The 127,460-nt window shown below is 38.6% G+C and overlaps 5 protein-coding genes across 23 annotated transcripts; 4 read left to right on the top strand and 1 right to left on the bottom strand.

Annotated features, from left to right (window-relative positions):
- Positions 1 to 37,861: 37,861 nt before the first annotated feature.
- On the bottom strand, positions 37,862 to 41,993 carry LOC135323442 (recQ-mediated genome instability protein 1-like). 4 transcript variants are annotated; one of them, XM_064500035.1, is made up of 2 exons: positions 41,854 to 41,993; positions 37,862 to 40,637 (listed from the first exon to the last, which is right to left on the bottom strand). In XM_064500035.1, the coding sequence occupies exon 2, from the start codon at positions 40,602 to 40,604 to the stop codon at positions 38,730 to 38,732; it is 1,875 nt and encodes a 624-aa protein (XP_064356105.1). In that variant the 5' UTR covers positions 40,605 to 40,637; positions 41,854 to 41,993; the 3' UTR covers positions 37,862 to 38,729. The 4 variants fall into 4 exon arrangements, 3 of the variants coding, with proteins under 3 accessions (XP_064356105.1, XP_064356107.1, XP_064356106.1); XM_064500037.1 differs by having other exon boundaries at positions 37,862 to 40,608; positions 41,854 to 41,973; XM_064500036.1 differs by lacking the exon at positions 41,854 to 41,993 and adding an exon at positions 41,647 to 41,845.
- A 20-nt stretch (positions 41,994 to 42,013) lies between these two features.
- LOC135323445 (heterogeneous nuclear ribonucleoprotein K) lies at positions 42,014 to 60,512 on the top strand. Of its 6 annotated transcripts, none has more exons than XM_064500039.1 (16): positions 42,014 to 42,151; positions 44,828 to 44,907; positions 45,012 to 45,091; positions 45,990 to 46,099; positions 47,446 to 47,502; positions 48,966 to 49,009; positions 49,920 to 49,992; positions 50,554 to 50,667; positions 51,708 to 51,836; positions 52,373 to 52,680; positions 53,019 to 53,073; positions 56,456 to 56,506; positions 58,424 to 58,445; positions 58,523 to 58,605; positions 59,032 to 59,201; positions 59,991 to 60,512. In XM_064500039.1, exons 3-16 carry the CDS (start codon positions 45,043 to 45,045, stop codon positions 60,022 to 60,024), a joined length of 1,299 nt encoding a protein of 432 aa, XP_064356109.1. In that variant the 5' UTR covers positions 42,014 to 42,151; positions 44,828 to 44,907; positions 45,012 to 45,042; the 3' UTR covers positions 60,025 to 60,512. The 6 variants fall into 6 exon arrangements, with proteins under 6 accessions (XP_064356109.1, XP_064356113.1, XP_064356112.1 ...); XM_064500043.1 differs by lacking the exon at positions 42,014 to 42,151 and adding an exon at positions 42,318 to 42,446 and having other exon boundaries at positions 46,002 to 46,099; positions 60,052 to 60,512; XM_064500042.1 differs by lacking the exon at positions 42,014 to 42,151 and adding an exon at positions 42,318 to 42,446 and having other exon boundaries at positions 46,002 to 46,099.
- A 1,207-nt stretch (positions 60,513 to 61,719) lies between these two features.
- On the top strand, positions 61,720 to 69,695 carry LOC135324398 (queuosine 5'-phosphate N-glycosylase/hydrolase-like). Its single transcript, XM_064500520.1, has 4 exons — positions 61,720 to 62,246; positions 62,934 to 63,193; positions 67,561 to 67,756; positions 68,983 to 69,695. The coding sequence occupies exons 1-4, from the start codon at positions 61,910 to 61,912 to the stop codon at positions 69,213 to 69,215; spliced, it is 1,026 nt and encodes a 341-aa protein (XP_064356590.1). The 5' UTR covers positions 61,720 to 61,909; the 3' UTR covers positions 69,216 to 69,695.
- Positions 69,696 to 69,855: 160 nt separating this feature from the next.
- On the top strand, positions 69,856 to 95,973 carry LOC135323556 (kinesin-like protein KIF27). Of its 7 annotated transcripts, XM_064500517.1 has the most exons (19): positions 69,858 to 70,124; positions 71,425 to 71,478; positions 71,665 to 72,059; positions 74,478 to 74,678; positions 76,017 to 76,987; positions 79,369 to 79,512; positions 81,913 to 82,119; positions 82,691 to 82,866; positions 83,250 to 83,383; positions 83,992 to 84,147; positions 85,227 to 85,432; positions 86,309 to 86,506; positions 86,861 to 86,974; positions 88,054 to 88,230; positions 88,869 to 89,084; positions 90,180 to 90,386; positions 91,229 to 91,427; positions 91,906 to 92,070; positions 93,772 to 95,973. In XM_064500517.1, the coding sequence occupies exons 3-19, from the start codon at positions 71,750 to 71,752 to the stop codon at positions 94,233 to 94,235; spliced, it is 4,245 nt and encodes a 1,414-aa protein (XP_064356587.1). In that variant the 5' UTR covers positions 69,858 to 70,124; positions 71,425 to 71,478; positions 71,665 to 71,749; the 3' UTR covers positions 94,236 to 95,973. The 7 variants fall into 7 exon arrangements, with proteins under 7 accessions (XP_064356588.1, XP_064356587.1, XP_064356586.1 ...); XM_064500516.1 differs by lacking the exon at positions 71,425 to 71,478; XM_064500514.1 differs by having other exon boundaries at positions 71,425 to 72,059.
- A 1,921-nt stretch (positions 95,974 to 97,894) lies between these two features.
- On the top strand, positions 97,895 to 124,208 carry LOC112978815 (G kinase-anchoring protein 1). Of its 5 annotated transcripts, none has more exons than XM_026092549.2 (12): positions 97,895 to 98,006; positions 104,157 to 104,416; positions 106,567 to 106,710; positions 113,436 to 113,513; positions 115,105 to 115,237; positions 116,329 to 116,351; positions 117,048 to 117,200; positions 117,604 to 117,705; positions 119,527 to 119,590; positions 121,140 to 121,210; positions 122,087 to 122,164; positions 123,886 to 124,208. In XM_026092549.2, the coding sequence occupies exons 2-12, from the start codon at positions 104,207 to 104,209 to the stop codon at positions 123,931 to 123,933; spliced, it is 1,104 nt and encodes a 367-aa protein (XP_025948334.1). In that variant the 5' UTR covers positions 97,895 to 98,006; positions 104,157 to 104,206; the 3' UTR covers positions 123,934 to 124,208. The 5 variants fall into 5 exon arrangements, with proteins under 5 accessions (XP_025948334.1, XP_025948335.1, XP_025948336.1 ...); XM_026092547.2 differs by lacking the exon at positions 97,895 to 98,006 and adding an exon at positions 98,029 to 98,188; XM_026092548.2 differs by lacking the exon at positions 97,895 to 98,006 and adding an exon at positions 102,481 to 102,499.
- Positions 124,209 to 127,460: the final 3,252 nt, after the last annotated feature.

Here is a 127,460-nt window from a genome sequence, read left to right as displayed (position 1 = left end):
GGTATGGATGGCACGGGTAGACTGTGAGCTCACAGTCCAATCAATCTGATGGAGAAATCTGATGAATGCACGCAATGATTTTTATATAAATATCTTACCTAAATGTGAATTAATTTAAATTTTATATTGCACATTCAAATAAAGGCTGGTACGCATAATGAGTTCATCTGAAGGTGCAATCATTCACAGGCTTTTCATTTCTCTTCTTTAAAAAGAAAAACAAAAAATAAATGCAGAAGATTACAGTATATTGGAGTACATTAATATTTTTACATGTAATGATGTCAGGAGACATGAAGTTGCTGTTTCTCTAACATTTATAAAAGTTCAGACATGTTTTGCTTGTTAAGAGGCACAGATGCTAAGCAAATAAGCAGTAATGCAAAACATGGCCTTATTGCTGCTTAGCTCCTAATCCATACAGATCCAATCCTGGAGCTTCTGTAACGTGTCAAAAAGAAAGAAAAGAATAAAAAGATCACTTTTAACCCAAAGCCGTTCCCCAACCCAATTCACTACACAGCCTCAAAAAACATCTACTGAGGCACACAGGCGAAGTCTGTGAGAAGAAGGGAAGCTGCCTCTTTTGGCAGTACTGCTCATTTATACTGCAGCTATGGCATAGGATTACTGAAAAGGTAGGTGGTGTCCAGGGACAGCTTTATCTCCTTCCCTTTGTGGCTTAGCTGGATTTTTCTGCCCTTGAACTCCCTTAGCATGGTCCAGAAATCCCCCAGAGCCGGGGAATCGGGTAGAGATACTCCAGCTTACGCAGTGGTCCGTCTTCCACACAGGGGAATGGAAACTCAGTTTAAAAAAAAAAGGATAAATGTGAAAAAGACAATCTATAAGGGGAGAAAGCATTACACATAGGATCTGAGCAAATGTTGTAAAGATTGGATCGACAGTTCCCTGAAATATCTGTATTTATTTAAGCCTCTCTAAATTAGAGTTCTGCTAAAATTAAAGCAAAGCTTTCTGATTTCTAAAATCATGTTGAGAGTTTGGACAACAGCTATAACAGCTTTTGGAATAGTCTTTATGTTACCCAGTAGTTAAATAATTCTGAAATAATTTTGGAATAAGCTATGCTCTTGAATTGTTTTCTGAATCTTTGTTGGCCATCTTTGAAGTGGGATTCATACAAGCATGTTGTACAGCTCACTTAATATTTAGAAAGGACTTTTTAGCAAAAAAACACCTTGCTTACAATTCAAAGAGTTTTTTGTGTTACTATCTCTAGACATTTCAATTTTTAATTACTGTTTTGTTATAACAGTTGTGTTCTTCCTCTGTACAATCTGTAGGAGGGCTGTAGCACGGGAAAAACAAGGGAAATGAATTCTAGCAAAGCAGTTTTGTTTGGGAGTGTGCAGCACATCTTACTGCACTGACATAACATGAACAGAGTGATACAGTGGCAACCAAGTGTATTGAAGCACACCACCACAAATGGTGCCAGTTGGCTCTTGCAAGAGTTTCTAGAATATACAGTTCCCTGCAGCAACCTCTAAGCCAACTTTTAAGAAACAAGAGTGTATCTTGCAGCTTAGCAACATCTGACAGCTTTGTCCCTGTCCTCTCCAGAGCACCTGTGCAGGCTTTTGGTGGGGAATCAAGAAGACTTTGATATCTCCTGTGGCCCTTTCAGTAATGCAGGAGATAACAGAGGGTGAGCTTAAGGATGCCTTGGACCTCCTAGCTCTCTCTGAGAAAATTAATAGATGTGAAGAGATACCATCCACATCATTCTGCTATGAAAATGATCCACGGTGACTTAATAGGTACCATAGAGGGCATGACACAGAAGAAAAGCTGGAGCATCAACTTTCCTCCATGACCAACCTCTGAACCTACTGGACCATTTCTTGTGGTGTGAGACACAGGAGGACCAAGACCACCCAAGTCCCTGGCAAGCTGGGATCAGCAGCACCAGGAGTCTCTGGTGGCAGAACAGAAGCATGATCTAAACCAAGGGGCAAGAGCTTGTCTGCTAGCTACAGTGGGCTGGTGCACCCCAGAGAGCTGCGTGGTCTTTCCAAACATAGCCACCCTACCTTGCCACCCTCTGGTTATGCTTCATCTAAGCATCAGGGACAAAGATGCAGAAGCCTGGCAACCCCTGTCCTCAGTATTTTGCTAATGCTACAAATTATCCTGGTTAATTAGCACCAGCAGGTCAGGGGTATGAAGGAGCTGACAGCCAGGTGGGCCACAGGATGCCTGAGGGCCTCTGGGCCCTCTTTTCTTTTTATCCTCCCTTTTCAGTTTGTCTTTTGTCGGGCAGGATTCCACCTGCATTCTTTAAGTCTGTGAGAGGAGCCGCTGGGTGGACAGCCCAGGATCTGGTCTCCCAGCCCAGAGTCGTAGGACAGTGAGCACCTCCTCATTTTTGTTTACTGTGGTTTTAGAGATGAATGATGGGGCTACCTCGACACTCACTGCTTCAGGCACCTTTGGGAGGCAGGTGAGAATATGGCCTGTATTTATGTTCTCACCTCACTCTTGGTGAATGAAGTTGGAGTAGAAACTGCAGTATCTTAAATGGATACGGTGAACAAGGGAGCGAGCACTCTGTGTCAGGCCTGGTCCTCATTTTAGCTAGTCCCAAGCAAAAAGAGCTGTTCTTTCTTTCCGTCTTAGTGACTACACTTCAAATTACCTAAGCTGGTCATGGTAAGGAGGGTTGGCCTGTCTTCAAGGCTTAGTCCTTCCCGGTAATCTTTTTGTATGAGGTCAATACACTTTGCTTAGCCTTAACAACAGAACGGTGGTGTTGCGGGGGTTACACACTTGCTGGGGTATTTCGCCACTGTACAGCACGTCTGTTCTCTGAACTTGCTCTCCTTTGGGAACGCCCTCAGGACTGTGGCTCCAGCTGCCGGGTTGCAGCGCCGCCGGTCTGCACCTTGCAGCAGCCAGTCACCTGCCATGGGAGAAGGTGCAGCTGGGGGCCGGACTGAGGACAAACATCAGCTCCAGAAGAGGGACTAACTGGGAGTCTGGAGATTGCAGAGGCGGAGGACACACATGGGCCGGGACCACTTGGCTGCTGTCCATCATTATGGCCCTGAGAGACGGGTACGTCCATGGAGGGGATGTGTGAAGGGAGAAAGAAGAGGTCCTCATTGTATTTCCTTTTGCTATTATCAAACTTTGTTTTTCTTTGCGTAAGAAGAAAGCAGATTCTTCACAGAATCTGACTGCTAAGATCTAAAAGGTGTAATCAAGAAAGTCTTTGATGCAGCAGTTTTGCCACAGACCCCATGTCTCCTGCCAAAAGCTTGGCAGGAAGTCCAGCATTATCCTCGTGAACTGCCTTAGTCCACCCCTGTAAGGCACAGATGACCTAGTCCATTTGCTATGCCTGTCAGGGAGCAGCACTTGGATGCACCTGCTACAGAGAGCCTTCTCCTGTGAGGTTCCTGAAAAATGAGGCCACAGAGGACCTTACTAGAGCAGTTCTGCATAACTAGGGTTTTTCTTCTCTTCCCTGCTCTCCACAAGGTTCCTTGGCCTCTTTGGGTACAGAGAGCAGCCCCACCTCTACCTTCACTCTCAGGACATCCTTGTAAATCAGCCTGTGCATAGACACTGCTGGGCCTGGCTGCTCCAAGCAGCCGGCATATAGCTTATCCTCTAAAGAAAGGGGGGAAAAAACATCAGAAACCGAAAACTGCATTACTATGTAGCAACAGTGACAATTTTGACATTGACTATATCCAATTATTTTTTGTGGATAACTGATTGTGAAGGTGAATAATACAACCTTTTTTTCCTTAAGTAAGGCCTTTAAATGCAGGATTTGTAATTTAATTAGAATACTCTCACTTTATTACCACTAGTGTGTCTGCCAGAATTAAAATGTATGCCATCTCTTTTACCTACTGTGTAAATTCTGCCCAGAACATAATAAGAATTTCATTTTACTCCCACAAATTCAAACACAAGATAACCAACCAGTGTGGTTTTCTTTTTTTAAGTTCACAAAAATGTACGTTACCTCTAAGAGATACAGAAATTTGAAAACCAACACACTGGTCTTCCAAGGGGAGCCATAATTAGAAATGAATTAGAGTTTTATCTGAAATAAAAAAGCTTCGTGTTTACTGCTGACTGTTTAGCAGCTTCTTCTTTGTTAATTGCAGCAAGAAAAGAATTGGGTTTTTACTGCTTCAGATTGTATCTTTGTGTTTCACAGAGTGTCATAGAATGTTGTAGGATGGCTTCTAAAAAAAATTAAGAACAGTTCTGTCACATCAGTAATCATTTACACATCAGGGAAGACTTGTCAACAGCAGGAAAGAAAGGATTCATAATGCACCTAAGTAATTTTATCATCATTCCTAGAACTTTGAAGTTATAATACCAAAATGTACGGACCACTAACTCTGGTAATTACCTAAACTTATTTCCAGTAGCCAGTTTTTCTACATCCATTACCAGATACAGCCTTACTGTCAGCTGGCTGGTATAAGGGAAAGGGAAGAGAGGAACCTGGATAGTCCACATCATGTAGCATGGCTGTGGCTGTGCAGTCATGAAGCCCTCTCAATCTTCTCCAATGTCAATTTTGTGCCTTCATCTGGCTATAGATATATGGCTATAGGGTATAGGTATAGGGCTGAAATCCCCCACCCTGAATCTTCTATACCACACCTGATCACGCAAAAAAAGGACTGGCAAAATTCCTGAATCTGTTGGGAGCCCCCATCAAATCTAATTGGTCTCTAGAGGAACTCCATGCACAATCTCTTTATAGTTCCTTGCCATGAATTTGTTCCGCTGAAATTAGTGTCATTTTGTCATAGAAGGCTAATAAGTTGGTCAGGCATGACTTCTTCCTAAATCCATGCTGAATACTCCCAGTCACCGTCTTGTCCCTAATATGTTTGGAAATGGCTTCCAGGAGGATTTGCTCCATCACATTCCCAGGGATCGAGGTGGGGCTGATAGCCCTGTAGCTTCCGTCTTCCTTCTTGTCCTTCTTGAAGATACCAGTGACATTTGCTTGCTTCCAGTCCTCAGAAACCTCCTCCTATTGCCATGACCTTTCAAAGATAACCAGAAGTGCCCCTGCAATGACATTGGCCAGCTCCCTCAGCACTCTTGGGTGCATCCCATCAGGTCCCATAGACTTGTTTACATCCAATTTGTTTAAATGTTCCCTAACATGATCCTCCTTCACTGAGGGTAAGTCTTCCTTGCTCCAGACGTTCCCCCAGGTCTCACGGGCCTGAGACTCCTGAAGGCAAATCCTACCAGTAAGGACTAAGGCAAAGAAGACATTGACTACCTTGGCCTTTTCCATGTCATTTGTCACCAGGTCCCCTGTCCCATTCAGCAGCAGGCCCCCTTTCTCCCTAGTCTTCCTTTTGCTGCTGATGTACAGGAAAGCCTTCTTACTGCCCTTCATGAGCCTCGTCAGATTCAACTCGAGGTAGGCTTTGGTTTTCCTAACCTCATGTCTGCACACTTGGACAGTGTCTCTATTCTTCCTGACTTACAGCACCCTGTTTCTGCCTGCTGTATGCTTTCTTTTTATGTCTGAGTTTTGTCAGGAGCTCCATGTTCATCCATGCAGGCCTCCTGCTGCCTTTGCTTGACTTCCTGCATTCTTGAGCTTGGAGGAGGTGATCCTTGAAAATCAACTATCTTCATTTTTAATTACTTGTAAAACTGACCTTGTAGATAGTTAGTCTTCAGTGTAGACCTTAGGGTACTTTTTTAATAAAGAAAAAAAAAATAATGGTTGTGGTATTTAACAACAGCACAATTACTATGCATATCTCTATTAGCATAGTAATGACTTCAGATTTTAGATATAAATTATATTACAAAGGAAGCATCTTTTATTTTTCCAAAAGTATTGGGAGAACACCTCTAGTAAAATAAAAGAACAACTAAGGTATTCTGAACACAAAACTCAACTGGACAGGCTCAGAGGAAAGGTGGCTCTCACCCTAAGAAAGTGGAAAGAAGTGACTAGTCTATGGGCTGAATGGGGAGAATTCAGTAAGATTTTCAGAAGTGCTAAAAACACTGAGAACTTCTCTGCATCTGTAGGTCCCTTTGTATAACTGAAATCTATAAATATAGCTCTCCGTTTTTCAAATCTCTAGGTCAAGAGATTGTAGCTCCTAGATCTGTGCAGGTGAAGATCTGTGCATATTACCCAGAGGGGCTGTGGAGTCTCCATCCTTGGAGATATTTAAAATCTGACTGTACATGATCCTGGGCGACCTGCTCTAGGTGACCATGCCTGAGCAGGGGGTTGGACCAGATGGTCACCAGAGGTCCCTGCCAACCTCAGCCGTTCTGTGGTTCTGAGAAGATCATACTTGGTACACAAGCATAGTGCTTACAAGCACTTGTTTGTACAATATTTTGGCCTTTGTAAATTCACCATTAACCAGTAAAATACATCCCTAAATAATTAAATAAAAATCATGTTTCCTTCATGATAAAGTACGGTACTAAATAAAAGGACAAGAAATAGAAATGCAGGACAAGACCTATGTCACTCTCAACAGAATTGATTCTAAGTGCTAGCCAGGACACTGTGAATGTAAAAATGAAGATCAAAGGAAAATAATACACAAACATTTCTATTTAAACCAATATTTACTGAAGCAACACTATTTTTGGATGAGGCTTTAAATATCAATTTACATTTGAAAATGCAGGCCTTAAGCACAAGTTGTCTTGTCAAATTGATGTTATTGCCTTCAGAACTGTTGTTCTCTGACTGAAGAACTGCAAGCTACTTAGGAGGAGCATAGATTTTGCAGAAAAAAGCTCATTATTTAGCAGTTAAATAACATGAGACCCAGCTAACCTCTCCACTTCCACAAGCACAGAAGCGCATAGAGACAAACAAGGCAGAATCTGCTGTGGCGTAAGGTTATTCCTTGCTCTCATCACCTTTTCAAGTCCCTTCAGTGAATCTCTTGGTGGTCAGTTCTCATCCCTGAAATGAGCAGGTAGGAAGCATTACTTCCTCTAGGCATTTTCACCCCAAAGGTGGGAAAAAGAGTATTTGCCAAACTCGTGTCTTGATTTCCTTTGTTCAATAGTGCTCTGCACTTGCAGTTCCCGTTGGCTTCACTGATTTGTGTGAGTACTTGGGACTTCTTAAAACCACGCCTGATTTATTTAATTTCTTTGAAGAAAAATGGCATACTTAGACACCCAGATTTGAAGCCATTGACCAAATTAAATAGATTATTTTAATAGTAGGGATGAAAAAACACCATTTTAGAAACTTCCAGCACTTGCTGTTAAAATGATCTAAAACCATTTTGAAGTCACAATGGCAATAGTCAGCCCAAATGATTTCTATGAGGTGTTTAATGATTTTGCCAAACAAGAGCATGGCTGTGTTTCATCACACAGGTAGCTGCAGTTCTAAAAAGCAGTTTTGTTTCTGTTTGGAAAAATAAAGGTGCATTTACTCGTTTGTGACTGACCCTCATTTATATGAGAACACGATAGATCCATCGTCAGTGCTAGCGCACTGCCTTAAATAAACTGCTGTCTACAGGGCTCCTGCCGCCACAGGGAGGAGAGAACGGTGATGGAAAGCCGCAATGTATTTATTCTGCTCAAAAAAAGAAAGTTTAGTGCTACAAGCTCCTCTTTTCATTGAAGTCAATATTACTTCGTCGTAAACTGCAGCGACAGCGGTATTTGGCCCCTAGCAAATACAACCGCTGTGAAGCACGGGAGAAAGCTCGTCATGGCAGAGAACTAGAGGCAAAGCACAATGATCTAATCTTCAATTACTTAATCAGCTGTTTTAAAGCATATAGGGCTTTCCCTGCCCTTTCCGGTAAAGTACATGAATAAACAGCCTCTCTAAAGCAGATACAACTAAGATGTACTCCAGCATTAACTGCATCTGGCCGATGAAAGAAAATGTAGTATAACATATGTATGAGGAGGTGCTCTCTGCATCTTAACAGTGATTTGCAATTGTCTGGTTCACCTGGATGTGTGTTTTTAAATGTCATTGGTGAAAGAAAATTGATTAAGTGTAATGCTATAGTAAACAGGAGGCTGCCGTGGCTGGGTCTATAGTATAACAACAGATGGCACAGGTTAAATCTATTTATTAGCAGTCACTTGGCAAAGAGGCTGAAAAAGAGAAAGAAAAGAGACAAACAGATACCAGATGTAATATAATACTTAATATAATGGTTCCATAGCTTTAAAACCAAAATGCACTCCATCTTCCTGCCCCTCTCACACAAACTCCCCTCAGCTTTCAGCGAGAAATTTTAAAAATCTGTTGTTTCCCAGCAGAAATTTTTAAAAATCTGCACAACATTTTCTCTAGGATATTACTGGTCAGCTGTTTTTCGGCTGTTGGAAAAGAGAAAGTTTACTATTACTTAAGTGGAAAATCAAGGACCAGAAGTAATGCACAGTTGTCAGACAGTGATAGAAAGCTAGTTTGGCATGGGAAATTCGTTCGTTTGAAAGAAGCAAAGTAAAATGGGTAGCTTAACTGGCTATCAAGTGCTTTCAAATTAGATAAATTTCCCACCTCTTTGTTTGCTGTTCTGCTGCATTGCAGTTCTGTAAGTACTTGTATGCCATTCTTCGTGTACTCTATTCTTGTTCTCTATGTGAAGTTTACGAAGGGAAGAAAATATGTTTTTAGTGTTTTAACTTTGTTTTTAGCTTTAAAAGTCTAATGGGCAATACAAAGGTCTGTGTGTTCAGAAGATAATTATCCTATTATTGTTCCCTTAGAGCTCATTAAAATGGCAATGTGTTGTTTCTTTAAAGGGACAAGGCTGCTAACTCTGGTGCTAATAATATGATGATCCTCTCTCCCTCTTTTTTCGCCCTCTTCTTTCAAAGGTTTGGAGTTCATGGGAAAAAGGGTAGCTTTGGTCACCATTAAATCAATCTCACCTCATATCCTTTCATAAGTGTGAAATTAATTCTGAGTGATACTGATTATAGCAACTGTATGCTGGCCTTGGTCAAACCTAATTACTATTTCATGCGGTGTCGCACTCCATTATTGTTTCCAGGTAATGTGGCCTCTTTCTCGCTCAGCAGCCTTTGCAGGCAGATCCTCGTTAATGAATAGGAAGAGCTGAAAAACCCTACACAGAGTCTCAAATGACCTCTTTTGCATTGTAAAAAGATATGTGGATTGATAAATACACTAGGATGTGTTATTATCCATTATTCAGTTTTACAATTAGTGAACACCTGGCATGGGGAAAGTGAGATGGCTGTTTGCTTCCCATCAGTATTAATGTTGATTGCCAACGGGCACCAGAGAGCATACCGATTTCACCCTCTTGGAGATGACAAAAATGTGACACAAAAATAATTTTACCTCACATTAAGAGATATAGATTTAAATGTTAACTTTCTAAAGGTTATGGATTACACGCCTTTTCTTAAAGTAGCATTTACATGAGGATTACTTATGGAGCTGAAATAAGACTAACAAGGATTGTGAAAGGTCAATCTATTTCAAGTCTACAAAATAAGAAGGAGATAGTGCAAGGAGGTCTAACGCTGCAGTTGGGTATAACCAGACAAAGAACATTTTGTTTTGTCTGGCTGCTATTATCCAGTAGAGCTGAATTAACTTGATTTTCAAATAGCCTTTTAAAAAAATTCTTCTGTAAATCACAGATACGAAAGCTCGATAATGTTTGGTTGATCACTGTTGGCTGTTGATTAGTTCTGATGTCTTTGGTCTCCAGATGTATCATTTTCCACTTGAATCTATAGGCTTCTAGTTACAGAGCTTCTCAGAAAGGTGTGGATACATAAGGCCTGTCAATCAACAGTATGTTATCAAAAAGAAAAATTAAATGAAGTTCACAGGAACAGAGTACTTGTTTAAAACAGCCATTTGAAACTCAGGAAATTCAAAGCTAAGACTACAACTAAAAGAAACAGGACAGGTGAGAAATATCCATCTTAACTCTGTCTACTCCCCAGAGAACAAAGAAAGATTCAAAATGAAGATAATCTGCACAAAGGTGGAGATTATTTTTCTTTGGTGTGTGCCTGGGTGTGTTTTTCTCAGCACAGGACAGATTTCTTGATGGCTTATACTAAAAGGAACACAACCTCCAGATACTATGTATAACTAGACAATTAGTAGATTTATCAATAAGTGGTGATATTTATCCCAGAGTGCTCTTTCAGAGAGAATGGGTAGAGAGGGGAGGAAGAAAAAGAAAGACATGTTAAGGATGTACGCTGTAAATACAAGAAAAAGTCACTCACTTATAGCACCAATGCTGATAAAGCTCAAACCATCCAATCTCTTGTATTAAGGAACACGAAACCACAAAATGTGAGATCACAAAATGTTTTACAGAGTAAGCATTTTTTAAATGGCAGTGTGAGAACATAGACTAGAGTCTTTCAATGCAACTTGTTGACCCTTTCGCACATGAGGATATTTTAGTTGACCTCAGCTGGCCGCTGCTGTGATGCTAGACTGAGATTTCTTGTTCTGAGTTTGTGGTTAAAGCATGCTGGTCACCAGAAATGAGACGGGGGAAACAGAAGCATTGTTGCTATTCCATTTCATAAAAGATACTGCTTTTATACTACCATCTCATAGGAGAGACAGTGTTTCCTTTCTCCTTTCCAGTTTTTGTCTCCCATTCAACCCTACCTATAGGATCTATAGGATGCACAGAGCCCTGCAGCCAGACCCAGCACTACTAGAAGGGATGCCAGTGCCTCCGGCTGGCCTGAATGGAGGAGTCCAGAACTTAGCATGAGCAGAGTCTTAAGCTTTTTTTTTAAAGATTGATTTTAATTAATCAATTAAAATGTAAATTTATGGGGTTTAAGAGTCTTAAGTTGATTTTTTTACTAGATAAAACGTTTTTAAGACCAGCCTTGGAAAACTCGACATTGACTTTTAAAGAGAAAGTAACAACAGCTGCTGTCTTTGACATACAGGTGTATTTGACATGCATAGTTGATTTTGTTTCCTGTTTTAATGCTAGTATAAAATAACTAATACAAATGCATGAAGTTTTATTAGCCATAAAATTACATCTCCCACTGACATCTCAAACTCCTATGCATTGTCATCTTCATGGCTTCGATATCAATGCAAGTTCATGAGACAATAAGTTTTTAATAAATCCTTTTTATTAACATCTGTTCCACAGATCAGCTGCAACTAATGTATGTTTAGCAATGCTTCAGGATTTAAAGGGTACTGAAGAGTAGAGTACTTGTAGATATTTGTAGAGTATCATTCCCCAGCTCAGCTGAGGTCTTGGGCAAGTACTGTCCCAGTAGCCTTTGTAGATGCTTGGGTCCATGGAAGAAGTGTGTTGCAGCACCTCAAAGCAGTATTAGGACTGGGGAAAATGCTGCTGCTTTTATAGTGAAAGCATTTCCCTCAGGAGGGGAAAAAACTACAGGGACACAAAAATTAACATACTGAGAGGTTGTTCATGTGGCCCAAGGAAGCAAAACAAAACTAGCAAAGATTTATTCTTTATCAAGATACAGGTATTAAAAATAAATGTTGTCTCAAGATACTTGAAAACTTATTATACTGAGGAAATTTCCTATAGACTGAGACACAAAGTTGCAGATACTGTTATCCTAACTCTGAACACGCTTGCTGGGTGCTGATAACCTCAGATCCATCTAAGAAAAGACAGAGAAAGATGGCTGCTTTGGATTATATCAATTAATAAGCATAATGCTTTAGATATGGCTAAGTGAACCAACTCCTCCCTCAGATAAGCAGGTGCAATTCTCCTGAAAGTCCCCAGAGTGACCTCCCTGTGCAGGTCAACAGACATCTGTGCTATGTGAGGTCTGATGATCCTAGAAGTGCCAGAGAGCAAAGAGAAATGCTTCTTTTCCAGCCTCTCTGAAGCTAAATAATGTTGCCTTTTTACTGCTCTTTAAACTTTTCAGATTCTGTTTGTAGTCGTCTTGCATGTGTATTACGTTAGTGGCTGGACATTTCTGTCAAGACCGGGTATGTACCTTGGTAGGCACCATACAAAAGCAAGACAGGAAGCTGCGAGCTGAAAGTTGGTACATCTGTTTGCTGAAGTACATTACACTTAAAAATGACATTTGAAAGATGAAATTTTCTAAAATTGCGCCATCTTAGCATTGATTTGAAACAACAACAACAAAAAAAGCATACTAATAAGACTCAACATTTCCAAAATGTGAACGCTAGGCTTTCCAGAGTCCTTGTAAACATCTCACTGGAACTGCAGTAAAGGTTTACAGTAACATAGTACATTCAAGTACACCTCAAAACAAGTTATCTGTCTTTGGGAAATAATAAAAATAATTTTCCATCTATTTAAAGCACTTACAGGCTTCATTTTGACACTTCAGTCACTATTTAAAACCTGTTAACCTTATCTCAGCTACTACTTCATTAATATGTATAAGCATTTCTTGCTTGCTAAACACCATATCAGTGTTTTACAAAGAGTTTTTAATCTTCTACTGTCATCTAATTGGATAGAAGTTCTTTGTTAAGATAACTTCACATGCCATAACCAAAAAAAGTTGTGGGGGTATTAAAGCTTTAGGATGATTAAGATGATCTCCAGTTAATTACATCTGTCAATAATTCAAGAGCAGTTATATCTCCTCTGTCTATCAGTGCTGAATATATGTAACAGCAAGAGATGGGGATTGAGAGAAACGTGTAGCAGCTTCTTTTCTGGCTCCCTTCTGACTTGCTGTTTGACTTAGTTAAAACCTGTCAATAGTGGAGGCTAAGCATAAGCACTTAAATAAGCGTAGGTGGATATACAGTCAGCTAGGAGTTTACTGGGGCATGCAGATTGCCTAAGCGGAGAGGAAGGGTCTAAAACAGGGCTGAATCAGGCAAGAGAAGGCAGCAGCAGGCTACCCACTACTGCTTTTTAGTAGAAGATGGGGAGAAGGGTCTGAGCCAGACCTGTGCTAGTAGGTAGCCAGGAATCATATGGCTTCTGCAATTTAAACTTCCCAAAGTTTAGTGGATGCTTTCATGAGGGAGATTTGGGCCAGCTAGGCACAAAAAGGAGTTTCATTCTTACCAGCTGTGCTCGTTACAGTCCAAGCAGTGGTGAGTTAAGGGGTCTTAGGCAAAGGTGGCCCTTAGCAATAACATTGCCTGGATTTTCTTTTAAGCCATGGTAAGTAGGCTGGGGGAGAGAGAAATGGGAGAGCAGAGGTATGTGATCATTCCAGTATGGAGGGTGTTTTAAAGTCGACCTGGGATGGGCCATTCTCCCCTCGTGCACCCAAGTGCTTTTGCATGCTGGCTGTTGGCAATGCAGTTGCTTGTTTTACAAAATGGCACTGCTGGCCAGGCCAGCCCCTGTCGGTAATGGCAGAGGGAGACAGAGCGCCCAAGCAAATAACAGCTGTGCGCACATAGCTACACTAGGTACTGGCTACGCTGGTAGCTGTGCAGTCATACAAAAGCATCAAGCACACATGTGATCACCGGTTGGTAAGGTATGCTGTAGCTGGCCACTGCTCGAGCCCCCGCTGCCCACAACTGCTTAGGCAGCTGTCAGCATCTGTGGAGGAAGGCATGGTGCCTCTCAAAGCAGCAAACCCGGGAGCAGGGCATCACAGGGAGCAGCAAACCCGGGAGGTGGGCGCTGCAGGGAGCAGACTGCTCACCGGCGTGAGGTGGGCTCCAGTTCGGGAGCTCCGTAGGTTTCTTCTACCTACAGAAGCAAAGAGGAGACTGGCCTCTTCTGCCATGCTACTAATTATCAATAGATGGCTCTTCCACTTCATTGCACACTTACTCTACAAGTGGCTTTTTGAAGCAGGTGTTTCCATTAACAGAATTTCCTCCCGGTGAGAGATCTTCACTTTTCTGCCCATGATTAGCATTGCTTGCAGGCATTTGCTAGGTTCTTTTATTCTCATTTTCTTTGGGTCCTTACATTATACTGTGAAATTTCTTTTTCTTCCAAGTCTCAATGCTTTTCACCTTCTCAGCCGGTGGGATCAAGAATGTGTTTATGTTTTGTCACCAGTCTTGTCTTGCTTTTTTCCCATTGCAGGTACCTCTGGTTGTGTCTTGCTGTACATGGTAAAGACAAATCTTACACTCCCAACATTTTACAGGAATGTATTTTCTATTCCATTCTCTTTTTCTTTCCAATTCTTCTTTTAGTGAGGCTTGAAAGCTTGTCATCCTCTTAATTACCATACCTGCTATATGGTAGGCATTGCCTACTTCCATTGAAGCAAGTTAAGGATACTTCACACGTTAAGAAGATACTTAGAACTCTAAATTAGCTGTAGTCCATAACACTATTAATTTGTATTCCAGCAAACAGACTAGATTCAGAAAACAAGTATAACTACATGCTAGCTCAGTGGTTTGTCAGGTCCAGGACATTCACAATAGAGTATCATTTTAATTTTATAACTGTTGCGGTGCTACAAGTTAAGCATGTTTGTATTCTAACCAGCTCTTTTTAATTTAAAGCTGACATGGACAGGACAACAGAACTCTATAACTCTGTTAGGGAAAAGGCTCATAGCCTCACTGAAGAGCTCTACCTAAGGAATGCATCATACTTAGCACTATTAGTCCAAAAATATCAATCCCTTTGCATTAAAGAAATGAACAGATATTCAGATCTTCATTTAACAGAGGAGAAAACTGAAATGCAGTTTTGTGAGTCAAAGCAGTGACAAAACTGGGAACGGAATTGAGAACTTTCAATTTCAAATCCCAATCCTTATCCACTTTATCAGGCTTTAAGACTGTGAAGTAAAACGTGTTGTTTTATCTATAATAGCATCCCTATCTCGCCTACATCAGTTGGCAAAAAACAGAGGTAAATGCAGCTTATCCACCTCTATTTTTAACAATAAAAATTTGCCAAATGTTACTTAGTACTTACAGATTAAGTCATATTATTTACCACTAAGATAGTGACTTGGCATGTTTTGGTATGGGATGTCTTCAGCAGTGGAAAATCCATATAATATGGTTTGGAAAGGGCCTTGGATTCACAAACCACTGTCATGACTTCCACAGGTACCTTTTTGTGCTAAAGAAATATTTTAGTCATGGTAAGAAATTTTAGTCACTGATGTAGAAAGAGGTTAGATTACATAGACAAACTGCTCTGGAAAATTATTCAGGCTCTTCATCCTAGTAAAAAGGGTGGGTGTGCTGGGATGAGGTGGTTCAGCGCTATTATCCTTAAAATGCATTTTGCTGAAACATTGTATAGGAAGCATAATTCCTTCTTCTACTTACTTCCCTTGCCTATCAAATGGTATGAAACAATTAAGAAAAGCCTCATTAAAATGTTTGTTATAATTTAAAGCTAGCTCTGTTTGGAAAACATTTGATTCTTTGTCTTGCATATAATGTTGTGATTCATCTGTTTGCAATTCCTTCTTGTTTGTTTCAGTGTTGCCATAGCAATCCTTGCCTTTCAAGTACCAAGTAAATTGTCGAAAAGTACATCTTTTTTTGATTATGTAAACAGCATGCTCCTATAGAAGGAAATACTTTATTATTATGGGCACTAACATTTCAACTATTGTAGCTACTCTCCCCTTTTTCAATGTAAGTATATCCATTAAGATTCTACTTTTTAAATTCTTTTCTTATCATGACTTCAAAAGACTTTCTTTCACAATGACATTCAAAAGATTTGCTCCTTAAAAAGGGCATGGTAATCAAATTATAAATGTTAATATATTTCCTTTTCCATAACTGTTTCGTAGTATCCTTGTGCAAGCCAAGCACTTAACAACAAAAGTCTGCTACACATAAGCCAGAATTCCTCTCTAGCATCTCTCTGTAAATAGAATTACTTTCAGGCAACTGAGCAACCCCCAAAACAAAAAGAAATGCATTAGTAAGATACAAGGCTTACAAATGGTTGGGCTTTTTGCTGCTTGTAAGAGCAAAGTCTTATCAGGACTGAAAATAAATTTAAAGGGAAAAGGAGAGCGGATATCACATAAAGTGATGTTATGAGGGTTTGGCAAGTTTGGGGTTTTTTTAGTATCATTGGATAATCCAGGTTGGATGGGACTTGTCATTTCCATGAGTTCTGCCTTCCCAGGACTCAGCATTTATCATTGAATTGCATCTGGTTCCTGTCGACTCATTCTTCCCACCTGTCTAGGTCCCTCTGGATGGCAGCTCTGCCCTTGACTGCACTGACCAGTTCCCCCCAATCTGGCGTCATCTGCAGACTTGACAAGGGTGCTCTCCATTCCCTCCTCCAGGTCACTGACAGAAATGTTAAACACCATGTAGTTTCCTGCGTTGGCTTTTGCCATTTTTTGAAGATGGGCACATTTGCTTTTCTCCAGTTCTCAGGGACCTTCCCCAATCTCCCTATTTCAGAGCTGATGGAGAGCAGCCTCGCAAAGACATTGTCCAGCTCCCTCAGCACCCTCAGCTGCAGCCCATGGCATCCCAGGGGCTTGTGCAGGTCGAGTTCTCCCCTTGCAAGCAATCCCTGAATCATCCCTCATACCTGCCTGGTAGCTCCTCTCCTCCTTGGGCCCTGTCACTAAGCACAGAGGCCTGGCAGACCTTGGCAGTGCAGACCGAGGCAAAGGAGGCAGGGAGTACCTCAGCCTCAGCTGTGTCTGCTGTCACTAAATCAACTGCCCCATTCAGCAGCAGTCCCATATTTTCCTTGTTCAGCCTTTTACTGCTAATGTAGCAAGCAGAAGTTCTGTTGCCCTTGACATCCCTTACTAGTCTCAACTTGCTTTGGCTTTCCTGACACTGTCACTACATGCCTAGGCAGTTTTTTGAATTTGTCCTTTGTAGCCTGATCCTCCTTTCCCCGCCTTTTTGCACTGGAGTTGTGCCAGGAGTTCCCCGCTTAGCCAAGCCAACCCTTGATTTTCTGGGTTTTGGGATGGACTGTTCTTGTGTTTGGAGGATGCCGTTCTTAAAGACATACCAGCTTTCTTGAGCTCCTTTGCCCTTAGAGTTGCCTCCCATGGGATCCCACGTACCAGTCTCTGAATAAGCTAAAATCTGCTCTCCCAAAGCCCAGGGTCTGTGCTCTGTTGCTCTCCTTCCTCTCTCCCCTCAGGATGCTGAACTCCATGATTTCATGGTCCCTACAGCCAAGGCTGCCATTGATTATCAAATCCCCAGTGAGTCCTTCCTTGTTAGCAAATAGAGTATCCAGCTGTGTGTCACCCCGGTTGGCCCGTCAGTATCAGGAAGTTACCCTGACACTCTCCAGAAGTCTTCTTGATTGCTTGAGTCCCACCACTTTGCCCTTCCAGGAGGTGTCAGGGAGGTTAAAGTCGCCCAGGAGGACTGGGCTCTGTGACACAGAGGCTTCCCCACATTGTTTAGAGAAGCATTTATCCCCTTCCTCACCCTGAGCAGCGGGTCTGTAGGCCACCCCCACCATGGTGTCAGCTTTACTGGACGCTCCTCTGACCCTGACCCGTAAGTTCTCACCTGCCTGTTATCTGTCCTCCGCATCCAACTGTCCCTTCACATGGAAGGCAGCCTGCCTCTTTGTCTCCTCTGCCCGTCTATCCTGAAGTGCTTGTGTCCATCCATCACAGTACTCCAGTCGCATGAGCTCCTCTCCAAGCCTTTCCCTTCACCAGAGGAACTGATGAGATACCACCTGGGCCTCCATGCCCTTGACCTGAGCCATGCAGTCACTCTTGATATGGTCAGGGTTTTGGTGTCATTCAGGCCCACAGAGATGAGCAGCAGGTGGGAGGGAATAGTCTGAGAGCCAGACAAGCCTTGGTGGTCTCTCCACAATGTCCTTGATCCAAGCCCCCAGTAAGTAGCGCACCTCCCTAGACATCGTCAGGTCAGCAGATGAGAGCCTCCATCCCCCACAGCAGGGAGTCACCTACTACGATCACTTGCTGCTTCCTCCTGGCACTCCTGCACGATTCAGGCTTGGTCCGCTCTGATGCTTCTCCAGACACGGCTTTCTGGCCCTCACCTGCTACCAGGGCACTGAGCCTATTCTGCAGCTGCAGATCTGCAGGCAGAGCAGGAGCCGTCCTCCTGTTACCAGAAGTCACAAGCTTCCAGCCTTCCCCATCATGGGAGTCCCCACTTGCCCCACAGTCAGCCCCTGTCTCTGGCTGCCCCCTTCTGTGCAGTTAGGGTTCAGGCTCTGAATATAAGCGAGGATCACTTAGCTCCTCAAGCAGGCAACGCAGCTCCCTGGCCAGCAAACCCTTCCTGCGGGCAAGGACACCGCCTCTGCCCGCCCCAGCCCCAGGGGGAGGCACCAGGCACTGCCTGCAGCCCCAGGCCTGGGCAGCTGCCTCCTCCCTCTTGAGCTGTGAGTTGAGGCCTCTGAGGTATTTTACTTTCCATTGCTCAAAATATCAAAGTAGGGAACAGTCAGTTCCAAAACTCAAAATATTTTACAAAAAATTAGCTGCTTCTTTAGGAGTCAAACGCATGGAAGATAAAGGTCATTCTGCATCTGTTCTGCCTCATCATGGTATTATAGACTTTTTCCATTAATGCAGTATCCGACATTTCCATTATCTGCCCTCAAGTGGCTGGGGCACTGTAGCCTCTTCCTGGAAGGCATCCTGCTGTGTCTTCTCACAGTAGCTATTCGTTCATATGTTACCCGTTGTACGCATGCTCCACTATTACAATTTAAGTACCTAAACCCACACTGAGAATAACACCGTATCAGAGGATCCTTATGTCATATTAGCCCTTACTTATTCTAATGATTTGCAGTGAGACTCACGCGGTCACATTCCAACCACTGCAGTTTCGCACTCTCGTTAGCTAATCTCTAGAGTCATTGAACACCCGGTCCACACTCCCCTGAGTTTGCTGAGGGTTGGCTGATTTCTGGCACAGAGAACTCCGAAACATCTCCCCGTGAGAGGCACTGAACCTAAAATCTAAAACCCTAAAAATTCAAAAACCTAAAAATAAACTCCCTAGGTATCTGTGGTACCCCCATGTAGATATTTCATTAGCACTGTACTTAGTGGTAGTTACCTGAAGGTTCGTACTTCCCCTAAAATGAAGCATTTTCACAGCTGGGGAAAGTGAGTGATTTCTTATGCCAAAATTAAAAATTCCTAATAAAAAAGCAATAATATTAAATGAATATTCTGAATTCTTTACTTTTTGCTGTCAACAGCAGCCAGACCTCCAGCATACAAACTAATTGAGATTTTGTTGATTTTTTTTAAACGCAGATCTTGTATGTTTCCTTTCTATCTAATCTCAGTAAAAGAATAAATTTTTATTTGTTAAGAATGTCTATGAACAGCAGGGAGTCAAAATGAATTTTTTCAACTATTTAAAGTATTCCAGGCAGCATCCTTCTAACAAATTATAAGCAATTGCGAGTAGTCAGAGAACTTATACTGGGCCCATATTGGTAAAGTAAACCATAACAAGACCTTGAAGGACTAAAATTTAAGCAGTATCTGAATTCTTTTTCAAAGACCTATCAGAAACTTCTGCTGCCTAGTCATCAACAGAAGAATTATTTACTTTCGCTTGAGTTGTAAGAATAGCTCACAAAAAATTCCAGACACAGAACGTTTATCAGAAAAGTATGTTGACTTAATTATTTGGAGTATTAATTTCGTAAGGGTAGATTCACTCATCTGCTTCTCCCCTCTTCCTCTGCATAAGCAAGAGACTGGGAAATGTGATCCTTTCTGATCCCTGCTTTGTCAGGGACTTGATTTTCCTGAACTCTGAGGGAATAGCATATTGCAGAACTTGGCCATACAAAAGATTTTACATTGGTTTCAAGCACAGTATATTGAAGTGCATGAAAAAAATTATTGATTTACTTTACTAGGTGTTATTAAGCTAAGTCCGTGGTTGAGATATCTAAGAAACAAAACATGCCACTCTTCCCAGAGGTTGATAATCATATATTAACAAACAGGTAAATAATTTAATGCAATAGGTCTCTTCCCTTTCTGGAACAAATGGGAAAAAAGTACACATCTGTATTTATATACGGATGTATACACCTATATATTTTCATGTTTTTACATATATAGATCTGCATTTACATGCTGATAAATGTGATGGCAATCAAGCTAAGCCTGTATCTCTATCTAATGTGAGTTTCAAGAGATCTAAAAACATTCTTCAAAGTTCCCATTATACTGGCACTAAGTTCCATTTTCACCTACTTACCTACTTCCTTGTCTTGAGCTAGCTCATAATAAACAGGTCCAGTATAACGTAGATTGCATTCTTTCACCCTGGGGTCAGTAATTCTAATAGTGCTCTATTCCTCATATTCCAAAACATGTTTAAACTCCAGCCAACCCTTTACCTGCGCTCATCAACACTATCCTTTCCCAAATATTTTTTGAAAAATCCTTTCTCACACTCATAGGCAATATGGTAACCTCTTTGGAGCTGCAGGTGCACTAGTTAAAGGACAACAAACAACATTTCTCACCTGATGTTTGTGACCCAAGTTTAGAGGTTGTGATACAATCAAGTATGATTGAGAATCACCTCACTGAGTATTTTTTTAAATCACGATTGAATGGTCAGCCCACCAAGCTTTTCCCTGGAGTTCTGGAAAACCAGACCTGATCACAGCCAATCTTTGGGAATCCTCTAAAGCACTAATGACAACTTGTACCAGCATGGGATTTGAGGTCTCCAGAGATTAGAATCTGCTTTTTCCCAAAAGCCAGGTTTCACTGTCTGAAGATAAGTTTGGAAGTACGTACAAATTCGTGCTATTGTTCCAGGACACCTTCACCTGAAAAGACTCAATACTAATCACAAATGTGCCCTATAAAAATTACAGGACATTTTTTTCCTGATCGGGTCTCACAGACTTCCAGACTGAAACCCTTATAAATTCAACCTGGAAGCTATGAATTTGTTTTTTCTCTGACTTGCCTGCTGCTGGCAAAACAAACCTTGCAACTGAAATGTGAATTTTGGTTGCCTCTATTGATTTACAAGTCAGAATGGAGCCCGTTCACTTCCTCACTGCTCAGTTCTCCAGTGCCAAGAAGAACACAATAACCTACTGTAGTCATTAAAGTCCATACATACAATTTTGACATATGCTGTACAGAATGATTGTATTAAAGCACTTATTTTGCAATTACAGAGACAACTAACCTACCTTAATAGACTTTTAAATTTTAAATATTTTTATGGCATACAAATAGGAATGTTATGACATTTTGAAAATAATTTAGTGGTTGTGTAACTGCTCTCAGCCAAAATTAAAAACGGATATGGAAGCCATAGCTGAATCACATTAAATGATAGCTTTTCATGGGAATGTGTGCAGGTACATCAGAAGTAGAACATTCTTTCCTTTAATCATCGATTGGTAAATCTGGTTGCAGCACTTTCAAAACGCATTTTTGTGAAAATATCCTGTTTGTCCAAGCTGAAATTTATGAAAGAGACTTACTGAGTTGTACGGAGTTTTTGATTGGAAGGGTCTGTAGCATCCCAGGCCACACAGTTATTTCGGATGAGAAAGAATACAACTGAAAACCTGAATATTTTATCTAGAAATGGATATTTCAATGCAATTTTACTTATGAAAACGCTTTAAAGGTTTTGTTTTCACTCCAATGCAAAACAAAACCTTCAAAAGCTTGAATGCCAAAATTAAATTGAATTGTCATCTTTAACCAGCTCTAACAACCAATAATAATACTTTGCATTACAGTTTTGCTTTCCAGAGGATTACAAGATTGGACTCAAAATATCCGTTCAGATAATAGTACTTTCTAGAGCCTCTTTCAGCCAAAGATCTCAAGTATCATAAATTAAGCCTTGCAGTATTTCAGTCATGAACATGCCTAATGTATTACAGAAAATACAGACAGGGGTTAAATAATTTCCCACTGTCATACTGGTAGCCTGCTGCAGAAATCACATTTCCCGACTCCCAGTCCTACCATCTAATCACAATGACTCTGTCAAGTTGTGGGAACTATTTACTATCGTTAAGCCACAATCCAAAATATCATTGTCCACAAAAGCAGAAGTCACACTGTAGGTCTGAAAGGAGACAAATGTTAAAGAGAAGGAGTCAACCTGTATTTAATAAGCGACTTACTATCTGTTGACAAGGAAAGTTCAAAATAATTTATCTTCTTTTTCAAAAAATGAGCTATTTTAGTATTATGGGCATCAAGTGATGCATCATTCATTTATTAAATAAGAGAGCACTATTACATCTGAAATGTGGACTAATTATTGTAAAAGCATTAATCAATTTGTTAAGAACTCTCCAGCAGTAATGCAGTCTCTTTGTTGCTGCCACAGTAAGATTTACCTCACATAACCATAATCTGCTTATTGATACAAATACCATCTCCTTTTACTTAATTTCGGGAAAACATTTCAGAAGGGCTCTAGGCTGAAAGGGATGATAAATAATTTTTAGACTGAAAGTTGAAGTGGATTGATTAGGAACAATTTTTAATGTTTTACACAATAAAAAGATGAACTACATGGTTCGCGGAGCCAATTTGCAGAGCAACCTCTTCTCTCTAATTGCTGCTAGACTAATATAGAAGCACACTCCTAGGAAGTAGAGAAATCCATTTACCCAACCATGTCATTTAAGTAGCGAACACAAGTAGTGGATTTTTCCATTACCTTTCATATTAGCCTTGCTACATTCCACCTGTGACCCTCATTTTAAGAGGGCAATGCTCTTTTATACAATTTTGTAACTATAATAAAGGTCCTCTTCAAAATTTTTCAAAGTAGACTAAGGACATTTTAAAAAAACATAATTAGGGACATAACCAATCTCACTAATTCCTGGTAATGTATTGTAAAACCAAATTATTTGCTAAAAGGTCTAATAAATCCCCATCTTCAGGAGCAGAAAAGAACATTTCCTCTATTTCCTGTGGCACAAGAATCTAGTGGCTGTTCTCTTCTGACTACTCACTCTGCGGTTGCCTCAGCTACTGTGAAATTTATTTTAAGAAGCATTTTTTTGTAACAGGAAATGGACAGACTTAAATGGACAGATCTTATTTAAATCAAGATAGATTTGTTTTAGTACACTTCGCATGGAAATAGGTAACATACTGCGGCTAGCGAGAAACAAGATAGGCATGCCTTTAGCTCCACCCATTACAGCAAGTCCCAGGATATGGATTGAAACTATTACGTATATGTTCCAGACTTCTTCTCTAAGGACTGCTTTTATTAATTGCAGTAGCTGCATTAAAAAGAATGACACAAGCAAAAATTACCCTGGAGCAAAAGTTGGTTCTGTGCAATGCTTCAAAGCTTTATTGAAATAAGAACATTTTTTTAAAGTTAATTCCATAAATACCTACGAAGAAACATAAACATGTTTGAAGAAAGTACTCTTGGTCATTGCAAAACAAAAGCAAACGATAGCACTTACAGTGTCAGGTTATAGAGAGTTTCCTAATAAATTGAATTACTTTTACGCAGCTTTTTCAGGCATTCAGATAAAATCTATTAAGTGCAAGGTGTTGTGGCACTGTTACCTCAATATATATTTTATGCTATAACAAAACTAAATTAGAGGGTTGATTCAGCAACAACTGCTCCACTTCTGCATTGCACACAAGGCCACAAAAAATCTGAAAAACAGTTTTTGTTTCAGCATAAAGTAGGATCTGGACAGAGAAAATGGGAGAACTGGAAATGCCAGCAGCATTACTTGCAACACTTTAATACAGCTAACAACATTCTCATTGCTTAAATGCTCTGCTTTAAAACACAGTTAGAGAAACCTGCCTCTTCCTGAAAAGTGTATTAACAATATTAACTGCAGTAATTCAATGTAAATGTTAAATATCTGCTGCGTGTCTAAATACTGATTTGAATGTATTATTTAGATGCCACAACAGCAAGCCAGCATGGATACATTTACACTGTAATATTTACTGGCTTTCAGCAATACCTGCCGTTATTTTAAAATAGGCCTATTGGTTGGGACAGTAGAAGAGGGGGGAAGCTAATAGCTTTTATTTATTTATTTATATATATATATATATCAGCTAATATATATATGTCTGTGTGTGTATGTATATGTATTATATATATATATTTACAAAGACATGTTTTTAATGAATGGATTATATATACTAACATAGATAGGGCATAATAGTTTAAAAAGGATTAGTATCTTGAAAAGGAGTCATTAGTCACGGTCAGCCTATTGCGTGTGCTAGTAATCCCAGTACAGATGCAGGACTCGCGGAAGGTTTAGACGGATTGAGCTAGGCAACCCAATCTCAAAAGGAATATGACTCCTCCACACCTAGGCCAGCCGGAGCACAGCTCACGAGCTCTTTCAGTGAAATCTGGGAAGGAGTGACAAATCGGCTATAAAGTCCGGTTCGGTCTAACAGCAAAATCAGCAATGCTGCAGCTGCGGAGCAGCCCATTGCTGCGGGGCAAGGACTGCCTCTCCCGCCTCGCCGTGCAGCTGCGGTGACGCAGGGTCAGAGCGCCCTGCGGCAGGGAGCACATCTGCACGGGCTGCTACAGCCAACGTCGCCGACCTACCTGGAGCCACGGCAGCCCCATGTAATAGGAAAGCGGGACTTTGAGAAAACGGCTGCCTTTGCCTGTGAACCCCTTCTAAAGGCCCCCCTCTCTGGTTCTCTCCCGAGACCCTTCCCAGCAAATCAGATTGTAATAATCACGGTTTGGCAGTACTGGAGATAGTCAACAGCAATTAGCTTCTTTGTGGATTCAGTACTGGATCTCAGAAAAGTTTTCTGTTTGGGTAAAGCGACCATTACCTCCTTTAGCACTTCTTGCGAACTATGGTACAAGTTGCAATCCTGAAGTGAAAATTACCCAGATAAGGCAGGTTTATATCTGAGACGTCTGCTATGTGTGAGGAGGTATAATTGCTGAGCAACAAGAGTTGTACCAACAGAAGTCCCCAGTATAAACAGGACCGTACAAGGAAAACCACTTTAACTATTGGAACTGATAGATGCAGAAGGGAGAGCACAGCAGTGGAGAGGCAGAGAAGATGACACATCTGTAGACGACAGTTAGCTTTTATTAGAATAAAAACAAGCCTTTTAGGTAAACCTACTTTTTTTAAGATATAGCTGCATCCACCTCTGGGATAGCTTTAGGAACATGCCAAGTGTTCATATTATTAAACACTCTGCATTTTAATCTAAAAATACTTTTCAGCTGCACATAATTTTACAACCACAGAAAAACACATCTGAAGGGACACAAAATTATTTAGTTCTACTCCCTAGCCCCAAACCACAATAACTATCCTCAGGTCATTCCCGACTGATGCTGTCTAACCTGTTCCTAAAAGCCTCCTGATCACGGAGTCCCAGCAACCTCCCCAGGCAACCTGTTCCAGGTCTCTGAGAGTAGTACCTTTAATAAGTTTTTCCTAATGTCTCACCCGAATCTTTTCTGCAGCAATTTCAGCCTGTTACTTCTTGTCCTACTGTAGATACAGAGCACAGATTCTCCTCTCTGTGTCTGTAACAGCCTTATGCATATTTGAAGACTACCACGTTTCCCCGTTCCCCCCTTAAGTCCTCTTTCAGGTGAACAACCTAATTTATTTCAACCTTTCCTCACAGGATGTGTTTTTTCTGCTGAAAATCATCCTTGCTGCTTGTCTGGACTTCAGGCATTTGGTTCACATCTTCCCCAAAGTGCAGTTCCTAAAACTAGACCCAGGAAACCTGCGCAGATTTGCCAGCGCAGACCAGAGGAGAATTAGTTCATGCATCTTTCTGGTTAGACTCCTTTTTACACTTCCCCGTCTAACGTCTATCTTTTTCACAGTCACATAAGGCTGAGGCTCATTCATCCGGTGATCTGCTACATCCAATAAATCCTTTCCTGAGAAACTGCTACCTAACCAGTTATGGCCCATACCTAATTTGTGCAGTTGATTGCTCCTCCTCAAGTGTAATATCTTGTACCTGTTCCTACTGAGTTTCATTCTGATTTTTTTAAAGCCATACATCCAATTTGCCAAGATCATTTTGAATCAGACTTTAACCATTCAAGCAGCATGCTAGATTCCTGCCTCAGGCTAAACTGAGAGAAATTTTAGCAGAAATGGTTGAGTCATTTCTCAGAATAAGGTGATGGAAAAAACACGCTATTTGGCCCAGTGACTGTAAGGATATTTTAGAAACACTAGTGCGCATGATCCCAATTTTCATCTCTGTGCTCACAGGCACCACACCCCCAGCCTGGCTGCCTGTCCCCTTCTGCTGTACCATCAAGCTTCTTTTCTCCCAGCTGGGCAAGTCTCCCATGTCCCAGCTTTCACTGTCAGCTCACAGTTCATGCTCCGACTTTCCCACATCTATTTAAGTTTCTCACTTTAGCTCTCCTGCCCTTTCCTCTGTGCACACTTTCACATACCCCAATTTCCTCTTCCTCTCTATCTACCTGATCCAACCTCTTGCCTCCCTCCTATGCGTCTCCCCAGCTTCTGCTTCCTAGTCTTCTGTCCCAGTACCCAAAAACTTGGGATTGCCCTCTGCCCTTGGACAACCCCTTTACACCCCCAGCCCTTTACAAAAAAGTGCTTTGCTGCGTCTTTGGTGTTTTCGCTTCACCCAGCCTCTGCCTTTTCCTTACTGTCTGTTCTCTGAAGACTCAGGCCTCCCCACTGCAATTGCCCATCTCTCTCCACGGAGGTAGTGACTTCTACAGCCTGCAGGGCAGGAAAAATTCCCCTCGTCCTAGCTGGCGTGCTAAGCGCGAGTGCCACTGACAGCCAGCAACAGCAACTACAGGTGAAGCCCTAGTCCGTCAGCTCAGTCTCGAGAGGCAGCGCACACGTGCAGTACAGTTAAGGCAGAAAGCCTGTAAAGAGAGGGGGCATGTGTAAACTAGTTTTCTTCAGAGACCTAATTTTTATTAAACGTGGGTACATTTTCATAGGATAGCAAAAAAGCATCTACAAATACAGGGAATATACTGGAGTAAGATGACAGCACTGCCTCCACTCCTGCTGTCACACGATCACCTGGAGCCACTCAAAAAGCAAAACAAGATGACCACCCCCCACCATATACACTGATTCTGGAGGCAAGTTTGAGAACACGTACCCTCAGGCTCAAGTATCGGGAAGTAAGGTGAAAAGCCTTAATATTTCTGAGATGTTTAAAAAAAAAAAAAAAAAAAAAGGTATGCCAGTCACTCAGAAGGTCTGGAGCAAGGAGGGAACACGATGGAAAAGTGTCACATTCTGGTAATCTCTCTCATGTGAAACTAGCAGGCTCAGCTGCCTTCAGGATCGTAAACTGAAGGGCAGAAGAACAGCGTTTTCTGACCGAAGAATTTTTTCTGTTTGGTTTCCTGTATAGAAACAGTAGATTTTGGAGGGCAGTATAGATAAAACAATAGGTTTTATGTTTACAAGTATAGATTTTGTACTACGATACATGTAGGAGCTTCAGCTGAGAGCAGGACCAATGAATGATCTTAGACATTGCAGTTACACATCATGAAAAAATGGTACAAATCCCAACGATCCTACAGTTTAAGTAAACAAAACCTGCAAAGCATAGGAGAAAAAAGTATTAGCAGTATATATAAGAAAGGGAGAAACTGGAAGACAGGATTAAGTTCTTGGTAAGGCTGTCTGCGTGATTGAGGCATTGTTTTTAGTAATATAACTAGTTGTGTGTGTGGTTTTTTTTAATCTAACAGATTTTCTATAAGATGGTACTCTACACCATCAGTAAAGTTATCAGTTCTCAAAAAGATCTTTCAGAAGAATAGCATCATTATTTTATTTCGTATTGCTATGAATTCTGTATCCAAACAAGTATTAATTCATGTTATTATAATTACTTTAATATTAATTATCAGTGTTCAGTTAGTGGGTTAAATTAGTTGGTTTTACTGCTTGGATCAATTAGCTTATTTTTGTGGGCTTTTTTTTTTTTTTAAGAAAAAATTTTTATATGGGAACATGAATGGATTATGGCATTAACCGTACTTCTATTACAGATTGGGAGCATATTATCTCTTTTAAAGCAGAGAGCATCCTGATAAGGTCTATGTTGTATTAGAAAGGCATAGCTCCTCTACTAGAGATGCAACACAGACTGACAAAATATGTGTTCTGCAAATACAATGTTAGCAAACCTTCAGTGAAAGATGGTATCCAATCATCACATTTTTAGCCAACATTTTATATTGAAAAAACCCTCTGGTGCAACTCAAGTCCTATCTTTGCTTTTCTTAATTTCTGCTGGGGACTGGTGAGCACAAAGGTACTACCTCTGGTTTGGGGAGTCCATCAACCAGAAACTGCTGAAATAATGTATCAGGGAAACAGTACCGTTATTCCCATACTACTCAAGACACCCACTAGGGCCATTTTCAGGGACAGAATACTGAATTATGTGGACTGTTGGTCTTACCCTATACAGGCTTCTTATATCTTTGTTTATAAAACAAAGATTCATAAAAAAATTAATATACTTGCCCTTGTATTGCAACATGAGTTAATATTTGATTTTTTGTATATTAGTTTATTTTGTTTACAAACGGTTTTCCAAACACTGGAGGTGTGGAAAATCACATTTTGTGTTTACCATATCATTTGTACATTTTTAGTAATGTATTCTGAGAACTCATTAGGATACATGGCTGGAAAATTCTCATTTTAAGCAGAATAGTTGTTAAGCAACTTTAAAATTTAATTAGAACTCCTTGCTGCATTTCATTATGGGGTTATTTCATAATTACTCAGCAGGTCCTAGGTATTTACTAATGTAGAAGTGACAGTACATGATACTGCTGAATTATAACTGCACAGCTGGAGAAGATACTTAGAAAAATGAAGAACAGATAAATGCATCATTTAAAAAGCATCAGGGGAAAACTCAGCATTGAGCAGAATCCTTTTTTCCCCTCTAGTTACTATTCACAGTTGTAAATAACGCTACAAAATTTGGCCTGGTAGTCTATTTTCTAATGGCTTAAGGAGACTACTTAGTAGAACCACTGGGTTCTTCACAAATGCAGCTTACAGGAATTAGGATATAAGTAGAAGGAAGGTATGCTCCTAACTAACGGAGAAATGGGGGAACTGTTACAATCGGGCCTGCACTCAGTGATATGAATTTAATGCAGTGAATCAACATGCTGGGGCAGAATTGGGTTCCAAAGACGCTGAGACATGCTGTGGGTTTTTTATTTTTGGGGGCGGGGGGAACCCCCTAAACCTACAATTCCCTTTGCCTGAGTACTAGCTGCATTCAGCACCCTCCCAAGTCATGGTGTCAAACATGAAGTTGCATCATTCAAGTCTATTTTAAAAATACGGTACTATGTTGCTACCGGTCAGGGAGATTTAGACATCATTGTATAGATGATATCTGTGCACTCATTCACAGACATACACATTTTAAAGCTTTCAGACATAAGAATTTAAAGTTCAGTGGAATACTTACATGAAAATAATGCTTCACTGTGCCTTCCTTTCTCTTTCAACTAGGAAAATCCCAACTAGAAAAACAATGTAGATACTAAATCCCCTCAAATTAAGTAATTTCTTCTAATTATTTTTGATATCTTCACTGGCATTTTTAATCGGTGTAAATATATATGATCTTTTTTGACATCTCCTACAGCTGAATCAGGATTTCTAGAATCAACTATTCTTTTTCAGTGTCCTAAGCAGTTTAGAATTTCCCTCTTTTCCCTCCTTCCTTGTTTATTATTCTTTACTACTAAAAAAGCCATCGCTTCCTTCATGGAAGAAAAGAGAGGATAAAGTAAGCTTTCTTTCCATTGTCATATTCAAGTGCTGAATTCCTTAGCTTCCTTCTCTTGTGTTTTTTACTTGGCCTCTTCCTATATTTTCATCCTACTTTCCTCCAGCTGGGTCCAAAAGACACCTGTTGCTATCCCTCAGCTGAATTGTGCCTATGGCTGTAGTGTGACATGTTTTGAACCAGCATATACAGCTCCATGACCTCTCCTGCTCCTTTCCACCCACGCACCATTTCCTCCTTCACACCTCAGGGAAACGATCCGGGCTAAAATCCAATCAACAGCAAAATCCAAGCGACAGCAGCTAAAGACAGTTGTTAACCTGGCAGCATTACGGCGATGCAGGAGAGGTCTAATGCTTTCTTAATGGCAATGCTGCTTATACTGATCTAAAACGGATGTGGGACTACCACACAAAATGATCAGGTCCCTTTTTTTTTTTTCCCTCCAGTCAGCCAATTTCCCACTAAATCTTAAGGCATTTAGGGGCATGATTTGCCTTTATTTTTCTATACTTAGCATAGCTATACTGATTTATTGCCCTGATATGGACACTGTTTTATTAACTGGGTCTATTACACAGCTTCTGGAAACCAGTATAGATTATCCCAGTCTAAGCATCTCTATACTGATAATACAATGTCCACAGATTTTTTCAGTCTGTGTCAATTGTATCATGAGTAGTGTGGTTGCCCTGAGTCTGTCCCCCATAAACAACAAACAAATCCAGATAGTGCAACTCAAAAGCCTCAAGCTAGCCCAGACATGGAAACTTTTTACAGGCTTCCTCCGTAAAATGAACATGCAGTTTTTTGCTTCTGACAATACACTGGATGAGATGCTACTGTCAAAAGCACAGCGGCCTGAAAGTTTTGATGCATAAAGTGTCCAAGTACTAGAGAAATATTAAACAGTACTCATTTTGGATGAAAGTCTACCATGAGTGGGTCCAATAAAAGTTTTGCTATCAATTGCTCTGCGGACAGCACTACTTCAACACAGATATACAGTATCTAAGAAAAAGGTTATTTCCTTGCCTAGACCAGCAACCTTAGTTGAAATATATTTTTCTATAAAAACAAAGTAAAGTCACCAAACAATGCTTAATAGAATGTTCTTTTTATGCTTTTTTACTTATTTTTTTCCTTTTTCACTGAAGTAAAGAAATATCCTGTTTAAATACCATTTCTTCAAGATATCTGGCAGTCTTACCAATCACACTTTCCTTTTCCACTCACAAATCCTCCCCCTCTAACAATCTCTCACTCTTCCAAAATTAAGTCAGCAGTAGACCCACACAATTTCCCAACATCAGACTAAAACAAAATCTTAAATGGCAACATGTCCCCATCTTGACTTGCTTATTTCCATCACAGAACACCTCTCTTGGATTTTGAAATCACGGATGATGAAATCATCATCAGGTAGAATATAATATGAATAAACTGACTGTATTTCTCAGGAAGAACTGAAGTGGTAAATTACACTGAAGACATAAGGTTGGATTTTTAGATTCAAAACTATTCATTTTACAAAATAACGAGTTTTTCATAAATAATGTTAAGCTGTGTATTTAAATCAGTTTGTTAAGATTATCAAAACACTGTGAAAGAGTACTTAATATGAAAATGTGTAATATGAAAAATATTATGTGCAGCTGAAAATATATATATATTTTTTTAAAGAAGGCCGCCTTCTACAAAGAAGTGGCAACACAGGCAGTAACAATACCTTATTCCGATCCACAAGACAGTGATTTTCTAAGAGCTGCATCAATACATGGTATACTGTTGAAGTATATCACAGCCTGTGACACAAGAATAACCTCCTATTAAAAGAATATAAAATATAAAACAAAGGATAAAAACATAGTCGTGTTTCATTTTGTACATTTGCTACAGTGTATTCAAGTTGATTAGCAGACTTAAATAGATAGTTAATACTTAGCTGTGAGTATACACAATTGTTTTATTTTGTAATTTTTGGTTGTGTAGCCAGGACCTAATTTACTGATTATTAACTTCCTAAGGGCCACTACTAAGATACTAAACCAAAACTATTCCCAGTTCTGTTTTTTGAATAGCAGAAACAGGAGAGGGATCACTGAATCAGGAGTTTTAAATACAACTGGGGAAGGAATAGTAGCCTAACCAGTATCACCTGATAAAAGAAAGCCCAGAACTGTTTCTGCTTCACACTTAGTCATCTGCCCTCACCAATACTACAGACAGCAGATTTAGTATTTTGCTGGAGATACTGAGGATTATTTTACATTAGGTAGGATTAAAGCCCATGTTCTAGATTAGAAAATAAGGTTAAAAATAAAAGCTAACGTATTTATTAAAAACAAATCACGTCATGTCAACCTAACTTCCTTTTACGATAAGCAACAGACTCTTTAGATAAGGCATCTGCTTTTCTCCTATTTTGGCTTTGCCTGCTCTATCATATATGATCTCATTACATTATTTAACAAGTTGATGCCTGTCAGTTCAATCTTTGTATGTGACCATCTGTGTTGTTAGTGACTTGTGAAATAAAAAGTAAAATCTCCTTCAGTGTTCTTGCATACTTTAACACACATTTTTAAGAGGCAAAGCATTTATTTTGCTTAGACACTTGCTGCACATGGTTTATGCAGTGTTAGTTTAGGTCCCAGCAGCTCAAGGGTATTTTTCATCAATTTTTGTACTCAAAAGGAAACTCCCAATCTGTAAGTAAAAGGATCCACACGTGTTTTCATCAAATGTATCTACTGAAAGATTTTTTTAATGTTTTAAATAAGTGGATCCTTATTTACACTTTCTACTTAATGGCAATCAATGTATTTTCTAGACTGTAGAAACTGAATGAGGGCAACTACACAAATGGCTGGTACCAGGGGGTAAATTACCTAAGCATCTGCTTAGGTAGCCAGCAGTGCAGGGGCTGCTATGTTTTTCTTTACAATAAATGCCAGATTTGTGGTTTAATGGCAATAATACTTGCCCTTTTTATATGTAGTACTTATTTGCTAAATGATGATTGCACTGTAATTGTAAATATTAAATGAAACTGTCTAATATACAGAAAAGTCAGTTGTGAGCATTTAGCTTGTAATTAGTCATTACCAAAGCGCTGTTAGTAGAATAGAATACTTCCTTTTAATTATCATAAATCAGACTTTCGCATCACAGATTCTTTGTACATATGCATATTTGCACCTTAATGTTTTAAGATTTTTAATTCAAAAGAATGCTTTGTGAAGGTTATGATTCTACCAGTACTTCGAGAGTAAATCACTGTCATCTGCTACAGCTAATGCTACTATTTCCTCGTACTTTGTCCTGTAATTATTATCAACATCATTACAGAAAACCTTTGACCCTTTACACAAATAATCATCTGCTTTTTTTCCTTATAGCAAAGGCTATTCTCATTCAAGGACAAAATTTAAAACTACCGAAGTTAGACACAAATGCAAAGACATTGTTTAACATTGAGAGATGGTCTAGTTAACCAGCTAGGTTAACTGTATAAGCACTCTGCACAGTCAATGCAGAGTCAGGTGCTTTTAAAGAAGGTTAAATTGCTGAGCAGGGGATGCTGATATTAGTAAGAAATGTTAAATACGGAATGTCTCCAAGCTCTCACCTTCTTCTCTACAGATTAGGTGCTTAATTTAGCTGAAAATTAGATGCCTTCAGCCACTTAGATTCTAATTCTTACTGCTCTTGGAATAGTCACAGAACTGAGGCAGATTTCTTTGGCCTTGTGATGAGAGGTCCCCTCAGAAAAACAGGGAAATTACCCTTGCCCTGAAAGGCCTCATACCTGTAACTCATACATTCTGTGAATGTCTCAGTTGTTCATCCAACCAGACTGTATTCCCAAAGCAGATAACATTTGGGAAGCCTGTGTCTTACCCCTATTCATATTCACAGAACTTTTTCCCCCCCTTTTTTTTGGAAATCAAAGAATTTTGTGCTTGAAAATAGTGTAAAAGATTTTATGTTCATTTGCCACAAAACAATAGGGTATATATTGCCATTGCTTTTTAAGTAGTATTTTCCAGTGAAACAGTATTTTCTTTCCTCATCTTGTAACACTGCAATACAGTAAAAGGTATTTTAAAGCCAATATTAACAGTGACTTGTATCACAATATGAAACCTGTGATAAAGTCCTTCTCCTAAATGACTTACAAATACAAACTTACAGACAACAAAAGAAGCAGGTGATCCATGAGCCAATGAGGGGAAATGCTCTGTGGGACCTGCTACTTGCAAAAGAGAAAGAACTGAAATAGGAAGGTTGGGGACAGTCTGGCTACAGTGACCATGAGTTGCAGAGTTTAAAATTCTGGGAGAAGTGAGAAAGACAAATAATAAAATCACAACCCTCAACCTTCAGGAGAACAGACGGCAGCTTATTTAGGGATCTACTTGGATCTAATGAGAGACAGCCCCAGAGGGTGATTGAGAACAGCCAGCACGGGTTTACCAAGGGCAAATCATGCCTGACCAATCTGATTATCTTCTACACTGAGATTATTGACTGTGGATAAGGCGAAAGCAATGGAGAAGGCACCAAACTCAGAGGGGAGCAGTCAATACACTAGAGGATGTGGACCTTGGCAGGCTAGAGAGATACACTGACAGAAACCTCATCAAGTTAAACAAAGGCAAATGCAAAGTCCTTCATCTGGGTGGGAATAACCCCACACAATAACGTAGGCTGGGGGCCAGCTAGTTAGAAATCAGCTTTACAGAGTGAGACCTATGTGCCTTGAAGGACAAGCTGAACATGAGTCAGTAGCGTGTCCTTGCAGCAAAGATGATCAAACACATACCTGGCTGTATCAGAAAGAGTAGCAAGCAGATCCAGGAAAGTGATCCTTCAACTCTATTAAGCACTTGTGAGACTGCATGTGGAGTACTGTGTCAGTTTCGAGCTCCTTAGTACAAGAAAGACAATGACATAGTGGAGCAGGACCAGCAGATGGCTGCCAGGATCTTCAGGGGGCTGAAGCACGTGAGAGACAGAGAACTGGGTTTGTTCAGCCTTAAGAGGCTAAGAAGCAGGAATAGGACAGATTCTGACAGAACAAACTGCAATTGTGCACTGTTAGAAAACCTAATGCGAATAGGCAAATATACTTAAGGACAAAGCATTAAAAAAGTGACACACTGATGTAAGAGTCTGCTACACACACCTATACAAGAAAAAAAATTGTATTAAAAAAAAAAACAAAAAGCCCCCACCCTTCTACCTATTACTTTGGATTGAAAAAAGAATTTCAGTGTCAGCCTACCCTTAACCTCCAGGTTGCTGTCATTGTTCCTAGCATTCTCTTTCTTCTAGAACTATAATGCAGAGAATTGGATCTGAAATGAATATTTACTTTTTAAAGTCCGTTTTGCCCTTTCTTCCCTGGTAAATACATTTAAGTTTGCCTGACACCAGATAACCCCGAAATACTTCATGGTACGTCATTCCCTGCAGGGAAAAGCTTAAAGCTATTAATATTTTATTACTATCTCATCTAGGAGTGTTCCATTCTCTACTTAACTTCAAGCCATACCAGTAGGAAAATTTTCACAGAAGTAGCAATTTAATGTGAAGTCACAGTAACACTTTCAGACTGGACACCCTTTAGGAAATCCTTTATCCTCTAATATTCCTAACCAGCATTTTAAGATGGTATTATTACAACAACTAGCTGTTGCTTCCTTGGAATGCTGTCTTTGTTCAACAAGAAAGAAGCTGACGGGTTATAAACACAGGCATTGCTGTGGCCAAATCGTTATCTAGTAGGATTAGCAGAGTCCCCAAGCTGTTCTTGACAGCCTTGTTTGTCTGGAATCCTGCCACGTTCTCTGGTCTAGCCACTGCCTTGCTCTATAGTCCGAGAGTGAATACCCTTAATGAAGGCAGGGCACAGCTAAGTTTCTTGCAGAATTTTCTTCCTTCTACTCCCTTGCCTTAGTGACAGAGGTTTTAAATGAGATCTTCTGATGCAGATAGCTGGCACAGCCAAAGCCAAGGTATTGCCTTGGTTTCTGTAACAGCTGAAGAAGGCAGCAAGAGCAAACTGTCATCATTTATATTAATAACATCCAAGACTTCATGTGACAACACTGTAGGTTTCATACTCTAAAAGTGAGTTAGGCAGAAGTTTCCATTGTGATCAGTAATGAAAGAATGCAGTTATTTTTCCATTAATGTGAAAACATTCCTGAAGAACACAGCTTCTGAATTTGAATGGAGAGACAGAAACACTGCAGATGTAGAAGTCTACTTGACAGCTGAAAAAAATTGTTAGCAAGAAAAAGTGGATGTGTGAAATAGCATGGAGAAGAGCAGGGACTGCTTTCTGCTAGCGGGCTACATGTACTCAAGGCTGCCATGGCAATTGGCTTCAGCAGCTTTTACAGGAATCCTGTTGCACTCTCTAGCAGAAGCATGGTCATGCCTTTATAGACAGTTTCCAGAATCTGTAAAGCACACAGCTTGTTCCCTGAATTTGGCCCATAATAAGAACTCTTGATTATTTGAAAGACTGGGACATACACCACTGCCTGGCACATACACAGAGGCAATATACACACACGCAGAGCAGAACTGTTGGACTAGTAATACAGATCTTGGTTTTGAGAGCTGATGAACTGGATTAAGCATGAATCAATGACTTCAATTTGGTACACACAATCACATATGGCATTTTCAGTTTGACATGCTGCCCTTAACTGGGCATGCGTTCTCAAAATCACTTCCTTTCATTCTTTTTCTTGTCGTAGAGTTACAAAACTATGTAATACTTCTCATTATTTCTGTAGGCTTAAATACTGACATGGAATCATTATATGCCAGAAAGTTACACTGAAGTATTTACTGTGCAAAGTCAAGCACTAAACAGCTTGACAGTATTGAGATTTATGTTGCTTGTACTTGAGAACATGAACAACAGTAGCCTTCCAGGAAGAACATTCTAAAAATGAAGACAAGGACAATGGGGGGGGGGGGGGGGGGCAGAAAAATAACACTTTAAGGCAAAGGACAGTGAAGCATGAACTGCTTTTAGCAGAGATGACTAATCCTTAATATAGATTCAAAAAAAGAGGGGCAGGTGTGACTTGATCAGCTGAGATAAAGATAACACTTAATTTGATTCAATTTAAGTGGTTTGAATGACAGCACTCTTGCTTTACACAAGTAAAATAAAAACCACAGACTATCAATCTAGCTGAAACTTTAAGGTCTCCTCACCCTTTTTCAGGGTAAACCCAAAACTTTGAAGGAAATTAAGCTATTTCCGTAACTAATAATAATAAAAAAAAAAGGAGGAGCTTCCATAAAACTGCACTAGAGGCTTATACTTACCTGTATTTCCTATAGAGAGGATTACATGAGATGAAGCTCGGTCAGTTCCCTAACAATTTTTTTTTGAAATCAAGGATCCAGCAACACGGGTTTCACAAAGACAAAAGCCTTTGCTGTTATAGTTCTAAATGATGCACAATCCCCAACAGCTTCTCAGAAAATAAGAGCCCAAAGATGACTCATATGGTCACAGTTTGCTTAGGTTCTCTTTAGAGTGAGGAGGGAAGGGGGAGGAAAGAAAAGGACACAGGAATTCACGCATTTTGTAACTGTATGAAATAAAGCCTAAAAGGCATGTCTTACAAAGCCTTCCCACCCCCACTCCCAACATTTTTACCTTACTGAAATTATTCCTAAATTGCTTGGAGTCTCAAAGGATGTCTCCTTTTGGAAGGCTGGGGTGGGGGGGGGGAAGGGGATAATGACAGTCTCTTACAGCAGTTTCCAATGGCCTAGCAGCCATTACTCAAAGGAGGAAGAGGCCACCAGTCCAATCTGAAAATCCCTCTTTTAGCTACTAATTTCACATTCTTAGCAAGTTACATCAATATTGCACAGAATTCTCTTGCCATTCATCCTCTACCCCAGACAGGATATTGAATTCTACTGTTTTCAAAAAAAAAAAAAAACAGGGTAGAAAGTAAAGAAAGAAAAAAACAAGCAATCCATTTCTCATACCTTTAAACACAGTAAAGTGTATGTCTCCTTTGAAAGGGACTAACGAGCTTCCATCAAAAAGTTTTCATTTAAACTTTAATTGGCTTTTTAAAAAATACATTCTAAAAGCAGAAATCAAAAAAAACCCACAAAACTTAAGGCCAACACAGGTATACAACATATATGATGCCTATCAAGTATACAACTACACCGTGAGGAGATTAGACTAGTAAATACTATAAAAGCTAATTAATAAGGTTGGCTGTGGGTTCAAAACTATTAGTAATGATTAGCATTAGCAAGACAAAAATAGATTCCCCATGTTACAATCATTCTTTTCTGTTAATAAAGGATTATTTTAAAATATTTTGAGGCTTTTTTTTAAACAAGTACATAGATTTTTATTCCATTTAAGTATGCACTTTTTTTCTCACCTGAATATTTAGAATAAGGTGATCCTTCACTTCAGGTTCTTGAAGACAAATTATGCATATAAATTTTCAAGTTGGCATAGTCAGAACATCTAAACAATAATTCTTTGTTTAATCGCTTTCCTCTGAGAAGAGACTGGCAGTCTCCAATAACTATCTTTTAAAAATCAGGTTAGTAATCATCCTCTTAAGTGCAAGAATGAGCTAATCTTCTTTTTATTAACCATTTCCTGACAAAATCTGCTACTCCAGATCACCAGTCAACAACATGGAGGATTTTGCAGAATAAGTGATACATGATTTTCTTAAGTCAAACATATTTGAAGTTTATTTAAATATGCTCATCATAAGAAACAAATGGCTATGTTCCCCCCTCCCCCATCATCTCCACCTCTCACTCTTCCACTATTTTTCTCAAGAGAGAACAACGTATCACTGAACTTTAACTTTTAACAGTCCCCTGGGGGAAATCTTGACTGAAATGTTCCTAATCCACATTCTGTAAGTTTTCACATGTTATTTATACACACGTTTCTTCAACTGTTCTAGATGCCTTGCATCAGCATCCTGTAGAATTAATACAGTGGCTTTAGACTGAAAAGGATCAAACTCTATAGTCATCAAACAACAGAGATCTATTAGGTGTCTTTGACATTTTTCTAAACCATCCTTAAGCTTTGCATGTGAGGTAGGATCTTTTTTTAATATATTCATTTCAGGTACTGAAAATCCAATCAAACTTGTCAGAATATCATCAGCAAACTCTACTTCTAGATAAGCCGAACCATCAGAAATTTTTGCCTTTATACCCCAGGACCCATTGCTGCTTGTGAGCTTTCCAGTCAGAGTTACAATAAAACATTTGACTTTCAGAATTGTAACAGTTTCTGGTCTTTTTGCAAGGAGAACAGAAATGTATGTGAAAGGTGGAGAACACAAATCAACATCATGCGCCTCTACTGCTTTGCGAGTAAAGGTTTGTATATCACGCTTCTGCTGATCTGCCTCTGAGTCTGTTTTTGAGAAACATACTGGCTCACTGTTTAGCAGCCTGCTGTCAGAAGTGTTCTGGGATTTTTGTCTGCTCTCAGCTAGCTCGGTATCATTGAACCTTTCTTTGGGAGTATTATCCAAAGAGAAATCTGCAGAACTGTTGGTCTGATGTACGCTATTATGCTGTGAAGGATCACTCGTACTATTTCTACCTCCAGTAGATACTCTTGTTCCAAAAGTCTTTTGGTTGCTGGTAGCTTCTACAGGTTTCTCTCTCTCATTCTTGTCATCTGTTTCGTAAGTGCCATTCAAAGATGAATCGCATGAGCTTCTAGACATATGTGGAAGTCTCTCAGTAACTAAACCTACGTTTCTGTTCCTGACCACTGGTGGCTCTTCCAGCTCTCTTTGGATCTCTTCTTCCAGAAGCAAGTCATCTTCCAAAGGAAAGTCATTTAAAAAGCCATCAGCACATTCCATAGGACATGAAATTTGTTCATCTGAACAAGGAAACGGATTTCCAAATTCTTGTTGCAAAACATTTCCATTGTGTGAACTTGAGGTTGTGCTAAAATTACTGCTTCTACTGCAATACCCACTCTCTAAAGGCATTTCATTGTTTAAAGTAAATTCATTATTTTCCTCAAGACTGGCTAAAAGCTCTTCATCTGAAGGGCCTAGAGCTTGCCCTAATTCGTCTACAGGCCTTGGAACAGCTTGTTCATGATCAGTTCGTCCAACAGGATTAGGGTTCTCAGCTTCTCCAATTAATCTAGCAAGGACTCTATCCTGACTGTACTCCTCTAGAAGAGCATCCACTTCACCTCCCAACAATTTTACATTTTCTGGTTTAAGCAAAAGGACTCCAAGACGATATGCAATGTTACCCTGTACAGTGATTTTTGTTCCTGGAAGAAGATTACTATGGAGGACAGGAACTGGTTGATATTCCATGCCCTGAATTTGATGTACTCCATCAGTTAGCTGCAGCATTAGCATTCGAGTAGGCTTTGCTTCCCAGGGCTTTTGGAATGCCTGAGTGTTGGCTGTTACTTCTTCATTTACAGTACTTTTTCCTCTTAGCTTCTGCAACTGGGAATATGCTGGCTGGCTAACATCAACTAGAGAATCAATCTGTATTGAGAAGAAGCCAGACAATTCTCCTTTGGGGGCATCCAAGATGCAATCAGGCAAAATGGGATATTCCAAATCTCTTAGATCTGTGAGAAGCCATTGCTCAAACACCTGTTTGTTAATCTGAGCTTGACTTAAGTTACTACCACTATTTTCTTCCTGGATCCAATTAATACATGCTTCCAGCCATGTCAAAGGAACTTTAATATGCCACGTGGATGAAAGCCAAGTTTCTACTCTTGTTGCAATATTTGATGTAGACATTTTCCTTTAAGTTAAAAGAAAAAAATGAATTTCCTAGAAGAAAACCCAAAAAGATATATTTACCCTTCTGACAATTGCTAAAGTTATGACATGTCTCTCACTGGCATTATACAGAAATTTGCTCCCAATTCAGTTCAGTCATTCTAAGTGTGACAATGTAGAAGCAATTCCATAGAACTGGAACACTAAAAATAAACATGCATTTCCAACACTTAAACAAGTCAACTCCAATCAGCATACATAGCCTATGTAGTTTTCTTCTTGCAGTGTATCAGGAGAGTACTGACACTTCTACAAGCAGCCCTTCTTGATGGCTTCATCTTTTCTGTTGAATTAATTGGAAGTATACAAGGGAAATCATTTTGCTGTGGTTGGAAAGAGACAGGACAAAAAAAAATAAATTCTCCCTTTGACAGATTTTTTTTTTTGTTCCTGTGGCTGCTGCTGCTAACAGTAACTCTACTTTAGAAACTGACCTTATAAGTTATTGTCCTATCTTATTAGCACTGCTATGAATAGAAGCGGGAGGCCCCATTTGCAATACAAACAAGTTGGGACCTGTGAGCATTTGTACCTCAGAGGCGATTTTTACACGGGAACCGGATGAAAGCTTTGTGACCGAGAAGAGAAGGCTAGCCTGAAATATCAGCGTTGTCTGGAGACCCGGTTCAGCCTTTGACTGCAGCACCACGAAATTTTGGCAGTCATTGTCTCAGGAACATTGGTGGTTAATAAACTCTGGCCTGCTGTTAGCTTTTGAAGTGACTAAGCACATTTAAGGTGTATAACTGTGCGTGGAACCTTATCATCCCCTTAAGATGAAGGGCCAAAAAATCTCAGGGAGCTCGATTTCTCTGCAGAATTACACCAAAAAAAACCCTCAAAGCTGTAAGAATACTTAAGAAACACAAGGCTTGCCTTCTGCCATCAAAACCCGCAGCTAAGCAAAAAAAAGCCCTTAAAGCTTTCCCAAATACTGCTCCAATTAAAAAAAGTAAGTGTGCAGCTTCCTCTGGGTGAAGTAACGCACCCGCTCACTCACCACTAGGCCCGAGCCCGCCTTGCGGTAAGACACAGCCCCCGTCCCGCCACTGCCGAGGCGGCTTCCCGCCGGGGATGCGGCCGCCGCGTCCCGAGCCTCCGGTGGCGGCGAGGCCGGACACGGCTCCGCAGGCCGCGGCCCCTCCCGGCCCCTCGGAAGGGGCGAGCGGCGGCAGCGCCGCGGCTCCTCCCCCCGCCCCGCACTTACCCCAGGCGCCACCGGCCGGACGCTGCCGGCTCCCATCACCGGCCGTTAGGGGGGAGGAAAGTGCCCTCCGGGCGCAGCCCCCCAAAACCCCGCGCGCCCCAACGACCAATGGGAGACGCGGAGCAACGCGCGCCTCCAAGGCTCGCGAGAGCTCCACCCCGCCGGCCCTAGGCGGCGAGCGCAAGGCGGAGTTTTCCCAGACGCCATTTTCTCTTCCCGCGACCGAGGCCGCTCTCGCCCCGCTTTGCCGCCTCTCGCCGTCTCCGCCGCCGCCCTCCTCACAGCTCCCTCCTGGCAGGTAGAAGGGACACCGGGGCGAGGCGGGCCGGGCCGGGGCGACGCGCGGCGGATCGCGCTCTTCTCTCCTCGCGGCGCCCGGGCCTGGCTCGCCGTGGCCCGCACGGAGGGCGGGGCGAAGCGGGGTCGGCCCCCGCCCTGATGGGCAGCTGCTTGGGCCAACGGGGCGGCGGCGGGCGCGCGCCGGGGGGAGGCGGCCGGGCCAATCGGCGGGCGGCGCTGGTGGCTGTGCGCGGCCGTGGTGGGGGCTGCTCCCCTTTCTCTCGCAGTCGCGGTGGGGCTGGCGGCGGGCGCAGGTGAGCGCGGCCCGCGGGGACACGCAGCCGGCGGAGGCGAGGGGGGGGGGGGCGAGCGCGGGGCGGAGGGGGGCCCGGCTAGGCCTGGCCGTGCCGGGGCGAGCGGAGCTGTCGTGGCGCCGCTCTGGGCGATGCGGCGGGCCTGCTCGGGCCCTGCCGCGGGGCTCCAGCCCGCTGGGAGCCGCCGTCGCTGGCTCCCGCAGGGACAGCGGCGGGACCGAGGCCTTTTCTCCCCTCCCTCCTGCCGGCAGGGCGGCGGCGGAATCGGGTAGGTGCGGGCGCCTGGGCTGCGGAAGGGGGCCGTCTCCTCGGCTACTGTGGAGCGGCTTGGGGCAGCCTGTGGGCCGCGGGGGCGCGCGTTGGGCGGGGGAGCGGCGACGGCCGCCGCCTCGGTGCTGCCGCCCTGGTAACTCGGTGCCTGGGGCGAACCGTGGGAGGCATGGCCAGGGGAGGGTGGGCGCTCTGGGCCGCGGCCTGCGCGGAGGCGAGCGCGTGAGGCCGAGCCGGGCGGCGCCGCGGCGGGGCGTGCTTCCTTCGGGCGCCATCGCCGCGGCGGCGGCAGGGCCGCTGCGCTCGGTCGGCCGCGCCGGGGCTGCGGGGCGAGGGCCGCCGGGGCCGCCTTTGTGTTTCCCCGGGAGGAGGGGGGTAAATCTCCTTGTGACCGCGTGGTGGTGGCGGCTCTTCCGCTCCCGGCTCCGCCTAGCAGCGGGCAGGCGCCATTACAGCGGCCGCCATTTCTGCTGATCGCCGCCGCCGCCGGGAAGGTGAGGCGCGGCGCGGCTGCGGGTTATGTAACGCCGCTTCCCCCCCGCCCCTGCCCGCCGGGCTGCGGCGGGAGCGGCGCGAGGGGCAGGGCCGAGCGGCGGCCTGCCGGGGGGGGGGGGTGGGCGCGCTGCGCCCCTGAGGGAGCGGAGCGGGGGGCGCGCCGGCGGCTGTCGGCCCTTGCCTCGTGTCTGCGGGCGCTGGCACCGCTCCTTCCGTAGCCGTTTTAGCCTCTTGGGGTTTCTAAAGCCGTTGTGTTAGCCAGCGCCGCGGACTCGGCTTGCACAACAGCGCACAGTAACTAACGGAGAGCACCTTCAATGCCTATGACTAAGGGGGATTTGGAGGCTTCATAAGCCTGGTGGAGTATATTACATTTCTTCCCCCGCAGCTCTAAGCTTATTGGGAGGGTCGGAAATAGAATAACCGGGGTCTGAGAGTGCTAGGTATTTGAAGCTTGTGCAGCCTCCCACCTTCCACCCCCCCACCCCCCCGGTAATAGCGTTTTGGCAACGTCTCTTTGAGACTTGGCTACACTTTAAGCAGATCATGTCCGTTAGCTCACATCGGGTGTCTGGAAATACCAGTGTGTGGTGGGAAGGCAGTCACGCAGCAGCGGCTGGTTGCAGGAGAGTGCATGCCTACCGGCGGTGCCTGCTGTTAGTCTGCAACAAACAGAGCAACTGCTAATTAGCAGCTGGTTAAGGGGATGTTTAAAAAGCTTAATATATTTCACTTTTTTTCTTCTTGGATTTTCAGGCAAGTTCTCACTTTTTTTTAAAGGCCATGGAGCTTAAGGCAGTAAAATTCAAAGTCGAGGGGGAGACTAGCATTCTTTGTTTGACTGTATTGTCTGTAGAAATGTGTGTTTGAAGAGAATAATACGCCAAATTGTTTCTTTTGCCTGGAATTCTAGTATGGCTTATGAGTTTTCTCAGATGGACTTAAAAAAAAAAATTGCCAATGAGATGCCTGTTTCACAAAATCAGAAGGAAGTTCAGTTGATTTTGAGGTTCTTGGTGCCTCTGTGGAGAGGATTATATGTAACCAGACTCTGGTATTTTCAACAGGATTTTTCTAAAAGGTGGCTTGTGCATAATTTCTTCTGTTCAGCTGTTACACTTGAATGGAGGCATACTAAAATGTCTATTAGGAAGTTGATACAGAATTTGTAAAAATTCATGCTGGTGATTATCATACTTGGACTTTTTTAGTCTAAATTGTTTAAAACTAAACAAGTGGAGCAGATTGAAACAGTGCCCCTTAAAAAGGAAATCCAAAACATGCATTATATAATGCGCTGTAATAGTAACTGGATACCTGCTCACTTTAAATATTTGAAAAACATTTTCAGTAAATGTGAATGTTTAAAACTAGCACGTATCTGAAAACTAAGTAGTCCAGAATAGTTCAGACTGTGGTTGTTTAACTATTTTTGATTATGTTTGGCTGTTATTTCTCCTCTTAGTGATGTGTTTGGCCTTGTTACACTTTCTCTTTAATGAAAAAAAAAAAAAAGCTTTGCAGCAAAAGCTCAGGGCAGATGCCCTTTTTCTGCTATAGTGAGAATTGGAGCTGTAAGTGAACAGAGCCACAACTGATGTATGCTATTTTCATAGGCTCCTGAAGCAATAGGCTGTTGGGTTTTGATCCCGCCCAGAAACACTCGAGTTTTGCTCTGCAAGGATATATAATACCGGTAAGTTCTAGAAGCAGACATTTCTTTCTGCTTTTTCCCTTTACTACGGTGCACAGTTTGTTTTTTCACAAAATACACGTACTAGCTTTTTTATTCTGCAACAGGTTTTATCTGCCCACCTAAGAATAAAAGGTAATGGAGACTGAACAACAGGAGGAGACCTTTACCAACACAGAGACAAATGGTAAATTTTTTAAAGGACTATTTCATTTTGGAAATGTCCATTCTATATCTTAATGCTTCTAAATTTTTTTTAATGCTTTAACTGCATCAGATATGTTTATATCGGCAGTAGTCTTGCATTTTGCGTTTAATCTTGCAATTTCTAATTATCCCATGTGGTTATACATGCTTTTGTATCATCAATGCATAATTTTTCTTTGGGGATATTTTAGATACGGCATAAGTAGCTGAAAGTTGCAGCTAAGGATTTGAAAATATTTGATAGCTAAATATTCAGTACTTGTCTGGACAGCATCATCATGATAAAAATAGTCGGGCATACATTACTGCATTTTATTTATTGCAGTTGTTACGCTGCGGGTGTAGGTATATATGTGAAATAGCTCTAAATACTAACTTCATTTAAGAGCCTTTTTGGGTGTAATTAGTGAGGAAGTAAAGGTATTAAAGTATTAAGTTGATCTGTGCCAGTTTTTCAAAACAGTATTTGAAATGCAGCTTTCCTATTATTCCACCACTATTTCAGTATTGGACAAACTACTTCTGAGCTTTTTGGCTGGAAGGTTTTTTCCCCAATTGTAAATAATGAAGGAGATACTAGGTAGGTGATGCTGTGCTGCCTTAAACAGCACATCGTAAATTGGTTACTGGCTAAATGTGCAGAATTCTCATTTAAACTGTAGTTCATAGATTTTAAATGGGTTTTCAGTAGTTAGTTGTTTTGTAGGCTGATGAGGTAAAAACCTGTTTCTGTACTATAGAATCTCAGGGCGGATGTCCAAAATTAGTGTTGGGCTAATAGGAAAGAATGCTTTATTAGAAATACTGTGCATAAGCTTGACGTGCATTCCATTTTATTACAACTTAGTTAAATAAATGTTTGTGTTTCCCCCCTATGGACCTGTCTACAGGCAAACGTCCTGCAGAAGATATGGAAGAAGAACAGGCCTTCAAAAGATCTCGAAATACAGATGAGATGGTTGAATTACGCATCCTGCTTCAGAGCAAAGTATGCTTTTTTAATATCACCCTGCTACTGCTTAGGGCATTTTTTAAGACAGTGGTGACAAAGTGTGTTTTGGGGTGTATGTTTAGAAAGAGCACATGCTTTATTTAATGTAACACATTAGGAATATTTATATATGCATTAATGGTAGAAGTGTCTTCCAATGGCATCAGATACAATAATTTTTTTTTTTTTTCAAATAAAAGTCTTTAATGGACTATGGGACTTTGTTCTATTTTTTCAGGAAGTTTTTTTTAAATCAACAGAGATTATAAGCTGTTTCTCATATTTTTGAGTAGAAGGTCGTGGTTTTGAGGGGAACGATTGTACATTAGTCTCTGGCAAGCAGCAGTTTAGAGAATGATCAGCTAATGATTGTGAATTGAATGTGAGAAGTAAGGTGACTTTTTCAGGATCTTATTAATTCTTCCTAACAGATTTAGTAAATTGATTTGTATGTATCAACTGGAAGAAAAGTGAGAGTAACACTTAAGAGGTTGCAACAGCTTCATAGACTAGTTTAAATTATCACAATAAAGTATTTATGAATCTGTTCTAGTGTTTCTACTTGTTACCTATGAATTTGAGTTTTGTTGCATCTAAAGTTGTTCGGTCTTTCGTGTTGGGATGGGGAGCTTTACCTTAACTCTGCATGGTATTTCTGAGCAATAGTCAGGTTATGTGGAGTGTTGCAGAATGTTCACATACTGTTAGACTCATGAACTGCATAATAAAAGCTGTAGTTTAGCATGTAGTCCTTGAGATAACCTGGTAAAAATGTAAGTTTTGAGATTAGTGACTGTTTATATGGGCCTTAACTTTTTTGGACTGTACAGGTCTGTGAGGTCAGTCAAGATGCATAGATATAAACCAGAAACAGTGCTTGAAATTATCAAAAGCATTCAGAGTGGGAAAATGAAGTTTGCAAACGTTTTAAAACAAACAAAAGTGATAAATCATTCACCTACATAACATGTGGAATCCTATAAGATACTTTTTGGGGGTCGTATTCCAACTATGAGATTGTTTTAACGCAGGCAGAATTGCCTAGCAACTTAAATCTGGAATTGAAATAATATAGGCTGCAAAATGGAATATATTTATCTTTCTTATGTTAAGTGACGAGCTGTTTTGGCCTTTTTTTTTTTTTTTTTTTTTTTCCATTGACAAAGTATGTCAGTTGATCATTAATTTAATGTGAACCTTTCACAAGCAGAACACTCCCTCTCCCCCGGCACAATGCAGTGCAGGAGGTAATGCAGAAATAGATACATCATTCTTAGTCTTCAGTTCAGAAACATAGGCTGTGCTGTGTTGGCATAACATAACTTCTGAAAACTGTTTTTCAGAATGCTGGAGCAGTGATTGGAAAAGGTGGCAAAAATATTAAGGCACTTCGTACAGACGTGAGTATATATGAGTTTGAACTAATTTAACACCAATTCTTTCAGAGCACTACGTTGAAAACTTGCGCGCATTTCTAGAAATTGAGGAATTCAACTCTAGACATCAATAGTCTAGCTACAAGCCATTTTTAATGATTGTTAGAGTAGATAACTTAGTTTTTCAGTTTGTATTGTAATTAAAACTCAGCTTGAGTCATGTGGGAGGAGAGGTTTATATTAAACCTCTTTGCTTTCTAAAAGGATTCCACTAAATTATACACTTCAAGTGAGTTAACATCTTAATTAGAAATATTGACAAAGCTTAAAGCCCTTAATTGTACCATTTCCCATATGTGTGAATCAATTATAGTACTACTGAAACCATTGCAGGTGGCTGGCTTAAACCAGTGATAGAGAAATTCTTTAACTTCCTTTAAAAAACAAACAAAAAAAACTGTCCATCTGTTCTTCCTTCAACAGCTTGCACATGAAGCACAAAAACATTGATGTTAAGGCTGCATGATTTAAATATGGGTATAGAACAGTAAAGAAACACTTTATTCTGTTACTTGAAAGCATTTTTAAGTGGTCGTGACTTACTTACCTATTCACATTTTTTAGTGGGTTGACTCTTGTGATTAGACACATGTTCAGCGTTAATGTTATGTATTTATAAAACTTGGCAGTGCTTCTTAAATTCCATTTGTTTACACTCCTGTACTTAACATCAGCTACGACTTCAGCAATTTTTCAAGCAATACTCTGTTCAACACAATATTTGGTAATACATCATTACACAATCGGTTCCAACTAAGTTCATAAACTATAGCAACTAGAATTGAGGATTAAGTTGAAATGGTCAGGAATCATACATACGCTCACTAACTTTGGCAGCTAGTGGTTTTTGTCTTTTTTTTTTTTTTTTTTTTTTTAAGTAAATTAGATAAATCACCTAAGTCCAGATATTTTAGACTGGTCTGGAACTTTCCCGATTTGCCCAAGGTTTTTGTCATATGGATCTTGACAGGTTTTGTGTCTACCCTCATGAGCCAGCCTGCTACTGAAACATCGTATGTTAAAAAGTAGTTTAGTCAGATCAAGTAACTCACTTCTAAGGTCCATACTGTTAAGCCACAGTCGATGTAGCAATCCGTTATTGTGTTAGTCTTCAGAACAACTTAAGCTTGTTTCATTAATTGAGAGTAATGAGTATAGTTTGTATTAAATTAAAATTTATTGCTTTTCCCCCTTTTCCCTCTCCTTGTTTTTTTGGCCATATATCTCCGTTGCCCATGTACTGGATCGACTTGCCCCTGCGTTGCCCACCATGACGTTGGCCCATCCGCCCCTGAACGCCCATGTGAAAACCCTGGTTGGCTATGCCCAAAAATGTGCTCGTTGCCAAACGGGTACCATACTTGACAACTTCCGATTGAATACCCATGCCCAATGCCAACATCCACGAACGCCAATGACCAATGCAGTACAATGCCAGTGTTTCAGTCCCAGACAGCAGTGGCCCCGAGCGGTATGTCCCAACAGTTTATGCCTCACTGCCTGATTAGAAAGAGAGAAATGTATTTTATTACCTGCCTTTTATATAATTAAATAGTATCCCCTTATAGACGGTGTATTGTTTTTTCAAGTTTTCTGTCTTATTTTCCCCATTAAGTCTTTTTGTCACTGAACTTTTACGTGAGTTGCCCACCCAAACAATCCACTAATTTTATTTCAATGGAAGGAGCACAGCTTCAAGTGTTGCATATTCGCTGCATTGTAAATCAAATTGTTTCGAAATAGTCTCTCGCTCTGTCTTTGTGGCCCACCTTGCTCCCCCCCAACATTGCCTGTTCATAATTATTTCTGATGAAATGCTAACTCTCTGGTTCACTTTTCTTCACTTCTCATTTGTGTTGTCTTTTTTTTGTCTTGCATTTGTATTTGTTTTCTTGCGGAGCCCATTAGTAATCTAATTTCTAACGGGTCTCATAACCTTACTCCAAATATAATGTTCACCACTTGCATATCCCCTCTTTTTCTACGAGAAGGTGTGCCAGTTTTACCAATGTAATAGCGAGGGTATCCTAAATTAGTGGTGGCGGGGAACATGAATATTCACTTCTACTTTCAGTTCTGCGTCAATTTCTTGCCCACTTAATCTGAGCCCTTCCAAAGCCCATTCTCTTTCTCTTTCTCTCTCTCTCTCTGCAAGACCTACCTAATCTTAAATTTATCATGCATATATATTGGGCATAAACAAAGATGCATGTGTTGTAAATTCAGTTAACAGGTTTACTTTAAATGGGGAATATTATTTGTAAGTTCTTCTGTGTAGTAAATCTTGTTAGAATTTTGTGCGTGATTATGAATACAAAACTTACTTCCGCTTCTTCTTTTCCACCTTCTCCATATTATCTGGCACTTATGGCCTCTGACAGCATCTTGAGTATAAGTGCAGATATAGAGACAATTGGAGAAATCTTGAAGAAGATTATCCCTACTTTAGAAGAGGTATGTCTCTTAGGTTTGTTTCTTCTTCAGAGCCTTTAAAACAAAATGATTCTAGATGATTCCATGCTATTTTATTATGTTATATCAGAAAAAAGCAGCCTATTTTTGAAAAGAGGCCTGGAGCTCTCAAACTGTGTTGGTATTCTGTTTTTTGTAGAGGATGGAGACAGTCTCTCCTTACTAAATTAATGTTTAGAACCATCTTCTCCCCTTCCAGACACCTATCTCCTGACTTATTAAGGCCCAAGTTCGATGTAGCTGTACTGTAATTTGTATCATGACTTGGCTTTGTAAGAGAGTGTGTTGTACTGTTTGATATCTTGTTAAATTTGTATAGAAAGTTATGCAGTGTAATGAAAGAAATACGGAAAGCCAATTTGACATTACTTTACTTGGAGGCAAGGTGCGTAAGTAGTAATTCTATCATAGCAAATACAGAATTACAGTTCAGCAACAAATTAGGTCATAGCATGGTGTTTGGGGAAGAAAAACAAAACCAGTGCATTAAATATTTTCTGGGAATAATATTTCATTCTTTATTTGTATGAATCTTACTTGCAGTATCAACACTACAAAGGCAGTGACTTTGACTGCGAATTAAGACTTCTAATTCACCAGAGTCTGGCAGGAGGAATTATTGGTGTCAAGGGTGCTAAAATCAAAGAACTCAGAGAGGTATTGTTTCCTATTCTTTTTAGATTTGGCTTTTGTTTTATGAACAGCTTAGTGTTTTGTGTTCATAAGCAGCAAGTGTTGGTATCTTCTGTGCAATAATTCCTTCACAACATACATGGTTTCTGTGTTCTGGTATCAATCTGTGAGTTACTTATTACAGCTTGCAAACCCTCAGAAATTAGTGGCTGTTGGTGATAGAGGACTTCTCATCGAGCTTTTAAGGACATTAGCAGTAGAGCAATCTGTATAAAGAAAAGATTTTATTTCATTTAATTAAAACAGCATTCATCGCTCTTTTTGGAATGAACTGCTGGATGGACTAGGTTTGTTGGTGTGGAAGACATGCAGAACAGTTCAGGGTGGACATACCTTCATGAACTCCTAAGATAATTTAATAGATGTTTGAATTTTTCTGTAAAAGGGCAGAATGTTCAAAAAAAATTTTCCACCTCTTTGAAGATAACTTTATTCCTCCACCGATGGAAAATAATGTTCTGAAAAGCTGGTGGTCTCTATGAATCTAGAGAGTTGCCTTCTGTCTTTTCCCTGGCATTGTATCAAAGGGAATTTCAGGTCAGTTTAGATGTAAGCTGTATCTCTTTGTATGGGCTGAGGGAGGTAAGATGACTAAACATAATTCTAGCAGCGTCATAGTTTTGCATCCAAAGTATGTTTTTTATGGCATGTGAAGATTAATATACCCTGTAAGCTCGCAATGGCTACGTGGTTCCTTTGCTAATGCTTAATTGAATGGCAGTATAGATGAGCCATAATTGAAAGATCAGAAATTAAATGTTTTTTCTTTTCACTAGCATTTCATACAAAATCATGTCATTGCAGATCTTTTAAAGTTCATCTGCTAAAATTAAATTTGTTGTGAGAACTCAGAAGCAAGTTAAAGTGACTGTGAGTTGAATAGTCTATAGTTTTATTGTTTCTTTAAAGGTTTTCTAACGTCTGTTACCGTTATTGTTTTCAGTAAGTTTATAAAGTTGTTTAAAATACTTGTATTTGAAAATCTTGAGCTTTTCCTTCAACAGAACACTCAGACCACCATTAAGCTCTTCCAAGAGTGTTGTCCTCATTCCACTGACAGAGTGGTGCTTATTGGAGGAAAACCGGATAGAGTTGTGGAATGTATCAAGATTATCCTGGATCTTATCTCTGAGGTAATGTGTGTTAAATAGGTTTATTCTGTTCTTTCATTGCCCTTCATGGAAGTTAAGGGATGATTTGGATGGAAAATCGTGTATTTCCATGTTATATTTTGAATTTGGTACCTCTTACTTCTGCATAACAAGGTGTTGGACTGTTAGCAGCCATTGAAATTATTCCTGTGTTCTGGAATTGGGATGCACATTATGGGAGAGGAAAGCTATTTTTGATACAAGTGAACCATTATTTGTGCTTTGCGTATCAGTAAGATGAGAAATTAAAATTGGAGAGTAAGGGATGCAAATTTAAATGCCACTGATCAGTGACAGGAGTTTCTCTGTCATAGTGAAAATCATAGGAAGCACATCACCTTCTCTGCTGGATAAAATGATAGCTTTTCTACCTAGTGTTGTTAAACTAAGAGTTGTCATAACATGTTCAGAATGTATAAATTCATATTTATATGTTTAATATATTAACTCAAATATGCTAACTGTTAACAGGCAGTGCTAACTCAGGGAGGGGTTTGTTTTTGTTTTAATTGTTTTAGTCTCCAATTAAAGGACGGGCCCAGCCTTACGATCCCAATTTCTATGATGAAACATATGACTATGGTGGCTTCACAATGATGTTTGATGATAGAAGGGGACGTCCTGTAGGATTTCCAATGCGTGGAAGAGGAGGTTTTGATCGAATGCCTCCTGGTCGTGGTGGACGACCTATGCCTCCATCAAGAAGAGACTATGATGATATGAGCCCTCGCAGAGGACCTCCACCACCTCCCCCAGGTCGTGGGGGCAGAGGTGGCAGCAGAGCTCGTAATCTTCCTCTTCCTCCTCCGCCACCTCCTCGTGGCGGGTGAGTTGTTGCGTAAATACATTGTGTAAAACTCGAACAGAATTCATTGAATCATGGAAGTGTGAAACACAAACATGTTGGTAGTGGTTATGCAGGATCAAGGGTTTATTGCACCAGCCTATTTTGAAAAGTATTTTAATTGAATTATTTGCTGCACAGTAGCAGTCTACCAGAACTATAGCCAATAGTTCTTTAAGTTTTTTGTAATGTCATTTAAAACTTGGCTAAAACAGTCAGAATTTCTGAATTCTGTGTACATCATGAATGTGAAAATCTTAATCGGAGTATACAAACTAGTTTATAACACAAGTGATGTGCTGCTGCTTTTCTCATTTTAGAGATCTTATGTCTTATGACCGAAGGGGCAGACCTGGAGACCGTTATGATGGAATGGTAGGAATTTAAAATTCATATTGTTTTATTTAGTGAACACAGGACTTTGAATATCTGAAGAAATTTGAGTCCCTGTATTTAAATATGGGACATACATGCATTTGATAATTTTAGATATATCGGGGTGTTTTGCCCGTACAGATAGTCCTTCCTGATGAGGAATGTTTGGAGTGTAAAGAGTCATCTGGGGTGTGATCTGCTCCAGCATCTGTCTTTTCCTCCCACCATCAACAATGGTATAGAAAGTTAGACTGTGCCCCACCCTGCAGGTTTAATTGCACTGACCTTTTAGGGTTTGGGGGTGGGGGTGGTGTTTTAGTGATGTCAGAAATAGAAATTGGGAGGCTTTTCATGTCAAGAAAATAAATTAGAACAATCTTCTGTTAAATTCTGCTAACAGGACAGTTTTTGATTCAGGCAAGCGTTCTTAATGCGTCACTTAGATAACTTGAATATTATCTTTGTAGATCTCCAGTTGGTCTGGCAGATCATTCCTTCTTCAAATGAGTTCTTGCCTATTTTGCAGATTTCTATGTTTGCAAAAAAAAATTATTCTGATTCCAAACATTTTGGAGGCAGGGCCACTGATAAGTTGATGAAATCGGATATATTCAATTATGTCAGTGCTAGCTGTTGCTGAGGAAACGAATTTTGTAAGATTTAGAAGCTTAAAAAGGCTGACTTAAAGATACTCTTCCATTGTATACTCTGAAATGCATTTTTCCAGTGGTCATCTGCTGTTGTACTAGACTCCTCTTTCCTGGGAATAGAAGTCATAGGCATCCAGGAGTTAAAATTCTGGAGTAGCAATCTTTGTTTCTGCTCTGGCTCTGTTTGGCACTTTACTTAAAATGACAGATGAGACAAGATAAAAATTTTTGTGAATGGAAGAGAAAGGGATGGAGAGGAGCCGTGAACTGGACTACCTAAACAAGGTTTACACTTTTCCTCCATGTGGGAGGAAAACTTGCTGGAAGTAGGTATTACAGGAATATCAAAATTGGGACACCAGAAGCTTGTCAAAAATATTGAAAGGAAACTTAAAATTATAATCCGTTTGGACTCTGTCTAACCTGACTTTTATCAGGTTGATCTTGGCTTTCTTGACATGAGTTTCTACAGGTAAGTATAATCATCATTGCCAGTTTTCTGGGTTCCAATAAGCAATTATTTTCTTGTGACAGTGGAATTGCTCTTGTCTTTGGATGTGTTATACCAGCGTTTCATAGCCTACTTAAACTGAGGACTGCTTCCCAACATGGATTTTAGTTATCCATAATCCCAGTATCCTTAATTGTAAAAGTAGATGAGAAGTTCTCATGTGGATTGTGAGGCTGAAACTGGAAGTGTGATGCCAGAAACAAAGTCTTCTGATGCTGCTGTTTGTTTCATATAGAAAACATTCTTTAGCAAAACATTTAATGTGTGGGAAAGGCTGGTTTCAAAGAGCAGGAACACTATCTTATGTCCATACATTAAAAAACAAGATCCTCTGTTCAGATCAAGATCGAGGTCTTAGATGCTGAATGTACAGAAATCCTCACTTTCTGCTAGTTCTCCTTTTCGCTAGAGGCAGAAAGATTCAGTAGTTCGGATGCTGAACCTGGAATTTCTGAGATACAACAATATTGACAGCCTTGTAAATTTTAAGATAGTAGGAAAAAAAAAACACTTTTAAAAAAAAATACCTTGTTTGTATAAAGTCTCCTGCATAACTAAATGGTTGTCTCTTAGTCTGGTTTACATTGTAACTGGGCACTACTAGTTATAAGAGTTCATTTGGTTTATAATCTCTTTTCTGAAGGTGTTTCCTAAAGGGGAGACATGCACGGTTTCTCTATTACAGAACTATACGTTTCCATCTGTAACAACTCCAGATCAAATGCTTGTGGACCATAAAGGACATTTTGATAGTTGAGACAACCTGACTGTCTGTATTCCTGCTATTTCTAAGCACCTTTTGGCGTGGGAGTGTTCAGATACATAACACGCACATACGGAAACAAAGTGGATGAGCTTTTTTTATCTGGCCAATTTCTAGTGTTTCCAAAGTATTTTTAAATTAGTTAATTGGGAAGTAAATTAGAATGTCTGTTTAAAGTGGAGTATATAATCAGACTTCTAATCTGTCTTTGCTTATTCAAATGCTTCCCAGTTCTTGATACTTTTAATCTATTTTTATATATATATATGCACATCTATGTGTATAAACACTTCAACAGAGGTCATCTATGTGTATAAACACTTCAACAGAGGTATGCACATAAAGGATATGGAATGTGCTTAATATTTAAGAGATTTGACATTAAAAAGCATGTAAGAAATCGGTAACAAAAATGTTTGATAAGTCTTGTGTTTATCTGTTTAAATACCAGAAGAAGTTAACAGAACTTCACTCTTCTAGGATGGTGCCTCAAAAATAAGGCATCAAGTTATAACAAGAATTTGCTGCCATCAGTTAGGATGGCATGCATCTTCTTTCATTAGATGTAAAAGTTGATATAATTTTTGTTAATGCTGTGTTTGTTGCCCTATTCAGCCAGTGTTTCATTTGGTTTCCATTTTAGTGCCAGTAGTAGCTAGCACAAATGAGTCTGTAGAGTACCAATGAACTCTTACATTTCAGTGTGCTGTTCATATTCTGTTTTGCATTTATTTTTAATCCTGCAAAGGCCTTTGCCTTAATGGTAACTTAAAGTGGATTCTACAAATTACGTTTTTATAATTGTCCTCTGACTCTTTTTTTTTTTTTTTTTTCTTCAGCATTTGTTGTAGAATTGTGAAGGAAAGAAATTCTAAATACCACTTTTCAAATGTAATTAGCTTGTTACTATAGTTCTGTGTATATTGCTAGCTAGTTCTTGGCTACATGAGGTATATGGGAATGAACTAAAATGTGATAAGCCATGTCCTTCCTATTTGATCTGCTGTTGACATGGAGATAAGGACTTGTTTTAGTCTTTTTAAATTTTTTTTTAACATGAGAAATAAAAGGTTTTGATACCTATGGGTAGTATCTTTTGTAAATGGTACTTCATTAGCACTTAAACATCTTTGAGGGAAAAAAAAATATTCAAACTTTGCCCTACCCTTATTTGTCTGACACTCTTTGCAAGAGGTAAATCTGTTGACTATAGAAAGAGGGAAGAAATTAATGTAATCAGTTAGAGTACCCATACAGTGAAAGTAAAAGTGAGCAAGTCTTGTCACTGGTCTATTTTTATGTACTTTTGAGTCTCTGTAGTAGATTAGGTGTTAAGGAAAATATTTCTCTGTATCTGTATGTGTTTGCTTGCAATGCAAAGTTACTCGTAAGCCTCCTTGAGATGGACTTAATTTGGATCCATTTCCTCTCTTCCTCATGTCGTGTTGTACCTGGAAGATGATGCAGTGTCATGTGGATGCCTGTGATGACATGCAACCACCAGAATTGGTGAGTGTGCATCTTTTATTTGACTGGTTTAATAGCTCATTGCGCAAAAATAACTTACTTGAATGGTCTTAGTAATAACTGGAATTACTTGAGCTCGAGTTTAGTGAGTGGCAGCTTGCAGCCACTGAAAATCCGTAAGGCTGTCCTCCTCATTCAGAGTATCACCAGTTTATATCCTAAGTGTGTCCTGGGCAGGCAGTTAATGTTCCACAAGGAGCAGCACAGCCAAAGGAGAGTAGCTTTTCTGTTGTATTGCCTCATGTACCCCATTTTAGTGTTCTAAATCATAACTGTCACCATGACTCTTCCTTTTTGATAGGACCGGTGGTGCATGCGTTTAGGATATATATTCTTCGTGTTGTGTTTTTTCTCATGTTATGAACAAGAAATTTCAAAAACAGGTCTTTGCTTATTGTTGTGGATAAACTATTCTGCATTACCTGTCTTTGTATTTTAAAGTGTTGCATTTGATTGGACCGATTTTGTTTATCAAATTCTTTACTCCTAAGGGGTTTTAGGAAGGAAAGTTTGAAGAGGGCAGTCAAGTGTTTATGCTGTGTAGAAGATGGCAAAGTGCTGCCAAATATTAAACATCAGTTTCCAGCTTACATAAACACTGCAGCTGTAATTACTTTAGTGATCTGCTGTCAAATTCATTTGCTATTCTGTAGTCTGGGGAGGAGAGCCAGGAAATAAAGGAAAGGAATATTCATTAAAACAGATAAGCACAAAAAAGAAATCCTGTGCAAAACAGCAGCAGAAATAACTGTGTGTTTGTATGAAGTGTGCAGCTCTGATCAGCCTCTGAATTAAGTCCTAAGCAGTGTCCTTCATTCTCCTGTATTTTGCACTCCACTACATGTTCTATTATGCTGTATTACAGTCTCTATTGCTAAGCAACATGATTACACAATATAGGTTGCTTAGAAACAGATGATCAGCTGAACACTTTGGTCTGAATAGCTTCCATTTTGATGTTGTTCCAAAAAGGTAGAAGGTAGTTTAGGTTGGGTTTTTTGGTGGGGGGAGGGAGAGCTGTTGCATTACAATCTCTGCAGACAAGTAATTCACACAAGTTCCTGTGTTTCTGAAGTTCAGTGATTATGTTTATGTTGAATTCTGGAAAAGTGTGCACATCTGTTTTCTACTTGCATAGGAAGGTATAAAAACAGGGTTTTGTGCATTTAGAAGACATTAAACAAATTAAGTGCTTGATATCAAGTACCAGTCTACAAATTCTAAAAAGAAAAGCAGCTAGGAGGGCTGCACTGCAGGGATTTGGATTTGGTATATGGTAGTTTTAGCAGAATGGCAATAATGCATGTTATGATTGTTCCTTATAAGATACAAAGGAGGATTGTAGCGTAATCTGTATGGAGGGTTCAATTACTAAGGTATTCTTGCACAACTTGGTTTTTCATCAAGATACAGATGAAGTAGAAGTGCTGACAATTTACAGGGCAAACTTTTTGACCCAAAACTGAGGTTTCCAATTCTCCTGAGCTATACAGGTTTGTATTAATAAAGCTGAACTCTGATCTTCTGATTTGAATGTTAGTTTAATCGGAGGGTCAGGAATAGGTCAGTGTCAAGAGCTGTCCACCACCAAAAGGGTAACTTGATAAACTGGTATGGCTGGATTCTTCATGTTATTTGATGCCTTACTTTTAGAGGTTTTGACAGGATAGATAGATCTATGAGACTTTTTCCCCCCACACACACACACACCTGGTGGCTTGTCCTCTCCCCTCAAAATGCCTTTGACACTTCTATGTTTATAGTAAGGTGGTTTGGAGTATTTGCCTAAATTGGCTCAAAGTTAACAGTGTGGTACTTACGATGAAAACATGTTAACAAAGCATGGCTATTCGCTATTTAAGGGGTTTTTTTTTGTTTCTCTCTCTCTTTCTCTTATAGTTTGAGGGTGGCTCTGGATATGGTAAGTTTTTATATAGAATTTTTACATATGCTTTGTTACTTAGTCATTAGAGGGCTTGATGCATACGTTTAAATCAGACTATTCTTATGCAGGGGGCCGTGGTTCATATGGAGATCTTGGTGGACCCATCATCACAACACAAGTAACGATTCCCAAAGATGTAAGTAAAGTTGATTTTGCTTTTTTTTGTTTGTTTTTTAAATCTGAGAAAGACTACATGAGTAAATCATAGCTATTTGGGGTGCTTGACAGATACTCTTAATATAAAGCAAGTATTTCCAAATAACCAGAAGTCTATTCTTCAGCATATGACTTTAGCGACATACTGAACAATTGCATTAATTGTTAATATTGAATAATAGAGATGGTCTATGTAGCTGCTTTTATGCAAATGAGCAGCTGGTCCTCCCAACTTCATACCACCTGTGTTCATATAATAAGTATTGCAGAGGCTGTTTTGAGTATGTTCCCATTGAAAATCTTAAAAATAAATTCATGGAAGCTACTTGAACACTTCTGTGACGTCTGTGACTGCTTTTACAGAGAAAGTCGTATCAGGAAACGAATGCTTTGTTTTCTCCCCTAGCTGGCTGGATCTATTATTGGAAAGGGAGGCCAGAGAATCAAACAAATACGTCATGAGTCAGGAGCTTCGATCAAAATTGATGAACCGTTAGAAGGCTCAGAAGATCGGATAATAACTATTACAGGAACACAGGACCAGATACAAAATGCACAGTATTTACTGCAGAACAGGCAAGTTGAAGCTTAATGCTGCCCTGGTGTCAATTTGAAACTGACTTTTTTCCCTACTGCATTCTAAAGCTCTTCTCTGTGATGTAGTTTCTAGAAGGCAGGTTTTAAGTAACTATTTGAACCTAACTTCTCCAGTTGGTAGTTCTGCCTTGATTCTCTTCTGTTCTCCATTCTAACTAAAATGAAGACGCCCTCAAAACTAATCTTGCTGGAAGACGCCTTAACCAAGCAGTCCTCTCATTTCCCTGGTGAAAACTGCTGCAAAAAACTACTTGTAATAAATTACATAGAGCCTGTAGAAAATATAGAAGATTTCAGTGGATGTTGGTCTAGTTCTGTGTGGAAGACTAGTGATTTTGTTGTTTTTAGATAACTAAATTGACAACAAATCACAGTCTGCCATATGGCACAGGCCATGCCTCTACAGGACAAGTTGAAATCGATTGGTGCTGTTAATGCAGCATTTCACACCTTGCTGGCATTACTTTTGTCTTTTCTGCCAAATATTAACAGCTTCAGATTTATTTTGCTTAATTTTGCTTTATTAACATGTTGACTATCATAGCAATTTTTAATGTTTAACTTGAATGTTTGGCTTTAGACTACTAATACTTAAATGTGCTTAAAATCGTCCTATACCTATAATTATTAGCCCTTATCTTTAAAAATTAATTACTTTTAAACACTTTAGGAGTTTGTAATTTAATCTTTAAGAATGTCTTTGTGAATATTGATGCAAGATGTATGGTCAATCATTCTAATACATGCTTTTTTCTTTTTCTTTTATAGTGTGAAGCAGTATGCAGATGTTGAAGGATTCTAATGCAAGATTATTTTTTCTTTTTTATAGTGTGAAGCAGTATTCTGGAAAGTTTTTCTAAGACTAGTGAAGAACTGAAGGAGTCCTGCACCCTTTTTTTTTTATCTGCTTCTGTTTAAAAAGCCAACATTCCTCTGCTTCATAGGTGTTCTGCATTTGAGGTGTAGTGGAATCTTTGCTGTCCACCAGATGTAATGTTTTAGTTCCTTACAAATATTTGGGGGGGAGGGAAAGGGCGTGCAAGACTAACATTGAAATTTTGAAACAGCAGCAGAGAGAGTGGATTTTATTTTTGTTCATTGTTGGTGGTAAATTGTAATGTTTTCTGTAACTATTGTGAACACCTTGCTTTATGTACACTGTATTTTTTTTGAAGGGGGGAGAATACTGGTAGTCCACGTGTCCCTGGCATCCTTTAAGAGCAGTGTGCAGAATGTAATGCTCTTTTGTAAGAAACATTTTATGATTTTTAAATAAATTTAGTGAACCTATTCTTGGTGGTCATTATTTTTAGATATGCATAAGGTAATATCTAAAATGGATACCCCCCCCCAAGAAGATGCATAAATGAAAGTTGCTGTTAAGCTTGCTCTTCTGCTTCTTTGATATAGATGGAGTTAAATGTTCTTGATAAATTAAAGAAACAGTGTGAAAACAATGGCTCAGCTTTGCTATTTGGGAAAAAATGCAAAAATATTCATGCAAGCTTTGTGTAAAATTTGACTTTTTTGCAAGTGTTTGGCCCTCTTTGCAGTACATATATATATTGGTGACAGTATATAAATAAAGTATTTAAAAACTTTGTGATGTCACTGAGTTACAGTGGTAAAGTACACCTAATTCTAGACAGCTTGCTTAATACAAATAACACTGTTAGAAATGGCAGTTGGTGTACCATTAACGATTGAATTCTAGTTTTCAGAGCTTTCATTTGTATGAGGTAGAAATTTTTATGAATTGGCAAATTGACAGTATCTAACTCTGTAATTGTTTTTCATTGTATACGGACTTAAACTTGTTTGGTTTCCCTGTTGTATGTTGAATTCCATAGGAAATATCTGAGAAATTAAAAAAGATAAAAGTACCTCTGGATATCTCATGTAATACCTTGACATTTGTATTTATAGTTTAAAAGTTTTAATTTCACTTCCTAAATAAAAACATAAATTAAAAAATGCACAAGAACTTTGCACATCTGGATGTGGTGGATCCAGAGTGAGAGTGGATTCTTTTGCTGTTTTTATTTGTGCTAGAGCATTTTACTCTTCTCAGCTCTTTCAGCCATATGGGATAACTCCTGTCATAATAGACAGCTGTAATTGCTATGCAAGGGGAAGGGGTAAGGAGGTAAAAAGAAACTATGATTGATTAAGTTTTTTTAAAGAAAAAAGAAAGAGCTACTTTTGTCTAGGGGAAGGAGCATGCTAGTAATTTGATACACGTGTGGAAAGGCAAAGAGGTAAGGTACACGGAGAAATACTGTAGACAGGTGTTGGACAAAATGCAAATCAATGAAAAGCAAGCACGGGCACAGGCCTTTTCCGTGCAGTTACTGGGTGCGTGCCTGCAGCGGGTCGGGGTTCAGGAGAACGGCCGCGAGTGCCGACGAGCCTTCCCCTCCCCGCGTTACTAAGAGCCGAGCGCCCGCTGGGGTGGCCGCGGAGCAGCCGCGCATGCCCGCGGCTTCCCAAGACAGCGTGCACCGGCACCACGGCGCCTGCGCGGCGGGCGGCGCTGGCTGGCGGCGGCGCCGCCGGTAGCGGCCCGTGTGGCGGTAGGGCGGGGGGGGCGGCGGCGCCGCCGGCAGGAGGGGGCCGGGCCGGGCCAGGCGGCGGCGGGCGGCCTGGAAAAGTCGCGCTTCCTGGCGCGGGCGGGCGGGAGGCTGAGGATGGAGGCGCTGCCGTCGCCGCTGGAGTCGGCCAGGTTCATCGCGGAGCACAGCAGGGACGTGTCGGTGGAGGAGGAGGGCGCCCGGCGCCTGGCGGAGGCCCTGTTCGACAAGGCCTCGGCGGAGGAGTTCGGCGTGGCGGGCTGGAAGCGCCTGCACGAGCTCAACCCGCGGGCGGCGAGCGAGGAGGCGGTGAGCTGGGTGTTCCTGGTGGACACGCTCAACTTCTCCTTCTGGGCCGAGCGGGACGACCACAAGTGCCTGGTGAAGTACAGGGGCAAGACCTACAGCGGCTACTGGTCCCTCTGCGCCGCCGTCAACAGGGCGCTCGACGACGGTCAGTGCCGCCGCCGGCCGTTGGGGCGGCCGTTACGGCAACGGCCGCGGGCGGGCGGGCGGGCGGGCGGGGAGGCCCCGCGCTGGGAACAGCCGCTTCCGCGCGGCCTTGGTCGCCGCTGGGATGAGCGGGGGGCGCGGGCGGTTCCTCGGTCTTGGGCCGGGCGGCTGGAAGCACTTCTAAAAACGGTCGTCTGCTACGCCGTTGTTGCTGTCTTTTCATCAGTACTAACTAGCTCCTGAAAAATCTGTTTGTAGGTACAGGTGGAATTTTTAATTAAATTCCTATATGTTTGCATGCAAACTAAGGGAAAGTTTGCATTAAGATACTTTTTATAAATGCAGGATTACTAGGAACTATATGTCAGGCGTATATTTGCCTGGTATGCTGTGAAAACACCATGCTAAGCTGTGAGGACTGAGCGAGTGGGAAAAATCGCCTATTAAAAGGAAGAAGGTACCATGGTTACACCTTGAAAGCAATTATCTATAGATGAGAGTGCTGTGTACCACATACTTAGTTTGACGCAACGATTTGAGGTGTAATCATCACTTGGTTGGTCTTAAGAGTTGATACACTTTTCAAGTCTTTGTTGCAGTATAAATGCTTTCATCTGTGGTAGGCCACTACCTTAGCTCTTCAGATATGGTACAATATTCTAAAGATCTTATTTTTACTTTTCTGAAGGAATACCTATTACCAGTGCCTCGTATTATGCTACCATGACACTTGAGCAAGTTAAGCACGTATTTCGCTCTGACACAGAAGCTCCCATGCCTTTGATTGAAGAGAGACATCGTGTGCTGAATGAAAGTGGAACAGTTCTGTTGGAGAAGTTTGGAGGCTCTTTCCTCACCTGTGTTAAAATGAGTAAAAAAAGTGCTCAGAAACTACTACATTTGGTAGTGGAAAATTTCCCTTCTTACAGAGATGAAGCTATGTTTGAGGTAAGTTGGATCTGACATTGAATTTTTATCCTAAGAACTTACTCCTTATGGCTTTAAAGTATAGCTGTTAAGTTGTCCATGAAAACTCTTCTGAAAGGGTGGTCAGTTCAGAATTGATCTAAAATTTGTGAGTGGTCAGATTTTTTTTAAAAACTAGAAAGAAGGTGAGCAGAAACATTTCTATGGAAGTTAGTATATTCAAAAATAAAATTCAAGAGAAACAAAATTACTATTTTTTTAGCATTTCACCTCAAATTATAGAGATTGGTCTATATAATGAAAAAAAAAAATCAGACTTTGAAACTGTTGTTCGTAGTAATATGTGTTGCTATTAGTAATAAAGACAGGGAAGAAGGTATTTTCTTTTAGATAATACTTCTGGACCAAACTATACTCTCTTATTAAGATGAGGTAAAACTATATAGATTTTATTTCTCTATTGATCTTATCTCTGAAAACAAAAATCACACAATTTGTTAACAGAATTTTGCTTAAGTTGTTGAAATTGAATTTTGTATTTTTTGAGTCACTTTCTTCCAGAAAAAGCTTCTTTTTTTTGTTTCCATTTGTTGTCTCTGTTTTCATCATTCTGTTGTTGCTGTAATACATTATGATACTGTCCCATTCCCAGTTGGATCAGGAACACATTGTACCCACTGCATATACATCAGGTTTGAGGTTACTTTTGCCTGAAAAGTCAGAACCGGCTTCTAATCCTCACCCCCTCCACTTTATCTTGAGTTTCTCTGCAGCTGATCAAGGAAATGAGGCCCTGATAAAACTGTAGATGTACAGCTATGGGGAATCCAGACTATTGTTAATTCAGTAGACACTGCATGAACAACTACAGACCAGATTTAAGCCCAAATTATCATACCTTTGTATGGGTTTACAGTACACTGAAGCTTTTTGAGATGGCTTCCCTGAAAGGAGAAAGCTGCTGGGAAATAGTGTATGTTTGGTATCTTCCATGTTTTCAGTTTTGTCTATACAGACATACTCTTTATTAAGTATCAGTGATACATCTAGCTAGTGCTGTGTTCTGTCCTATCTATGGTAGTATTCATCTGTTAGGTCTGGAAGATTTTTTTCTAGTGAGAGTACAGCCTATACTAATAGCTTGTGCGGTCTTTCCAGGGTAACTCCCTGGAACACAGTTCACTGGGGCTTTAAACTAATTGCACTTACCACTTAAATCTGCTCTTGAGTAGGTGGCATAATTTTATTTTCCTGTGTCTCCTACTGTGGAGTAACATACCATATTTACATGAACAATCACAGGTTATTGCTAACTAATCTTTGAAGCTACTAATTTAATTCACTGGAATTTTTTTTACATGTGAAATAAACCTTTTCAAGATTTTTTTTTCTTGTGATCAAAAAGGAAATATTTTGCAAGTGATACATAGAATATTTTTCTTATCTTTATAGTGACTGTATTCGTTGACGTAATGTCTTTCATGAGATGGTTCTGAGTGCTTTATAAAGCAAGGCTCACTAAGAGAGCAGCAGACTACAAAGTGAAAAGCTGTTCCAAAAACGATCCCAGACCATAAGCATTGACATAGTAGTAAAGCCTCTTCCACCAATACGGAAGCTGTTTTTCTGCTTTCACAAAGCGAGCTGTGTATTTTGAAGGTGGGTGAAACAATGTAGACCAAGTTTACACCCTACTTGTAACAAAGCCAGTGTTAGCAGCTAATAGCAGGGTGACAGGGATCCTATTATCAATGTTGTTTCTTTGGCAGCAGGTTGAGATCAGAAATGAATGCTTTGCAAAAAAATGACTTTGCCTTCAGTACAGGATTAGGGGGGAGTTGAAAACAAGGTGAGAAATCCAAAAACAAAGCTGTGATCTTCAATAACTATCACAGTTGTAATATAACTAATATATATAATATAATTCTATATAATAGAAATATGTATGATAAATTATGTAGTTCTCATACTATAGAAGTTTAAAAAAAAACATAGACTATGACAACTTTCTTCAGTTATGTTCTGACCTCCTAGGGTAGCTTCTAAAGTTAAGATAATTCTTTGGTATATCTTTTACCAAACATACACACAAAACATTTTTCAAAACTACACATGACTGAATGTATTTTTATAAGTTGGCTACGTTCCTTTTCTTCTGAAAAGTGAATTGCAAACCAAAAACAAATCCCTCCAAAACCTTTTTGTACTAGTATGGATTTTTTTTTTTTATGGTTCCTATGGCCTTAAGTACATTTATATACATATTTAAATGCTGCTCTGAATTTGAATCCTGGCGAAAGTTATTTAGGCTATGTTATAGTTGCATATTCAGGGTTTTCATATATGCCATGGAGTCCTTTCCGAGCTTCCAGTCATTGACACTCCATGTATGCATCATTCTCCCCTCTGCCTCCCCCCATCACCTGGTACTGAGGATATAAAATAATAATGATCTACCTATTCACTGTTATTTTGTATTAGCTGTGTGGTTTTGATCTTTTACCAACTCAGTACTCCTCCTTTCTCTTAATATCAATAGGTCAGAATTAGTTACATCTCTTGATACTGGCTCATTGTGGTGAGGAGGAGGCACAAGTGTCCCCATTCTGGTAGTTTTTCCTGGAAAGTGAGGGTGTTCTTGAAAAAGCAGTTTAGTAGTATTACCATCAGGTAAAATGCTCCATTTTTGGACAAGTGATACTATCTTTTAGACATATTAGCATCCACCTAAGGCTTTCATTGCCATTCTGTTGAAAAGAACAGTGGAAAATTTTGTTACAAGTGCTAAGTAGTATTTTTCATAAATAGAACTTTACACGAACTTCAGAAGGTCTATGCAGTATAGAAATTAATGATAATTGAAACAATGAAATTATAAATCCATATGCTTGATGAAAAGTCCCAGACAGTATTTTTCTTCCAAATTAAATTGCTGCATGAGATGAAAAGTTCCATTTGAATTCTTTCTTCCTCTGCTTTTGTAAAATGATGTAGTGCTGGAGGCTATCAGTTCTTTACTATATTGGAAAAATCTTAATGCTATCAGAAGAGCAGTCTTTGTCTTTGTTTTTCATTAGCTTCAGGGCTGTAGGAGCTATAATGGGATTTGGTCTATTAATTATTTACTTCCTGTAGTGATCTTTTAAATGGTATTTTATTATTTAACATACAAGATTCTCTATAGTATTCTCTAGAAGTAAGTTTCTTTATCTGTGCCAAATAGGGAATGAAGTACACAGAATCGGTTTTCAAAATGTTTGCAGAAGTTACTGTTCTGTGAAATGTAGTAGGACATCTTGTTTTCAGTGGTTTTGGAGAATAGCACTTAATGACAAAAAAATACACTTTGTTTTCTGGATAGTCCGTAGCATTTTGGCAATAAAGTAAGGTTAAATCAGTTTTAAAAATATCGTTTGTAAATTGTGACTATGTGAAGGAGGGTAGTAGAGTAAAACTTGAATAGAATCCCCATCTTGTATTTTAGAGTAGCCGTTTCAGTTATGTAATGTTAGTAGGCACACTTTATGAAAAATTAAGTCTGTTTTAGCTATAAACAAAAAGAAACTCTAACCCACTTGTAGCTATTTTTTTTAAAGATGCAGATTTACTTTTACACATTTTGTTTTGTCACAGAGTGAAAACCTTAAATCCATACAGGTCATAGCACATCTTTAGCTTTTCCCTTTGTGAGTAATCACAAAAGCATATAAATTGTTGCAGATTTAGCACCAGCAATAAAATATTAGATAAAAATAGAACCATTCATAGTAATTTAAAAAAAAATCTCATATTTGTGAATATGCCACTTACTGAAATTAATTCCTTTTTCCCTCTTTAACTAGCAAGATCTACTACACGCTACAGAGTCATTCAATATAGTTTTCACTAGAATTTTATTTCCTTAACATTAAGGATAAGATGATTAACAAAACATGTCAGTTGTCTGATCTAATACATGCTGCTTATGCTTCTCTCATCTAAATAAAAGGTTAGATGAACACTAGGTTTTCTGAAATAATTTGTTTGCTGGACTCCAGTTAGCATGTTTGCCCAGCAGAAATAAACACTTACAGGTTCTGAGATCCAAGTGTAATTAAGCAATTTTCTGTTGAATTGCAGTAGTTTGTAGTATGTTTCTCCTTCATTTCAAAAGTTTGAGGATTCCATGTGTTTTTTTGGGGGGGTTCAGTAGTGTCTTAATTTTAAGGTGTTCATAGTGTTCTTCTTTTATCCTGTTTGTTAATTAAAATATTTGCTTAACCAAAATGTCAGTAAGTTGTGTTTGCTAGAACAATGCAACTCCATATGTCTCTCTCTGTACATGTAATTTTCTCTCTATATTGATGTCTCTCAGGCACTTAAATAATTTGGGAATTTTTCTTTATCAGAATAAAAAGGTGTCCTTTTACAAACGAGCACAAATACTTGTGGCTGATACCTGGAGCGTATTAGAAGGCAAAGGAGATGGCTGCTTTGGTGACATTTCTAGTCTAACTATATTTGCTGACTACAGGATCCCTCAAGTTCTTGTTCACTTCAAAGCAATGAAATACTCTGAGGAGCTAATGAAGAAACTACGTGAAGGTTTGTACCTCCCTTACTAATACTGAGTAATTGTGTTTTCTGATAGTGTAGACTAAAGCTAATTTTAAAATGTAATGTTTTGTCACTGTGAGGGTTGGGTTTTTTTGTTCATTTTTTGTTTGTTTGTTTTCCCCTCCAAGGAATGAGGCGTTCTTACGTAGTTATGGGGAGACTGGGGAGATCTCATTCTCTAACAGTAATCTCAAATGAGATGTTAAACTTTTTGTTTTTATAAAGATCAGACTGTCCCTTGGATTAAACACCAATGAGGGAGGATTAAAGAGAGTCTAAGCCAGTTGATTTCAGAGTTTCAAAAAGGCCGCTGTTGTGAAAAACTTTTCAGCAGGAGTGTAGTTTTGATTTTCAGGTTTAGATAATAGAAGCACCAATTTCTTCATTAGTTGAAAGAAGATGTAACATATGAGGATTCCTGTTTATGTGTACTGAACTGTTAGCAACTACTGTTTATATAAGGACAAGCAAGATAATATTTATAAATGTCAATTTAAAAATTTCAGCTTTTAATGAAGATAATCATACAAGATGAGAAATGAATCTCACATTTTAACCATCACTTCTTTTTCCTGCACACAAACTATGAACTTCAGTGAATAAAAACATAAACCAATCCTTTTGCTGCTGTAAAATGACTTTATAGGGAGAACTGCTATTACCCAATTCTAACATTACACAGCAGGATAAACAGACAAACACAATTGTCTGTGGATCTTAATAGAATGGCTGCTTATGTAAAAGGGACCCATTTATTTGAATTACTTGGATGGGCATGTCCTTATTAGGATTCATGGAAAAGATAAATTGTCTACATGATATATTTAATCTCTGATCTTTTTAAAAGGAGTAAAGTTAACCTTTGCAAAAATACAGTCTTGGAATTGTGTTTGGGTATCTTTTTTTATCTGCACAAACAAAGAAATATTCATATAACGTGCAGTATAACCTAAACACGTGTTCTTTTCTTAATCCACTCTCTTCGAATATATGAAGGCCTTTTAACTGAGTTTGTGAAGAACTTACAGACACGTGTTTGTAAACTTAAAACGTTCCATAGAAAATGTGTACCAACACAGTTATTGATGGTAGTGTAAGCTGTCAAAATTGCAGTCCTAGAATAGAATAAAAATGAATAAAAAGAGAAGATTTAGGACATTCTGGGGCTTCTGTCTCTCAAACATAATTGAATTGCTGTTTCTTGTGTCCTGCAGGAGCAATTTTCCAATCTGGAGATAAACAGGAGGTGGAGATCCGTGGTTGTTCTATTTGGTGTTGTGCATTGATTTGTAAGCACCTGCTGGAGCTCTATGAGAAGAAGGGTCAGGACATGCGTGAAAAGATCAATGCGGTTTTACTTGATTATTATCTTTGGGACTATGCCAGGGATCACAGGGAAGACATGAAAGATATTCCATTTCATAGAGTACGGTGTATATATTATTAATGACAGTCTCATAGCTGTTGTATTGATGCGTTATTCTGCATTACTCTTTTCATACGTTGGTCTGTCAGATACTAATTTGGAACTTGCCAAGTCAAATACTTGCTTTCTGATGATGCATTTAATGACTCTTGCTTACTTTTTTCTAAATCTGTCACTAGCCATGACTGGAATTAATCAGGCAAAACTTTTATGGACAAAACCTGAATTAATATGGATTATTACTCATACTTCGAGTTCTGTGCTTGCCTGTGTGTGGGGTGTGTGTGCATATATGTGTGCACAGATACAACCACCTGGAGTGTAAAGGATATGCTTGTTATTTGTGGCAACACCGCGGCCTGCAAATATGTTGTCAAAGCTATGTTGAGATGACCTGTTGTTTCTGCTCAGGAAAACCTGTTCTTCTGCCTTCGCAATGGATTAGGGCTGACTATTTGATTATTAAAAAAAATCAAAGCACTGACACAACGGGCATTTTAACTCTTGCCTGCGCTTTAATCGGAGTCCGCCACGCGCCGGTTCCGCGGCGGCGAGCAGGCAGGCCGGCGGGCAGCGGCCGTTACTGGTCGCGCGCTGCCCGCTGCTGTGCTGCGCTTGCGCGCGGGCACCCGGCCGGGGCGGGGGGGGGGCAGCGGCAGGAGACAGCGCCGGCTGCGCGCCCCTCCCGCCGCCGGGGACGCTGTGGGCGCGGGGCGGCGCCGCGGCGCCGCCGGACGTTGCCGCAGTTGCCTAGCGAGGAGCCGTAAACAAGGGGAGAGGCCCGAGCCGCCCGCCGCGGCCCCCTGCCCCGCGGCCCGGCGGCCCCGGGAAGCGCTCGGCGGCGTCGCGGAGCCGGGGGGCCGCCCGGAGCGCCGCGGCTGCCTGCGCGGGGGCCGCCCGGGACCGGCGTCTGTCCCCGTCCTCCGCCAGGTTGGTCGGGAGCAAAAGGCGCCTGGGCCTGTCGGAAACGTGCGAGCCCGACCTCGGAGTGCTGCTGTCAGCTCCGAGCCTTGCCGGCGCGTCTGCTGCGCCTTAACAACCGACGGCGGGCGTTAGACGGCACCGAGGCGCTTCTGTAGCGTGCGTCTGCTTCAGAGTCTCCCGTTTTATGGTGGTGGTTTATGAAACAGCAAACAGTATTTCTCTCTCTCTCTTTCTTTCTGTGCGTGACTTGTTTTAAACTGTTTTTGTTTGACGTGTAATTTTGAAAAGGCAGAATGTCAGCGTTTGAAAGAAGCACATGCCTGTGGATACAAAGGATGCTACCTGGATAAGTAAAAACAGAAAACGACCAAGATGTGTTTTAAATTTTTAGTAAATTTAAATAGTGGTTTCTGATCACCATATCTGTTATGATATGAGGCTTATTTCAGCCTCACACTTTTGCTTTTCTCTGATTCTACTCAGTTAATAGGGTTTTTCTGTTTTCAATTTCCAGAGTTTCTCAACTCTGAATGCACAAGTCCTCAAACAACCTAAATGGAATAAAATAATATGCAAAAGCTCATTTCTCTGCAACCACAAAAGAATGTTTAAAGCCGGCTGTATCTTTAACAAACCTGAATTTCAGGTGTTTAGCTGAGGAGTTCTGCCAGTTCCGTAATACAGCTTTTGTGAAAGCAATATGTAGGAGTTTAGCAAGCAGGGAGTTCGGCAAACTTTCCCTTGTGTTGCAAGTATACTTACGAGTGAAAAGAAATGATATGGTTGAGATCCAGCAGCACTTGGTACCTGTGAGGGTTTGTGAATGTTCTTGAAATCAAGCTTTCTTTAAAGCTGTCTGTTTATGGTGTTGGTACTGTGTAGTGCCTACATTGTAAGAACAATTATGCAGGGAGTATTAAAAGGAACTGCAGTTGCTAACATATATAATTAATAGAAATTATGTACTTAAACAGGCAGATTAAAATCAGAAGAATATGTGCAATGATTAGATGTATTTAAAATCACATTTGTTCTGTAGGCAACACAACTGCTTGCTTTGTGCTTGTTGAGTTCGAACTGCTTGGCCTTTCTTAAGTAGAAGAGAGTTTTTAAAGTGTGTATATGTGTATGTACATACAGTTTTGGGAGAAAAATGTTTTCTTTCATTGATTTCTGCTGCCCGTTCAGCATGAATGCTACTATAGGAAAATAAGTGTATTCGTTTAGGCATATGCTCTATCAACAAAGTTTGTTAATAAACTCTTATGGTGCTGTTGTTTCACATGACTATATTATGTTCATATAGAAGCTGTGGTGACTCTCGGACTTCAGGTGAAGTCTATCTTAGAAACTAATGGAGGTAAAATTAGTTTATAAATTCATATAACAGTTATTAATGTAGCTGATTTTATACCACAGTTACTTTTCAGAGTGTAATTGTGCTCATGTTTTTTTTTTTTTTTTTTTTTTTTTTAGAAAACTCTTCAACTTTGTATTTCAGCAGGAAATTAATCTTTAACTCAGAAAACTTTTTTTTTTTCCTTAGTTACAGACAATTGAGAATGAGGTGAAGACAGGAATCATAACAGATTCCTTAATGGTTCCCTGAATACAGAGTGGGGAACACAGAGATGGAGTCTGGTATGGAGGAGATCCCAGTTAAAGTTGCAGTAAGGATCAGGCCTCTGCTTTCTAAGGAAGTTCTTCATAATCATCAAGTGTGTGTGAGACTAGTCCCAAATACACAACAGATTATCATCGGAAAAGATCGTGTCTTCACTTTTGATTTTGTATTTGGCAAAAATTCAACTCAAGAAGAAGTATATACAACTTGTATTAAGCCTCTCGTAGTGTCTTTGACTGAGGGATATAATGCTACAGTATTTGCCTATGGACAGACAGGTTCTGGGAAGACTTACACCATTGGAGGAGGTCACATTGGTAGGTTGTAGAAAGATTATTTTGTTTTTGTGGCTTGTGATCAGTCTATTTGTTTAAATTAAGTATTTATTATATACATGATTCTGCAGTTTTGAAATAACTTTGCTCAGCAGTTATATTTTGAATAATTTGCAGTGTCTAGATCAGATTAGCTGCTGTTTTTTATTTGTGTATACAATATTTTACTTTTCTGTGTCTTTGATTTCCTGCTTAGCTTTCCCCATTATTGACTTTCAGTGAATAATTCTGTTGGGCCAGCTCAGAATAGAGAATCTTAAAGTTACCAGCTCTCTGTATTCTAGTAATTTCCAAAGGGTGCATCAGTAAGATATCTAAGCATTGTGCTACTAACAAAATAATTGTTAAGGGTTAATGGAAAAAAAGTATGGTTAAAAAATATGCTTCCAAAGTTTATGTGATAGTTGAGTGATTCTAAACACAGATTTTCCATAATTTAGGCTATATCAAAGATATCTGAGAAAAATACAATTTATAAAGTGCTCTTTCACATTCTCCATTTTAGTATGCAACTTTCCGAGAGCACGGCAAAGAAACTAACTTCATATTTAAATTTCACTTTTTTAAAAGCAGATATGTGCAACTCTTCTATTTAATTAACTTGGTATTTCCAAGCTATTAATTCCCAAATAACTTAGATTGGGCTACTCTTTTCTGTAATACTTTGCAGAAAACCTCTATAGCTTCTGCATGTATGCATTTTTTTTTTTTTCTTTCTGCCTTTTTACGAAGTGCCGTATCACAAGCTTTGGGTCCCCTTCCCTGCAATCTGCAGAAGTATAACAATTTCTTCTGTTTAATTAGAGGGATAAGAGAGAGCAGCAGCAGGACAGTGACTGACTAGATTTTTCTTGGTCCCTCTTGTCCTCCTCAGAACAATCTGTGTCATCATCTCCAGCTTTTCCCCAGACCAGTCCCTCATTTGATTAGTATTGCTGTAGACTATGCATCATGGTAATTTTTGAAAGTCTGAATTCTCATGTCTGAATATTATATATTTTGTTTCTACAGAAAGGGTTTGAAATATTATTGTTAATTTGCTAGTACATTTACAATATTTTTTCTTTTATTTTTCTCAGCATGATTTTTACTAGTTTAGTTTTCTCTTAGCCTCGTACACACAGAATGTAGTAAAGTTCTATGTTAGTGTCATTTCCATGCCAAGACCAATAGAAGGAGGTAATATTTTATCAGTTTATGTACTTTGACTTATCTGTGAGTCTGACTTCAGCTCCACCTGAGAACTTGCTGATGGCTAATAAAATGAAATGCTTCTAACTAGTTTTGCAGTAATGAATTGGGACCAGATTCTGATTTTTAGTAATGTAACAGATAAGAATCTTGATTTATGTTAGTCATTCTATTATGTGTTATTTTGCTCAATCTAGCAATTTAAGTAGCACCTCTGGTAGTTACCCCTGACCTTATCTTGAATTATCATAATATCAAAATGTAATTCGCTTTAGGGTCTGGTGTCAAGGTAGGAATTCTCACAGGAATAAAACTGTAAGATACTTCTTTGTGGCTCAGTATTCTAGGTAAGACTTTTTGTTTTGTTTTGTTTTTACATACTAGTATGTAAAACTTGATTACCATACAGTTGATAATCTGTGTTACTCCACAGTATGGACAATCCTTTGGATTGTCTGTGACTGTAATATTTGATTTCAGGTCAACTCTTAAAATTAACTATTTTAGTACTAGATTTCCTTTCTTTGATATAATGTTTGCATTTTAACGCACTATTTATGATAATCACACCATATATGGCTGTTCAAAACTCAGCAGCTCTAGCTTTTTCATGTATATTTATTAAATGCAGAGTTAGATGTGAGCATCCCTTTGTTCCTTGGTAAAAAGAAGAAAGATACTTGGTATCCTCCCATTGACAGGCAGTCAGTTTCCATATTCTTGAATAAATAACAAGTTATTTATGGAAGCAGACTAAGGCATTAGTGATCCATATGTTCTTTGAAAAAATAGGAAATTATCGTAAATGCTGGCCAGAAATCTTGTATCACCAAATTACTAATGGTCTTTACTTAAGTGAAACCTGTAGGTTTTCTTTCTAAACCTTTGTGATGTTATTACTATACATAATGATTTGGAATGAAGAATGTCCTCTGAGCAGTATAGGGTTAAAGCAAACTCCATATTTTCCTAATTTTTTGGAATCTAACATAAAGTTATTTGGAACTTAACTTTGAATCCTGTTAATGCATGAAAACAAATACTCTGATCCTCAAAAATGCAAATATTTACATGAATCACTGAAAACACTGAACACTTCGGATTCCTTAGTGTATTGAGTGATAAAGCTCACAGACTCCTATCTTCAGCCTTTGTAATTTCTTGACAGAGTGACTGCAGGCTTCTGTGACATCTTTGTTTATATTTTAGCATCAGTTGCAGAGGATGAAAAAGGCATAATCCCACGGGCTATTCAGGAGTTATTTCAGCATATCTCTGAAAACCATAACATTGATTTCAGTGTGAAAGTGTCATATATAGAGGTTTACAAGGAAGAACTTCGAGATTTATTGGAATTGGAGACTTCTGTGAGAGATTTACATATCCGAGAAGATGAAAAGGGCAATACAGGTAGGATATCAGCTCTACAACTCATGCGTTTGGTTTCATTTGTGTGCTCAAATGCAGATTATTCTTGCCTTCTCTTGGAAAGAACTGATTGATTACTAATACTAGAAAAAAGGTTCTATTTTCAGAACATAATAAGTTTAGTTTAGGTGATTTGAAGCAGTCTTGTTTTTAGACAGCCGTGAACAATACAGATGTTCCAGTAGAAATGACTACAGATAAGGCAGAAATACAGTTACAGTTTCTGCAAATTCTTCCTAAAAACACAATGACATAAATGTGTTCATTTGAATAAGTATTTCAAGATTGAACCTTTGCTTCTCACTTAAAAATTGTAACAGTTAAGCCCTTTATAGTGTAAATACCTGCCCCCCATTTCTATATGAACTGCGTGGGAGAAAGAACATCTCTTTCAGGGTAGCATCTGATTTTTTTTGGAAGCTTTGAAATTAACATTTATTCCATAGTCCTCCTATCTACTACACCAAAATGCCAGAATCCACTGCAGAGATGTTTTATCCTGAAACTGTGATCTGGTTTTCTGTCTTTATTCTTTATTTTCTAATTGTTCTGTTTGTTTAAATAGTAATATTCTGTTGCATTAAGCTGGCACGACTTTCTTGTCTGTAGAAGAAGGCACTGTATGTACCTTTACTGACCGCAAAACTTAGCTGGCAGGTAATGTCATTGCTTCATAATGATCCAGCAATATGTTTTAAACTGCTCTTTTTCAGTATGGTTTCAGTCAGTTTCAGTAGATCATGTACCTGCTAGGGCAAGATCTTTCCATTCTTTGTTAAAATTATGGACAAAAAATATGCTGATAGGAATATTCATTGCCACTTTCACATTATTAGATTATTCAAATAAAGAGGTAATGGTCCAGAAAGCCCTACTATCTGAGCAATACAAAATGGGAATTCCGTTCTTACCGGGGCTTAGGAATCATTCCTACTATAAACTTAACTTTTTTTTTTTTTTTTTTTTTAATGGAAAAATACCGTTTAAACTGGGATTGCTCATACTTTTTCTAGGTAGCCCTAGATTGCAAATTGCATGTGGCTAAAAACTGTTTATTATGCTTGAATTATTATTTGTTTCAAAAGCTGTAGCATGGTACACTCGCATATTAAATATCCACAGGTTTCAAATGTGCTTTACCTCGTCCTTTCCACATATTGATGTCTTATTCTCCTTTAGGTATGTGCTGTGAGCTCATAATAATGCAGGCTTTTATCTTTCTCTAGTTCATGGTTATGGATTGACTATTCATAATTGCTGTAAACTTTTGCCAAGAGTTTAGGATTACTATTTTTCATTTCTTTGGTTTGGTGTTTGAAGTGATTGTTGGTGCCAAGGAATACCAAGTTGAATGTGCAGATGAAGTGATTAGCCTGTTGGAAGGTGGCAATGCAGCTCGTCACACAGGTACGACACAGATGAATGAGCACTCCAGTCGATCTCATGCCATTTTTACCATCAGCATTTGTCAGAAACAGTCTGCAGAGTCTCAAAAAAATACTGATGCTGCACAAGGTTCATGTTGGAAATCAGTCCGGATGATTGCTTCAAAGTTCCATTTTGTGGATTTGGCAGGTTCAGAGAGGGTAACAAAGACTGGAAATACTGGTGAACGGTTCAAAGAATCCATTCAGATCAACAGTGGTTTGTTAGCCTTGGGAAATGTCATCAGTGCACTTGGAGACCCAAAGAGGAAAAGTGTACATATTCCATACAGAGACGCTAAAATCACTCGTATTCTGAAAGACTCCCTAGGAGGAAATGCCAAGACTGTCATGATAACATGTATAAGTCCATCCTCATCAGATTTTGATGAATCTTTGAATTCTCTCAAATATGCCAACAGAGCCAAAAATATTAGAAATAAACCCGTTGTAAACTATAACCCTGATCAAGACCGGATTGATGAAATGGAGCTTGAAATCAGATTGCTTCGAGAAGCTTTGCAGAATCAGCAAGTTAGTAATCATGCTAATCAGGGTTCACAAGACTTGAATCAAGGAAGGACTCGAATAAGTTCGCTTGAAGAGCGGCTCAGCCAGCTTCAGGTCGAGTGCTTCCGCTATAGAAATTGCCTAGATGAAGTCTTCCCATTCCTGGTTGATTTGAAGGATGGTGTTAGCTTAAAAAGAAGTCAGGAGGACAGGTTGCAGAGCTGGATCAGCATGGTACAGGAAGTTAAGAAGGAAGCACTCACCGTGCAGCGGATTGATACTGGGCCTGGAAGCAACCAAGAAGAGCCCCATCACATCACAATTCTTCAGCTAAAGAGGGAACTAAAAAAATGCCAGGTATTTAATTATAAGCTGATCATTTAAATAAATAACATTATGTCAAATGACTGTTCTGTTTGCCTACTCCCGTGGGACGTAATTTTACTTGAATGGGTGGTTGAAGTATCAAGTTCATCATGGTAGGGATAGGTAAATAAATGTCATACTTTGGCTAGTAATTTTGAAGATGATTCTGTGAGGTTGAGCTGTTTCTTCTGTTAGCTTTTTTTGGTTTTAGGCTGCAGTAGTCCCATTTGTCCTTTAAACTCGGAAATTGTTCTAAATCCTGCCGACAAGTTAGTCTATCAGAAGCATTATAGGTGTAATTACAATGCAGATACTCTGCTGCTATCAGTGCACTTACAGATAATTGATGGGTCAAGTTCATAGTACTATGAAGCTGCAAGTATCTTATCTCATGTTATTAAATCAGATTTTCCTAGCCTGTATTTCTTCAGTAGTGTTCCTGCAGTATTTCTGCCAAGAACACCCTCCTTTTCATTATCAGGCCTTTAGCTTACTGAGTTTCTAAGCTATTTACAGATTCTTGTTTCTTATCACTTTTCTAACACTTGCTTCTGAGTTGTATACCAACTTTCTGCTTTTTGGTGCCATCATGCTTCTTTACAGCTTTCCAGCTGAGGTGAGAATTTCAAAACAAGATATGGGATTCTCAGCATGCAGCTATCCCATGAGGATCCTCTCATGCTGGTAACTCTGAAATAGCTTTCTCAGACAGCATATAATAGTGCCAGAAGATGATCTATGAGGAGAAGAGCTCTCAGCCTTCTTGAGCATGATAATGTCTCCTCACAGAATCAAGCATGATCAAATACATAGTTCTTCGTAGGGACATCCCCATGTACATTTAGGAAGTGTACATCTTGGGTGTACTGAGCTAAAATGTTGAATATGAATAACAAAACATCCCAAATAATGCAGGTATTAAAATGTACAATAAACAGAGCCTCAAATAAAAATTAATTTTGTAACTTGACATTGTAGTTTGAAACTAGAACTTGAATGAAGTTCTGATGAGAAGATGATCTTTATGAACAGATCTGATAAACTGATATAAGTCTGTCTTGTTACAGAAGGAGGCTGTGCTCCAACAAATTAGAGTTTTGTAATATCAACCTGTTTTGCATTTTGCACACCAAATTCTGAGAAGCTTGTAGATTGTTATCAGGCAGTTGCATATATAAACTCTGACTTTAATTCCTTTTTAAAACTCTGTTCTTTGTTCCTGTCATTCTAAATTTCCTTATTTTAAGCCTCTGATTCTGATTCCAAGGTTCAAAACAGTGCAAGAACTGGGTTAAACTGAAAGGTCCCCGAGGTCAGTATACTGTGTGCAGCCATGTTCTCATGGGCCAGCAAAGGCTAGGAAACTATTGTTTTTGCAGTGTTTAGTTGCAAGTACTTATTCACGTTGCATTTTACTTTTCACATAAATAATGCAAACTGTGGCATCCTTATTTTAATTTTTGTTTTGTTTGAGTTCCTGTATTTCCTACAGAAGAAGGGTAGATTAAAGTAATTGATACCTTGGGAAGAGATGTCGTTTTCTCTAGTAAAAGTTAACTAAAATATTTGGATGTGACAAATGCTATAGATGAATTTTGAAGAAGAATGAATCATTTCAAAATTCAAGAAAGAATGAAGAATGAATTTTTTTTGTCTTCATTTAAAGATCAGTTTTGACTACTTTAGCATGTATTGTTCTGGTGTAGCTCCATGTGTTGCATACCAAAATAATACTTCCCAGCAGCCAACTGTATCAGGTCAAAAAGAAATAAATGGACAGTATGCTTCTTACTTTTGTATCACTGCATCCTACCCTGCTCTGTCATCATGCTAACATCCGCACAAATTTCTTTACTACTAGCCTATATTTTCTCTTCTTTTTTCTGTAGCTGGCTCACCTCTGAATGATAATATGGTACCAGTGTGGGGCAGGATACACGTATCTGCTAAGTTTAATAGAAACAATGCATTGCATTGGTACGTAGGCTTTGGAAAAGGTTCTGCTCTCTAAAGAAACATCAGGTTCTTGAATGCATTCTTAGAAGCTGTTAAGATTTATCTCATCTTGGAAGAAAGAAAATAACTGTATTTACATGCCCATTTCATCCTGGAGCATTCATTATGGGTACATTTTTTTTTTTCTGTGGGAGAAAGAAACCTGTCAGAAGGAAATCAATAGATGAAACACAGAAGTGAAGAAATAATTAGTAGAAACAACACACAACCAGCTGGAGAATTTGCCATACATAATTCAGAACTTTGTAGTTCTAATTACATTTTTTCATCCCAAATGAATGATTTTTTTTTCATTTTCCAGTTGTAAGAATAATACTGTCCTCTCTTCCCAGCTGAACTGTCCTTTTATTATCTAGCAGGCTCTACTTACGGATGAAGAAGTATTTAGCCAGAAGGACCATGAGCTGAAGGTACTGCAGGATCAAATAAAGACATTAATACAGGAAAATGAAGAGCAACAGGAAGCTTTAAAGGAAGCTCAAGAAACAAACAGATCACAGGTATTTTTTCTCTGGTACATATCACTGTGGAAAGATGGTTCAAATGAGATGTATGTGTGAATGCATTCATTATTTCAAGACAGGTTCTTCAGGCTTTTTTTTTTTTTTTTCGGACATCAGTATCCAACAGTCTTACAGCGTTTTGTTTGAATCAGAACTGTATCACTTAATGAGTTGGGTTCATCTAGTGGATGAAGCAAAAGACAATGATTCTTGATGTTTGTATACCAGCCTAGCTGTGCCACAGCCGCCTCGTATGGCATTAGATAAATCATGCAGCCTCTCTGTGCTTACTAAAAGCATAACACATACCCCCATCATGTGTTTTGTTTCTAGGTTGTTTCAGGACTATTAATTGAGATTTGAAAAGCCTCTGAAGGATTCTAAAAATTCTGTAGAATGCTTTAATTGAAAGAATCTATAGAAATAGGTTTGTTATAGCTTTAGTAAGCACAAGAATAAAACTTTGTTGCCTTTTGACTTTATAAGGCAGAATTTCGTACTAAGTCTCTGAGCATTTACTATTATAGGAAGTTGAGTGACATAGTGGAAACTGCTTGCCTTTTGCCTGTGTAGATCACTTACTCATAAAATGGTGATGGGCAGTAAGTATGTTGTATTCCAAAATACACACGATCATAAGTGGAGTAGCTGATATTCCCCTGCTGTTGCATATCACATGGATGATGGATAGAATATTGTCTCACTCTTTTGAAGAAAACAGCATAAATATGGCTAGCTAGTACTTTTCTCCTTATTTTACTCTTTCTTCTTTTCCCTCCTCTTTGCTGATATCTTGGGGAGAGTCATTGTTGAATGAAAGGTAAGTATACTGCTCATTACATTTTTCTTCCTTCTGTCATTTTCTTTCTTTTCTGTCATCTCTGGCTAGGTTTTCTTTTTTCTTTTTTTTTCTTCCCCTCCTATACAACATAGTGCCAGGTTGTTATGTTAAGATAATGCTCCTGATTTATATTTAGGAATGTACAAGGTCGAGGTAATGAACAGAAACGGTCACACAGTGAGTAAAAGACTCGCTGAAAGTCACAATCAGTTCAGTATCAGAGACAGGAAGAGAGCCTGAAACCTCTCATGCACCAGTTCTGTACTTAATCCACTGAACTGCCCCTTTTATTTAAAAATTATATGGAAATAAGTAGGGTAATTAAAAGTAAATGCTTGTGTCAAATAGTTTGAAGTGGCATTCACAGAAATACATAATTTACTGATACATGATAGGATCAGAATCGTAAAAGTAGCATCTACTAGGTATTAAATGTTTACATGTATATGTATTTATATAACTGCTGTTTTACTATGGGGTTGTCCGTGCAAGCATGTTGGCGACAAAGAGTCTTAAAAAGAGTTGAAGGCTAGCTGCAGGTGGATCCTTGCAGTTGGCTTTTACTGCTTCCAGAATCATGAAAACATGGTATTACATATATATTCTACTTCCTGTGACTTAAGGATATTGTATTTCGTACATATGTATTGTGTTCCAACAAAATGTCAATTTTCAAGGCATTGTCCATGTGCTCAGGAAGAACTTGCAATCTCAGAAAAGATGATGTAAAGGATGAATGAAAAATACATGGTTCAAAGTAGAGGAATGCAGAATATCTTTCATTAAATACTTTCAGTTGACTGTCACAGCTGCACAGCTGTTTTTCATATTTTCTGTTGTGAGTAGGCCAGATTTTAGAGGTACTCTGAAAAGAAGTGGAAGTAATGGAGGGGATTGAAAATGGATATAATGTAGATTGGTTTACGGAAGATACATAATATTGAAGAGACTGCTGTAGGAAGGGCAGATAGATAAATTCTCAACACTAGTATTGCTAACAAAGTTGAGGCTGAGTAGAAGATGTAGTACCTAATACAAGGGGTCCTGTAATCATGCAAATAATTGCATATGTTTGTTTACTAAGACAAAGAATATTTAAAGTGAGATTGCTCAAAGAGGAAACCTGTGTACATGTTCAGTTATTTAGACTCAGACCGTGTGTTCCATTTAAATGTGTTGTGCTGAATTCCCATGTTATTCCCCCATACACAGACACAAATAAGGCAAGCACAGGCTGATAAGGATGTCATCTGCTTCTCCCTAGATGCCTAGATAAGCTAAACTAAACTAACTTATCTAGGATAGGCCTTTCTAGGGAAAAAAAAAAGTCTTCAAAATATTTATGAGAGTTTGGGGGGAATATATTAATTAGAATTATATGTCATAGAATTTTCATTTTGTTGCAGAATTTGCATGTTTGTGCACTGCAGAAGAATTTAGGGTTGGTGAGTGATATACGAGATTCATGATCTTGGTTATGAATTTAGGAAAGATGAATGTGATGGAGAGCGGATGATCAGTAACAGTTTTGGTTTGTGTTTTCTTTTTCCCTTGAGAATGAGAAAATGGTGGAACAGCAAATCCTTATTGATCAGCTAAAAGAAAAATTAGAGAAGTTTACTGTTACGAAAATTTCAGACTTCCCAAGTGCTTGTGGAGATGAGCCAGCTGTTGCAGCATCTGCAAGGAGGCCATACAGTGTCCCACTCACAAAGAGTCTACTACGGTCCCTTCAGCCACCTTCAGGGAGAGAGACCCGAAAGGTAAGCGCTGCCCAAATGTTACGTTTTTCTCCTTTACTTTGTAATGATTATAGTTAGAGAATTAGAGTTGACATGAGAAATTATGGGGGTTTTGTCAGCTGTCGTTTAGTTTCCCATTGAGGACACTAAAAAATGACTTTCAATTTGTTGCAACCCATGCTGTGCTGCGAAAGTCCAGAATGTTCTGCGCAAGTTTATCACTTACAGTGATAAAGCTGTTGCCTTTTCTGTGTTTTTTTTTTTTTTTTTTTTTTGGGGGGGGGGGGCAGGGGCAGGCTTTTGAGGGTTCAAATATGAAATGTTACCAAAAGTGAACGATTATCGTGTACTGAGGTACTGAATACATTTTGGTAATGAGTTGCTAACAACACCTTTTTGGCATTTAGAAAAAGTTCTTTAAGCTCTCTCAAAGCTTCTTTTACAAAGGTATTCAGAAGTTTTATAGAAAACCTTTGCTTGCAAACTCAGGTGGTAACACTTTTCAACTGAAATAGCATTGAAAAATCAGTGAAGAATTGCTAGATTGTTACAAGTGATTTTTCCCATCATTTTTGGGGTGCATTTTTGGCAGGTGTATACCAGTCCCCCTGCCTACTCCCTGGCCCGGGTGATGGCAGGATTCCGTGCTCGCAGCCAGACGATGCTGAGCTACATAGAAGATCAGGATGAAGTACTTCATTGTCATCTATCTGATCATAGCGATGAAGAGGAAGGAAATACAGAGAGTAAAAAGAAAAGCTCATTTAAGTAATTTTTTGTTGTTCTTTAAAGGTTTTTTTGTTTTGTTTTTATACACATATGTATATCAAATGTAATATTACTGCCTAATCTTGCCATATTAGGAGGCCATTTATGATGTTACTTAAGCTAAACTTGTGGGACCATCTTGGCATAATGCAAGACAAGTATAATAAACTGTATCAGTGACCTGTGTGTCAAGACATAGCTTTTGATTTATTAAATGTTGCATGATTCTTGTTTTGGGTCCAGAATCTACCAAAAAGATCAGCCCATGTGAGTTTTCTCACTCTGAGATTCTTCTGTGTTAACTTCATGCAACAGTACATAATCTTGAAAGAAAACAATCCCTGTATGTTTTGGAATGTAGCATGTTTTTCATTCTTCCTTAGGCGTTCTATAAACCGCACGTGGACGCGAAAACAGGCTTCTCTCTGCTTTCCCCTTAACCTAAGTGATATGAAGTGTCAAGTAGACAAGTCTGGTTTTTACAACAAATCTGCGCTACCGACTGACACAATCACAGGTAAAATGGAAGTTATGAGAGGAAAATATATTGTAATATCAGAATATGCAAGAATGCAATTATCACATTTAATTATTTTTCCCATCCAAATATGGGCATTTAAAACAATTGGTTTTTTTGTAGCTCAGCTTAGATTTGAGATTTTTTTTTTCCTGAAACTGCATCAGTGACCCAGATGTTTAAATAACATTAGCTAGCAAGTGCTTCACACATCAGAATTGTTTAGATATAAATCTTTAGCACTCCTTCAAGGAGAGAAAATAAATAGTATTATTTTATCAGAAATACACTGAAATTATTTAAATAGGTTTTTTTTCTCCTACTCAGGATCTTGGAATGCTAATGAGTGCCATCCTTTTTTTTCCCCCCCCTGTTTAGAACTACTATCTCTTATACAGATGACAGGAAAAGATTCCTTGCACTACTCTCTCCTTTTGATTTCCCCCCCACACACTTCCCAGGCTGGAAGTCCACACATACAGTGTTCTGGAGCACTGTCCTTTGGATACAGAGTGTATGTACAGATCTTCCTGTACATACACTGTGTCTGTACATACACTGTGTCTGTACAGATCTTTCATCTCACCATTGTCATGTTTTCTTTAAAGGTGAAGAGATGGACAGCCTCCGGAAGAGTCATGTTTTTAACATACAGAAATTAAAGAATGCAGAATTGAGACTCACTGAGGCCAAGCAAAAAATGAGAGAACTTGCACTTAACATCAAAATGAAGGAGGAACTTATTAAGGAATTAATAAAAACAGGTAACTGTCTACTGCAAGACACATTAAAATGAAGAAGTTCAGAAATAACTGAGGCTAAAGAAGACAGAGTACTTCTGAAATTCTGTGTGTCTTAGTTTTTAGGTAATTACCTTGTGCAAGAAGACCTCTAGTAACATACAGATTCACATTTTCTATGAATTATTTGCTGTGATGGCATTGAAGGCTGTAAATTTGGATTAGGGACTACTGTGCAATGATGTGCAGATGTTTAAGTATTTTGTATGCTTTGCTCATTATAGCTTTTTTCTACCAGTCTTGTAATTTTTCATGTGTGCTTAGTGCTACAGGTCTTTCCATTGACATGTATCTATCACATAGTGTCTGGAATAGGAGAGAAGATGCAGCACTGTGCTGGGAATGTACATACCTCCAGCACTGCAGTAGAGAAGCAGGAGTCAGGAGCTAATGAGGGCAACAGCCAATGTCCCTGTTAGCCTACATCCCTTACACACCTGTCTTAGTATTTTTGTATCTGCCAGAAGCTAACATGATGATGGTAAGGACCTCTGCTCAACTCCTGCAGTTACACTCTATTTTCCTATGCACACATTCCCTTGGGACTGCCTCTTGGTGTTGACAAAGATTCTATGCCCCCATAAATGTTAACTGTGAGAAAGACCACCTAAACTAGACACATCAGAGGGTGGAAATCCAATCCAAAGTTGTTCACTGTTTATTCACCTGAAAGTTGAGTACTAACTAAAGAGCATATCCTTCTGGAAGAAGGAAGCATTTATGAAATACAGAGGAGCCATTTTGACAAAGATTGCAATGGGTAGAAGAATTTTGCTTTATTTGGTGCTCTAGGTGACATCAGATGACGCACAAAGAATTCAGTTTTAGACTCCTTCCTTTATCTTTATTTCAAAGTTAGACTTGCAGATTGAAGTTTTCAGGAAAGGAACTGTATGTTCCTTTATGGTTGGAAAATGTCTTCAAAATTGTTGGTTCAAGCAGAATGAAATAAGTAATAATTCAACTCCCTCATTAAGTATTAAATTTCAATTGATTATCCCGCTGCACCTATTTTTAAACTATTTGGATATGATGTCTTTAAGGTAAGGATGCTCAGTCTGTAAGCAGGCAATATTCTTTGAAAATAACTAAACTGGAGCAAGAATCTGAGCAGGCCAAAATGGAACTCGCTGAAACACAAAAGCAGCTTCAGGAGTTGGAGAGTAAGGAGCTGAGAGACATTGCTGAGAAAGCCAAGTTACAGAAAGAGTTTCGGAAGAAGATGGATGCAGCTAAGTTGAAAGTGCAGGTATTTTTGACCTGACCAGTAGGGTTTGCAAATCCCTGTCCTACTAGCACCTTTGTTGAAATCTTAACGTTCTCCCTGTAAAACCCTCACTTTTTACACAATTGAAGATCATTGGATTGAAGTGTATGTCATGAGAAATTTAGTATCACTACATTCACAGTGCTTTTTAACATATAGGTGGTTAGGTACTTACACTATTTTCTTGGTAGCTAAGCAACCAAGAAAGCATGGGTAACATGAGATGCTCATAAATCATTTTATGTAGAAGAACCTACACAAGGAGGCTATTTCAAGGTTTGGGGTTTTTTTTGTTTTGTCTTTTCATTATTTGTCATTAAAAAAAATTGCCATTTTAGGAAGTTACTATATAAATTCCAGCTCTAAGCAAATTCCCAAGGTGGTTTGTGGTTATACGTTTGTAAGACCAGGCCCAATGCAGTCATTTTGTGTGGTGCTAACATCATGCTTTAAGCTCTGCTATACCTAAGTTTAAGTTCTGGTGTGGGGCCAGCTTAGGTGCTCTGTGCCTCACTTGTAGAATGGTAAGCTCAGGTAAGCACCATATGAGAAGAGCTAAGTGGCTTATCAGCTTCAGCTGAGTAACAGCAGTGGCAGGAACTTCCTGGATTCATTATGTCTTTGTGTGACATTTTCCAGAGCTATGAATTCTGGAAGACTTTACTGGTTTGCATGTAATGTCAGGCTCAGACTGTATCTGTGCCTTTCCACGGTGCTTGAGATTAATCCTGCCTATCCTGAGTTCACCAGATGATTCAGAAGCCATAGAAATAATTAGTGATTACTTGGACAAAAGTTAGTAAGCCTTGCTGACTCTAAGAAATCAGTGAAACGAAGAATTTTGCCATGAACTTTCAGACCTTACAGAAGAAGAAGCAGGACACTAAGACCCTGGTTTCATTATCTAACCAAAGTGAGAGACGAGCAACAGAACTTGAGCAGAATGTGGCTCAGATGAAGCATCAGCAGACTCAGCTACAGAAAAGACTGCGTGAGGAGACTGAGAAAAAGAAACTCCTAGAGGCAGAGATTCAGCGGGACCAACAACAAATTAAAGTAAGATTCTTTTACATTCTTTATGACAGAGAATGAGATCAGCCAATTTTGTTTCCCTTTTCCCAAAGGCAATGAAATATACTGCTAGAATTCCCGTAGTTTTAAGTAATGCCTTTCTTGAAAAGTGTGCTAAAGAAATTGCATATAAATATTTTCATGTACATCTTCTCAGTGTGCCTTTCTCTTCAGGCTTTTTTATTGTATTACTTGATGTCTAGCCCTGAATTGCAATTTAATTGATAAATTTAAGGTCAGTATTTCAGAATATATACCTGTGTGGACTCTTGCTCTGACATTAAATAGGTTGGGGGAGAAAAAAAAACATCCTGACTAAGCCAGGATTTCTTTTTATAGGACCTTCAGCTAAAGATGGAGCAACAGCAGAAGATTCTTAAACTTAAAGATGAAGAGATTGCTGCATTTAAAAAGAAGAAAAATAACTCAGCAGGAACTTTACAGAAGCTGCAGGTAGCTAATCCATTCCAAATCTGTGTGGGCCCTGAAAGGGAAAAAGAGAAAAAAAATTCTTCCTCTGTCCTTAGTTATCTCTGTAAAGTGTTTGGAAGAAAATATCCCATGGTAGGTCTGTTTTCTTTTTGCTGTATCAAAAACTGGCACTATGGTCAAGAAGCTCTTCTACTCTTTGAATGAAGAGAAGGAGGAGGCAGTAGTGTGTTTGATTGTCTTCATATGAATTGTCAAAGATGCCGATTCAGATGCCTGAGAATTCCATGGGTTTGGTTGTCTGGTGGGTTTGAGGTGATCCTGAAGAGCTACATTATAAATGTTTCAAGGTGTGCTTTTTGGTGCGTGTGGTTCCTCTCTCCTTCCTCACTGATATAAATGACCAGGTTTTATATGGTTTTGATCGTTCCTAACAGGGTTAGAGTAGTAGATGTCCTCTGTGATGGTGTCAACCTACATTATTCCACATCTGGATACTGGAAAATGGGAGCTCCGTGAGTTATCCAAAATCTTTAAGGGTGAAAAGAAATTGAAAAAGGCAAAGGCATTTTTTTAACTTCACCAGCAATATACCCACTGATTAACTATGGAGTGAGGAGAAGTTTCCAGTGGACTGTGTTAGCAGGATCAGAGCTATCATTTTATTTCTTTCAGCATCACACTTACTTGGCACTTACTGTTTTTTACAGATAACTGATCTTGGGCAACTACAATGCAGCGAGGTTGGGCTAGCAGAATTCTTGTGGTACCTTCCAAACCTGGTTGCTATGATTATATATAGGACTTTTATTTATATAACTATTCTTAGGAAAAGAATCTACATCTCATTAAAGGCATCTGATATGAACATTTTTATAGAAGATGTGGGGATGTAACACTGCTTAGTCTCTTTTCAAGTCAGTCCAATTTCTTTATTGTTGTGAATCGACCTTCTGTTGCAAAATGAATATTAACATCAGAAATGTTTGTTTTTTATACAGTTATAGAAATCCATTCCTCTAACAGAGGAAAAGAACATAATTATAAAATTCTGAACCCAAAAGTGCTAGTTAATGTTCTCTGGATCTCTGTTTAAATTTTAGAAATTAGAAGACCAAAAGAAATGGCTGGATGAGGAAATGGAAAGAATTCTTCAACAGCACCAACAGTTAACAGAACTAGAAGAAGATTTAAAGAAAAGAGAGGCCATTGTAACCAAGAAGGAAGCTTTATTACAAGAGAAAAGCCACCTTGAAATCAAGAAACTAAGATCTAGCCAGGTGATCTAAGAAATGCTGTGAAACTGACTACAATTGTAGTGCTAACTGAAAGGCCAGGGCAGCAGGGAACCACATAGCAGTACAAATCGAAGCCATCTGACCGTGTCTCTAGCACTGCCACTGAGTTACAGAGTGGCTTGAGCAAATCAACATTTACATGTGAATAATACAGAATAATCATTCTTACTCACCTTTCCTTTCCAAAATTCTGACAACAAAACCAAAAAAAAATCTGAATTCTAATGTTACCTTATTGCAGAGTATTGGATAATACGATACCTAAAAATGGCTTGGTACTTTTGCAAACTAGAGGACATGGGAAACATTTTGTATTACTTATATTTAGTAACAAACATTAATAGAAATTAAAGTATCATTGTCACTTATAATGACTAACTCATTATTTAACTTTTTGTGTGCAGAAACTGATGTTGAGTGTCTTCCTTTGTTTTCTTTCATCAAGCTTAGTAATTTTTGGGTAGCTATCTACTCAGTATAATTGCAGTCTTTCTGTACAAGAAGCAGACAGGTCTTTTACTGCAGGATGTGCAATTTGAACTATGTACAGTCTCACATACATGCTTCTGGAAGGAGTGTTATATCTGTAGGATTTTTTGTTTTGTGGTTTTTTTTTTTAGGCTTTAAACAAAGATAGTGTGAAATTATCTACTCGCTTAAGTATGCTGGATCAGGAACTCAGTGATAAAGGTATGCAGCTTCAAGACAGCACCACTGAAGACAAGAGAGACATTTTGGAAAAAATTCAGGTTCTACAGAAGGAAAGAGATCAGCTGCTCAGAAGAAGAAACAGTGTGGATGAGAAACTTAAAGATGGTAAAGTGTTATCAGCTGAAGTAAGCAAGCACCTTTGAGATAAATACAGTTTTTAGGTAGTGTTGTGTAATAAAGCATTCTAATCATAACCTAAAATGTCTCCAGTCACTAGATAAGGTAGAACAAAGAAACTGAGGTTGGGTGGGGTTTTTTGTTTGTTTTGTTTTGTTTTTACAGCAATGTTAAAATACTGCAATGATAGCACTACTTACATGCTAGCTAACAAAATTTGTATTCAAAGGAACTTAGTTTAGCTAGTGCCTTCACAAACTCCAGTGCCTCTAAGGACCATGTAATTAGACATAAGGAAACTGTAGACTTTGATCAGTTTATCTTGAGCAGATATTTTCATGTCAGGACAGAATGTACATTGCTGTGTTCTAATAGTGATGCCCCCTGACTTTATCATAGGATTTTGTGAAAAAGCAATCCTTACCTGAAGGCCTTCACATTTTTACAGTGAAAATAACCCATATTGCCTGTATGGTCCACGTTTTAGTTGATTAGTGTAATTAAGTTAACGATGTAATAAGTTCACAGAGAATGCACAGATTCTTTCTAGGTCTTGAGAAGTAGTATAGGGATGTGGCTGAGCTGATCAAATAGTCTGCAGGTGCCAAAAGGACCCCTCCTTGCTTCACTCCTCAGAGCCCTCTGCAGTACTCCAGGCCATGCATTTCTGCCGTTTTCCTGCACAAGTTATGGTCACCTAAGCTCTTTACTGACCTTACTAATTCATTAATCCTGCAGAAACCTAGCACAACAAAAAAAGTTATAGTAGAAGTTGTACTGTGGGGAGGGGAAGATGAGGGAAGGATAAAAGGGAAAGTGTAACTTCTGCTTTTGTGGTGATGAACCATTTGATTGACCTCTATAAAATGGAACTCCACCATGGCAATAAAAACAAACAAAAAAAAAACAGAAAAAACAACCCCCCAAAAAAATAGATCTGTACTCTTCCTCTTACTTTTCCCATTCCAGTGTCTATACTCTTAGCAGTTGTTGTGCTCTTCAGAGTAGTTTAACTTTGGAGAATGAAGTTAATGAATGTCTTCTATGTAAGAATATTGATTTTGCACATTTTTAAAGGATCTTACTCCTGTGCTTCTCTGTAGGAAGAGCATGTCCTTTTCCAGCTGGAAGAAGGAATTGAAGCCTTGGAGGCTGCCATTGAGTACAAGAATGAAAGTATTCAGAGTCGCCAGCACTTGCTTAGGTCCTCTTCTCAGATTCTCTCACAGAGTGAGGATAATATAATAGGAAAGCTAGTTTCCCTGTCTGCTGCTGAGCTCAGAGCTATCCTCTTGAAATATTTCAACAAGGTTTGTTTTAACTTATGAATAATATTTTATCCTATTGTTTGTTGTTATTCTATATGATGAAAGGAAGTGGTACCGAGAAGTCAACATCAATTTAACAGGCTTTTGGTGAAAGGCGGCCCAGGTTATATTCATCTGACATTGATTTGGATATTTGGAATCTTTACGTTAACCTAAGTAGGATACTTATATGTTAAATTTGTATATCTTGTTTTGAGGTCAATAGCTTATAGGTTAATTTGGAGATTTCCTTGCTCTTTCTCAGTGTTCTGTGTTGCTAATTTTTGGAGCGGTAACATTTAAATACTTCTGTCAAATTGAAATTCTTCCCAAATATAGGCTTCATAAAGCTCAGGCTAGTATTCCTCTTCTTACCCATCTCCCCTTCCCCTCCCCACCCCAAATATAAAATTTTTTTTGCAAATACTGCCTGCAGTGTTTACAGCCACACACTGAAGAATTGTGCTGACATCTATAAACATAAAAAGGAAAAAGGACATGGTGTGTTTTTGTGACCTTGGGTGAACCTGGAGGATCTTGTGAACAAGCTGTCTGTGCTATGCAAGTTGTAAGTTTCTAGAATCAGGGAGATGCTATTGTATCAGTTAAATTCTGGGCATGGTATTAAAAACAACAAAAATAAACCCAGTAGTCCATGTGATTAAAATACACCTTTAATAAGAGCTTGTTTCTGAAGCATGAATTCACAGCAGGCAAGTCTGTTTCCAGTCAATGCTTAAGGCTTATAGAGACCATTCCTTTTGTATGCATTAATCTATAAGCAGAATTGTAAAGCCTTTATTAAAATGGCTTGAATAATCAAAAGAAGTATATTTCTTTCTTAGATTGTTGGCCTGCGTGAGTCTAAACATAAATTACAACTGCAGACTGAAGAACAGGAAATGAAGGTCATAGACCAAGAAAACGCAATACGTGAATTAGAATCTGCACTTGAACACATCAAGCTGCAGTGTGACAGACAGCTGACCCTACAGCACAAAGAACATGAGCAAAAGCTACAGTTAATACTGCATCATTTCAAAGGTGTTTGCTTCTGTGGGGGATTGTACAGCAAATATTATCTTTAGTCACTACTGAGAAATAGTGTACTTCGACTGAAAAAAGACATTTAATAATAATACATGAAGTACAGAGATATACTTTGTGTGTTACTAATTCTGGTGTCATATAGGATGCTCGGAAACAGACGCAAGGTGTCTGTATAAAAAGAAAATTGAATGTTTTTAAAAACAGTATTGGAAATGTCACATTTTCATATTCAATTTGCTGTTAATTGAAAAGTTGAAAGATAAAAGCCTTGTTGATATTGATCTTATAAATATTCTTACTAAAATTGACAAGCACAGTAGACATGGCTTTTTTGATCCTATGTCGTAGTTAAAATGTACATACTGCAAGCAAACTGTCAGCAAGATACAGACTCTCTGGTTTGGCAGCTTGATTTTTGGCATGTAAAAACGCAATGTGTATTTCATTCTAAAACTAATTTTACTTGTCATAGAACAAGATGGTGAAGGTATTGCAGAAACCTTGAAAGGGTATGAAGTAAAAGTTCAGCAACTGGAAAAAGACTTGTTTTTCTATAAGAAAACCAGCAGAGAACTGAAGAAAAAATTGAAGGAGCTCATTGGAGATTCATCCCACCAATTATTGGCACCCACTAAATGTAAGTATATTATCTTAAAATATTTATGCAATTGTCAGTAGACCATCTGAGGTATGGTTATACACAGAATATATCAGATATAAAAATTGTACCTTTTACTGCACTGTGTGTTCTCTGGGAAGAGTTAATTACATCTTCCTCCAGTTTCAAATGAAAGACAGCATTTTTTGTAGCTTCAGCAATCTGTGATACAACAACACTTTAAAGTCTTGTTCTGTTTTCTTTGGATTCTAACGTAATTTCAGCAGTTACAATCTGACTGTTATGGTTAGGAGAAAGGAATTTTACTATCTGAAAGGCTCTGAATGACATTGTAACTAACAGCATCGTAGCATGCCACAGTAGGTGTTGGGCTATTCGGCTCTTTTAGATGTATGGTAGTGGTTTAAAAAACAAAATTAACTGAAAGTTGCTCTCAGCACTTGATTTGATAGAATCACTTGATTGATAGAAGTTTCCTATTGGGAGATTGTCAGTGAAGAGTTCCACGGTCTTAGTGACTAAAAGTTCATTCCTTACGAAGGCTAAAAGAGTGGATTTAGACAGACACCCATAGTAAAAACATAAACTTTCTAATGTGATTCTGTGCTGTGAAAGACCAGCAATTGCTATTATAAGTTCTTATTTGCTTCCTATCCTACTAGCAGAATTCAAGCCTATAATAAAGCTGTCCTGGTGGGGAGAGGGGAAAAAAAGTGCAACTTGTGTCACTGTTTTGGTTCTCGCACCTCTCAGCGCCGCTGCTGCCGCCACCACCTGCTGCGCAAGGAAGCCTTCTTGGCTCTGTGTTTCTTTTTGAGGCTCAGCATGACTGGTTGCTCCCACTGGATACTTCTGTTTCTTTCCTCTCTGGGCAATGCCATGCCTTCATACATGTAGGTGCTGATCATGCACCTGCCCCTCCCAGAGTGAATTAAGGCTCAGCCCTTGCCCTCTAGGCAGGAGAATGAGCCAAAAAGTTAATTACTATGAAGTACACTGTCCTATGGTGAACATGAATATTCTAGAGGTTGCATTCTACATGAGTGTGGGAAAGATTATTCTGTGTCTAGTATAGAAAGAAGCATGTAGTTCAGGACATGTTTCCCCATGGGGAAATGGCTATCTTAGGCAAAATGTGGCAAAGAGTAGAAGGGAAAGATCCCTGTGCATTTCCAACTTTCTCAAATGCATATTTTGGTAGGAGTTATAAGTGCTTTGTGTTTCTGTATCACTACTTTCAGTTACATTCCTTTTAGAATGCATTTTGGGTCATGCTTTCATACAACAGAATAAAATATTTTTGATAAATGATTGCTGAGCTTTGATAAAAGCCCTACATGTACATTAAAGTCACATTTGCAAAATTGTGTGTTTTGCTTGCATAATTACATGACTGCTTTTTATGAACAATTAAGTTGACTATGTTTTTGGTCTGTTGGTGTAAGATTGCTTACTAGGATACACTACAAGTTAGAATGATGAAGCTTGTGTTACAAGCAACTAGCTAGAGGAAAGAAACAGCTAATCACCCTGACGTTTTTGTAGATGACAGACTTTTTAACAAGAAGGATAAAATGTGAGGTGATTATTTTTGACCACTTTCACACTACAGCTTACTGAAGTTGTAAAACTATGCTTATTACCTAACTCTCCTTGAAGGCAGGTAATCTTGAGAGTTGTAACTCTTAGCTATTTATCTCTTGGTAAATTTTATTTCAGATCACGGTATTGGTAACAAGGCACTCGGTAAAAATGAAGCAGAAGTTGCTTCCGAAGAATTCAAGTGGACATCTAACCCTGAAACCAATAGTCAACCTGGGAAGATAAAAGAAACAGACAGAACAAATGCTTTAAGAGCACGGCTGAATTCATGCAAGCTTGGAGAAGACATTTCAGAAGCTGGATGTAACAAAATGTGTTTGTCAAGCAGTAGTGATGACAAAACAGGAACAGATGAAGCACAGCCTTCAAAATCTCATCCTCAGCTACTTTCTGCCAACCAGAGGAGAGAGACCATAACACAGTTTCAAGGAGTAACTCCAATAAAACTGTCTCGCCGAGAACTACGTCATATCCCTCCTTCTGAATTATCTTTGAGGCGTTCAAGTCTTGGGGTTGGTATCGGTTTTATTGCTCCAGACTCCATTGAAATGGACAAAAAGTCTAGTGTCGCTAAGATATAGTTACTCTTCATTGCATTTTTAATAGCACTTGCTACTTGAACAATCGTATGAGATTTCTTTGTTCATGCCCCTGTTAACTAGCAATCATGGATGAATGAGTAAGTGTTCTTTAGTTATTATACACACTATCAAATTATTAGGTGTTTGCTGTGCTCACATGGTTTCTGTGAATCTGAGATGCATTTTAATTGGCACAGTATCTACAGGTGTATCATAAAAATGCCTTTTAACCTTAAGGAAATTATTTGTATTGGTTGGGGAGTTTTTTGCAGCAACTTCAAAAAATGTATATATTTTCCAAAAATTGCACTGTGTAATTTAGGTTTTCTGGAATTAAATTTTATTTCACTTTCTTGGGTCAGAAATTATAACAAACTATTTAATTTATTTGCATATATAGCTAGAAAATGTAGTTGCCAGACTGTCACTTAGTATTAGTAATGACTGACTTCTGTATCTTTGCTTTTTGTTTTTTTTAATAATAGATTTTATGCAAAACATGACATGCTTGAAATCAAAATTGGTATCTAAAGCTAAACTTGTTCCTGAAAAGGAGCATAAAGTACTTACTTTTTTTTAACAGTATTTAATTACTCTTATTTATGAGTCTTACTGTGTGCGCCAAAAGTCTTAAAATTATTTAATAGTTTTTTTTACAAAATAAACTTTTCATGCAAAATAAGTGTTATGTCTTATTTGTGAAATTAGGACAATTACTTATTTCACTTTTTTGTTTGCTGGAGTTTTTCTGAGGGTAGGAATTGCACTTAGGCAACCCCAAAGCATAATGTTTATTTCTGTACTAATACAAGAGGAAAATACAGGACCAATTCAGCATCTTTTAGGTGAGCCAAGTGGAGGAATGTATTATTCTTTTCTTTGTACTAATTATTCATGTCCTTTTACTTAAAATAAATACAAATTATTCTCTTGGGTTGCGTATCTGTTTCAGAGCAAATACTACAGGTATCTCTTGGTTTATTGTTACATTGCTGTTGCTAATCAGTTCAGGACGAAAAGCGATCTTTTTGTAAGAGGACAGTGATCGCTGAGAAGGATAAGCTAATTAGTAGCTGTACAAACTTGAAGACAGAGTCCAGAATGTCCAAACTCATTTGAGTTTAACCCTTCTATCCATAATTGTCTCCTATGCAAAAAGTTGCCTGATTTTTTCGGGAGATAATTGCCTCATTTGAAAGTAAGGTTAGTTTTATTTTAGCGGTGGACTAAGCAGTCATGTTTGAAAATAATGTCTTGGATTACTAGATGTACTTAGCAGAGGAAATTTTCATATTGTGAACTAAGACTGCTTTCTGATATTATCTAGGCAAGGCCTTGTGTATAGAGTGTGTGGCTGTAGATTTACAAGAACTGCATTTTTCCATGCTGCAAGCACAGAACGAATTTGCGCGTATCAAGAGATCTTGTTACAACATGATCCATGGGCCTATTGTCTTGTGGTACACTTTAATATTTTGAGTAGACTGCAAAGTATTTTATAATAGGATTGTTAAACCACTTTACCTGTCAAACAATTGTATCTTTCACAATTACACTTAATTATTCCCTGTTATTTAGCTGAAGTATGAGATAAGGATTTAGGGTCTTTTTGTTTGAATATCTTTTTTTACTGTGATGTAAGTAACAAGCGTGAATTCTACTAAAATTAAGTTTAATATTACTGTATTTATTATTCACTTAATGTTTGTAGTCAGAAAACAATAAACAAGTAAATGTATTTTAATGTCTACTTCCATTATTTATTACATCTCAGTATTATGTGAAGAAATTGTTGAAGTCATTTCTTCTAAGATAATGCTGTGCATTTTCATATACCTCATAGTACTCTGTAAATAAGAAGAATTCTTGCTTTGAAGTTTGCAGAAATTAAAAACCTGCTCTTTCCAGATGCAAAATTAAAACAGGCAAGAACAACTCGATCACTAGTAGGTATCAGTTGATGTTCTAGAGGTTTCTGTAGCTGTGGAATGGCAGGTAAGTAATTCAAACAAATGTAAAATAATACATTTAAAATAAGAAATAGTAGCGTGATCAGGAACATAGTTTTTTCATTTTATATTCTGTATGTCATACATATCCATTTCCTGACATAACTGAAATGTCATCTAATGTTAAGAGAGATAAATGTATTAGATATGTTTGTGATCTTTACAGAAGTGGAAGAATTGTTGGCTATGAATGGGACCTAACAATTTACATACATAAGCAGAACAATGAGAGAGGCCAGTGAGGCAGTGAAATAGGGATAATGAAAAAACAGTGATTATTTTCTGATTTATATAAAAAGTCTGATAGAGCTAATACCAATAAAATATTTTTCCCTCTTTGAGACAATCTGTAGTTCCTCTCTTGCTAACTAAAAACAAGCTTTTTTAAGCTTTTATTATCATTCTTTTTTATATTGTTTTTATGTTATTAATTTCACTGGCATTTATGGCCTTCATTGACATTTAGCTGTATGGGAGTAAAAACAACATGGAGTTAATTTTAGTGAGCTACCATGTGATTCTTTTAGTTATTAACAGCTGTTTCTCCTGTTATGCCAGTATTAAAATTAATTATAAAAAAAAAGCCATACGTATAATCCATTCTGTTGTTTAGCTAGTAATTGTGAATATAAACTATTTATGATCTGAATGCCCTATTACAGTAACTGAACACTGTAACAGCAGCTGGCTGCATTTCTGTAATGGCCTCTTACCTCTCCATTATTAACACTTTATTTAGGACTACACATTCATTTTGGATTCACCCCTTGCAAGTAGTTTGCACAAGGCTCTGATATTAATTACATAGTCTCAGAGAAGCAAATCTGGCTTTTAAGAAGTCAGTAGGTGTTTCTGCCCCATCTTATACTGAGACAAACTTTCCTTCCGAGGAACGTAAAGGGAAGATTTAAAGGGTACTGAAACTTCATATATATTACCAATGTTGGGTGGGGCGATCTTCTACCTTTAGAAAGTAACTTTTGATCAGACTGATTTGAGGATTTCAGCTAGTTAAAAGCTGGCAATAGCATAGGCAAAGATATGCTTCTTGTCATCTAGTGGTCTTCTCCAGACCACACACAGTCCAACCAACTGGGCTTGGAACGGACAAGTATTTTGAGGCAGCTTAGAGAGAAAATACTTTTGTTTTCCATTAAATTTGGTAGCTGTATTTAAGGAGAGGCAGGTTTAAAAAGATAGAAAAGCTAGTGAATGATTGCCATTTTATATCATTGTAACTTCTGTTGTGTCACAGTTTTGAGGTAAAACTAAACCATCCCTCTCCTTCGCAAACATTTTGTGCTTTGCACATGTCCTGAGGCCAAGGCCATGAGTTATCACAACCCCAAGGCCCTGGCTGGAAACGGCTGAACTCTCAAGCAAAAATGTCTGAACGGGGGATGTGCCCAAGCACCAGGAGGCAAAGCTAGACTTAAAGGGCTGGAGGGAGGGAGGTTTTGTGCCTAGTGTAAATCCCTACAGCGCTTCCCAGTTTAAAGAAGGGGACGCGCCGTTGTCCTCGACCCGCGAAATGGCACCAGCAGCAGCCGGGCGGCGCCCCGCGATGCACGCTGGGAAAGGGCGGCCGCCCGAGGTGAGGGCCGGCCGGCTGCCCTGCGCCCTTAGTTATTTTGATCCAGGCAGGAGCCCGTATCGGCCGGCCGCCGTTCGGCCTCGGCCGTAACGCCGTTGTGACGTCAGCGCAGCGCAGCGCAGCGGCGCGCGCGCTCGGTCCCCACGGCGCAGCCAACCAGCGGGCGAGGTAAATAAACAAACCCGCGAGCGAGACAGCGCGCGCCACAGCGCCCCCACGTCGCCGCCGGCCGCGGCGGCGCGAGTTCGGCTTCGGCCGTTCGCCCGCCCGGCGCCCCGCCGACCGTTATAGCCTCCCGCCCAGGGCAGCGGCCGGCCCGCCGCCCCTCGCCCGCCGCCGGCGCCGCCCGAGTGAGTGTCCCGCGGGCCCGCCGCTTCCCCTCTCCTCCGCGCTGCCCCTTCCGCGGCGGCGGCCGGCTGGTGCCGGTGCTGGGCAGGGGACGGGGCTCCGCCCTGCCCTGCCTGCGGTGTGGGCAGCGGGCGGCCGTGGGCCTGTGGTGACGGGGAAGGGGGCTTCCCCCAGCGCCGGGGGCCGCGGGCCGGGCCGGGGGGCGGCAGGTGCCGTGCTGCGAGCCGGCGGGCGGGCGCTGCCTGTGGTCAGTGCGGCGGGGCAGTGCTCGGGCCGCGTTTAAAGCCCCTCACAGACAGCTCTCGCCGCTTGCTCGGCGGAGCGCGGCTGGAGCGCCCGCGAGGCTCCCTGGCACGGTGTCTTAACTTTCCCTTGCTTAATTTAACTTCCTTGCGTCTTCTCTTACGCTGTCTCCGCTTCTAGGCGTCTGCAAACAGTCACCGTTCTCTTAATCCTTAGGAAGGCAATAGACGTCTTGGGCTTTGTGTCAGTATGTATATACTAAGGCAGATTCTTACCTTGTGCTTGATACTGTTGCGTGTTGTTGTTTCTGCTTGATTTTAGAATGCAGGAGCCTTTTCCCGAAAGTAATTTTCTGAGCGTTTTTATCTTCCATGGCATAAAAGGGGCTTACTCCTTCTTTGTGTGTGTGTTGGAGAGAGGATGGTAATTCAAAGAACTCGGCTACAGTAAAAATACAGGTCGTGGTTATAACTCGATATTTCACTGGGGTACGGTGTTTACTGACTGCTATTTTATTCAGCTATTTGAAATTACTAATATCTATTGGTTTCTAAGACCACTGGTATTCTTCCGTTACATCAGTGAACTTTCAAAGTCTGCTAGGTAAAAGTTCCGAACCTTAAAACTTAACTAACTTTTTCAACCTTTCTTTTTTTGTGGGGGGAGGGGGAAGGAGTGCAAGAGAGGCTAAAGTGTCAGTGAGTATCCCATGAGCAAGCTTATTAAAGTTTGCTAAAGATTTGTCTGGTTGCTTTTATGTTTTGATCTGGGGTTTAATGAATTTTTCTTTAAATGTTCTTCTTCAAAAACAATTTTCCCAAGTACAGCAATGACCTGTTCCCTATTTGAATTCTATGAGATGTTTACTTGCTTTTTTATTTTATTTTTTTCTCCTTCCCTGCCATATGTGCCAGTGGTGCATCTCTTCTTAAGTGGTTTTCTTATGCAGGCCTTTTTTCTTCTTCTCTCTTTATAGTAACCATCTTGACTCTATTTAAGTAGTTTTAAGGATTTGGCTTGATTTAATGCAGCCTTATGGCCTCTGATCAAATGGCATAAAATAAAGATAATTTAAAGGGAGAAAGCTGGTCAAACAGTCTGAGGATTGAAACTTTCTGTAAACGCACTGATAAGGAGAAATAGATTACATTTGTTGTGGTAAATGTACAAATAGACAAAGATCGATGTGTCAAGTGCAGGAACAGCTAGAGTTGGTCAGGGTCAGTAGAGAAGGGAGATGTTCCTTTTTTTGTGTGGTGGTGGTGGTGTTTTTAAGTCTATTGTGTATGTTAGTGTTATTTTGGGTGTATGAATAAGTACTGAAATCACTCATAATGTCAAGCACTCACTAAGCGTGTATAATGAGCATATATTATCATAAATATGTATTTTTAGTTCTTGAAAGAAGTAGATTTTATGTAGGAGGTAGTTTTAGCATGTCCATATCTTATTTTTCAAGTTTTTGAAAATCTGCATTTTGGTTAGCAACTCCTTTGAAGATGGAAGTGGAAATGGCTTATATTTTGGGCCTGTCAGCATGTTCCCTTTGAAAAAGTAAAGCACCGCATGCAGAGCCAACCAGTTATTCCACAGATCCTTAGAAGTGTACTACTAACATTAGACCAGAGGTTCCTAGGGCTGTACAGTCCACTTCTTCGTGCCATTTGAATGTTTGCCGAATGGTTAAATGCCAACTCATGCACACGTGCAAAGCTCAACACAGACTAGCAAGCTACTAGTGCTCAAAAAAACCCAAGTTTTTGAGTATGTATTAACTTCTTAATGTACATGTTGGATGGTTTATAGAACAGCTTTTAAAATGTCAACACTTCAAAAGCTGTATCACCTGCAGCATGTGGGTTCATGTATAAAAGTGATACAAAATCAAATTACTGTAACACCATATGAGTATGTTACTTTTTATTACTGTAATCCTTGTTACATCATATCTAAAATTAGATTGTAGCTCTTCAGGGCATTGACCTATCTTAGGTTTCTGAAATATACCTAGTACACTTTAGGGAACTGAAGTTAAAAAGATATCTTTTTATTTCCACTCATGTCACAGTTTTAACTTTCTAAATATGTCTCCTTGTTTACCAAGAACTTAAAGTAGAATAAGCGCTTTGCAGTGCTTACAAATCACTGTATCAGTCATGCTAAAGTAATAGGTAAAAAGTATTGTAAACAGAACTAACTTGGAATAAGGTCTTGTTTTAAAATTTAAAAAAAATCCATTTAAGATTTGAAGATGATCCATTTATGTAGTGATTTGACATGATTTACAGAAGATTGTGACCTATAAACTAGTAAAGCACTGAAAACTTCCTGCTTGCAATCCAAGATAACAAATGCTTTTATCATTGCCTTGAAATTATATGGTAAATATGTATAATGCTTATCTTATGCTGATGATATATGATGAATTTGAATAATAGGTACTCTTGGTTTATGGAACTGTTCACAAACCTTATAATTTAAAACAGACTGTGCAGATAGTTAAACTAATAGCCTGCTAGTGATCTGCAAAGCAGAAAGTTTTGAAACTAGGTCATAAATTGGTGCCACCTGTGTATCAATGCCATAATGATGTTGCAGTTTTGAAGTCCATTCTTCAATGATCTTTTCCTTAACATAGAAATAAGGGGTAGTTACTTTCTTGGTGTATTAGAAAAACTTCTCGGAAGAGTACAAGTAGTACTAATGCACAGCAGAAATAGGAACAACTTCAAATATTGATTTCTCTTTTCCCTGAGATATTAATGAGCTGTTTAAGTGTCGCAAGCATGTTTTGTTTCTTCTTACGCCTCTTACAGTTTTTCTTTTTCACTGTACCCTCTATAATAAGGAGAGGAACTGTGTCGTATTTACATAGGTAGGCTTTGGCCAACGGAGCATTATCAACTCACAAAATTTCTCAGACTGCCAAACTCTTACTTGAAAGCAGTATGAAAGCTGAAATGATTTTTCAGATCCTAGTTTGATCTGCAAAATTACAGAATCCCTTCTGGTATTTGAACACATCTTCCTTCCTGCCCCACTCCCTGCCACCCCCCTGCTTGTGAACGAAAAGCCTCTTCAAGCACAGCTTGAATATCTTCAGGTCAAGAATACCAGCGCTTTAATTTTCTAAGGCTGTTCATATCTATAACAATAAAAAAGAAAATTATTTTTAATTCCCTATTTAAGGGAAAAAAAATCATGTAAAAGGACTAGGAAGCATCTTTCCTCAGCTGAAAGCTTTGAGTTGTCAGTCCATTGGTTTTCCAGAGGAAAAAGTCAAATTTTGGAACTGAAATACTAGAGAGGTGCTTAGTAAAGTCTGTCAGAATTGTAGGCATGGTTAAAAGCTTGGCGTGGTGATAAGTCCCCCCCGAAACACTGGATACACTTTTAAGTGTTGCAGAAGTGGAATAATTAGATCCTGCTGTAATAAGAACATTTGTTTTGAAATGTCCAACAATAGTAATATTAACAATTCTTTTAAAGTTAACTGAAAACGTTTATAATCTTATGTATTTTTAATTTCATCTGCAAGGTCGTTATTATCTCTTTTTAATTCTGTATAAACAAACATAATTCAGGAATAAACTGTCCTGTAAATTAATTTCATGTTGCCACTATAGTATTTCAGTGAATCATAAAAACAGTGTTTTGTAGGTGGTAATTGTTTGATATGCTTCTCAGCTGGACAGTTAATTGGAAGCCAACCACAGTATGACAGCAAAGGCATACCTATTGCATTTTTATTGTGAGAGGGAGAGGAAGAGACAGAAGGAGATTTGCAGCCGTATTTCATAGTTATGTAGCATTCCAGCTACAATGGCTAAGTCCAACCTTTTTTCATCTTTATCTGTTATTCTGGAATGACTAATAATTGTATCTTGACAATGTTTTCTTTTGCAGTATATTTACAAAGGACCTAACTGCTATCACTACAGCTTATAAAGAGGAAATACTACTCTTTGCCCATACAATTTGAAAATATTCAACACCATTAACAGCTGTGAACCTAATAAACTGTGGTGTGCTGCTTTTAGCCATATATATGGAGAACAAAATATATCACGGTTAGTGCACAGAGCACTGAAAATTCCAAGCTTTTGACTGGCAGACTCATACTAGAGTGTGCTAACTTTTTTATGTCAAATGCAGTAGAGAGTGTACAAATTTTCAGTCTTATGACTGGTGTAGTGCCAAAAGCAACATCCAGTATTGTAAATTCTTGTTATAGCATGACTGAGCACTTGCCTCTGCTGCCTTCTTTTTTTTTTTTTTTTTTTTTCCCCCTCCTTCTTCCCTCTTCTCTGTGAAGAAGTGTCTCTAACTTGTTTTCTGAGTTTCAGGTTTCAGTTTACTGTGTGTTCCAGAGTAGTAATAGCACAGCATTTCTACCAGCAGTAACTAAGCTCCTAGGCAGGCTAACTGTAGAGTTCTTGCATATTAAAATGTATTTTAAAAAACAAACCCCAAACTTACCCTGCTCTGTCATCATTTAGAGAGAATAACAAGTACTTTTGATGTTCTAGGTGTTACTGACTTGTTTTTTCTAGATTCCTGGCTGTGACGTGATCAGAGAGTTTGAGTATCAGCATCAGCTAGATTCACACTGTGATGCAAATTTTGCAGCATTCTTAAGATACTTTGTATGATCAGCTTTATTTTCTTTTTTGGAAAGAAATGTAGCCAGGTATCTTCTGTATGGCAAGAATGCTGTTTGCAATAACCTTTCCTCTGTAAGCTTGAACAGAGCAGTATTAGCCTACTTGCTGGTTCTCTTTTCATCTCTGCAAGGTGAAATGTAATATTCCTTTTAAATAATTCTTTTGGATAATGTCACTGTAACACTATTGTTTTCTGTCTGTATATCTGAGTATCTTTAGAGCATCTACAAGCTTGAGAAAGTGTGGAACTGAGTGCTTAAATTTTTTTTTAAACTTTGATAGATTCTCATGTTCTTCTGTAACAGTAACTAACAAGCAACATTTTCGTAGACCATTCAAGAAGACATTCAACTCATTATGCTTACAGTTATCAGATTGTAAATAGTCCTTTCAAACAGCAGTTTCAAAAAGTATGTATTACTTGAATATACCTCTTCACCATAAGAGATCAACATAGCTAGACTTCAGTTTTTTATGAAATTTGTACTCAGATGAAATGTCATCACTTTCAGTCCTCTCTCCTAATTAATAAAACTCTGGATGGAAAAATTGCAATTTAACAAATGTTCCTACACCAAAGACTTTGCTTTTATCCTAGGTAAATGGTTCTGATTTTGTGTCACAGGGATGTATGTGTAACCTATAGCTACAGGGAGGCAACTGAAAGCACAATAAATGTATCCCTAGTCCTCCCCACTCCTTTTCAAACACACCCTCCATGTTTTGTCCTAAGAATAGGTGCTTAGTGTTCAAGAAAAGTACCAGCCAGAACACTGGGCTTGCTTTCCCGAGGAGAAAACTGCTTTTTGAACAAAATGATTTTATTTGTAAAAGAATAAATAAGGCTACTTACCCCAAACTGGACTTCTTTGTCATGAGCCTGCCTCTGCATAATATCTACTTGCTTGCTTTCTCAAATCATGTGTTTTTCAGGCTCCAAGGACAGCATCTGAAATGGTTTTGGAGCAATATTGAATATATTCTTTTTTTCCCCCTCTACAGAACGCGGAAGCCAATTTGGTCAAACAATGTTTTCATTCTTATTTCTGTGCTACTTTTCCAGGAAACCTAATCATTAAAAAGAAGCCATCTCAGTAGAATTTTGGACTTGCAATGGCATCTGCTGTAATCAGTTCAGTTCCCACCACTGCATCTCGTTTTGCTTTGCTACAACTAGACAGCGATACTGATTCAGAGCCTGGAAAGGGCAGAAGCAGCCAAGGTGCTGGCAAATCTCAGGCTTCAGGAGGGAGATCTACAAATGAGAAGAAACGAGAGAAAAGGAGAAAAAAGAAAGAACAGCAGCAGAGTGAAGCTAATGAGGTAAAGAGACTTTTCTGTAGCGGGTAAGATTGTTATCCGTTAAATAGTTAATCTGAGGGGGATGCTGTTCTTTTTTTAATCTAATTGCAGAGACACTTCAAGTTTTCAATAGTTCTAATAAAAGTTCATTATGTACATGGAGGATACTTACTACTATATAATTTGATATTTTTAGTGAGAATAACCTGCTAGTTTTCACTTTATTTATTACCTGACATCAACCCTTGGATAGTTAATTACTGATGAAGGAAATGGTCTTCACTAAAAAGCAATTACTGAGGGTAATCAGTTTTTAGTTGCCTGCTTGAACAGCCAGCATTTTAAAATTCAAAGGTGGTTTGAAGTTTTTTTCTTCTTTTTAGCAGATAGCTAGACCTACCTACTCTATCTGAAGAGCTTTAAAAACTGGTTACCGAAGTTTTACTTCTCAGTCTTGTCCATCACTCCAGACCCTGAATTGATTAGATCGACACCTTCCCCCCCCCCCCCCCCGCCCACCTCCCCCCGGATTTGGGGGCATTTGGGTTCTTAAGCCTAAGGTTAAATGGATATTAACAAGCGAGACTGCAAGGATTGTTTCAAAATTATGGGTAGATGAACTGTAAACTACTCTGTCTTTGACAGCTATCTGAGAACTCCTCTGCCTGAAACTATACAGATCTTGTTGTCTAATTGACTGTGTTTAAAAAAAAAAGAAAATCATTTTAGTGTGTCATAAAGTTAAAATCTTTATGGAATGTTGGTAGTTGCAGTAATGCTAGGTAAAGTGTGTGTGTGTAAAAAAGCAACAGAACTTTGCTTTTCTTTTGATACTGAAGTTTAAGCTCTTAATGTGCATTCCCCGACTTCTGTGCCTGCCTGTGCAACTCCAGTACCATCAAAACAACTGTGTGTATGCATATGCATATACTTACATTCATTTGCATGAAAATTATATTTAATCCTGTGATAGCAAAGACACAAACTAGGGCTGATTAATTTTCTTCACTTCAGCATCTACTATGTCTTTTCTTTGCTATACTCCATTGACATAGTAAATCAGAATGGCTTGTACCAGTGTTCCTGCCAACACTGTGAACCAAAGAAGGGAGCTGTGGGTGTGGTGCTGGTAAAGAAGGAAGAGGCAGTATGTCAAGGGAGAGTTCAGAATTGGATTTTTCCCCCTCCAAACAATCTGCACTAGTACCTAATTTTAAGTAATTTAGGATGAGCTGCCATTTTAAGAAGTGATTGTGACACTTTGTAAACACATGTTAAAGATAATATTGCCACTGCTGTACTTGGTTTCACTTCTGAAGCATCTGATAATACTTTTCTTCCCTCCAGTAGCCTTTGTTAAGGAAATTCCCAACTCTAAGCTGATACTAGATTGCGCGGGTCTCTTTATTTCCACTTAGTGTTAGGACTAGAACGTCAGTTAATGTTTAAGCTTGAATAGTGAATGTCTTTTATTCTGAGCTGCAAAATTTGAAGGTTACTTGTTCACTAACTTTTATAATTATGTAAAGTATTCTAAAGATGACACCATCGTATCCCTGTGGTGCAGCAGTTCGAGGTAATTCTTATTGCGGGTTTGTAGTTCTTAAAAACCTGACTGACTTTGGATTGTTGACAAACTTTAAGGTTTGTCTATGTTGTTGTCTTTTGTTTTTTAATCTGATCCTCTAGTTTCTGTGATCATCCATGCCAGATCTGTGTACCATGTTCTTATTTGGCATTATATTTAATTTAAGTCAGGTGTGAACACATGATTGCTTTTCTGCAAAGGGAACTTAATGCAGTTTATATGAATGTTTTATGCTATCTGAAGGAAGATGGATAGTACCTGATCCAGCATGGAATCTGTAGGACACAGTTACCTGTTCAGATTTTTTCAAAGTATTTTCAGCTGGCAAAATATATGTACTATTTCACTGCTTTATTTTATGTGGCTGCAGCGTTTTTGATCCACGGTTAGGATACAAAAGAAATTTTACCTTCTGGTGCATACCAAAGCTGATTAAACAAAAATGTAGCCTAAACTATAGAATAAGGTAAAGTACACTTTATATCTATTTGCATATGTGTCTGAATATTAGTCCATTAAAACTGTTACTGTGTATTCCTTAATATTCTGGTTAATGTTAAAAATACCTTATTTTGTTTCTCAGCTCAGAAATCTTGCTTTTAAAAAGATTCCTCAGAAATCCTCCCATGGAGGCTGTCTATCTCAGCATGAACAAACATTACACAGCACAATGCAGAAAGACTCTCAGGAAGAAAATTGGCAAGAATGGAGACAGAGAGACGAGCAGGTACAACTTACTGTGTTATCTTTGTTTGGCTATCCTGAAATATGTTACTTTATAATGTTAAGTCCCAGAAATAAAGAGATATGACTGGAAAGAAACAAACAAAATGCTGTCACATGGAAGGAAATGTTTCAGTGGAAATTTGGGTTACCTCTTCTGTCAAGTCTGCTGAATGGCTGTTAAGTGTATTGGTAGCTTAGAGCCAGTACATGTTGGTTCTCGCATATCCCATAACTGGGGTGTGAAATTTGGAGTATGGTAGGGGTCATTCAGATGATCTGGAGAAAAAGTGAAAATATTGCTACGGGAGGATGTTGAAGGCCTGTAGTGGGAGAGAAGCTGAGAATCTCTTGGTGGAGTGATGTGTGGATATACAGTACAGATCCACAGCAAACCAGGCTTTGTAAGTTTTGTTAAGAATGCAGTAACTAGTTCCTTTCTAGATCATTGAGCTCGTGTCAACTTTGAATGCTGACCATCATTTTGGAGACTAGGGTAACCCTATCTTTCAGTGTGAGAACCTCTGTTTTTCTTCTTGGAACCTATTTTTGGTGGTAATATCATTGTTAGAGTTCATTAACACTTAAAGAATAGAGATAAAGCAGATTGCCTGTGCCTTTATGAAAGCTAACATCTTGTTTTTACTGTGTGCCTGCTTGCCAAAGCTACCACAAACAGAAATTGCACAAATACATTTGATCCAAAACAGTAAAATAGTTTTTGCCTTAACCTGATAGAATAGTTTGTATTTTTGCTATAATGTCAGTTAGGAAGAATACTTGCAATTGGAACTAACCATTTTCCTTCTTGACTGTATCAAAAGGGAACATCTAAAACACTGTATTACTGAAGACCATATAGTGGTTTTTCTTGTATGATGCTGTATATGAATGTTTTGGACTGTTTGCAGTACTTTGGCTACTTTAGATAGAAATAATGCGTATGGATGAATAGCTTGTTTTAGTGCTTTTACTGGGTAGTGCTTAAAGAAATGCTTCACTACACTTTTTTTTTTTTCAGGTTCCTTTTAAATGACTCTGCTACACAGATTTGTATGTTTTCTTTTTTAGATGACTGTTTCATGCAGAATTCACTGTGGATAATACAGTTTTGATTATTCTGGTACACTTGAAGGTGCCTTTCAAAGTATTTAACTTTCTGCAGACTTTTTCATGTGGTACCAACTAGAGTTGGAAAGTGTTGCCTGCGGTTACTGAACTTCATATGCTGGCAGCTACCAGAATGCTGTTTTCTTTTACAGAGAGGTTTTTCAACATGTGTCTCATCATGAAAGATTGCATTGAACCTCTTCCTGTTTAATTAAGAAGAAATACAGAAATCCATATTGACAGATGATAAACATCCACATTTGGATGCTGGCCTTGACTGTTGAATGTTGCTAATGCTTTGGTATATGTGCCTCCTGGAGCAGAGTATAGCCAGGTTCTCAACTCTAGGTAGACTTCTGGATTGTTGTCCTAGCAGTGGAGTAATGACCTAGTAATCCTTTTGCAAATTTCTGGAGCTAGTTAGCTTGAGATTTACTTTTAAGGTACAGGTATGCTTTGTTCAGTAGTTCCAGTTTTTATATTCTGCATGCTATAAAGCAATCATTTCAGGTAAAGAGAGAATTTTACAGTCTCTTAGATGGTGAAATGGTCAGACAAAGCAAACTCGGTTATGAAAGAGTTGGTGGTTGCTCATTTATATCTTGCTGACATGTAGGCTATGCTCCTGTTAAAGTTGCTTTGGGATTCTTTTATTGTAAAAATAACTTTAGCGCAATATCATAGCTGAAACCTATGATAGTTATAGTCTTGAAGACGTTTTCTATCCCTTTTTACGAGAAGAAAGGAATAGTCAAATGCTATCATGACTCTTGAGGTTGGAGCACAGACTGTTTTGTAGCACAGCTATGCTTTAAACAGCTTTCTGCAGTCACAGTGAACTGAGCATAAAGGATGGAGTTACAGTATGGATTGTAAATATTCTCCCAACAAGTTCTGTGTTGACTTTTATTTTACTAGAATAAAAGTTTAGTGAAATAGTTGGCATTGGTGTGATCACTGTTAGGCTGCAATGTTAATATTTCATAAACAAAGTAATTAAACTCTTTGAGTTATTGATATGACTTCTGTACTTTAGGCTTTGAGGCAGCCATAGGGGTTACTAAGTGAAATTTTTCTGGTTCATAGATGACTTTGTGTTTAAAAACATTGCATTTTGGACCTCAAAGTGCCTAGAAGTCCTGCAAACAGCTTTAAACTTTAACTGTAGCCAGAACCTTTAAAAAAATGTGAATATTGAATTCTTGGCAGAAAAAATATTGCTACTTGTATATCGTTATCTTAGAACAGCAATCAAAATTTTTGCTGTAGTTCAAAATACATTCCATGGAGTGCATGTCTCTAAGATATTCTCAGTACAATAGGTATGATCAGAAAATTTTCTTTTTAAACTTTATTTCACCATTAGTCACTGCTGATGTATTGCAGCCCTGGCAGGCATTGAATTGGCTTCATTTTCTTTATGTGACAAAAAAGGACCCTAGAGTGAAAATGATGAGGAATTTACTTTAATTGCAACCTGAAATAAACATTAGAAAATAAAAGCCCATGTCACACAAGGAACCATGAACCTTCAGTATCTGCAGCTATGCTTTGTTATATCTCTTTAATATTGTAATCAACAGTTTTAGAAATAACTTGATCCTTTTTTTGCTCAGAACCTTGTTGCCCAAATTGTCATAATAGTTTGAATGCACTTCCTGAAACTGTTACTTTTTTGAAGTAACGAGTTACGACATTTGTGCATCACTTGTGTGAAATTATTACCTGTGTCTTTTAAGAATATACTTTCAAGAATCTGTTGATAACTCTGATTCAAAGAATTGTGATGTTAAGGTAAATTTGATTACTGATGCAAGGTACCAGTGTTGGATACGCATGATCCATATATGGTAACGGGTGAAGAAAAAAATTTGCCGGAAAGGCAAATCTGCTGAGTACTAATCTGTCTAGTCAATCTGAGCACAGGGACTCAGAATTGATATGTTACTGACGGCTGCAGATATTTTTTTTTCCACCACAGGAACACAAACTTGTTCAAAACATGATCCATTCTGTTGCCTCCTCTAAGCAAGCCAAGAGGAGGAAGGCATGGGGGCAGCTTCTATGTAGTTTAGCTGTTAAACAACCTGACATCAAATCTGGGATATTCATCCTCAGCTTGACATGCTCCAAGCTATTCTCTTCTCTTCCCCTTCCTGCGAGTGTGCCAAGAGCATCAAACTGTAGGGTGATTTGTATCTGCGCCATCCCGTCCCTCTAAAGCTGTGTTACTCTTATTGAGGGATTTGTGTTGTACACGTATGCATAGTTGGTATTACCCGACTCAAGTAAAATGTCGCTAGCCATCTAGCAGTGAGGGCCTGCACCTCTCACCCTGTTGAATCTTGAATTTTGTGGGAGAATGAAGCTTAACATGGAGGGTTTTAGACCTTTTATCACTAGTTGCTTATGTGCAGGCTTATTACATCATTACCGCTGTTTCAGAAATACAAATCTTATAGAGTCTATGTATAGCTTTTTAAGACCAAGCTATCGTATTAAAGGCAGATACAGAGGAAGAAAGGAAAGAGGCAATGAGAGCCAGTGCTTATGTTGATGTGAAAAGCATTAAAGGAGAAATTGTTTAAATAACCTTAAATCTCACCATAGTGCCATTCTGTTAAAAATGAGATAGTAATTATAACTTAGAAGAGGTAAGGTATCCTATGAAGATGAAGAGTGTTGGAAGCTTATGAACAGTCTGAGCTCTGTTAGGGGGAAGATGGGGACCAGCTGCAAACCAGGTTCAGCAGATTTAAGAATTCAGAGCTTCCAAAAATGGCATTCATCCACATCTAAGTGTGCGTATGTGGGGGGGTTGTTTATTTTGTTTTTTTAAATAAAGGCTTGCTTGTCTCTGACTACCGTGGTTTGGTCAAATGTTGATCAGTACTTTTAACTGCATCTTGCTGTCCCTGTTTTTTAATCAAGTCACGATGACTGGCCTGTGAGATAAAAAGCATCTTTTATCTGAGTTGGAGAAACTGATCTGTGGGAGGGTTCAGTCTGCAGCTTATGCATGCTTATCCAAGAGAAGAGATGTGGGTTTGAATTCTTCAGATTTGGGAGGCATGAAATCCTAGTCTTTCACTTCCTGGTTCAGTAATACAGTATTGATGCTGAAGAGGTATATTTTTACTGGTGTACTGTAAGGCAGGGTGATATTTAACACGTGAGAAGCAGTGACTCTCTGCTCCCACAAAATTTGGCTCTACAGAGAGCATCTCCCAGTTCACGCCGAGTTCCTGTTGGCGTATTTACCTTCCAAATTTATAAAGAGAAGTACTGTTTGGCACTTTACTTTTAAAGGATTGTCAATACCTGTCTTCACTATGGAGCTATTATATAATTAAGGTGGGTAATACCAGCCTTCCTTCAGCAGTGCTTTTGAGAGTCACTGTAAGAACTTTATGCATGGACCACAACTTGTCACAGAGTGTCAGGTGTGCTCTGAGTTGGTCTGTTGGGTTTGCAGCCCCCAACCCCCAGGTACGTAAGCAAAGGAACCTGTGGGTCCTAGTTCTGGACAGGTTTAAGTGATAGTGAGCCTGTAGGTGTCTGAGACAGTTATGCCGAGAAGCAGAGCTGAATGTGCTTGGGAAACCTGGTGGGGATGCCTGGCTTTAAGAGCACTGGGGGTTAAGCAGCTCAGTGGAGAGCTGTGGAAGTAGCCACCTTAGTTCTTCATAGAGTCTGCTTCAGATTCCCAGTCCTGTCCTGAGCTGAATGACTGTTAGATAAATTATATAAGGCTTTATTGTATCAGAGATCTTGGAATGCATTTTTTTGTGTGAAACTGTTTGATTTTCATAGCAGTATTGTGGTAGTACTAATTCTTAATAATTATTTGGGATCTCGTGTGCTAAATTACTTACAACGTGTAAAGACAGAAATCCTAAGTTCTTCCATGTAAGCTTACTGTGTGTGTGTGTTTTTTTAAGTAATCTTTTGCTTTTTCCATCTCCATTCTCCCCTTTTTTCTTTGTGTTTATATTGAGCTTTTCAATGCAGCAGACATGTCTTAATTTTTGATAGATAAGTATCATGGTCAGATTGGATTCAACAGTTGATACTAAACTTGGACCACAAACTACTCAAGGCTAGAAATAATAGCACCCTGAAGCCTACAAGAAATCTTGTCACAGTTTGTGTTGAGAGAATAGTGTTTTACTGTGTTTAAAGTAACTGGTCAAAAAGAGATGACTGGTTCTGTCTCTGTCTATCTCCCTCTTCCCCCTCACCCCTTCTCAAAAAGAGAAAAACACACCACCAAAACAAAACCTGGGGCCACTCTTCTGTTTTCCTTTATGCAAGACTGATCGTATGAATTGTTGAATAAATAAATACAAACAATGTCTATGCTTTTAGACTACATAATAAGTCATTTTTATGCATATGTAAGGCATATGAGAACTCATAATTTTTTCAGAGCATAGTTCCTATAGACAGAAAAGTTAGTGTATGTCACTCAGCCCAGCTGGATCAAAGTACACTGGGACCAGTTAAGCTATTTATTTGATTTAGCAACTATTGTAGTTTATTCTGGAATGAATAACAGGAACACACAAATTTCAGTCTGAAATTCGAAGAACAAGAAAGTGATTCTTTTTTCTGGTTAATATTTCAGTTATGGACATGAAACTGAGAACTATGATGACTAATAACGCTTCCATTTGGCAGCACATCACACTGAGGACTGTAGTGATCATTAAAATTAGTTCTCAAAGGCCTAGAGTTTTGTATTCAAAACAACTTCACCTTGGTTTACTTACTGTATTCAATAGCATAGGTCATTACCAGTTTACATATTTACCTTATGCACTATCTACTTCCTCAGTATCTCAACTTCAGCATTTTCCTCCAGTAAATCCCTTCTTTTGGCCCCATTGAGCTGTTGCTGATAGAGGTAGTCTAACATTCAATACTTCAGTCTGTTACTGAGTAGAAGCTGGCCTTGCCCACACTTTTCTATCTTCCTGTAACAAAAAGATTGGGTATCCTGTCCGTCCTTTGTGTCATATTGGTCCTAGTTCTTTCGCTTCTTAATAGCTCATGCTTAGAAAGTTTCAGTTTTCCTTTCTGTCTCAAGGAAACTCCCATGCTTCCTTCTAATCTTCTCAGAAATGAAAGAGAAAATGCCATTCAGACTTGCTTAGCTTTGCTTTTTGGTGGGGGGGTGTGGGGGTGTGTCTTAGTTGCTTAGTTTAATCTTTCCTGTGCAATAGGAGAGCTCTTCGGCTTCTTAATGATCCTTTTGCAATGACACTTTTCATACTTTTAACATCCTCTTGTCTTTATATTCTGAAACATGAAAAAACAAAATTAAAAATGATTTTAAAACGATCTCATATAAACAAATTTTGAAAATGGTAACTGTATTGACATTAAGATGAGCACAACTTACTGTACAGTTACATGGCACAGTTTTCTGAAGCAAAGTATTTTATTACTTATAGTACAAATAGGTATATTAATTACTAATGTCATGTCACATCGTATCAAGCTCTCGGACAACTGTAGTGATACATATATTGAAAATGAAATTTTAATGTAGTTTTAGTGGTTTGGTCGCCTTTTTTTTAACAACCTTGTCACAAGGAATATGTTAATTTTCTTCAGCTGACATCTGAAATGTTTGAAGCAGATCTTGAAAAAGCACTGCTGCTAAGCAAACTGGAATATGAAGAGCACAAAAAGGTATTTGTGGGATTCATCCTGGTGTAAAAGCTGTACAAGTGTAAGGCTTGATTTTAAAAATAAATCACCTGGCAAAAGTAATACTACTTTTGTGTAAATTGTTTGGTTACTGTTCAAATGCTTAAGAGTTCAGAGAAATAATAGATTTGAAAGAAACCATATATAATAATATTTTTAAATAAGCACATAAAGGTGGAAAGTTAGTTTAACCTTTTCAATCTTCTGACATATATAGACACTGAAATTCTGAAAGTACAACAAGGGATTCTGTCTGTACTTCGTTAGAAGAAATCTAGCACACTTGGGGAGGCAGGGAATCAAAGCACTGACTTTTCTTTAGGCCTTTAAGTGTTAGTTATGTTTGAATCTTTTGCATTTTCACTAATGCTTTTTCTGTTTTGTTACATATTTTAGTTTTAATAAGCTGTCTACATTTTCTCTCAGCTGATGAGGATGCTGTTTTCTGGGTACTTCTTAAGGAACACTGGAGAATTAGTTGCTAAAATGTTTTGAAAAAGTATTCTCAGATGAAATGTGAACTTTAACAGGAATTTTTTATTTGCAGTAAATCAGGAGCCTTTGAAATATGTTATGAAAATATATAAATTTAAATGTAATTATGCATCATAAAGAAGCCAAAATTACATGTGCACTTTTGTGCAAATATTTTTGTGTAATACTTCAATTTGAGGGAATACCATTATTCTTAAAAATCAATGTTAAATTTTTGACTTCTATATTTAAAGTTATTTTTAAAAATGAAGACTGTCTCTAGGCATAGTAAAACAGCATCTTTTCTAGTTTTTTTTTGAGAGTAAGCTTCACAGAACAATTTAAAGTATATAGGGGTATTTTAAATATATAGTATGCATGAGTATAGATAAACAATTTTACTTTTACAGAAAGACCAGCATTCCATTTCCCCTTCCCATCTTTGCTTTCTATATAATAAGCTTTTTCTTAAGACTATTTTGGCTATGAATCTAGGACTTATTAACAATTTGCTAAGAAAGTTAATGCAGATGGGACGGGTAGAACTGGGTTTAAAATGGATGCCGTGTACCAGCCTGTGTGATTTCAGTAGGAGATAAGGTTGATGGGCAGAGCATTGCTGCGCAGGAATAGCTGTCTGACTCCTAGTGAATGAGTAAGCATATTTTAAGAGTAAAATGAAGATACAATAGAATTGTTTTTTGTTTTTTGTTTTTTTTAAAGGAAGTGTTAACCTGCACTGTATAGCACTTCACGTTTGTGTGTTTGACTACTTTTATATTTTCAGGCTATCAATTTTTGGATAAAACTTGATGTGGATGATAGGGGGTGTTAGACTGATAATTCATTGGCTATTCAGTAAAGAGCAATACTCTCCTTCAGAGGACAAAGCTGGTGCTTAGCTGCTGCTAGATGCCTTATGCTCTTTAAACCAATCAGAAGCCTGTAAATTACTGCTTAGGCTAAAAACTCCTTTAGTATATTATCACTGCTTTTTTGTTCGTTTGTTTTTGTTTTTTGTTTTTTCCTTTATAAAGCTTTAGGGAAAAATATTTGGGGTATTGAAGAAAGTTATACCAGTGGGACTTTATTCTTCCAGGAATATGAAAACATTGAAAATACTTCACCTCAGTCAAAGTCTGTGAATAAGAAAGAGAAAAGAAAGAGCCAGCAAGGAAAAGACAAACCTCTCACTGTGTCTCTGAAAGATTTTCAGTCAGACGGTACTATAGGTATGCCTTATCATACTAGTATATCTGCTTATGAGCTATTTTACTTGGAATTCCCATAGTGTGTACGTTAATAGCAAAACACCCCCTAGGTTGGAACCCAACATTTTTTTCTGTTAATACTGTCTTTAAACAAACATTGAATGATTTGGAATTAATGTGTCCTGTTAAGTCTAAGAGCTAAAAGTTTATTTTATAATAATGAACTAGTTTTGTTAGCAGAAAAAGGGAAGAGGTTAAGGAAAACATACAATTTCATACATTTTGCGGGGGGCAGGGAGGGCACACTCAAATACTCCTAATATAGCTTTTTTCTTCTGTTCTTCTGTAAGTGTTTTTGGAGGGTTGTACTAGGCCTGTGCTTCTCAGACAACTGAGTTTTTGTTCCTTTTGTTTTGAAAAGGCACTGTTTGCCTTTCTTCATGGTGCTGGCTGCCTATTAGAAAGGGTAAATGTTGAAAAAAAATTCTTATACTCATTTTTACATGTTCAGAGCTCTTTCAACTGTACCTATAGAGCAGACATTCTGAATTTTAGTGAAGAAATTAAGATAGAATCTGAAAAAGGCAAAAAACAGTTCATTTGGTAACATTCTTTTTTAGGGATGTTTTTATCTAAATGTTACAGTATTTATTAAAGACATTCTTTCCGAAGAATCTAAATAGAGAAAAATGGAATGAAAGCACAGTTGTCAGTATCTTGAGAGGCAACTAGAAGGCATTCAGGTCTACAGTGATGTGTGCTATAAAACCCTAAGTAGAATTAAAAAAGAAAAAAAAAGATGTTGCCTTCCACTTTAACTGAAGTAAATGCATATGGAATGGTACTTTTGATTATATTAGTCTGAAAGATCTGTGCAAGGCTGCAAATTTAGGGATTGACCTAAAACTTAGTCTGTAATTCTTTTCTTCTAATGCTTTAGTCTCTTTTAATGTTATTTTGAGATGAGAGTTAATGTTGGAAAAATTGCTGAAGAGTGCAGTAGATTTCTCACCACTCTTCAAAATGCCATGCTTTAATGGCCAGCTGTATAAATTTGAGTAACTTACTGTTGGCTTCTTTTTTCTTATTTTTCCTTCCTCTTGTCTTTTCAGATAACCTTGCTAAAAAACATGAGGTAAGCCTTTTTTTATTTTATTTTTTTATGAAACTAGTTATTCTAACTCTGTTTAAAAGGTGGTTATTTCAGTAAAAGCTATGGTCACTTTTGTAGTAACCATCAAATATATGTTCCAAAACTCAGTGATCTGTGTTTGGAAAATTTGTATGGGCAGTTTTAGACTTACTAGTTGTATGTCTGCAGTTCTACAATCTGAGAACTTAGTAAAGACTTTCTTGGAGCTAGCTTTGATGTTTTTGCTTTCAAATAGTCTTTAACTTTGATGCAACTTGCAGATTTAAAAACATGTTTAAAATGTCAATTTTAGTACAAAGAAGAGAAGCTTTTAGCACTAATGGTGCTATATTGTGGGTACAGTCCAGTAATACTAAAACTTTTAGAGGAAAGAATTGTTAATAGTGAAATAAAACAAAAAACTGTGGGCATGGTACAAGCATTAAATTCTAATTCAACGCTTCTGTGTAATCAAATTGTCAGTTTAATGTTAACTGTTAATCGGTTTCTAGACTTTTCAGTTGGGATCAGATACTCTCTAGGTAGAAGTCACGGTATTCTCAGGATGTACAACGTAAAACAGTATCTGGACTTTGTGCTTTTCCGTAAAAAACTACTTTTAAGCATGTTGTCTTTTAGCTGAATATTGACTTATATGTAAAGGGAGTTATGATAAGTTATAATTCTTATTTTTGACAGGAACCAAGTTCTGCACCGTCTTTGTTACATGATGGAGGATTTTTCAATAGGCTGGAAGATGATGTTCACAAAATACTTAAAAGAGAAAAAAGGAGAGACCAGCTCACTGACTGCAATGGAATGGATAACTGTACATCTCATGAACACAACCAGGCATGTACAATAGCAGTCACTGAAGTGAAAAAGTTTGCCTAATGGAACTTCTTTAATGATTACAAGAGAGCACCTGATGAGAAGAATGCATAAATCAAAAAATGATAATTGTAAAAGAGCATTCTAAAAACTGTTTGTATTCTTTTATACCTGAAGAGAGATTTAAGCTGCTTTGATTTTTTTAACAGAAAACACTCCTGATTGAAATATTTTGTTTGCTCCACAAAACATAGCAATACTTATTACTGCCTCTTATTCATCTCTTTTGTATGTGTGCATCTAAGTGCACATATACATATTTAATTTCAGTCAATTTTTTATAACAAACAGGAATAAGTTTCCTTTCCCAAGAATAGAATTCACATGACTGAGTTATTAAGAAATGATGTTTGCTTGTTTATAGGAGGGTCTTTTGAAAGATGGAAAAACAGAACGACTAAAGCTCGAACTTGAAAAGAAAGATACAGAAATTCAGCAATTGAAAAATATAATAACTCAGTGGGAGGTATGTAGCTGACAATACCTTCAAGTAGTGAAGATTAAGTCCACTGTATGAAGTGCTTAGAGCAGTGCATACTTTGTCAGATTTAAGGGGAGTCCTTGAAAGCTGCAGCATAACAGTAATGGTGTCCTGTATTCTGTTATATCTTCTCCTATTACATGCAAACAAAGTTGGAAATAACATTCAGCATATACTAAAACACACCAGGAAACATATTTGCTTGTTAATAAGTTTCACAGTATTGCTGTATACCAGACTAGTTACGGAAAATGTCTTCAATTGCCTTCCTGTTTTCATTCCTTGTTAGCATTGTCTAGATAGTATCTAGAGCAACCAGGGTGAAATTTCCGTGAGGAACTAAGGTTTATAAAGAAAATGCAATGAAGCACCATTGGATTACTTTAATTGTTTTCATTATGATGATTATTCCTTGTTTGAGGTAGTCTAAGCAGTTTGACTGATTGGAACTTTTCTGATACTTTAAATAATGTCTTCACTACTACAGGCAAAAATCCTTAACTTTGTTAACAGCTGCCTTCACTGTGTACTAGAGTTGGACTCCCCAAATTCAATTTTTCTGAAGTATAAAACCATTCTATTTGTTACTATTAGCACTTTATTGCACTTAGCAGAATAAATGCAGTGCATAAGGATATTGGTGAGATGAGGGGTGATCATATAGCTGTTTCATTCTATAAACTTGTTTACAAAGCCTAATATAGTTTTAAGTGGCCATTAAAGGCTGTGCTTAAATGTAAGTCTTTAAAGTATTACATACTGCATCTATTAAAATGCCCTTTCATTTCATTCTTGTTCCTCTATATATTAGCATGTATTAGTTGTGGCAGTGATAGTGTTACACAGTGTTTTGGTATGCTACAGTTGAAAAGTTCCTTTCTTAAAGATTGTTTTTTCAAGAGGGGAAGGAGGTGTTGCATTTGTGCACAGTTCCATGACACAGAGAAACTGCGCATTCTGCTGATCTATACTATAGCCTTTTCCTGTTTACAGTGGATTGGAGAGTACAATAACTGCTTAACTTTCTACATGGAGTAAGATCAAATTATTCTCAAGGACTGTGGCGATGGTGGAAGTGGAAAGTGGTAGCTTCTTTATTACAAAAAAAAATCCTCCCAATTTGAACTTATTTCAAGAGCAAACCACACATAAAGAGACTTGTGAAAGGAAAAATAAGTATCGAGTTAAGACACATGGCTGGAATTGGCATTGGTGGCCAATTAAGGAAAAGGCTGTCCTATGAAAAAAGCATGTAGTCATCGGATAGGTTGGAAAAACTGGTGAAAATAGGTTTCTGAGTAAAGGCTGTAAGAGTTGAAAAGAAAAACTGTAATTTCAATAACCGTGACTCTTTAATCTGTAGAGCTGTAGGGGACTTGTCCTAGTTGCCAAGAAATATGACAAACCATTCATACTAACACAGTATCTAGAAAGCACATTATAACTGTTGTGTGCTGCATGAATATTTTTCAGGGGAGAAATTGTAAAGCCACTGATGCAAATAGGCCTATATACTTTAGGCAGACCTGAGTGGTGGTTCTTGCACTGTCAGTGCAATGACGTAACTCATTATTTTAACTTACCGTAAGCCTTGTTGTGCTTGCCTTAATTTCTAGACTCTTAGTTGATTAACCCATTCCTCCTGTGGCACATTCATTACACTGGCTGTGATTCAGTTAAGACATAGACAACAGATTTCCTGCAGAAATCATAATTTTCAATTCTGAAATGTTTTAGTCATGTTTGCTCTATAGAATACTTCTTTTATAGGGCATATGTGTAATAATTCAATCTCTTTAACACTAGGCAAAGTATAAGGAAGTAAAAGCAAGAAATGCACAACTTTTGAAGATGCTACAGGAAGGCGAAAGTAAGTAGAGTTTTAACAGGCAGACTTTAAAGTTCTTTTAAAGAGATGGAAAGCACTTTCAAAGCACTTTTTAAAAAAATAAGTTGATACAATAACAGCTATAAGGAACTAGGAAGTTAGTCATTTGCAGTGACTCCAGTGAAATACAGAATCTAGACCACAAAGTACTGCATTCCTGATATGATATAATGAAATCATCTGTTGAATTTTAATAGCAATCTTTGAAATTTAAGCTGTTCAGTTATGTTTTAGGCACAATGAGTCTTTGAATTAGACTTTCTTTTGCCGGTGACTTGATCTGTTCTGGACTGATCTTACTGTACTCCCTGTTTAGACCTTCAAGCATGTTGTTCAATTTTCATACCTTTGCAAGCTGTTCTTTGAACTGTTGGAAACATCATCTTAAACCTAAGCAAATGTTTTGCCAGACAATGAACAGGGCCAACTAAGCTAACACTGAGAATTTTATATATGCGATTGTGATAACTTTCTTCTGTTGTAACGCTATTTATAGTTTTTATAATTCAGAGCTTGGTGTCAAAGATTGAATATATAAGTAAACTTTCTGGCATCTTTATGCTCATGCTTAGCTATCCCTTAACAATCCTGATCTTGCATGATGAAGTTGGGTCTATAATACCAGGCAAACTAAATATGTTATAAGTTTGCTTTTGCTGTTCAATTTCTTAATTTAGCTCCTAAATGTAGCTTCTTATTTGGGCTCAAATTCTGAGCTAGAAGAGAGATGAATGTTTTTGTAGCTTGCTTGTAAATATATTTTTAACAGCTAAGCCAGTTCAAATGTTTGCAACGTGATTGAGCACTGCAAATCTTTGCTTTTTGGGACTTCAGGTCAGTGTCTGAGACAAAGTGAAATAGTCTCATCTCAAGAGGGAAGTGGTGAAGTTCTTGCTTGAGTTTTGGGTTTTTTTTTTTTTTTCTTTCCCCTGTTGGTGGAATAGTAGTGTACCATAAAATAGTAATTTTGTGGTTTTACCAGATGTAATCATCTTCAGATTTCAAGGTATTTTGCATTTTGGGCAGAATATTGTTCATGGCAGAATTGAGCCTTGAAAAATCTCAATTTGTGCATATTGAGAATTTAAAGTTATCCACAGATGTTTCATAGACACTAAATAAATACACAGTTTAAATACATCCCTATTTAAAATATTTAATACCAGTGTAAGTCTCCGTAGGCATGGCTGAATTCATACGTGAAGCTTACAGTCCCAAAATCTTAATCAATGGCCAAGATACAGTTTTTCGATGGACTTTGTTCATAGTGCTTGTCTATAAAACCCATGCTGCCTACAGGGTTAAAGTGTGGGGAAGTTAGTACAAGGTTGGAGTTTAATCTTCAGAACCTTTAAAGCTGCTACTAATGGCACTGGTAACTAATGATTGTTTTTAATTAATATTCGTTCTTTCAGCGAAGGCAGACTTATTTAGAAATAACAAAATAGTGAGCGCAATGTCACAGTACTGTTGCAGGCAAAGACCTGTAAATCTAGAAAAATTCTCACACTCGGTCTCTTTCTCTCTCTAGTGAAAGACAAAGCAGAAATACTCCTGCAGGTTGATGAATCACAAAGTATCAAAAATGAATTGACCTTACAGGTAAGCAAGGATTTCTTAATGTAAAATGTCATGTCATAATTCAAAGATTTATTTAAGTTAATTGGGGTCCAGGGGGGGCTGAAACAAAAGCTTGCTTGAAGCAAAATATGTTATATTTCATCCTTACCCAGGCACTGTATGTGTCAGATGACATGTATTACGTATGTTTCCAGCATGATACACTTAGAGCTATTTCTGGAAAGACAGCAGACCTCAGGATGCCTGAAAGGATCTTGTCCTCAACAGCCCCTTAAGAATATCATCCTCTGCCTTTGGTAACCCAAAATGAGGAAGCTCAGAAAGATACTGCAGAAGAAAATGCTTCTTTCCCTTTTCTTGCTTTCTAGTCTTAAATTTGAAAAATGCTGGTTTACCAGCATAACTGATCTACGAATTATTTATGGATGACTCTTAGCAAGCCACTGTAGTAGAGAGCATGTAACGCTTTTTAAGCTTAGTTTTGGTTTGTAGTGACTGTTCTCCAAGTTCTGAACTTGCACAAACTTCTTAGCATAGAACACAATTTTTGAGTGATGTAATGTAGCTCATCTGCATTGCATAACATTACATCAGTTAAGTGCTGTATGACAGGAATCGTACTGTATGTACGTAGAGGCTAAAACCTGAGAGAGTTTCTGACTCTGTAGCTTTCATATAACATTATAGAGGCAAACCAATAAATGTTGCTGGGGAAGTAAGTCATTATGGAGTATCTTACTTGCGCTTTCAGTTCATGCACAACCGTAGTAGTCTTTCTTGAACCCAGCATGTATTACCTGTTTGTCTAACACAGTACTACTACAGAACTATCTTGACCTGGTAAACTTGTAGATGTAAAGCATATTTTGTAAATTAACATTCTATATTTTTTTTAAGGTAACTACACTTCATGCTGCATTAGAACAAGAACGATCCAAAGTGAAATTATTGCAAGCAGAATTAACAAAATATCAGGTATTCTTATTTTCTCTAGGTGTAAGTTTGCCTGTTCTTGATGTAGCTGAAACTATCTCAAAGTAACATGCTCTCAACTGACCTGTTAGCTCTATTTTTTCAGGTTCAAGAAAAACCTATAGCAGTTTACATTCTAGGCAAAAACAGTAGCAAAACTAAAGCACAGTTTTGGCCAGTAGAACTTTGCCACCTGTTTTGTACTTTAGAACTTCTTGGTATGCTGGTACATAATCAGCATGTTCTACAGCTTTCATGTTCTGTGTGTAACTAAATTAACAGTAGACTTTGTAGGTCTCTTTTTACTACATGTTCTTTTCTGGGTTCTATAGCTTAGTTCTGTTTGTAGCCAAATCTTTGTAAGAGATGTAGAGCAAATGCTGTTGAAATGTGAGCGATAAGATCAGTGTCTTGCTGACTGTGCATATGTTGTTTGGTTCAGCTTGGCCACTAATGCAATTCATGTTAGTGAATTTCAGTTAACTTTCATGCAAGTAGTATGCTGTTAAAATTCTGTTTTTTAAAGAGTGCAGTGATTCAGTCCCCAGAGAATAAGAATTTGTACTTTTGCGTGGCTTATCTGACACGTTTTCATATTTTCCTTTAATCTATGCAAAATGTCATGGTAACAAGGAGAGCCTATAGTTTATAACGGAAACTTCTCAGGTAGCCCTGTAGTCTTTGGCAAGTAACCTTGTTTCCAGTTGTAACACATTATTTGTGTTGGAATATTATAATTTCATGAAAACTGACTTAAGCCATAATTATTCTTTTCTGATTACGTGAAATTTCTTGGCTAGTATTGCATGGTGTTCTGTACTTAATCTCCCCTCTTTTTTGCTTGTCACTTACCACAACGAAGCAAGTTCCTTCTTCAAATTGTTTTGTAGCAGTTCCCAAATCCATGTATTTGGTCAGTCTCTTATAGACAAGCTGAGTGCTTATGCCACTAATTAAAACTAAAGTAAATCTATTGTTACTGTCAAATTCAGTCATTCACATCATTGTTCAGACTGTCAACTTCAGTCTTCCTGCTCTTTTTTTCCATGCGTCTCTGCTTTTGCTAGTGTTTATTTTTTGCACAGAGAGAAGATTTTAATTAGAAAAATAATGTAATTAATTTGTGATTAATTATAACAAATTAACAGACAGAAGAAGGATTTACAAAAAAACCTTGGTCTTTGTTTTAATTACACTTTGTAATTACTGCAAAATCATTCCTTCTGCTCATTTTGTATTTATTTATTTTGTATTAGCCTTGCAGGGATCATTGTTTCTGCTTTTATTATTCTCTCCTATAATCCTCCAAGACTGCTCAGGATAACCCTTCTTATACTACCACTTTTGTCTTCAATAACATTAGACCTACCTTCTTTATTGGAATACTGCTTTGAAACATTAGGAAGCCTTTCAAAAAACTAAACCAAATATGTGTAGGTTTAAAAACAAACAAAAAAGCAATAAACCAACTTTTTTTATCCCCAAATGTATCATCTCAGCTCTGAATCATGTTGTCACTTACATATTGCTATTTGGTGTTCAGATGGGTTTGTGTCCCATAAAGATATATACTTGTATGATTTAACATAAGACAAAAAATCAGGAGTTGTTTAAATTGCATTCAAGTTGTTAATTCACACAATTTTGGTATGGAAAATAACTGCAGATATAAAGCATCATGTCTACTATAATGGCTAAAAATTTGTTTTAATTCTCTCTTACAGGGTGGGAAAAAAGGGAAAAGGAACTCAGAATCTGACCAGTGCAGGTGATCTCCTCTGCTACCAGATTCAAAGCAAAAAAATATCAAATCTTTCTTCAGGGTTTTGCAAAAATTTATATATTTGTTGTACAACTGCTCAACTATGCAGTTTTTTGAAGAGAAAAATTAACAATTACTAGTTTGACTAACATTCTGAATAATTGATTTGTTGCACTTTCTCCTAAAGAAGTATTAGAAAACTAGTATTCCAGCAGAGCTAAAACTTTAATTGTAATGCCATAACTAGTTTTTCATCATTCAATAAAACTTACTCTTCCATTTGTATGTTTGAATTCTTGCTTTCTTAGAATTTCTTAATTAAAAAGACTCATTTAATGAATATCAGGATACAAATGCATCAGCATGCAAATGGTGAAAGCCTCACTGAACCAAAATAAAAAAAAAAAAAAGAGGCAGCTTATGCAAAGCCATTTCCTTGTGGCTGAGTAGGAATCTGTAGTTAATGTTAACAGTTATTATTTCCTCTCCCTGCATAGGACATCTTGCATCCTTTTGTCTCCATTGTGTGTATATATGTGAGTTTCTGCATGAAGATACACAAGGTAGCACATAGAGCTACCATGTAAAAAGAGCTTTCCTGTCTTTCAGCTCTGAAAAATAGCCTGTGTGTTGCTTCACAGCATGCTCATTAATAAACAGTTCATCTTGTGCTAAGAGACAAAGTTCAAACACACACACACACTCCTGGTGAACTGTCGGTGAACGTGATATGGCTATGAAAATTCAGAATTGTTTGTGCAGCATTGAATGTAGTACTAAATTTGGGGATCTTACTTTTATTGGCATAGCTGTTGGAGTGAAATACTACAGAGTACAAATAGGAGCTGGCTGACATAAAACAGACTAGAAAATTGCTGTAGTTACCTGGGCAGTCAGCAGAGAACACAGAAATGAGAAGGAAAGAACTAGAGAAGGGAATAAGGAGGAAAAAGCAAAATAGCTGTAGTCTTAAAAATGGAATATTTATTAACTTACTACTGTGGGGTTTTTTTGAATGAAATGACACTGAGCAATTTGCAAAGCAAGGTTATATATATGAAGATGGCACTTCATTGGGAGGTAGAAGAGGAAAGCAGGAAAAAGGTCTATCAATTCACGGTATCAAAGTCTCGATACCGTGAATCTGCAAAAACTTTCATGGTTATCGCTGACGTCTAAAAATTAATACTGTGGAGGTGCTAACAGTGGCATAAGACTTCTTTTTAAGAAATCAGGCCTTGTAACTAATAATCCAGAATATTCTAATTTCATAATACTACTGAAGTTTTACTGTAGCTTCACTGATTTGTTTGTCCTGGGGAGGAGTGGGGGATAGGGCAAGGGTATTTTCTTTTTCTAACCAGCTCTTCGAAGTTCACTTCCAAATGCCACGTCCTCAGGACTGATGCCACTTTTCAGTATTGGTGCACCTGTGACCAAATAGGAACTGCAGCATCTTGTCCTAATGGACAAAACACTACTAGATGGATCCAAGTAATCTGTCTAGTTGATAGTCTGATTCAAATTAAAAACACCAGTTCTTGATGGAGTTTTGTTTTTCATTATCTGCTGTTCTACAGGGATTATTTTCCAAGACTTTCTATTTCTGTATCAAATCAGTGGTGCCTATAATTTTAAGATGTGACCTTTTTTCCAATATACTTCTATTTTGTGAGCAATTTTGAATTAGGAAATCCAGAACATATATCTTTCCCTAAAATCCAGTCAACTGTTTCAATTCATCATTAAATTGTTAAATTGTTTTTAGAAATAAGAATTCTGAAACTGTGTTGCTTCAGATGTCTGGAAGTCAAAACCCCTAAAATTGGCTTCCACTATTCCTTAAACTCCTCTTTCTGTAAATTTTAAATTACCCATTTGTCCCTCTCTGACACAGAAGACTCCCCCCTTCAGGACTCTCAGTAAAAGGGTTTTTTTATTATTATTATTTCCTGTGTATTGTAGAACTAACGTGTGTTTTTTCTTGTCTTACTGAGTTTGACATAAATGAAAATTAGTTTATATAATGCTTGTTGATTAGCAGCAGAAGGAATTCTATTAAAAGGAGAAAAGTTGTAGTCTAAAAGTGCATATTCATCTCCTCATAAAAGACTTGCTCTAAGTGCTAAAGAAATAGACATTTCTAATTTGGGCAATGCTGAAGATGGTTCTTACTGTTTAACACTTAACTAATCTTATTTCCCCTTTCCCTGTTCAACATTTGGGATATTGGCCAGGCAATCCAGCATGAATTACAAGAAAATGCTTTAATCAGCTAATTTGTTCTCAGTTTATCGCTCTTATGCCCAATAAAAGTTCTGTATGACTCCTGGGGGGGACACACTATTTTTCCATATCTTGTTGCTTTATGAACATTTGTAAGAACTGCATGTTCATAAAGCAAAAGCTTTTCTTAACAGTTGTTGCAGCCTGTTGCAGAAGAGAGAGACTCTCAGTATGCTTTCTCCTGAAAATTCAGCAATCTGTTTGCTATTACTTTCCCATAATCTGAGTCATTTCAGACTGTGAGTGCATTTAACTTACTGATAGCCAGCTTTGTCACCTTTGAAGATGCGTATTGTAAAGCGGAGCAGTATTCTAGTTGCTTTGAAATGAGCTGTAATTGTATATGTAGCAACATATACAGGAAGATTCAGCAAATGAAGATGGTGCCTTAGAAAGAAGAAAAAATTACCAGCATCTGAGAACCAAAGATGAGGTGACAGAAAGCCAGAATAGAGGGAAGATAGAAAAGGCTTTTTATTTTTATTATTTTTTTTTTTTTAAAGCAGGAAGAGTTTATACTGCATAGGTATTGTACTGCTTTAAAGTAGGTGGTTAAAATGGTAGCACAGATCCTAATTTCAGCATGGGAAACTTGAAATACTAATCAATTTTGGGAAAAGAATCTCAAGTGAGGAGAACTTGGGTTTCTTTCCTCAAATGCAAGAGAAGTTGCACAAAATAGAGGTGAGGGAGAGCCTGTTGGAAAGACCAGAGCACATGTACACAATGGAGGTGGAAGAAAAAAAAATGCAAAGATGGATGTGACCAAATATAACTACAGAACTTCAGATACCAGAAGAGAGCACAGTCAATCAAAACGATAACAAAAAATAGAGTTAAGACTAGATCATAGAGTCCAATTGGAAACTGCCTGTTTACTGCTCAGGATAATAAAACTGATGAATTTTTTTCTAAACTTTGAGTGATTTCAGTTTAGAACTAGCAGTCAGCTCAGAAGCTCAAGGCTCTGCTCCTGTATAATGCTACTTTTATGAAGCTCTTCAATGTTTTCTAGAAAGTAAAGCCAAATCCCACTCAAGACGACAGCATTGCATTTATTGATATTACTGATGAGCTGACCACAATGTTGCACTCTGGTTCAGATCTAGCAAAGCATTATGGTTGTTTGCTATATTACAGGCAGGGTGTCATCCACCAAGTGAACCCCATATCAACAGTAGAAGACAATTGTCTATCCAGTTACACTTTATCCTGCAGCTTTTTTAATTTAACTTTAACTGACTCTAAAAC

This window comes from Dromaius novaehollandiae, chromosome W, assembly GCF_036370855.1.
Source record: "Dromaius novaehollandiae isolate bDroNov1 chromosome W, bDroNov1.hap1, whole genome shotgun sequence".
Lineage (NCBI taxonomy): Eukaryota > Metazoa > Chordata > Aves > Casuariiformes > Dromaiidae > Dromaius > Dromaius novaehollandiae.
The sequence above is the reverse complement of the archived record's forward strand: the minus strand, read 5'-3'. Positions and strand labels throughout refer to the sequence as shown.

What these genes read in the sequence shown, in the direction of transcription:
- LOC135323442 (XM_064500035.1), bottom strand. Translation starts at nt 40,604, where the DNA reads ATGTCTACATCAAATATTGCAACAAGAGTAGAAACTTGGCTTTCATCC.
- LOC135323445 (XM_064500039.1), top strand. Translation starts at nt 45,043, where the DNA reads ATGGAGACTGAACAACAGGAGGAGACCTTTACCAACACAGAGACAAAT. An exon ending in GACAGCAGTGGCCCCGAGCG is followed by an intron (nt 49,010 to 49,919) that starts GTATGTCCCAAC and finishes GGCCTCTGACAG; the next exon opens with CATCTTGAGTATAAGTGCAG. An exon ending in AAGTAACGATTCCCAAAGAT is followed by an intron (nt 58,606 to 59,031) that starts GTAAGTAAAGTT and finishes TTTCTCCCCTAG; the next exon opens with CTGGCTGGATCTATTATTGG.
- LOC135324398 (XM_064500520.1), top strand. Translation starts at nt 61,910, where the DNA reads ATGGAGGCGCTGCCGTCGCCGCTGGAGTCGGCCAGGTTCATCGCGGAG. An exon ending in CAACAGGGCGCTCGACGACG is followed by an intron (nt 62,247 to 62,933) that starts GTCAGTGCCGCC and finishes ACTTTTCTGAAG; the next exon opens with GAATACCTATTACCAGTGCC. An exon ending in GAGATGAAGCTATGTTTGAG is followed by an intron (nt 63,194 to 67,560) that starts GTAAGTTGGATC and finishes TTTCTTTATCAG; the next exon opens with AATAAAAAGGTGTCCTTTTA.
- LOC135323556 (XM_064500516.1), top strand. Translation starts at nt 71,750, where the DNA reads ATGGAGTCTGGTATGGAGGAGATCCCAGTTAAAGTTGCAGTAAGGATC. An exon ending in AAAAAGAAAAGCTCATTTAA is followed by an intron (nt 82,867 to 83,249) that starts GTAATTTTTTGT and finishes ATTCTTCCTTAG; the next exon opens with GCGTTCTATAAACCGCACGT. An exon ending in TCTTGAAATATTTCAACAAG is followed by an intron (nt 90,387 to 91,228) that starts GTTTGTTTTAAC and finishes TTTCTTTCTTAG; the next exon opens with ATTGTTGGCCTGCGTGAGTC.
- LOC112978815 (XM_026092549.2), top strand. Translation starts at nt 104,207, where the DNA reads ATGGCATCTGCTGTAATCAGTTCAGTTCCCACCACTGCATCTCGTTTT. An exon ending in TCAGTCAGACGGTACTATAG is followed by an intron (nt 115,238 to 116,328) that starts GTATGCCTTATC and finishes TTGTCTTTTCAG; the next exon opens with ATAACCTTGCTAAAAAACAT. An exon ending in AAAATGAATTGACCTTACAG is followed by an intron (nt 121,211 to 122,086) that starts GTAAGCAAGGAT and finishes ATTTTTTTTAAG; the next exon opens with GTAACTACACTTCATGCTGC.